Genomic DNA, 132,107 nt, shown 5'->3' on the forward strand with positions numbered 1-132,107 from the left:
CTTTTTCAATTTTCCATATCGACAATGTTTACATTATTTGCATATTATCGCAAATTTACTACCAAAACAACAGTAAGTGCATAAATGACTCCGTTAGATTATCATTCTCTTCTATTGTTTCGCTCAGCATCAATAGTCAGCTACAGAAGCTGGCTTGTTTGTTTGAAGTTCTGTTTTGTATCCTCAGCCCAGGTTGATTAGCAGCTGCGACTGAGAGCGAACTCCATTCTCCCCTTTAAGCACACGGTTCAAAATTTCTTTCTAGGCCTAGAGGATACATTGCCGTGCAGAAAAGGGGCAAAATCAAAGACGTTCTGGGTGGCGGATTTAATTTCCTTTTCACATAATGGCGAATGCGCGATTTTCTAAAACAGACGTTAAAGCACTTAGGCAAAAAGCAATTTACTATAGCCCTCCTTCGCCACTATGTCAGAAATTTCCTGTTGGAATTTCTATCGTTAGTACATTTTGTCGAAGTAGTATTTGTTTATTATTCAAATTATTAAAAAAAAACTAACACAATATCCTTAACAGGATAGGAATGTTATAAAAATTGTTTGATGCCGATGATGGCACTTGAAAAATTACCAAAAAGACTTGCTACGCCATTGACCTTTTGAGAGACTAGTCCTTTGGCTATCAAATATAAATTGTAAAATTTTCAGCTTAATTGAAAAAACAATGGCGTAGTCGAATCGCATTTGAGAATGTGATCGTTAAAAATACATTACACGCAAGAGGAACTTTGATGATATTCTAATAAAGGAATTCTAAGCTAAAGAATTTTTGAGGAGGATGATTTTTTATATATTAGGTGTAAATAGCGAAATTTGCAATATTCTGCGTAAAAAACAATGGCTTGGCGCAAATGTGTTTAAGATCACACAAATGGTAGAAACAAAATATATAAAGGCGAAGAAGGAAACTTAAGAATTGTGATTTCCCAAATAGGAGTTCGCCGTGACTGAATTTCAGGAACAATGACCCATTGGGCATTGGCCAGCGACAATATCGTATTGGACGTGCATTTAAACAACGCATTTAAAAAATCTTAAAAGTGAGAAAATTGATAAAATTACTGGTTTCCTAAATGGGATTTCTGATCGAACATATGTCAACGAGTACAACCCTGCATGTGTCACGTGTAAATAGTGAAATTTTCATTTTGACTTGTGAAGAAACAGTGGCATTGTAAAGCTCTACTCGAGGTAACAAAGCACGCCTTCAAAGGACATTAAGAAAATGTTTAAAAATCATGATACCCCTTTACATGCACCCAATTATACCTGCCAGGTCAACGCAAAAAGGGGCACAACATTAATAAAGGCAAAATCAATAAAATAGTATATTTTTTTTCCTATACTTGGAAAGTATGGATTATCCATTGTTCCGGGGCACTATGAGTTTAACCTCATACTTTAATGCAACATCTTATCGCCGTGAGCAGAGTCTACCATCAGACTCATTAACCAAATTTAAAATCATCTTGCACATTCACCATTCCGCCAGCAAATTTCCCTGATGTTTTCATTGTTTTTTGGCCAGAATTGAAATTGTATTCATCCATTATTTAAAAGCCCCGGCGTATGCAAATAAACGATTCTTGGTTGAGATTGGAAAAAGTTGAGTGATCAGTGTCTTTTGAACCTGAAGTCTGTCTGAAATGTCCAACTGAATGAATGGGAATAATCAGTTTCAGAGAGAATTACGCTATTTACCGAGTGCAACTGAGTTTTAAGGAGAAAATCAGAAATACTTTCAGCTTTTATATTCATGAGTTAAATCCAGATTCTTCTCTTTGTGTTTTTAGTACAGATTAATAGTGAGCTGCATTAAATAGAGAGTAAGTCTAATGAATTATCCATGTGCAAGCTCAGCCGGAAAATAAAGTGCATTCGCTTTGGTAGAACCATTAATAAACCCACTATCGTCTTCATGCTACGGACCACTCATAGTGAAAGACACCTGTTACGCACTGGTTCGGCACTCCGTGAGATCCAAAGAAAAGAAAACCGAACTTCGATCTGGTATCAAAAATACATGTTTTTTTTTGGAAAAATATGTCGTCACGGGCTGGCGCACTTAAGTATGGCGAATTGTTGGGACAAGCACGTCGCGACGCTCGGGATATGTCCGGGACGCCATGCTCACACTGGGACGCCGAGCGGATAACTGAAATTTCAGCTGCAAGCGTGCGTTTTGGCAGCGGGGTTGATTTTCAGGAAACTGTTGCGTGCCTCGCTTGATGGACCGATGTTTTGATTAGGCATTCTTGCCATAGCTCCTGTCAGTTTAATTAAAATCGGCGTTTGTGTCACTTTCTTAGAGGCGTTAAAACTTGGACGGAATGCAAGTTTAAGAATCTCTAGGGAAAATGGGAAAAATCATATTCGGCCGAAATTACCGTATGAAATTTGATCGTGTAAATTGTCAGTCATCGCACGAACCAAATCAGTAATATTTCACCGTAAAATTTATTTCGTTCCGACACCACGTTATTCCCACCAAAATGGTGAACGCGAGTTTCTTCACGCTAAAGCTCAGAGATGACGTATTAAAAACCCATTGACGCAGAACTCCTATTCACATATTAACAATTTTCCAAAAACGTTACTTTAGAAAAGCTCATAAGCGACTCCGGTAACTCTTAGCTTCAACTAGCAGCGACAAACTGCCTGAAAAACTCGCAGTCGCGATAAGACTAACCTAAGCAACTAAAGACGTACTTGATTGAAACACGAAAAATATATTGCTTTTCACAAGGGTTGCCTTAAAATAAAAGCTATCCCTACGATAATTGTCACAGAAGCCTTCGAAATCGCCACTCCAGAAGTTCGGGAGTCTAAATAGAGCTTCACGCTGTGGGACACCTTTGCCGCCCACTCCATGTTACTCCTGGCATTCGTGAGAGAGGAATTTGCAATGGCGAAATGATCTGAAGTAATTGTTGTGACGTTCATTAAAGTCTCCAACTACAAAGAAAAGCTTAAATTAAGCTCCAATCACACATCTCTTTGTTTCAGTCATACGTAAACAATCTGGTCTTCGGAATTGATGTAACTGGCAGCGCTGGAAATTAGAGATCCGACACTAGGATAACTGGAAAAAGATATACATTTTAACACAATGACTTTTGAGTCAAATAGAGAATGCTCACGCCGCATCGAGCTGCTGGTAGTTCTCAGTAATGTATTCGATAGCTGCATTAGTTCCCACTTTGCTGCTGCTGTAAACGTAGGACCAAACAGTAGTGAAGTCTTGTAGTCTAATCCCTGAGGTACGATTGATAGTCTGCCCCAGGTACCACTTTAATAGCTCATTATCTTCAACACAAGCCAGACCTGCGTAGAGATTGATCACCTCAGTCATTAAGCTAGTTTGCAGGTATTCCTTCCATAGGAAATTGAAGTCCCTGGGCGCGTCTTCGCTGTACTTTAATGCGTTACAATAGACCACTGTTCGTACGTTTTTAGGGACTCTTTTTTTTTGAGAAAAATCGTATCAAAATCACAATTCATCTTTTTTTCTTATCAATCATACTTGACACCCTTATCCCTGTAGGCTGCGAATAGATCTAAGGCTTTTGTCACGCAAGTTTCCTCCCCATACTTGCACAACCAATTGAGGATGGAAGCCTGTTTGAGGGAATAAACCATATTAGAGTCATCGATGGTGTCGAAGGGCACGGTCTTGTAAACGTTCTGCATTAACTGTATCATCCAAGACATGAACTGCTGGCCCGCCTCGGAGTCATATCTGAAAAGTCGTAAGATCTGTGACCATTTTCGACGTGGAATGCAACTACCCTTAATTAACAAGGTACACCAAATATGGAATGACGTACTGAAACCGAATTTGATAACTCGACAAACCCTCTTAAGTTACACGACCGGAAAAGGATTTCTCCCACTCCAAACAGACCTTGTACGTCAATAAATTTCTGGGAGGATCACTCCCAAGCTACATTTTACCCGAATGGAAAAAGAGCCAGTAGCGTAACCACTGGGCAAATGTAATCACCCACCCGATTCTTAACAACAGGTGGTTATTCCCGATAATAGCAGCATACCACGGGTAATAATCTTCCTCATGCTTCAGGTAGCTAAGCAGATCTAACACATCAGAATAGGACCAGTTGCCATAGCCATTGCTGGTGGATCCGGACCTGGCAAAATTGTAGGCATCGCTGATTAATTGAGCTCTATTGAGTACGTCGATTTTCAAGTGATTTGAGTGCAGTTGCGTTTTGATTGAGGTCCACAAATCAACATCATAATCCACCCTGTAAAAACCTGTACTTCCGCCAGTACTAATAAACTAGCGCAAATTCAGTTATAGCTACCTGATTGTCGATTATTGAGGATGATCCAGTCACTGTCGTTGAGCACTCCAGAAAGCAGCAATGTCCCCTTAGGGGACAGCCAAGCTTTTACTGTGGTGTTATCAAATTTTGAGGTATCAGCTGATGTTGTGTAGGTGATGGGGACATAGTACCTCAAGGTGTGGTTGCCGTTGAATAAAAACCTTTCCTAAATTTAGAATTTTCATTACACCGCTTATTCTAAAATAGAATTCTAACTTGATCTAAGACGACATCATCCCCAGATTTAGAAACAATCACTACAGGATGACCAGGTTCTTCTATCCAGTTGTTGATGGTGTCTTCGAAGGTCACCCCTGTCGGAAGATTTGAAGATGGCACGTGACTGGCGAAAGCAGCCCAAAGATCTGAAGGAACGGTAGCTCTTTGCGCACTAAATTTGGTCTTTGTAGTGAATTTGTCATAGTGTTCGACAGTATCTTTACTTGGTGGTCAAATACTCCCTCATCCCACTAACAAAACGATCATTCCCCATTACATTCTCCTGTAGCATTCTCAAGATAGAGGCTCCTTTGCTGTAGCTGATGGTATCAAATTTTGCAGAAACTTCAGTGGGGTTCGAGACCGGGGACGTGAGGGCACTTGCAGAGGTAGAAGAATCGGTTAGGAGAGCTGCCTGCACTATTTCCACATTAAAGTGCTTTTCCATTTCCCAGTCTCTACCATGTATGGTCTGGAATGCGGAAAATGAAAAATGCAGGAAAGTCGCTAAAAGTAACCCTTGTCACCGAAATAACTGCGAAGTACTGAAAGAATCTCGCGAAGCCCTCGTTTAAAAAGATGTAGTCCCACCATTTGCACGTGACCAAATTTCCGAACCACGAGTGGGAAAACTCATGAGCCACCACTGCCGCCAAGCTCTTCTTGTAGCTATTTGAAGAGTTGTCTTCATCCCAAAGCAAAGACGTTTCTCTGTAGCTGACCAGTCCCCAATTTTCCATAGCGCCAGAAGCGAAGTCTGGAATGGCCAATTGGTCCATTTTGGGCATGTAGCTACCTGAAAATCAATCGACGATGTATCCGCAACTGGAAAATTGTACAAAGTTTACCGAATTTGATTCCAAATATGCTTTCCATAGCCCTCATGGCACTGGTACCAAACTCGACTGCGAAACTCCGATAGGGAGCCTCCTCGGATCGCGAACACACCCTGTGGGGTACTGTCAAATCTATTCCATACCCCTCAGTGCAGGTGAACTCGGAAATTGCAAAGGCTACCAGGTAAGTGGGCATTATGGTGGTCAGTTGGTAAGTGGATTGCACGTAGTTTCTAATGCGGAAATTATCAATCACAAATACGTAAAGTGGCGGTAATAGTATACAGGGTATTCCATGTGGAACTTTCTCTCTCTATTGAGCACAAGATTACTAAAAAATCATCGAATTATGGGAACGTTCTTCACAAAAATACTCCATCCTAACACTAAAATTAAATTACATAATAATGATGAAGACTTACACGTCGTTGATGATTAACGAATCGTTAGATTCAATAAGGGTGTTCCCTAATGCATTTAATCCCTCAGGGTAGGTTAATCTCAATTTGAAAGTGGCTTTAAATGAAGGCTCATCGAAACATGGAAAAGCGTGTCTTGCGTGCCCTGGCTCAAACTTGGTCAGAACCAGAACGCTGGTGGTACCATTCTCCCTTTCGTAGGTACTAATGTAGAAACCTACCATTTCGTCCCTTACGAACGTTCCTGAGTACCTTCAAAATACTTTTTCAAGCTGATGTTCCCATCATAATCCTCTGTACGTACTCAATATTCAAGTAATATTCAGTGTCAATTTCCAAAGGATCCTCAAACGTTATGGTAAAAATTTCAGTAACATTATCGTATGACTGACCAACGACTGTGTTGGTTTCGTTATCTGAATCGGTCAAGCTTAATTCGTTAATGTAAGCATTTCGATAGTGTAAGCTCAAATCTGATGAGCTGTTGGTCACTGTGAACGTTATGATGACCTTCCCTGGAATATACAATTAGTCAAAAGTTCAACAGGTAAAAGTGAAATTACCCTCGAAAAATTGCTCGAGACCTAGGAAGACGCCCTGAGGCACAAACAGGTCAATCTCATAATTTGATGGTACTGCCGTTTCCGAAATTCGATAATTTTGAGCGTTTGCACAGCTCAGCAGGCACAGTACCACAATGACAAACATTGTGATGGGTCTTGTTTCAATGGGAGTTTAGCTGTGAGGAGGCTCTTAATAAGGAAGTCTACTCACCTGGTCTGCCCACTTGCTAATAACCCATATATTAGCATTGGAAAAGGGTATAAGTAGGGCCATAAATGGCTTAATCCCGGTAGCCTTAAACTAAACCGCTGAAATGGTTTTGATTGGTTGTACGTTCTGCGATACCCAGGAAAGTTAATATCAGTTCGGTTGATACTGATTTTAATTATATTGTGGTTTAAACCCAAAGCAAGTCATCCTCAAAACAATCTCTGTTTTTCTCGTTTCTGCTCCTACGGATTTGGATCTTCCCCTCAAATTCGATTCGCTCTGAGCGAATATTTTTTCATAAGAAGCAGTAAAACGTGATCATAAATCCATCATAAATATGTCTGAAGAATCAACATCAGACTTCTGTACGATTTAAGTGCCGCCTAGATAATACCTCCAATAAAAGTGTTATAGATATTACAAAAGATTTAATATCTGGCATCGATAAGGCCACAAATCTGCAAATCGTCAATGTTCCCAATTGGCATTTTCCTATCAGAATTTGTGAAAAACAAACATTTCCCATGTGCGTATCGCTCGAGAAATCCGGTTTCCTTCGTATTGCACCATTTGGGTCGTTCGGCAATTCCCCTGATCAATGTAATGGCCCAAAAGCTAAAGAGGAGTCAAAGTTATTCTGATATTAAAATTAATTTCACATTCTCTCAAATGGGAGGGTCGTGTGCTGTCGCTTTCAGGGTTACCAGCTAGGGGTATTTCGTCGATGCTTCTCACCCACTATAAATTCAAGAAAAAAATTGTTTTTTTTTTTTTTTTTTGTCAAATTGTTTTTAGTTTTTAAGGCTGATCAAATTTCTGAAAATATACGTCATGGAAAGATCGTTGCTTCGGATACACACCTGAACCCCTTTAATGCATGAAATCAACGAAATCGGAGATATAAGGATTAAGTAGATCGGCATTCGAACCCACCGTTCCATACTCAAACCACAATAATTTACATTCGTAAAGAGTCATCATTAAATAGAAGCTCGAGTGGGTGTTCGGACGTTAAAGTCTTAGAGAGGCACGGCGACGTACGACTAAATATCAACTACAACAAGCTGAACTAATTTTCCGAATAAATTATCCAGATAATTTGTGACCGAGAAGACGAAAGTCCTACGCCACTGAGCATTCGCCAACTTTAGGTTAAGTTCTTTCCAAGTGCCAACCGTTTACATCTGATTAAAATCAATGGCGTACTGGGGACTAATTGCGCGTCGAAGGCGCTTAGATAACGAAAAGGTTTAAAGGCAAATTATTTTTGCCAGAATACTGGAAATCGATTTTTTCCATCAAAAGTAGCAAAAGCAGATCGTTTCGAAGGTGAAATACGAGAAAAAATGTAATAATTAAAAAATAATCAGGGGTGTGCAAGGACCCGGTTCGTTTGATGAATATGATAATAAGATGACGTGATAAATATTAGACGCGTTGGAAGAAAATTACTGAAAAGAAAAACGTCCTGAATTTTCGCAGACAAGTCCAATTCCTTTAAAACAGTTGCAAAAACTGTTAAATTAATTCAATAAAATCAACGGCATGTTCCACACGTACGAAATTTAACTTTCCCAACCCGAACTAATTCGATTTTTTTCTACGATTTTTCAGCGGCATGAATAATATTTTCAAATCCGCATTAACTCGATTTTTCGCACCCTTCTTCAGTGACCTTAATTTGACTTTTCAACCTGCAAAAATAATTTACCTCCCTAACGTGATTTTCCCCATCGTTTTCAATCGATTCATTTGCTCTTCTAACCCGTTCTAACCTAGTGTGTTCCACGATTTTTCAGTGATTTAAACTGACTTCCCTAATTCGATATTTCCACCAGTTTCCAGTTGCTTTAATCGATCTTTTTAACCCGAAGTAAGCTAATTTTTCTCAGGAGTCTTCCGTGTTCCAGGATCGGCTGCGTCGCCCTGACTTTTCCGACCGCACTCCAGGACCTTAATCAACTTTTCCTACTGAAATTCGACTGTTTTTCCTCGCACGGATGATTATTCCTCACCCCGGCGCCTTCGCCATTTCGTCCAGCGATTTCGTTACTGCTTGAGGTGCCCGAGACGTGGATCGAATCAAACCAGAAACCGTTAAACGACAAATGTTTATTAAAATCAATAAGTAAAACAGAAACATTGATACATACGGTAGTTGCATTTAAATTCTATGCAATTGTTTATACTCCTAACCAGGGGAGTGCTCTTTTGTGGGTGGTAAAATTGTTCACATCGAATACAATATCGTGTTCATTATAATATTATAACGTTTGCTACGTTTACGAAAAGCTTCTCCTAAGATTAAACGGTGACAATGTAACGTTAAAGTCGAGGAACACATAGCTCAAGTGATTCGTTAATAATTTACATTCAATAGTGGAATAAAACACTTATAACACTCAAGAATTTCGTCTAAAGTATAGAAGTAAAATTAGAGGCAACTGCACAATGTCTTATATGCACCATTTATATACTTAGAGTAGATATATAAAAAACTACTATCACGCATTTGTTTTTTTTTGCTACTTTTAGAAAACCCTATTTGAATTTAGCCCTTTTGTTCGCGTTTCGGTTTGCGCAGCTGCCCTTATTCTGGTACACTTATGTACAAGGTGCGACTTACCTAGATTTGGTTTGAGGTAGATCAATATGGATAATGAGGTAGATAGCTATTGCGGCTTAAAAATGGTTAACACTTACCCTAAATTGCTAGATTAATCCATATAAACATCTCACATAGGGTACAACAATTTGTACTTAACATTACATGCCCTGAGGTTCGCTTGCACTGTGGTTACATTTCACATAGATACAAGTATCTAAACATCTAGGTAAGTTCTCTGGGGAATTTACAAATTTCTTCTATATATTATAAGTTAAACACTGAGCTTTAAATATATATATATCATTTTGAGGTAGATTTTGTATATTTTGTACTTTTAAGACGCTTGCAAATACATCATAAACAGTATCGTTAAGGGCAACAATATAGCAATAATTCGAGTGCCGCCTTATTTACACTTCTACATACCCATAAACATATTATAGATAACAGCACGAATTATATAAAGATCTTAATACATAGTACATTAAATAATTCCCTGAATATTTCATTTACCTGAGAGGTTAACAATATTGCAGTAATATCAGCCCTTTAATCTACGTTTATATAATGTTAAAACTCTACTCGTTATTCCTTTCACTGTTGGTTTAGGAGTGGTGCTTTGCCCTTTCAACATTGCATTGCCACTGCTCCTCCTCGAGTCACCGCTCTTCGTATTCAATGTCTTTATCGAAAGAAAACTAACATAAACGTCCGTCACCTAATAAATTTGTACAAAAACATCTTTAGGGGGAACCGAAAACTCCTTAAGACGTACATAAAGCTAAATAACGAACCCTGAATGTCATAGAACTAAAGCCTAAAGGTACCCGTATCGATTTACGTAAAATATATATATATATATATGTATATATATATATATAGAACTTAGGACCTAACTAGAACGAATTGAAACCGAGCTATAATGGACCAGATCTGATGCTGTAGTATGCAAAAGTGGTTGAAGTCTATTGAGGTAGTAGGTAGTATATTCGTGTTGATGTAACTTAAAAATACTTATGCTAAAGTTTGTCATGTAAAATGAGGTAGACGAGTTACAAATATCCCATAGTTGAAGGGTTTAAACGCTCGATAAAACTATATAAGTGACTATGTTACCCGTAAGCATTATGTACAAACAATAAATACTGTTAAGGAGTTTTGTTGCAGACTTATTGACTAGTAGTAGTGTAAGGCTTATACAGGATAGAACAACGGTTCAATCAGAACGAACGTTCACTCAGGGTTCCTAACTAAAATTCCTAACTTAAACTTTCTCCAACATTTTTGTTTTTTTGTTTTCTTCTCATCGAGCTATCGAGCAGCCGCTGAGGAATATGTCTAGTTAATTCCAACTTTCTGATTGGTCCGAGAAACGTGTCAACGTCGTCAATTTCAGGTGTAGGATTTCAATGTATTGCACATCACATGATTCCAATTGGATCAGACCAAACGAAATGAACATTCCAAAAATTCAGGTCTTTCTTTGAAACCGAAAACGCCCGTTTCTTATCCGATAAAAATGCCCGTGCCGCTATGAGGATGAACCGTCGAAGTTTTTCTCGATATAAAAATGTCTCAAAGCCATCTTGTCAAAATTGACAAGTTTTCAGCTGTCAAAAAAAAAACACGTTTGAATGCACCCGTCAATTTGTGAGGTTAAATATTGTGAATTTCTTCACAAACCTGTCAAATTGCCCGGGAAATGCTTTGAAGTGTCTGTATGTCTGTCAAGTTTGACGGCAAAATGAAAACTCGACTTGCGATAGTTTCTGTGTTTAAACGTTGAAAACTAAACCAAATCTCAAATTGGAGCATTTCTGTTTAACGTAAATCTCTCGAAAGTGTCTCAAACAGGATCCGAAATTTTGTAAGGTGAAATGTCCACTTGTAAAATTCGGTGTTCGAATTTTCCCCCCATCGAAAATCTCTCAAAACCCCCGTATCTACGTGAGGCTAAAGGACAAAATCGAAAATGTACGTTTCAACCTGCCAGGTTTCGGGTTAATAGGAAAATCTTCGGAGAGCTTGGTGTCCGGTAAGGTTAAACAGCAACGAAACACACAAGTTTGACAGTTTCTGATATCTGATACGAAAATATCCGTGATTTTGTGATGTTGAACTTCAAAAAGAAAGTTGAAAGCTTCCGTCGAATTTCCAAAGCTCTCTGCTATCAGGAAACCGCACGAAAACGGCTTAAACCGCTGCAATTTTGGGAGGTTAAAGATCATATGGGAAATTGAAATTTCAACGCTTTCGTGAGTACGTTAACGTTTCCCAACGTAATGTCGTGAGAAAAAATGTCTAGATTTCTATAAGGTGAAACTTAAACAACTCTCTCTGACATCTTTCGAAATTCCTCAAAACTTTGAATTTTGTGAGGTAAAACGTGGAATTGGTAGCACCGCATTTCTATCCCAATTTCTGGTCGGCACAAGAACCCATGACGACGCCTCGAAACATGCAGCCTTAAGCTGATGAGTCGATTTTCTAGAACTTTGTTCATTTTGGTCTGATGTTAAACTCTCTTTCTCCAGACTTTGACGATAGTTTCCCGACCAAATTAACATCCAACACAACATTAGAAAATCTAAAAAACGTAACGTATAATGGCATTCCCTACACTCTATAACCAAAACTAACCTGAGCTTCCTAGCAAACTTAAACTTTAAATTTCGCGCCAAGCAAATCAATCAAATTGAGTTTGGACAATAAAAACAAAAGTTAATCCTCTGTAAAGAACAAAACCCTAGCCTAAATACCACCCCAACCCCCTCCTGGGGGGTGAAGAGAGAAAATAAACTTTCCTACCTTGGTTTATATTATAAGTACAACGAAAACATGGTTTAACTGCAACAAATAAACGAAAACTCTTCTTTTTGTACCACAAGGGATTTAAATGACAACAATCTGTATAGCCTGACAATACCCGTATTACAGTAACCACAGATGTGGGGTGTATAATCGAAATCGCGCAAGCGCGGCCTGAGAATATATTATGTACATACAAGTTTCGGCAGGTCGTCATCATCAGGATACGAGCGCTTAAGGGTTCAGCACCTGCTGCTGCTGCTGCTGCTGGTTGTGGAACGCTTTTAAGCTGAGTTCTGTTTTATGTTCCCTCGCTATATGACGTCGTACCGTGTTGTTCCTAGTGAAAGTGCGAGAGCAAAAGGGACAAGGCACCCTTATACCCTGATGTCTCTGTCTTATGTGAGCCCTCAAGTTAGTCTCGTAGCCGTAAAGCCTCTCACAGAAAGGACACTTCAGTTTTTTGCCTAAAATTCAAAAAGTTCTTTGTAGATCAGAGGATCACGAAATTTCTCTGAGTGTAGTTTTATGGTCGCCAATGAGTTTTTTGGGAAATTTTGCCGTAAATTACGTATCACGGTCGAGGGTTTCGCTGAGAAGGGCGGAGGATGCTAAAGAAGTATGAAGAAAAGATGACGTCGACTGGAGGATTTTTGACGGTGTTTCAAGATGGCGGGGCCCAACTATTGAAGCGAGGCAGTCCGGAGTTGGGGCAACGAATTCGTTTTGCACCGTAAGACGCTGTTTTCCTAGATCCACCGTCGATTTTGAGAAACAATCATGCGTTCGTGTCCGGTAAAAACAGAGGAGGACATACCAACATTTCAAATTAAGAAGCAGCCAACGCACCGAACGGAAGATCGAAGTCTTGTTAGATCTTAAACGGCCATGATACGTCTCTGACTTTCAACCCAGTCGAGTTAAAAGCTGGCGCGTGTTACACCAGAGAAAGAGGTCTTCGAAATGTATTGTCAAAAAAAATTTGTAACTGTAAAAAAACGCAGGACGCCACTGAGTTCCCTCGTACTTCAAGACCGCATCCTCTTATAAACCGTTAAAAAAATTCAACTCTGCATAAAATCAGGGAAATGCTGACTTCCTACTTTATTTAGAAAATATCAATGGAACAAAGCTTTTCATCGCCTCTAAAAAACTCTCCTTGGCTGTTCAGGAAAACTTACCATCTGGAGTATTGATAGTGGTCTGCTTGTGATGTGTCAGCTTTCCAGTGGTCGAATTCCACAAAGTGGAAGGTATCAGATCGGTCTTGTCCCTATCGTACTCGAACTTGCCAATATTCCCGTTGGGCGAATTTTGGTGATTCATAGGCGACAACCTGGGCCCCCCTAACCCCGTCGCGGTGCTCGATGGCGGCTCATCTTGCTGGATTACCGGTTCCATCTTCATCCTCAAATCTTCTGGTCGTCCTGGATCCTGGCACCGGTCTGCATTGTTACTTTCCGGGCAAATCAGCGTAGTGGCTCGGTCGTTTGCCTCGTACATGTCTTCGGGGGGGGCGTCGGCTTCGTTGTGGGCGGGTGCGGAACCTGATGAGCTTGAGGATGGTCTATAGGCCAAAGACAATGGGGTGGGGGTGGCTGCTGTTTTGCTGCCATCCCTCAACACTGACGCTCGGTTTTCCACTTGGACCAACTCGTTTGGCGACCTGAAACGTGAATCAAGATCCTTGACGGGTAGTCATTGACGAGAACCTCAATGGGTGATTATATTCGAAAGAATGCATTAATAACTTGCTTTAACCATCTGTACAGCGATTTCGAAAGTATTAATTTGAGTTTTTTTTTCAAGATAGTCGTTCAATGAAGTCCTGAGATATCGACACTCAAAATTTAAAAAGGTTCTAAAAAGTAGATGTCTAATCCACATCTTTGGTTCGATCGTTACCTGGGATGTTTAATTTCATAAGGAGGATTATTCGATGAGGAGAGTCGTTCATACGGTCTATAGTGGTGGGGCATGTAGGGTGACATCTTCGGAGAGTAACTGGGGGACGGGCTGGATTGCTGCTGGTGATTCGGTTGATTGTTTTCGTTATCTTCCTTCAAAATCTACAGATAAAAATTGAATTTTGTCACTACTTTCATTGAGCATGAGGTTCATGTAGGGAGATAAATCAATTGGACGCTTATCGTAGCCGCAAAAATTATTGATAATGCGACTTGTGGGTCTATACAATTTTCGTCTTGAATTGCCATTATTCATTTAAAAAGTTATTCTTTATCTATGGTAGTACGAAACACTCAAAGATAAATAAACGTATTGAGCAGGTATTTAAACGGCCCAAAACCCACCTTGAATCTCTTCCTAGTAGGGGAATCCAGAGGGGGAGCAGCCTCCATTTCCTGCTGCCTCTGACTGTGGCTCTGCGCTACTGCCAATTTCTCGTGCTCAATGCTCAATCCCTTAACTTGCAGACACTCGGCCGCTTTCAGGAAACTGGAAAGGGCGTCCTGGGATACATGGACCTCCCCTTTGTACATAAACTCCAAGAGAGCAGCCATGTTGGAGGCGGAGGTACCATCCAGTATCACCAGGAGGTTCTGGTGAAGAGGAGCAGTCTCAAAGAGGTCTGCCAAATGTTTGCTACAAGCTGCTAATATCAGCTTGTGGGCCTTAAATGTTACACCTAAATAGAGAAAAAAATCCGAAATGTTACATCAAAATATACAAATAGTTGTAACGGAAAAACCAGTTAGATAATGTGAAGAAAAATTATCGATCTATTGCGTCTCTATCTGACGGAAAACGCTCGAAATCGAGGATTAAAGCATTATGGATTCTGCAACGTCGTGAAATTCCTGGGGTAGTTTTAGGTTTTGTTGAGAGATGGCGCTGATAAATGCGACACAGAGAGACTCTAATAATTTTAAAATGCAAAAATTTATATAATGGGTGTTTGCTCGGCTTCCTTGCATTAAAATAAAATAAATGTTCGTTATCAACGCAGCTCTAATTTCTTAGATAATGTCTGAGAGACGGGATGATAGATTTTAAGAAATGGTTCCGATTTTTGTCTTTACGGCTTCTGGAATTTACAAGATATTTCCTTGAAACTTTGGGTGAGTTTTAGCCGTAGGGGTATCCAAGACATGACGCTCCAATTGAGAAAATAAAGGGGCGTAACGCTGAAACAATTATAATAGATTTACAGGAGTGCGCGAAACAAATCTATACGTTTTTGGTGCCAATTTAGATACCATTTCAGATATTAAATCGTTCGTTAAAAACATCTATGATCGATGCTTAAATACCAATTCCAATTTTAGAAAAGAGTGGGAGATCCTCCAAGCTTTAAATATGTGTAAAAAAAAGGGGGGGGACTCTGTAATTTACAAAAAAAACTGCTCAAAACCAAAATGCAAGAGGTTGAATTATATCATAGATCAGCCGTTTTCAAAATTATGCGGAAAGATCTCAAAAAACTAAGCAAAATCTTTATGTAACATTTTTTTCTAAATTTCAAAAGCAACAGAGAAATGGATGTGCACATGGAAGTTTTAATGAATAACAAAACTCTTAGTTGTTATTCACTTCGTTACTAGCTGCAAAAGACGTTCGAAATTGCCGCCATCGGTTTCATTTGCACCAATTGTCGCTCTCCTTAACTCACTACTTCGTATATGCTCTGTTCGAAGAAACCTTTTTCCTCGAATTATTTTTGCGGCGTGTTCTATCCGGTCACGCAGCCGTGCCACTGTGCTAATTTCGTTCGCAAACACGAAACTTTTCATATAACTCCGCAGATACAAATCACATGGATTTAGATCTGGTGATCTCGCGGACCGTCTCATTGGTCCATCGCGATCGACCCACCTGTTAAAAATTGATTATTTAAAGTCCCGTACCTTTTCTTCACTTTCCTTCGTAAGCAAATACAGTAGAACTCGTTTAATACGAGATCGCGGTTATAACGTCCAATTTATAAAGTATCGTGAAAAGTTTCGTGTAAACACACGTACATGTATGTGAAAAATACAAGGAAGCCGATACAACGAGCAATCGCACGTATTTACCTGTCCCTTGGGTCTTCGTATTGATTGGGTTGTGTCGTGCATCGGTCTATTTTGGCATTTCGGAAAAGTTTTACATACAGATTTGGCTTAGATTTTCGAGGTCTATGTCGCGTTAACAAGGAAAACCCCCTACTTAAGATTGGCCCTGTATATTTAAAACGCGTAGGTTCTCATACTGTATCTCCATCTAGAGACAGCTGCAGTAAATTACGTTCAGGCATTACAGATTTTCCGTACTCTACCGGCTAGTTTAAGAGACGTACCACAGATGGCGCTGGCATTAGCATTTTAAATTAATAGCGCAAAGTATTTAAAATTTGAAATAAATTATGAGTGTTGGGTCATACTGTTCATGAATAACAACGAAACCAGCAGTTTTTCTGATAGATTAATGTGTAGTTGCCCATGTTTACGTGACCGGTTTTGAATTAATAATAGGAAAACGTGCAGAGGACACTGTGTGGGCTGACGAAAACACGTCACCACTTGATTCTGCAGCAACGAGGGAAGGCTGACTTACCACCCAAATATATATATATATATATATATATATATATATATATATATATATATATTTATATATGGGTGAGGTGGAAAGTCAAGTTTATTGAGAAAGTAGAACATTTCCTGCTCATTGCATTTCTATGACGTGTCGAAATCGTTGCATCAAAAGTGAAATCAAGCCAATGGGAACGTCGTAAAACCGAAGACACGTGATGGGCCTTTATTCAAATTGTCTGGGAGTGAAAGTAAAAGGAAAGCCCCGAGATTGTCAAATATTTGATGGTGCACTTTTGTGATCACACACAAGTTTGGGTTTTCTCGCTTCAGCTCATTAACAACGCATATGACCGAAAAGTGGGTCAAACGTGCCATAAATATAGCTGCAACCCAGTTATATAAGAGCGCTTTATCGCACACGTTCTGGAAAGGCTCATTTTCCATTCATGCCGCCTGCGGTAGTACTATTTTTCCTGCCGCGGTACCGTCTTTATCAAAACATGTTTATCGGCAAGGGGAATTTAAAAATACTGATGCACATAAAACACGGGGACAGTAGGTCAAGTTCACCTTAACAGAAACCGCGATATTGGTACTAGTGATTTTGATGATTTTTAATACTGCACTCAAGCAAAGATAATTAATCAATTTCTCAGTCTCGTATTTGGTTCGGAACAAAAGTGGTACTTTCAAAAGTACCGTTGGCTGCATGGGCCATGGGAACCGTTGTTGCATTTTGGTGAAAAGCTGCTATTGCCACATTTGAACCCGTTAGATCGAATTTCGTTGGGTGCATTTCTTTGTTCCATGTTTCCGTTAGGTTCCACTCGGCTGAGCTACGTGTACTTGAGGAATGGTGCATTATAATCACTGTTAAACTCGAATTCCTGCCACTATAAAGACGGAAAGACGCACGGCATTTTCCAACGTTATACGTACCGTCACAGAAGAGGGTGACATCGGCTAGGCTCTCAGACTTGAACAAGTTGCTAAAGGAAGTGGCCAAATTCGATCCGAAACTGTTCCATTTCAAACAGAATTGTTGTTGTTGAGAATCCATTTCAAACCCGGAATGGAGAATGTGGTGAGCTGAAACAAATACCCTTAATCAGTACCTACTGAACACGATTTCACAAATAATGTCTTACGGGGCATTTTGAATGGAGAAACTGTACCGAGGAGGTACTATGTGGAACTGCGAGCTAACAAAGCATCGAAATAAGTGATTTTTACTCGAAAAATATATCGTTAAATGCACAAACAGTTGCATAAATATTTATTATTAGTCGCAATAATGTATTTTTCGGCTAAAAGTGTTGATTCCGCTAATTTCGGTGACGATAACCGTTTTGCTGAAGTTGTGACAGTATTGCGTCAACTGCACGAGTGCATGATGTGTGCAAAACGGACGATTTTAATGAGTCTCTAAACCTGTTATCGAGATAAAAAAAAAGTTACAATACAGCAAACACTTCAAAATTTGCATCAGCTGACACGTGGCGAACGCCCCTGGATTTAAGAGAACTGTACCTAATCCCGATAACGATACAATGTACCAGGAAAATCTCTATAATAAACATAATACTCTGAGTAATGGTTGTTGGAACAACATTCATTAATAACTTTCAACGTTTTCAAGATCGTTGAAGAATTTGATGTCTCTCACACACACACACACACACTACGTCTGTGACTCTGCAGCTATCAAGGTACTGGCGTATTGCCGCAGGTATCCGCAGAGATTTAATTCGAATTCTTAGGAAATACTACACGAAGAAAGACTGTGTAAATTTCGTGGGTGCGCCGCTGACACTGATAGAAAAAAAAAACCGTTGTAATTTTCGTATTTCAAATTCGTAGCGCCGAAAATCACTGGCGTGGCTTGCTCCAGAAATTTTGAGACCGGGGGTAAGTACGCCCATGATTTATTTGGAAATACAATTTTCAGATTAAGGAGAAATAGAGGAATGCTTAAGATTTAAATCTACACATGCATGCAGTGACTTATCTCTTCCCAACCACTTGAAAAAAATGATAAGAAATGATGATGCTGTCTTAGTAATAATTTTAGAGTTTCCCTTATTTTGCAAACCGGTGGGCGCTGTGCCGATGATTTACTTCAATGCAATTTCCAGTTTCTGGAGACATGAAGAAATCTGAAGATTCACATTCATACATAAAATCAGTGGCGCGACCTCTTGCTCTTGCCCGTCGAAGCCAAACGTGAGGACGTAAACTAAGCGACTATTTCAAAATTCGCCCCCTCTCGCGGGCAGAAAAAGTGCACCTACGGCCTTTGCGGAAAACCATTGGCAGTTCAATTCAATATTCAAGAAAACGTAAAGGTGAAATTCGCAACAAGTGAAAAAATATCACAAATCCACAAACTGTTTTACGAACTTGAGTGTAGGGACAATGGAGGTGTGCATCTTATCGAGAAATCGTACTGGCATAACTTTTATCTCGATATAAAAGCATTTAGGTGTATAATTGAGACAATGCGGCAATGAAGCGTAGCTGCCCGCTACTGACCTTAAAATAATAATCAGTGCCGTGGAGCGAAGGTAAGTGTGTTTGCATTGTGGTCGGCCCTGGGCTGCATTACCTGATTCGATTAGATCGCACCGCGAACGCATTGCGTAAGTTAAATTAAGCAAACAAAGAAAAGTACATTTGGTGACCTTAAATAGACGGCAGCAACACCTAAAGGTTTGCTTTTTTGGTGTCGCGTATGGGACAATAGTCATTATTGGTTTATTGTTAAATTTTTTGGAAATTTTATGACTCACGATAATTTTGAATCAGTGCGATCGTTCACCTTTGGTCTAGGCTTGTTAATACTGGCATTTTCGCAAATTACTATTTTAATCTTCGGCGTTGGCAGAAATAGCCGACGTTCAAGCCAGCACTGGTTGCAACACGTATCAAGGGTACGTTACTTGTTTGGGATCCTTCGAGATGTTCGTTCTTACGCAGCGAAAATCCCACATTGTCAGGAAACAGGTTTTGCCTCAGTGCAACAGGGGAGAGGACCCTTTTCGGTACCTGTGCGATTATAATTATAGGTACGATGAGGTCACGTTCCGTATCAATTGCAATAATCCTAATGTTGTGCGTACTTAAGCTTGATTAAACGAAACTTTTCATCGTCGAACGCGAACAAATATTTAATAATTTCTAATATCTGCAGGCGCTGAAACTGAATTGACGCTAAATTCGGTGCAGAACTCGACGAAGCCCCCCGAAGTTTCGTGCAGCGAGCAGCAATTTGCGCTGCGACGGGTTTGTGCGGCAGCAGGGAAAACTTACTGCGAAGAAAATCCTTGAGACTTTTCAACTATACACGCACTAAACCTTAAAATTTCGGTTAGAAAAGTTTATTCGCACTCACGCACTTTGCGACGCATTCTCGAGAGCAAAAATCGAGCTCCTGCGTTTGCACGCACAACGACCGTCCACCCGTCTGTGTTATGGAAACTGACATTCCTGCTACACGCACACGCATCGCGGCTCTTATCGGCGAAATTCGCAGCTCAAGCAGCAGCAGCAGCGAACGTTCGATTGTCGGCAGGATTTTAAATGTCATGGGCGATTATGCATTTCTCTTTTTGGGTGGCACATACACGGTCTCTTTTCATTACATACGCAAATCGACTCAGCTCTCTATCTCTGCGACCAGGCCGCGTGTTCAAATTTACAAATTTCATGAAGCTTTAATCCCCCCCCCCCTCCAAAAAAAAAATGCTTTTTCTTCGCACACATCAGAAATCTCGGCACGTGGTGAACGTACTGTAACGCGCTTAACGCCGCATTCTTGAAATGTGACGAGAGCCCGGGTAACTCATACATTTCTAATTAATTTTCGCTGCTGCATTTCACGGTCTTTTTTCATTCCCTACCCGAGTCGCATCGCCTCGATGTCTTTGCGACCGGCTCGTGGGTTTAAATCCATTAATTTTTATAAAGCTTCACCCAACTAAAAAAAGAGATACTTCCGTTGCCTATATCGCAAACCTTGACAGTTGGTGAATGCGCTTTATCGCGCTTTACGCTCCAAATTCTTCACAATATGGCGAGGTCGCAAATTCCTATAAATCTTTATTCCATTTTTCGCCGTTTTTTTTTCTATTTTCGTCACCCCCCTAACGTTACTTCTCCATTGATAAACTTATTTACTTTATCAAATGAGTTAAACTACAATTATTAATGTTCACTCTTGACCTAGTTTCTATGGTGATTTAGATTGTAAATGTAGAATTTTCGGCTGCTAAATGAGGCAACGGAACATCTATTTTGGACTATAATTATGGCATTGATTGTGGTATTTGAGTGAATTTAGGCTGCAGCCGCGTAGGCGGACTCAATCAAATTCCAGCTAAAATGAATCTCTCCTGTGAAATGGCAGCTGATAATTTCATAATGTTCTCGGTTCTTGTTACCGTTTATTTTTCAGTTTCTTTCTACTACTCGATAGAAATTCGGTGGAGTTTATGAATGTTTATTTATTAAAATGACGTAAGAAGAAAAACGTAGTTAATAATCCTGAACCTTGAACCATGAGATAATAGTGCACTATTGTGATTTTTTCACTAGTAGCAGAGTTATACCGAGGAAATAGATTTATCTGATAAGTTTTCTCAATTTGTTTGAAGGTCCTGCATTGTATACAAATTTAAATTTCTCCTTAAAAGTAAAATGTCATAATAGGCAGAGGCGTGCAGACTCATGATGTTTAAGCAACGAGCGAATTATGAAATTCCAACACGCTGTTAGTGAAATTCTTTTTTTGATTTTCCACCATAATTTGATGGCAAACCGTGCCCCCAATTCTCAAAGTGAGTTTGAGAAAAATGCCTTGTGATTTCTCACACTTTAACCAGTGGCAGTGCTAGAATGTTGGCCTCGGGTAAGATTAATAGAAAAACTCTATAGATCCAGATGTTATCGATATTGTAATAATGACCGCCATAAGTACAAAGTACGGTTGATAATGGCATCTTTACTCGCGTTTACATTACGCTTACAACTCAATCAATGGCAGGCGATAGAGTTACAAGGGCGTATGTCCATTGGTCTATACACTCAGTAACCTAAAATAAACAAACGTGTTAGGGTTACAAAATCGCTGCTCGTTTTAATTTATTTAAATGTACTTTTCACGTCTGGTACGTTGTTCGAGTCGCATCTTTCTCAGTTTACAATTTTTTAAATAATTTTCATTATATCCAATGGACGTTCCTCGAGACCGATCGGAATTCCGCTCATTTCATACGCACATAATGAAATCTTAACGTTTAGATTATAATTCTGTTTAATGTCACGCACGAAAATAAATTTTTGGCCTTGTAGGCGCGACAACCTCGCAGTGATAAAACCGAGTGGAGAATCAAATTTATCGTCTGCCCCGAGACGCATACGAATTTTTTGCGAACGCCCTTTGGGCCGCATCTTTGCATCTCCTCGCCTTCGACCTACTTCCCCTATTATCCCTCGATCTTACTTCCCTTTTCGGTCCATTATTGTGCCACCGCGACCTTTTATGCGGCCCTCTTATTATTTAAATCTCGCCTGAATGACTCGATTTTATCGCTTGTTTATTATTTCCTATAAGCACAAAGTTCCGGCACTTGAAATTTTTAAGACCAATTTTTCAAACTCTAAAACACGTTAATAATGCATATTTAAGAAATTTATAAATCATTCCCGACATAATTCTTGAAGTTATGGCGAATGCGCCCTTCTTCACTGAACTGCACAAAATTCTTGACGACATGGCGATATTAAACAATTTTTGATTGTTGTAATTGCCGGTCTTCGTGGTATGGAGGCGACAATGTTTAATTACCATTATTATTCTTGAACACATGCAGCTGCCGTATCGAAGGTCTTTCCGTGTTCGAGGTCAGTAGCCTGTTTTCGATACTGCTCTTGAATCTTCATTAGCCAAAGATGATTATGTCACGCTGTAAGTGGCAAAGTTTGAATTACATCGAAACGACACACACGCACGCACACTTTTTTAATTTTAGAATACCAATAACCGGCATTAATTCCGATCATCCCCTTCTGTTAAAGAATCATCTTTAACGTTAACTTTAAAGCGATAAAGGAGGGCTGTAAACTTGAGAGGGGTTCCAATTCCATCGCGTTCCTGATACGTGGATAAAGTTTCCATTATTTAGTTACGAAATTAGGAAAACAGTAGCGGATGAGAGCAGCGTTTAAATATTTCATAACATTAATTGAAGTATACAACTAAAATCGATACACGCGGCTTGTGAGGATGACGTAACAGCCTCACTGGTATAGATTATTATTTTCCGTGTTAAATGACAATAGCCGAACCCGATGGTGCTTCGAGCACCAATCGGTACATTCAATCGTAATGCTATTGGACAGATGTAAAACTATGTCGCACAAGACGGAACCATGAGATTAAGGGAAACTTGGGTTTAATCGGATTTACATATGTAATCAGATAAAAACTAATGAAATTGTTTGGCGAAGGACGGTTTGAATGGAAAGTTTAATCGACAATTAGTAATGAATTTAGACGATATGGAAATCAGAGGGAAATCCCTAGCCACTCTGAAAAAGGAAATTTTATACTCTCCGTGGTGCGCACGTACGTCGCAGCTTTGTCGCTTGAAAAATCGTAATGGTACGCCAACGGCCTATTGAAACCAACCGGCTTTAAAGGTTCTTAACTTAGATCTCGTAAGAAAACAGCTTTCTGAGTTGATCATGTCAAAATTACTATTAGTGATAGTTTTCAAATTTAAATGTTCCTTTTTTCGAAAATCTTGGTGATACGTAAATTATTTTTTGAAAATGATTATTATGTGAGTGCCTTAAAATAATAAAAAAAAAGTGCCATTTCATCAGAGTACAAGAATGTGCGACACATGAGTTCCAGTCGAAATACAAAAAAGTATTGGAAATACAAAAATCTCACAGAAAACATTCGGCAGAATTTCAAGAGATTTGAATATAAGATTTCCGTCTCTTGGATCGAGGATATCTAGAATATTTACGGTGTCATTTCCTGTAAATAGAGCGTTTAACTATTGAAAATATAAGCTACAACGTTAGAAAATCTGTTTGCAAAAAGGCCAATTCTTATCTTATTGCGAACATAAGTCAATGATCCTTTAAATCAATATTTACCACACTATAATCGTTTATAAACCATTCAAGCGATTTTATGTAACATTCTAAGATAAGTTGCAATGGTCTTTTGTGCCTTAGAAGCCTTATCGATGACGGATTTGGCACCGCAGTAGCGCATTGTGGATGACCGTTTGTGTGAATTTTCATCTATCCCAAATTCCCACAATGAATGGGCTGAAAAGAACCGTTAGCTTTAGAACCCGGTTTTTCCTAATTGAAACGCATTAAAATGCGTAGAAAATTTGCGGTAACTATTCTATTACAGACACTCGCCAACAATCGATTTACCTGTTTATCAAATTCTTATTGTTTCTGAATATTACTTCTGAACCTTAAAAACCATTTTCACGCCGATTTTCTGAGTTTCAAAAATTATCATACGTTGCGACGTGTGCGTGAGAAAAGGCTCATAAATATTGTATTGCGTCGTCGTGGCATAAAGAAGCGGGCTCTTCTAATTTCGTAGAGGTGACTGTATGAATCTCATATAATTAAGAGAGCTGTTCAACGAACCGTGCGAATTTGTAAGTAAAATTTGCAAGCTGCAGAGTAGGAGGTTTGGCATTGAAAATATCATTAACCTCTGCCGTGATTGCATAATGGTGTTATTGCGTTTTATTAACGGCCGCGGCTAAAATTAACACCGGTTCTCTATCCATCACAATACATCATAATACGATGAAACATACTTTTAGTAAAGGAAGAGAATTTCTTGACAATTTGGTGAACCATTACTGGTTTGTGCTCTCCGTTACGAGAGGGCGTTGGCGGTTGAGTAAATTTTTATTTCAAACTTTCCCCCCTTGGATCGTCGGAAGGGGTTAAAATTCCTTTTTTTATTGACACGTTTAAACACAACTCTCCGCTCCAGGCCTGTGGGGGGAACAAATACAGCAACATACAGGTTGTATTTTACGGCCCAAAAAAATCGAAATTAAATAAAGAATTTTTTTCATGTTTGACAAAACAGATATGTTATGATAGTAGTGTCGTTGACCGACTTATGAGGGTACTAAAGATCACCAGATCATGACGCTATATATCGATAAAACATAATGTTTTTTGCGTGTTAAATAAGATAGACATGATGCGCTTCAGACAACAACGTAGTTTTGACGCACAAACCGACATTTCTTGATGTAATGATGAATTTTTGCCGAGAGATTTAAATTGCGCTGCGAGGTTTGAAGTCCGGAAGAGTCTTGGAGTCTAATAGATTTGGCATTGATCCAAAGTTAACTGTTCTAGCCGCAATTCCTGTAAAAAAATTACCTGCATTCTGTGGTTCAGGTAATCGATCGGTTTTAATCTTATTTGCGAAACTTCCTGCTCAACAAAAGGACAAAGAACCTCCATAAGTTTAAGGTGGAGGTCATCAGTTGCGTTTTTGTTCCTCGACCTTCGTGGTCATGGTTGATGCCGCTTAGATTTTGAGCACCAAAACCTCCACGTGTATACGAGACAAACGTCCGCTAATGAACGCTCTCCCACGATTCTGACGTCAAACCTATTTATAAAAAAAAATCGCCTAGCTCATTCCAGCAATAGAATTTGTCTAATAGAAAATGCTAATGCAGGCCAATGCACTTGAGAGCTCATTCGGGTTCTTAAGCTGGTTCTCAAGGCCAAAGTAGAAAAAAATTGCCATTTTGTTTGGACAACGTTCAGCCGATCTAACAAAGAGATGCTTCGACTATTAGCTATGTGTGTGTGTGTGAGTGTGTATCTACTATTACCAAACAAAACTTATAAATCATGTTAATGATCTTTGTGGGCGATGGAAATGGTTCATCAGCCGTTGCCGCTCCGGCTTCAACAGAACCTGTACGTATTGAGAATCTCTAGGGGACCTTGGAGATTCTTCTTAAATATCTTCAGTTCTAGCACCAGAAGACTTTTTTTAGGGCAAAAATGTCGTGTTAAATTTACTTTTCTATATTTCCTAATTTTTTTGCCACTTTACCTGTTCACAAACAGTGGCAGAATTGCTGAAAAAATATGAAAAATTGTTCAACTAGACCGCTATTTCACGGTTGAACTCCGATTGAACTCAGAAAAAGTACGCACACGAAGTTTCTGCAAATATTCGTCCAAATTTTCAGGAAGATTTTTCTAGGATCCTTTCATCGATAAATTCGCATAGGAAAAAAGTAGCGCACTTAACTGTTGAATCAACTTGAGCAAAATTAGTAAACTAAAGCTCTATTTCACAATTCAACCCTAAGTACAATATACCGACGATTTTTATGGCATATCGGTCTTAGTCGATTTTAGAAGTAAACACAAAGGAGCTTTTAAGCTTCAAATTAACATAAGAAAACAGCAGTGTAACTAGTGAAAACCTTGAAAAAAAAACCTTGAAATTGAACTACCATTTTACAGTTTAACCTGACTTGAAATTCGGAATTGTGTGCTTATGGAAAAGTTTGTGCCAAATTTAAAGAACATTGAGGCACTATTGAGGAATCTTTCTTCGTTAAATTCACACAAGAAGCCAGTGGAGCACTTTGCTACTAAGCTTCCAAAAAAATTGTCAAAAATCAATCATTTTCCACTTGGGTCGCGGCGGAACCTAAACGTTCAGAGTCAATGAATGGCGGAGATTCTTAACAGTTATCACGAGAATGACTATTTCTGTTTGGGAACAACAATGAGATTTTGAAAATGTATAAATAAATAAAATTCTTGATGATATAGTAGATGCCATTTTTTTGTTACTGTAACCCGGAGAAATTCTTGACAAAAAGGTGCACGTCGATAATCTCATTTCCTCTCATTATTTATGTTTGTTCCCTTTTTCTCTGGGACTTACGATTGACAGCATCGGTCAATTTCAATCAATCCTAGGTGTTTGCAATTGTATAATTATACATTTCAACGTGAGTGAAAATCCTGCATAATTACTTGTCAAGGATGGAAGTCGATAATGACAAAGGCGTGTGACGTCGTTACCTTAATGCGCGCATAAGCTTGTTGCTTATGATGCATCTAATTTTGGGTTCCTGACTGTGAGTTATGAATTTTTTTTTATCGGAACAGTAATTTGGTCAAGCAAATCAGATCCGAATGCAAATGGAGAACGAATGTTACGGTTCGATCTCGTGAAAAATTGGAAGTAATTTAGCTGAAGGCCAGGCTGATTTGTTACTCGGCTCTGGCCAACTGATCAATATCTAATCTGGCAGAAAAAACTTGTTCACCATGTATGTAATCTCTCTGGTGAATGTTTCAGTCCGGACTGTAATACATGCAGAATGACACAGATTTGTTTTGAAAAAGGACAGGTAAAAGGACTTTTCGCTTCGGTGCACTTGGAGCGCTACAGGTGAAAGTGAGAACACACAAGAGTTGCATGAGTGAAATGGGCACAATTTAAATTCTTCAAAACCCATCAAAAATCGACTTACCGCGCATTTCCATTGTAGTTAACCGACTCACCGGTGGATAGTCTTTAAACTCACCTCAGTCAAAGTCACGCACAATCAATGTCCCATAAAAAAAAGAGCCCGTTTCCCGAACTGCAAAGGAAGACACGCGTGAGGTAACGTTGCAATTACCACACGCGGATTCAAATATCTACTCCAAAAATGAAGGATTGTTGAAGCACGCACGAATTATTATTGCACTTGTGTGTATTTTTGCAGGCCGCCTAATTCTGGCAACCAGGAAAAAAGTCGAATCGCCGAATGTTTTGGCCCCACCGTTGCCAAATTTCGCTCGATTTTTTTTTTATCTACCAGCACCAGAACCTTGTTCAAACAAGTGTATCGAGACCTTGCAACAATTTATGAAGCGCATTTAAATACCGAATGATCATGGTGATAACTCGAAGGTTAACCGAGATAAATGAAACAGATCCCTATGGCTTTGCTCAGTTGCAGGCCGTCTTGGTTAATATTGCTACAAAAAAAAAAAAAAAAAAAAAAAAAAAAAAAAAAAAAAAAAAGATAAATGAAAAGAATTGCTTGATATGCAGCATCGGGGAAGTGTTCCCATTCCTAATCATTCAAATCAAAATTTTCGAGATATCAACTACTTAATCTTTGTCAGACAATTCACTTATTCACTTAACAAAACTTATCAGTTGTTTGTTAATTAAAAATAATATGTGTACACATACATACAATAAATAAAAAATAATAACTTGGTTTACGCCAGCGAAAAATTGTTTCCACCCCTAATCGTCCTATTGAAAACTCCTGAGACATCGACTACATAATCTTGGTGTTTTGTGCATTCGGCATCTTGATGATGTCATCGAATCTGCAATATGGCGCCATAAATCGTGATGACAATTCTCCAGAATTATCGGTTTTATCTGGCGGCGACGACAAATATTTGCTGACAATCTACGTGGTTCTCCGCCACCAAATTGCAACAAAGTTCGCGAGAACGATTTGTGCAACGCGTAGTTTGCACATGACTTATTTAAATCAACGTCATACCACCTGTTAATTAAAGCTTACATGTGTAGCTATTACGCGCAGTCAATATTCGAGAAAGTGCAACAAAGTATCTGATTGTGCACATATTGAAAATCACTGTATAAACAGAATCGAAAACTGCGCAAACTATAAAAAGTATAATAAATTTGAAATTGTGACTGCATTTACTTCGGTTAAAGTTCTTCTAAGGCTTATGTCGGGTGGACTTGCACTCTGTCTGGATACGGTTCAGTAGATCGTAAAATGACTTCGTCTGTGCGCAACCCTCAGTATTTGGAAGTAGCAAATGTCATCTAAAGTGGCCCCATAAAGTGAGGGCAATTTTTTCGTGTGTAATGAATTGTAATTGTTACGATTTCGCGATATGTCTGCTACTCTGCTTATCCACCCATCGGGCCGCAATTGTCAGTATTTATGAATTATATTCTGAGGATCGCTTACGTCGAAATTCGTTGGTGCAGAAAGTCCATTTTTCGAGTTGCAATTTTCAAAACTTCCTTTCCGCGAAAGCTATTACACGCGCACTTCCTCATTTCGCAAAAACTGTTTCATGCACGCCTCTGTTTCTCATATAACCACGTCGCACACTTTACTATTTATAAAGCATATTTAGGGCTCGAAACTTATTTTAACTGTGATTTATGGTACCACGAAATAAGTTTGCACCACGCCACTGTTTATCGACAAATCACGCCCTAGATTTCCGCATTCTTTGAGCGTATTTAAGAAATTGCTCAAACCGAAACTCGTTGATGCAGAACATCTACTTCAGGCTCTGCAAACTTCCTAGATTTCTTTTTCACAAAACTCATTCTAAATGTGAAATTTCGTGTAATCAAATGTGTTTATTGAGAAATTAAATTTCGGTATTGTTTCACATTTGAATATTTATAAAATTTATTCATGAGATTGCTCATATCGAAGTGCATTAACGCAAAATACCTTTATCGAGTATTAAAATTTACCAAAAAATTTGCATTGTGCACGCAGTCTTTAAACTTTGGAAGTGACCACATAAGCCGCAGCTCCATCTATAAATGGCGATTGCATCTGGAACCATTCAAAATGGCTATCTGAAATGCACAAAGATGGCTCCGTCTCGAGATTGTTATTTAAAACGTCACCACATTCAAAATGGCTGCCGTAATAAGAATGCGCTTCTATCTTGAGATACTCCAATTGCGGTTTCAAGATATTGAAAATATCTCTGATACGACGCTCCACATATTAGCGTGCACTTGAAAAGAAGAATCACAGAAAAACCACTACCAATGAAAATTTAAAGATGGCGGAATGTCTGACAGTTCGAAGGCTGACAGTAACGCACGTTGATTAGTGGGAATTTATAAGTACGTCGATTGTCACGCAACAATTGATCGATCTCCCACGATCAAAAAATATGTCAAACATTTTTGACACTATTGAATTTAAAGATGACAGTGAGGTAGATACTCGAAACGACCGTCTGGATCGTGGACAATTGAAGAAATTTCATCATGGCGTAACTTCAAAATGTCTTCCGCTTGACAAAAAATCACTCAATTAAAGATAGGCAGTTTGGCACGGCAACGCCGCACTTCGTTCTAACGCTGCTGCCGGTTATTGCCAAAACCCATTGGGGGGCAGGGACAAGGGACGGGGGGACCACGAAATTCGCATAGAAAACTATTTTTATTACGTAAGTCGCGGTGCACGTTCGCGCGTCGTACGCCGCATTTAAACTTTTACAAGGTTAGAGCGACGTTGCCCCTCGCCCAATTCTATCCCGAGTATTGGGTAAATTATTCAGATTCCTAAACGATAAAATTGCTCCTGGCAACGTTGCCTCGGCAGAAAGACATCCGAATTCTGCTGACATAACACCTCTCTGCAGCAAAGTATGTACTTTAATTCGCTTGCCTGACGGTTTTGGGAGAGGGGCATTAGCTACAGGAAAAGGGGGGATGCTGGGGTTAAATTGAGTGGCGCGGTTTGCATAGAAATTGCCTGCAGGGAGCAGTTTGAAACACTGTGGCTTTTCGCAGAGGAAATGGCATTTTTTAACGAACTTAGACCCTAATGGACGATTTAACTAGCTATCGGTTAAATTAGTTTCGCCTTTGGTAAATTTCCACTCGTAAGAAACTATGTCTAATGGCGCCCACTAAAGAAATTGGAGATGCGCAGGCGCTTCGAGAAGAAGTCTTCGTATGGCATCATCTAGCCCCCTTCTAAAAAACTGCAAAGAGCTTCTGGTGGCTCCATCTTAGCTCAAATTCGGGCGGAAAATTGATTAACATGATTAATATTTTTAGTGCGTAGCCTTTTGCAGTTAATTTGGTTGCCAAAACAGCACAGGAACAATGTTACAGATTTTATTAATTTAGTTAATGAACATACGTAAGAATCCCATGAAAACGCAAACCATTGCCTGAGTGTAGGTTTTTCGGCAACAATTTGACCTTGTTTACGTAAATGACATTGTATGCATCATCGTTCAAATGTGATTGTGCACTTCATGTCTGGCTGCTGCATCATCTGGAATTTTCCCGTTTGTTTTAAGGTGCCTTTGGGGGAGATTTATTTTTTTATTTAGTCATAAATCGCATTTAGAACGAACGAACTGCGTTTCCGGCAATGCAAAAAAAAACAAACATTTATTATCGTTACGTTAAGATAGGATGAGGTAATTTTGTTGTAAATTTAGAAACAATATAGGCGAAATATTCATTAGAACCTTTTTTACATACTGATGATTATTCGATTACCGGGCAATTAGATCAAACATTAACTGTAGTAGATTTTTCCGCTTTTCACCGCATAGGGCGACTTTGAACTGCGCCTGAGAGCTTGCTGGTAGGGGCGTTAGGGTGGGCACTGGGGTGCTCGAAAATGGCCTTTCGACGAATATACAGTCTACAATTAAAAGCCGGAAACTGAGTGACGATCTTGAAAAAAATATAGAAAATTGACGACTTTTTGATTGAATGGACGACATTCGATTTACGTATTTTTGTATTTGCATACGAATCCTGAAATGAAAATAGCGCAATTGGTGTCTCTTCAGATCGGGAGCACTCCCAACTCTGTAGCTGCGCCAGTTTCGAGCGTCGTGATTTAAGAGCCGAAAGCTAAAAAAGCAACATTAGGGGGAAAAGATTCGCCTGTACAATGTGTTTCAGGCTTGTGTGGCACTCTTTGATGTATGCATTCTCTAATACGAAATAAAGAGAAAAAGTCATATAAGCGTGTATCCGAAATCGATCGACAACGGAGATACAGGATATTACTTAATTTATGTGAAAAAAATTTCAATAGATGCACGTAATGGAAGGATTTTTATTAGGTGCGTCTTCCCCTCCCTTTTTTCGTGCAAATTGTACATGCGCACTTTTAAACAAAGAAAGTTTTTCGGTTCCTCGCACGCTCAAAATCCAATTCAGTGCTCACCGCACACCTCAGATCTTGCTTGAACAGTTTTTTCGACCGATATTGCCTGTCCCCGTATTCCTTATCTTAATGGAAATATCTGGAAGAACTACTAAACATGTCGTGTCGATTACACTTTCCTCAAGGAAAAAACAAGGGAGAGGTTTTATTTCTCCGATAATTTACGGGAGGCTAAAGGAAACACACCTGCATGAATTAACTCTTATATCTAGAAAGGTGCGGAGATAATTAAAAATATAACTGAACATTCTGAAAATCATGAAGAATGCACGGAAAGGGGGGAATAATAAGTGATCTTCCTGCAACTTTAATGTGTAACGACGGACACGCAATGATAAAATGTACCGAATTTTATTAATAATTAATGGAATATCCCTAAAAATAAACACATTTAGGGGCAGGAGCCACGTTCGTTTCATTGCTTAATGATTAGGTGTATTTTGTACCTATAGAATTTTAATATCCAAATAAGGTCAAATATCGAACATTTTAGAAGAATATAGATCAACGGAAGCCCCTTTTTTAACGTTCTGGGAGAAATTCTGACGGGGCACCAAGTGCACTTCTGAAAAATAATTTGACGATTATCACTACTACTACGAAAGACCAATGAATCTCAAGAGCGGAACACGCAGCCGGCACCCATTCGGGTTCTCTCAAGTTCAAACTATCTATTCACAATTCGGCCATGACGAAACGCTTTCGTAACCCAAAACGATTTCCTCAAGTGTCGGCCGAAAAACTAGTTGCGGTTATTCGTCCTGTGATGATTATGATGATGATGATGATCGGGTTATCATGTACTCGCTGCATGGGCGAATTGAAAAAAAAAAAAGAAAAAAAAGAAAGATGTTTTCGATGCTCGAGTGTCAAGTGCAAAAAAACTTACTGTTACCAATGTAATAAGCGTTCGAGTTTTTATGCGTAATATATAAAAATAAACGCAGACAATCTGCATCGGTGTCTAAACCGCGGCATAATACAACAAATAAGATAAATTTTATCTCGATTATCACAAAATGTTCCAGAAGCGAATTTCAAGGAAAAAATATAAATGCATAGCGCCGTTTCCAAAAATTACGAAATTTTTGCCTCGGTGATGCAATCAAACAATAACAATATCGCTATGGCCCTCGTCTCGCCTGTTACTCAACTTGTTGTTGGTTTAAGATTAAAAAACCATCAAGCTTTAGATAAAGAGACTTCAGTCGTAATTCCTCAAAGTTCGATGCATATTTCGTTTTTATTTTTATTTTTTTAATTAATTAATTATTATTATTTTTTAAGATAACGCTCCCCCCTTTTCTGTAGAATTTTCAAGTCCGAGCCTGGTTATGCACGCGTGCAGATATCCTATCGCAAATGTCACGGTGACCCTGAGCCACGCGCAGTGCCAGAGCGTTAGGAGCCCGGGGGGTCAAGGGGGGCCCGCGGGAGCATTAGCCGCTGCTAAGGACGAGGTTTGCTGCGAATCGGCTGCGTTGCCAACACTTTCCTGCTTCCCTTTTCAGGCCTCCCCGCAAAGATCTAGCGTGTGCACTACTATTCCGTCAAATTTCGAGAAGAGGGTGAGAGATGGCAACAGCACCGCAGCTTGGTGCATGTCGCGACCTCCAGTGCGTGTGTGGAACTGATCAGTTCCTATTGTGGACAGAGGCGGAACTTGCGATTTTCGACATCGAAAATTTTTCTCTGTGATGTAATTTTCTGCGAAGACATCTTCGCCGTAAGCGGCTTGCCGCTCTCTAGAGTTGTGCGGGCACACCTCCAGGGAGTGCTCCCGTGCGACTAACTATTCTTCATTATCTCCGTAGAAGACAGGAATGAACGGATTGTTCTTGAAGAAACGGTCGCTACTCCACTGATTGGTTAGTCCGCCCATCTAATTCATATGCCAAAATTTAGCCAGCGGCAAGAAAAGGCCAAGGACTTTCAATATAGATCGTGCGTTGTTCATAGCAGCAACACAAAGAACGATGAGGAATAATACGTTCTCGGAAATCAAACTCCTTGTCCAGTGGCAGCAATCAATGACCGCGTTGATTGCGAATTTATTATCTAACGAACGGATCGGAGTTACTCATCAAGCTACACCAAAAAAAAAAACTAAAGTTGCCCTATTGCAGAAATCAAATTCATAAAACTTCTTTTACGAATTCGAAATTGGGCCTCGTTTGAATCAATCGCTTACATGCTCTGAATGCAACAAACGTTTTGCCCAAGTTATGACAAACGTCTAATTCCCAGTTACTGACACTGGATATATGTGTCCTTGTCCCGGCGATGTCTTTAGACAAAGCCGACATACTCCGGCGATCAAGCGAAAAAATACAAACGAAATATCAAGAAGAGAAATTACTGGGGCCCGGATTATTGCGATCTTGACCAAAACTCTTTTCCACGTATTTGCGTTAGTCATTGAACACGGAAAGAGGATCCAAGCTACGGCCTGTAACGAAACAAGTATTGGCTGTCACATTTATAATTACGACAAGCTTTGGGGCGCGTTCCGCCGAGCGACCGAGCTGTTTGAATCAACATTTGAGGGATTTGCCTGGTTTAAAGCGTAATTTAAATAAATAATTTGAAGGCGGAATTCGTAAAAATTCCAAAATTTGAGGATTTCGAGGATCGTCGGCCCTTTGCCGCACGAGACATTTGTTTTCGACATCGTATCGGGCAATGTTGAAACGATTCTAAACTATTGCTTAACCAAATCAACTGGAGTGAAAGTCGTGGTTGGGAAGGAATTTGGCAAGCGTGCAAGCTAAATTTAAAAAGAATCTAATAATATTTTGATTATTCAGTATACCACTTTTGATTTCGGTTAGACGAACGTGCATAATACTGGCGCAGGGCCAAACAGTTTCACTTACGGTTCTTTTATTATAAATCAACCCACGAGTGAAGGCCGAAGGCCGGTCCAGAAATATGTTACACCATTTGTATTGTTTAAAAATCATGTAACACGCCTGACGATCTCAAATCCGCATAGTCTTATGCGATTACATAAGCCGAAACCTGGAACACAAACAGAAAAGAAAATAAGGTCAACAGCACTTGGGATTCGAACCCTTTTGTCAGACACACGGCAAACGCCATTGTGTCGTCACACGCCGGAGGCTCGGAATCCGAATTTGGCAGGCGAACAGTCATTAATTATACGGGAAGAAAGAAGGCCGAATAAAGAGGAAACACAATAATCTCGACAAGTTTATGGATGAGGAGGGAAAGGTCAAGGAACCCCGCCAATTGAGAGCTCTATGAAGTTTTAATTTTCAAACCTAACGAAAGAAGCAAATTTTTTTTTTTTGACATGCCCCTCCATCTATGGGTCAGGCGCGGAGGTCGCCTCGATGCGGCCGAAAATGTCAAAAAATAAAAGAACGTTTTGCCGTGGCTTTTTTTGGGACATCCTGTACGTGTCTCTGTGATTGTGTCGACAACGTGTTGCAGCACTTTTTTACGTTGTGCCCCAAAGTGGCAAATAGCAGCAGAAGGGAAAATAAATCATCGTAATGATGTATTGTGCCCGCCATGCGCTAGTAGAAATAATTGATATAAATCTCCTGGCCCTCGTCGGTCGGAAATTAGATCTACAGTCATAACAACCAAAGACAGCCTTGGCAATAAATCTGGAACGAAGCCAGTGCAAACAGATTTGCCACGTCTCTTTCCATCAATCGCTGCTCCCCATACATCGGAGAAAAATATGGGATTTTTAGCTAATTGTCCATATTATATTGTTAGCGTCTCGGCGAAAAAAAACAAAGAACATCCTACGCGTAATGTAATTTTCCACTTCGACCAAAACCAATTTCAACAAGTAGTAATTCGGCTTACATAATTCACCTAGATAATTACAGAGCGAACTAGTTCCTTCCCAGTCGTAAACCACCCCCAGTTCCCTTCCCACTTATCAACCAACTCCCCTGGAACGAACTCACCGGGACCTGCTGCTCCAAGAACTTCTAAAAGCTCCGCGGGAGTTGCCTCCCGCTCGTGGGGGTAGATGAGAATTTGGCAACGTCGCCAAATGCACCCCCACAACCTTGCGTGTCCCTAACGACGGCCCGACGCTGGGTTGCCAGCGAAAGTGGAATTCCTCAACGACCTTGGACGAGGTCATCGGGACAGCAGCGGCAAAGATTATGACGGTAAGAGCTCCCTTGAAGTCGCCCTCCCCCCCCGTCCGAGGGAATGAAAAGTCTCGAATGGTCCGGTAAAATCAGGTAACGGATAAAATTCAATTTCTTAATGAAGATTCTAAGGGGGGGTTAACTGAGGAAGGTCATTTGGAAAAAAGAGCGTTTCTGAAGTAAAAAAAGGGTTAAATCAAGTTAAGTCCAATCCCCTGCCGTCACGAGAAACGGCTTCAGCTCGACGATGTAATTGACGTAACCTTGTCCCATCATCGCGACGTCATCAAAAACAACAGAGACCCATTGCCAGCGTCGAAAACCACCCATAATCCATCATCTAATATCCGGCAGTATACAAGGGTTGCTGCTGCATGGGTGCAAGATGTCTGCGCGCCGTCTGCCCCCGGGGTCCCCTATCCCTCGCTAAGGGCCAAGGCCTTTCCCGGCTGCTGCCGCCCGGCGTCCCGACGCCCGTCGCTTCCCGGGGTTGCCGGGTCCCAATTTTTTTCCTCGCGATTATCGAAGGTTTGAGTTTTTTTCCCATAAGCGACAGGTACCTATGTGTCGGAATTTTTCAAATTTTCAAAGCCAATCTCTCAGGAACCAGTGAACCATATGCAATAAAAAATAATTCAAGTTGGTCATCTCGCTAAGCTCTAAAAATTTGCAGTGAACCAAGCGGGTTGTAACATGTCCTCTAGTCTCCGGGATATAAAGTCACTTCCATAAGTATATGTTTTTACGGCTTTGAATTCTTGTCAAAATGATTATCGTTTCCTAAACTGCACGTTCGACCAGAACCTCAAGTGGGATATCCAGTGTCCATCCAAAATCCAAATCACTGCCCCCATATTCCAGAACATCAGTTTTGTCCGCGTTTGGAAATAGTTTCCTAGAGGGACAATTAAACATCTAAGAAACTTGGAAACGGTTTTCTCAAGAGGAATTTTCCATTCTTTGAAATTAGTAGGTCAATTTTCTGGAGCGAAATTTTGCTTCCAAGGAATTCGGAACCCAGTTCCCTAAGGGAGAATTTCCTTTTTTGACGGCTTAGAAACTGCTTTATAGCAGGTAAACTTCACATTTAATAGACTTGAAAATTAACGCATTTCCGGGGCTTCTCCCTGGAGTTCGTGGTGATTCTCCACAAATCTCATTAGTTCTTATTCTTTCCTCACCTGCGGCTTCTCAATCTCCATCACATTCCTTAGAAAATCTTCACGTCTTTCTCGTCGCAATAATTCGACTACAAACCTCACTGCGTTTAGCCTCTCACGTTTACACCCAACGAAATACACTTGGTGTTAAATATGCACCTCCGCCTCCTCCCGTACTGTGAGGACAGGGCTTTCTCTCAAGATAAAAACTCTGTGAGGTCCACGGAACGAATCCTAGAGAATCTACAATGTGGGCTTTGAGGCCTCGAGTGATGAAGTGTTTCAATCGAGACGTTAATCACTCTGATTTCAGGTTTGATCTGAAGATTTTCATTGCTGAAGTGTTCCACTTTTTTTTTTGTCGGCCTAATTGAGGTGAACACGTACCTAATTTAAAGGTCAATAGGACAACACTCGACCAAAAATGAAATTGCCTCTCCGTCGTAGCAACGGCGTCACCCCAGAGCTACCTCTTCCTCCAAGCTTTCCAACGAGCTTCTGCGCAATTTCTCATTTTCCATTTCTTTAGTCAACTTCATGCTGCAGCATTGTGTGCTCCTTATTAACCACCTCATACGGGAGCGAAGCAAGCGAAAATTGAATTGCTCCACTTTCTTCTTTTTTGTTCTCATTCAAAACTTGCACAGGTTGGGCATACACCCCATCCCCTTTGTATAATTTAACTTTCTTTTGAGCAACCTCTTTGGCCACGTTATCATACGTATCCATGGTGATAATCCTCTACATGAGGTATTCAGGGTCCACGTAAGATCCAAATCAACCGCAATTTATGCTTTACATGGCACATTCATTTTCCTCTTCGTCAAATTTATTAGACAATTGGGGCTCTTCAGTACGGGGTTTCCTTTGAATTTCCGTGCTCCCTGCACACTTCTCACATATACATAAAACTAACTAAGGTAACCTCCAGAGAAAACGTCCTCCTCCTCGTATAATTGAGGCCGATTACCGTCCTCGTTTCAGTTAAAACATGAGCTGCAAATCTATTTAAGTAGACACGTAACTTTTTCGTTGTGCTGTTAACATCAAGAGAGATTATCGGGTTTCGTGTTTCTCCCCTGTTCCTTTTCCACGTCTAAATTGTTAAGTATCCAACAGACGAGCACCTGCCAAGCTTTCATTTCCAGGTTATAGCTGGATTGGCGTAATGGGGATTTTGATCTAGAAAAGGCACTTTGTTTCGTATCAGTTTATTATGTTCCAGTTAATGCATTTATTAAATGCAAAAAGGTTTACGCATGACCGGTAAAAGTTACTTTGTTGCTCAATGGAGCGGGCAAGGCCCCGCTCTATAATGTTCGTGCATACTAATCAGTGTTCTTCTTTTTGTGAATTTTCTTGCTATATGAAGGTTCACTCACCCTAGGTTAGGGTAATGGCCATCGATTTTTTATTAGTGCCATAACAACTTCCTAAACGTTTGGTTAGGCCTTTGGCCCTTTATGTGATCAAATGAAAACGCCTTGTCGTGTGCGAAGAAACGGATTTGATGAGATAAACGAACTTATTTTGCGGCTCAGAGATATTTTTTGTGAAAATGAGGCCGGCTGAAATGCTTAATAGAAATTAAGGTAGTTTAAAGGAGCCTTCACACTACAGGAAAACCCTAAAATTTAGTACTGAACAGCATTCCCTAGACATCATAGTGAAGGCGCAGTTCCTCTTAAATTTCCACTTAGTTTTCGCTCGTTTCTGAGGATTATTAAAGCCGCATTCTATCAAAGCCATTTAATATTAATTACATTCTAAATGTTTTATTTCAAACTTTACTTTCCAGAACTCCCCCCCTCCTACACACACACACACACACACACACACACATACATACTCACATACACACAAACACTTGCAGATACCTTATATTCCTATAGAAAACCCTCTCCGACCATTAAACTGTGTTATCGAAAAGAGAAAGTTAGTACCCCGAAATTCGAAACTTTTGTTTCAAAGCAGTGCCCCTCCCCCCGGCCCCCTTTTTATCTAGGTCTGACGCGGCAACGGCGCCTTCGTGTCATCCCCCACCCGACCGCCCTCTCTCTCAAAAAGGGGGATTTGAATCAGCCAGCTGTACGTCGAGGCTTTCGCTTTCCGTTTCAATTTGGAGATTCGCTTTCGCTTTTGGGTTTGTGTATGGTGGTTGCCTTGGAGGAAATGGAGAAGGGGGGAACCCGGGGGCGGCCTGAAACTGTGCTAGGAAATAAGGAGAACTATGTTAGGAGTGGATGAGTTGCGTAATGGCCCCTTTAGGATATATATATATGTGGAGATAACAAGGTTGATGGGCGGGGTGGGGGATAGGGGGGGGAGGGGGGAGGTCTGTAATGTTGTAATAAAAAGGTTCTTTTGTTTTGGTTTTGTTAGGAAGCAAAATATAATTTCGAGCGAAGCTAATAAACGGCAATGCGGCTACTCAGTTCGCGAGGGTTTGCACCCTTTCACAGTCCGAGGGGGAAACAAAACTAGGACGCCTGAAAATTATTTCGTTGTGTTTTCATGACGAGAGCGAAAGGGGTGCATAACATAATACAAACCAGGATTTTCCATTATATTTAACGCAGGAGGAAAGTGAGTTTTCAGTATTTTCTCAAAGAAAACATGTTCCTCACAATACGACAAAGGAAATTACGTTACATTTGTATATTTTTGCCTCTACGAGGCTTCAAATGGAATTTTAATTTAGCCAATCGAAAGCAAACCTTCCTGCTGAAATTCCGGTTAGCCGGACAGTGACGCTAATTGATTTAGCCCATCAGACTAATTACTCAGAAGTCAGTCAATTTGCCCGTAGTAGAGACTTCTAAGCGACAGATTGAAATTTGATATTTTATGCATACAAAAATTTTGTCTTAAATCAAGAAGCTTTGGCTCTGAAAGGGTGAATTTATAATAGAAGTTTAGATAGGGTCAATTCTGAGAGCGAATAAGGTGGACAATGGTCCAAACCTGTTGTTCAACGAAGATCGGTAATCAATATGGACCCTCGTATGGTGAGTTACGTATTGTGCGTTATCTGGGGAATACGGCGTTTTTGCATATAACCAACTCTCTGTTTATGACTCTAATGGAAAAGAATCTGAACTAAAATATTGTTTTAAAGACCTTTATGACGATAATATATAACCGAGAATAAAAATAACATTTTGTAGCAAGACTCGGTAAAACTGAATTGATCTGCGTGCACTGCGTGCAGGTTTCTTTGTCTCCCATTCAAAAAGGAGAACGCATAACGCACAATTTCGAATCGATAAAGTCGCAAGTTTTCCGATGTCATTTCAGAGGTTTCACTCTGCAATTTGCTGCGGAACCTCTTGGGTACAACAAAAACTGGGCCACCTACCTCAAAAAATTGCAGTTTTCAGTCTAAACCGGTCCCTCCATCATCCTCCTCAACATGCAACTGCCTCAGGTACCTTTGCGCTTCTACCCCTGGCGCGTCCACCCCACCAATCGAATCTACCCTACTGACATATCACAACTATCACAACATCGACTTCTCAAACAACACGGAGACCCGGCCAGCTCAGAAGTGCATTTCCACGAAAACAATCAATTTTAGTGTGCGTGTAGTATAGTGAGGGCTGATAGTCTTGCACCTATTCAGCGCATGTGCGCACCCCTCATCGCGATCACCTTGTAGTGCTTTTTGCAGGGGTTGCTGCGTCAGGGGCGGTTGCAGGGGGAGAAGGGGCGTCGCGGCCCAGCGGCATCCGTCGACGTCGCTTTAAATCGAAATCGAAAGGACACAGTGGTGGAACAGGTGCGTGGGTTGTCGTTTGGCTGAGGTTGGCATTGTTTGCAGAAAACCGTGTTAGATTTCTCAATAAAATTGAGGCCTGAGAGTCGGGCAAATGTAATTTCAAGGAGCGTTTTTGAGACGCTTTCAAATCAACGGCCAAAGTGCGTGTCTTTTTACATTGTTTGTTTTTTAAGACTCGTCTTTCCGTTTGCCATTTGAGAAAGCAGTTTCTGAAATATCGACGATTGAAGCGTGTAAAATTCTGTACCTGGATATTTACTCCAAACTGAAACCCTGAATGCAGTTTTTGCCTCAAATGAGATGAACTGGGTTATTTTCGATCTTAAATAGTCTAGTTGAAATCAAGAGACCAAGTACTTGAGGACCAAGAAACTAAAGGGTTTTTCACAGGACGGCAGCGAATATACCGTGCGTTTTAAAAAAATCCGGTTAACTAGGGCTTTAGAATTATTTGACGCTGAGCTCGTATGTCCTTGATAACCTAACCTTACTTTTAATATTAGTCTTTACTAACGCTTAAGAAAAAATTAAAGATAAATAAATTTAATTAATATTTATTTACTTACCCTCATTTACAAAAAATGCCGAAAACACAGGATTGAATTTCAACGGCCCATTTTCCGTTTATGAACTGTCCGCTACGAAAATAAGACAACCATAAAGGCTTTTTGTATATATTATTTTTAGCATTTAAAAACTTTAACTATCGTACACGATCGTGGTGCCTTAAAAAATATTAGTTTTAATAAAACCCAATAATTAAGGTAAACAGTCGTATTTAAGAGAAATTTATTAGAATTTAGTCGTTTATGTTCGACATTATGTAGAACATATCAAAGACGTACGGGGTGGGTGTCAAATAATTCCAAAGCCTATTTGACCGAATTTTTCTTAAAACACGCGGTAGTTTTCGCATATTGTGGCTGTTTGCTTGATATACTTTCATAAGTTGCCCTAATAATTGTGTTTCTGTGGCCGTTCTGAGAACTACATTATATCTTTTGATACAGGTTTTACATTATTTTATCATATGAATTGTTAATAAGTTTGTTCTAAAAACTTAAACTACTAAATTTCAAAGGTCCTTGAGAATAATCAGCGCCATCTATTACTGAGTAGTCCCAATCTCAATATTACTGTCACAGTTTTCTTTGTAATATTTTTGTTATCATATGATTTGCTTCATTTTCTAACGTCTGCTGTCACTAATGGATGAATCATAATGTTTATCAATTTCCAAATTGTTCTTTTTAATAGTGAAAAATCCGTGTTTTAAGATATTTTCTTCATTTCCTACTTCAACCAGCCGCTCCATTCATGTAATACATTGTTACCACTGACATTCGTAAGCAGGTAAACTCATTTCGTAAATTCGCAGTGCTCGACTTAAAATTACTTCGCAAAATTGTTTTCATTGTGTTTTCAATTCCTGGTATTACTGATAACATAGTTATTTTAATGTTAAAGTCCTGTACCTATAAGTCTTTGATTTGACCATTACAATCGAGCCATGGAAGCTGCTCCGCGTTTGCCGATGATCTGCTTTGAGCTGCTGTCCAGCCAGGAGAATGTGCAGTTTTCGAAGAAATTGAAACCTGTAAGCCCATAGATTTATTATTAATCATAGATTTGTACTCCATATATGACTATTAGAAGAGTGAAGCAATAAATAAAGTTGACAGTATCTGGTTCATTTTGTCCTCAATTTTATTTGTAGGACAGGACACTGATGAATTTTTATACACCATAGTACTATAGAAATACCCAAACATACTCTAGATATACCTTGAATTGTTTTAAAATTATTTTGAAATGTATCTCAGAAAAACCTCAATATTAACTTGAAAACATCTCGAAATACCTTAAAATCCCTCAAACATACATATATAATAAAGTACTTTGCTATATATCCATGGATGTTATATTTGATGAAATATATATAATTGGTGATTGTCACCATGAAACCCAGGAGGTCTTATCTAGGTGCGTCCCATAAACTGTGTTAAAAATGGCGAGAGTTACAATTTTAGTTAAATAAGTCTTAAGTTGCAATTTTTGGAGATATTTAATATATCAGACACAGTGTTGTTCTATAGTTTTTAATTTTTAGAAATTAAAAACCATTAAGCAATATCATTTATATCATATTAAAAATTTCCAAAAATAGCGACCTTCTTCTTATTTAACTGATTTGGTAACTCAGTATTTCAAAAAAAACAATAATTTGCTTTCACAGATAAGTCACAGTGTATACAGTCTTATTTCCTTTTTGCCTAATAGTACATTGCAAGTTTTTACAATGAAGATCCTGATGGATATACCAGAGAAATTAACAAACTTGACACTCTCCGAGTCAGTGCCACTCACCCCAGTGCAGATATATTGGGGCTGCAGGCTCTCAAAAAATACTACTGCCAACTGCATTTTTTAAAATCAAGATTCCCAATGGACCCTGGGCAGCTATGTTTTATTGAGTTTGAATGGTAAAAATTCACAACTGTTTCTATCCTTGTTTTACTTAAAAATTTATGTCAACAGGAAAGACTGCCAAAACGGCACCGCTTCGGGAGGAATAAATTTTGAACTTATGGTCGTTTTATATAATATTGGGATTTTGCACTCAATTTTGGGAGCCTTAGACTCGAGATCTAACCCTGAGGGGATGAAATTGGCATGTTCACATTTTCAGTGTGCAGTTTGGGCTTTTCAGGTTGTCATTAAAATGTATATTTGAAATCCCATCAATTCCTAGTTACTTTTAGACCATCAAAGAAAAATATGCCGATGCAGTGTCTTATATAACTTCTTTAGATGTGCCTCATTTTTACAAACAAGTATGTCTGGCCCAGGCCCAGGAGTGCATCTTGGAAAAGAGTATGTTAGACAACAGAAAATCGACCATTATCTGTAAGAATATTGTTGAAATTAATTAGGAAATTATCCAGTAATAGTAATTAAATTTTCAAGCCAAAGTGGCAGTGCAAGTTTGGGACTATTACCGACAGGCATTGACTAGTTTAAAAGGGATTAATGAGGATGTCGTGGGACGCGGCAAATACAAAGACTGGGTCAAATACCTGCAATTCAAAATTGCCTATCACAGGTGTGTTTCCTTGCTATTTCAAGGACAGCAAGCGGAAGAGCTTCAAAAAATGGGAGAACGGCTCGCATTTTATCAAGGAGCTTGTGAATACTTGCAGGAGGCCAGCAAGTATTTGAGCAGCAAGCAGGTAGGAATCTTCTTGTTCTCTTCATGAAAAAATGTGTGTTTAATCAATTTTAAAATAGCAAAAGGAATTGGGCGATGCTCTGGCCTTTACCACAGATGTTGTGGAAGGAAAGAGGAAAGCTGCCAAAAACGAAAACGAGTATATTTACCATGAAGAAGTGCCAGATTTGACTAATTTGCAAGAAGTTAAAGGAGCATCCCTGGTGAAGGGAATCGAATTTAACGTTAACGATCCTGAGGTATCTGGCCCGGACATTTTTCAGCGGTTAGTACCAATGGAGGCGCACGAAGCCGCCTCTGTTTACAGTGAAAAAAAGGCGGAAGTTCTGAGGAATATGGGGCAAAGATTGGAGATTAAAGACCAAGCTTTAGTGGAGTTTATGAGTTCAATGCAGCTTGATTTACTCACTAAGGTACATATATTCCGTGTTCAAGAGGATATTTTATTAACAGCTTAAGTGCATTAATTCCAGATGCATCAAGCTACGGGAATACCTCAAGAACTCATTGACCGAGCCGCTTCATTGTCGGCACAACCTATGGCAATTCAAAGTTTAATTGATGAAATGGCGCGTCTGTCCAACATTTACCATGATGTTGAGGCCAATTTAAGTGAAATTGATTCATTACTTAAGGTCTGTTTTGTTATTGTGTCAAATAAAGTGTTTTTGGAAATGTTTGAAATAGGATGAGGAGGAGAATGAAAGAAATTATCAGGAGGTTATGGGCAAAAGACCTCCAAGTATTATTACTACAGACCTTGCAAGGGAAGCTTCGAAGTACAAAGAAGCCCACACTAAAGCCAATGAGTCTAATGAGACTTTAAGCAAGGCCATGATGACCCATTTGGAGAATTTGAAGATTTTGCAAAAACCCATTAAAGAACTGCAGCAAAAATTGCCTAGTGTTGAGCTGCCCGATTGTATGATTTTTGTTAAGTTCTTAATTCTGAAATAAATATTTTATTAATTTAAATTACAGCAAACATCGACCAAAACGTCTTAAAAGAACTAGAAATGTTGAATTCTAAAGTGGATGAAATGAAGTCTCAAAGAGCAATGCTTTGGGCTCAATTGCGGGACGCCATTCATAATGATGACATCACCAATGCTTTGGTCACAAAACAACCCAACCAGTCCCTTGAAGAGGTGTTTAGGACTCAACTAGACAAACATGGGCAGTTAATTGAAGTACTTGATCAGAATTTGGCAGCTCAAGACAATATCAAAAAGGCATTTATCGAATGCTATGCTAAGGCTGTTAACACTAGGAGATATATACAAGACGTGATACAGAAGAGAAATTCAACGATTCAAGCCTTAATCACTTCACATGATTCCTATGACGATTTGCTGGCAAAAGCAATGAAAGGGGTGGAGTTTTATAGGAAACTTGAAGTTAATGTTTCGAAACTTTTGCAACGAATCAAAAGCGCAAGCAAGGTGCAGCAGGAAGAGAGAGAGCAGATGTTGTCAAAAAATCCTGGGCAAAAAGATGAAGTGTCCTTGGGTATAACTAACATTGCTGCAACTGCCTCCGCTCCGAAGCTCAAGGATTATTTAGAGGCAAGAAAAAAGGCTGCGGCAAACTTTGGAAATTTCAATTATGGAAGTGAGAATCCAAATTGGCCTCCAGGAGTGCGACCTGCTCCTGTCGGATCAGAAATCACCACTGACAATGCATCTCGTCTTACAAATAATAATGATTATTACCATCAGAACTACGGTAACGAAGATATGGCGAAGATTACAGATAAAATGAACTCCCTCATGGCTACTAAGCAATTGCCGGCAACGCCGCAGTACAACTATCCTCACAGCAGTTACACTCCTCAAAGTTATTCGCCGGCCTCTTACACCTATTCTTCTCAATATTATGAATCTATCCAGGGAGTACAAACTCCCGTGAGTGGGCAGGACAATAACAAGGCATTTACCAGTAGCACTAATTCCTATCACACCATAACGAGTTATATGCCACAAGAGAGCGATATGACGTTTACTCAACACTCACAAGGTCAGCAACAAACTTCTTCAATGCCACAACAGACTTCTCAGCAACAACAAAACCGTCAGATGCATCAACAGAAAACTACTCAACTACAGCAACAAATTTCTCAGCTGCGGCAACACCAACAAAGTTCACAATTACAGCAACAGGAATTTCCACACATACAGCAACAACCTATTACTTTGCTGTCCCAGCAACAAACTTCTCAGGTCCAGCAACAAGTTACTCCGCTACAACAGCAACAACAGACTCTACTACTGCAGCAGCAACAACTTCCTCAGACGGTTCAACAACAAACTATTCGGACGCAACAGCAGCAGCAACAAACTCCTCAGTTGCAGCAGACTCCTCAACAGTTGCAAATGCAGCAGCAGTACTATTATCAATTCCCCCAAAATCAGCAGGCAAATCAACAAACACTTTCTGAATCAGGGTATTCTTATGGGTCCGCAATGCAGAATCAAGTTACCCCTGGGCAGAATCTTCATGGTGCAACAGGTTGGTTGTGGGTTTCACAGTAGTTAGTAGCTAAAATGAGGGCCTTAATAATTACTATGTAAAGGCCTCTATAACATAGTTGCCTTAACGGTATTTTCCAGGTGCACAAAACTACACTGCTCATCCTCTTCAATATCAAGTCCCTCCATCGCAGCCCCAATATTTCCCGCAGGGCTACGCCCCGAATCATGTGAACCCTATTAATGTAAGCTTTTAAGGAAAATACGATTTTCTGAGATATTTATTAATTCTTAAGGTGTCCACGCAAAACACCTATGCAATGGGTGCGTACCAACCGCAATACTATACTCAGCCGCACTCGTCGTCTGTAGCCTCCACTACTTACGCGGATAATTTTTCTACTTATTCTTCCCCGGGGACTGCTTGTCAGACTTACACTGAGACTCCAAAATCAAGCACAGGTAGTTTTGTAAACTCTTACCAAATCTCTTTGATTATGAATGTGATTTTCAGTCACCCCTTGTAACCCTTATGACAGTGGGTATGGCTACAATTACACCCCTGAAAGGGTCCTAATTTCTCCCCAAATATCCACTAATACCAGTCATAAAGAGTCGAATGTTGATTTACTGACAGGTGACTGCATTTTAGGGTTTGTAATATTGGAAATTAAAATATTTTGGTTTAGGGTTGGATTTTTCTGCTAGCAGTAACATTCCCACTTTGACTCCACAACAGAATCTGCCACCTGAACCTGTGAAACTGTCACCTGTGATTGAAATAAAATCACCGAAGCAAGAGCTGCCTATAAATGTATCCAATAAACAGGATATTGTCATCAGAGTCCTGCCTAGCAAACCTTTAAACAATCCTGATGTGAGATTTTATGGTTTTCTTTAGACTTTTTTTTATGTTACCGTGTGTACAGGTGAAAGCCTTATTTAATCAAGACTTAGAAAAATTGGAGAAATACGTGGAAACTTTAACTACAAAAACTCTGAGCGGTCCCACCACGTTAGAGGTCAAATGGAAGGAAATTCAGGACAATCAAGAACCTCAAGACGCCCTAAAAAGAACTATTTCGGTCGCCAGATGTTATCCCATGAAAAACAGATTTCCAGACATTTTACCTTACGACTATAGCAGAGTGGAGCTGAAATCTGCTAGCGACGACTACATCAACGCCTCCTTTGTCAAGGTGTTAAAGATCAATTGTCAGTTTTCCTATATTTTTATACAAGGAAAATTTGCAGCAAGTTTCGCCATTTGGGCCACAATTCATCGTGACACAGGCTCCGCTGCAATCTACTTTCGGAAACTTTTGGACGATGGTGCGAGAGCAGCAAGTGGAGGTTATATTTTGTTTGTTGAACGACAATGAGGTGGGTCAAATAACTGAGGTAAAATAGTCAAGATTGGCGTTGAATCCAACCCTCTCTTATAAGGGTTAAACTCAGGTTTTTTTCGTTTAAAGCAGCAGTGAACTTGATTCTGACCAGGCCCTGTTTCTTCGACCATTATAATGCATATTTAACCATATATAAGGAAAAATAGAAACTTGCTGATGCGACATGCACATTTTTAGCTTTTAGGTGATGTGTATTTTCCTACAACCAAAGGTCAAAATGTGACTTTATTGAACCAAAACCTCGTCTTGTCCCTGCAAAATGTCTTTGTTAAGCAATATTGGATTGAAAGAGTGATCTGCCTCACTATGCCTGAGAAGAAAGAATCCTGGACTATAATGCATGTGCAGTTCACTGCATGGCCGGGCAGGTATATACCCCATGTTTGCACTTAGAAAGAAAAAAATAAATCTGTTTTTTGCCAGTTTATTCCCTACATCACCAGAACCATTTATCAGTCTGGTTCTCGAATTAATTACCCAGTTCCAACAGCAAAAATCAATGATGCATCCGATCTTAGTTCATTGCGCATCGGGCATAGGACGCAGTGGATTATTATGTTTGATGGCAAATGCCATTTTGGACGTCACGAATCAAGCGAACACCATTCCAGATCTGGCAGTCTTGGCGATTCAACTGGGGCACTTCAGAAAAAATATTCTGAGGGATCGCGAACACTTCAAGTTCGCCTATGAAGCTCTAGTTTGCTACATCAAGCAATTACTTACACAGGGTTGGTATTTGTCTTTTCAAATAAGTTGATTCGATCAGTTTTCTCGGGGTTTCAGATGGTCTGAGAAAGAAGTTAAACGACGTGGTTAGCAGTAGTACTGAAAAAGAAGATTCTGCATCTGTTGTTACTGTCGTGGAGGAGCCAATTATCGATCCTCTTAGTACTTTGGACCCATTTTGGGCTAGCAAGAAGTGAAGGTTTTTATTTATCAGTATTTACATTCGATTATCTGTTACTTAATAGTTAATGAAACTACCCGTGGCTTAATAAACATTGCAAAATATATTATTAATAATAAACTGATTCTGCATGAAAATTAATTAAGAACGTTTAATTAATTATCAAGACCCCGTGACAAGTGATTAAGAAACATACAATCGGTAACAAAAGATTTCTAGACGTTATGGTGAAAACAAATTATATCATTTACGGGTATGTAGGATATGGAATGTGGAAGTAAATTAGACAGTTTGCAGGAAAATTAAATACTGTTCAGGTGATAAATGGAAGTGATCCAACTTAAAATATAACTTTTTTATATTTCAGAAATAGCATTCTCTCTAGCTTGATCAACTAAAACTACACTTCAAAGTTATCTGTGAAAGATAAAAACTTGAACCTATGTGAAAACATGTCACACATGTTGCGTCAGATCGTTACAGTTTTCCCGAACAGCTAAATTAACAGATAGAAGTGGAAATTCATTTAAAATTCAATGAGAAACTACTTTAGCGCTGCTCCGGTTCGGTATATTAGGCAGTTGCCTGCGTAGGGTCTGTTTCTGCGTTTCAATTAAGAAAAATCAATAAATTTCTTATGAATGTCAGATAGTTTACGAAGGAAGGTAAATGTGGTGGTTAATAGTAAGAGCAAAAAAGAAGAATCTGCAGCTCTCATTACTGTAATAGAGAGGCCAATCATCAGCATTTTTCTATAGCAAGAAGCGAAATTTCTCCAGCGTTTAAATTCGATTATCTGTTAATTTAGCGTGAAAGAAACTACCTGTGCCTTAAGACGTGTGACGGGTTGCATAATAAAATATATCTTTACTTCTGAGCTAGTTGGGTAGGTAGAATTGAGATTTAATTGCAAAAGCATAGTTAATTACTTTTTGTTGCTTTTACACCACCGTATAACGTGTACTGCTTGCAAATAGACAATTTCCACCAAGGAAATAATACTGAATCCCCCGAAAAAGCTGAAAGTGGAGCCACAATACCCTGAAAATACAACGAACAATTTTTTTTGATACACAACTGTTATTTATTTACCAGCAAATATCTGAGGTGGATAGTTGGCGTCCTTTCTGTACAGGGTTGAAGTAAGATCGTTAAGGAATACTCTTATGATGGTGCTATTTTTTACATCGAAATCTGTGCTGTAAATAGAAGAAGGTAATTATCAAACTCGCTGGATCTAGCAAAAAATTATTTGTTACGTAGGGCGAGTAAATTTCTGGATGTAATGGTGACTACAATGGTTATCTTTATTTATAGGTACGTAAAAGGATGATAAAAATAATTTAAAACATGTGTTCTCTATATCTTGAAAACGTGCCCTCCCCAACTTATTCAACTTACTGTAGTATAAAGGCGGTAGCGCAAAATTCCTTGTCCAGAATACCATATGAGAACTCGGGCTTATACGAGAATATTTCACACTCTGGTAGACAATTGCATTTTTCCTGAATAACTAAATTCCCAAACTTTTTGACCAGTTTATCACGTGAGGCTAAAACAATACTACTTTGCACCATCCTCGAGAGACGATAAAATGCATCAACAACAATACCATAAGCACTTTGCATGCACTTTATGTCATCCAGAGTACATCCTTTGGCTGAATTGTAAGGGCCTGAAATAAGGGTTGGCCCTCGGCATTCAAAAAGACGTTACGCGAGTCTTACCAAATTCGCTTTTTGCGAAAAATGGGGCACACCCGCAAACTTCAAAAATTATTGCGATCTCACATTCGACTACGCAGTTTCTGTAAGTGTAAACTGAAAAATATCCCAACGGTTTTTCGTCTGAAATCAGGCATTTTCGGGTGGATGCATCCAAGGATAGTAAGGAGGTTGTCGGCTGTATGTACGCGGCATTTACTCCTATCATGTTGTTCGTGCCTGGATTGCAAAGTACGCTCTGAAGGCCTCGATTTGGGAAGTCATAAGGGCTGTGCACGATCACCTTATTCCACTGAAAATAAGCGACTCTGTATATTTAAACGAAATAGATGATCTACCCTGTATTCGGGCGATGGAGCGAATCCCGGAAGGGTGTCGTTGAGGTAGTTTTTCACTAACACTTCCAGGCCACTTTGATATCCGCATGAGGTAGTTATTTGGGCCGTTTTTTCAGAACTATAATAAATGAGTTAACATTACGGTTGGATGCGTGTTGGCGGTGGGCAATTACCCGTTAATAATATTCTTTGGATATGCCACGTAGTTGAAGGTGCAGCAGTTCCCTATGGGGGTTTTAATGGAATAAAACAAATTTTTGCAGGGTTTGATATCCCCCTTCCACATGCATATCTGCAGAATTTCCTCGCAATTCGGAGTAATTTGATTGAATATCTACATTAAAGCTATCATTTAGCCCAATATCTTCGCATTGAAAACGAACACAATTACTTCGACTTCGCTCAGCCCGCTGCCTTTAATGACATTCTTCAGTCCTTTGTAGTCACCCTCCCTAATACTACTCGTGCGAATTAATACAAAATTAGCCAGCAGCCCCAAATTATTCGCCACCACGTCCACGTTGGACTTATTTTTGCCCTCCCTAAAAACCCTCAAAAAACACCTTTAAACAAACCTAAAACGCACTTGCAATAATTTTCGGGCCATGACGTAGGCGGCTCGTTTAGAGACGATGTTGTTGCTGCAAACAGTCACCGCTGGGAATTTTACAAGATAAATGTCGTGTTGCAATGACGCCGCCACTGTTTTCGTGGGATTAATAATTGAAAACTTCCAAACCAAGTAGATCGGCAACAACGAGGACGTCACCGAGATTATGCAGATCATCAGCCAAGTTAGCCTGAGGTCAATTATTACCGTCATTCGTGGGTCTGCTTGTTTCCTTATAAATACCTTTCGGCTTTTGCGACACTACGTGAGACCGTGAATTTCCACCCGTGGAGGCTGGTCTTGAGGCAGAACTCCAGCCACACTTCTCGAGTCGAAACGAGGGCTCTTTTGAGGAACGAGCCACGTTTCGCCATTTTGAGGGTCAAACACTGATTCATTGGAATAATGCGTGTGTCGTTAGTTGAATGCAGATCAAAATTCGTGCCTTGTTCGCTGAGCTGATTAGATCGGAGCGCATGAATTATTCAACTGGAGCTGGTTGGAAATTAAACTCCCCAATGTTCTTGTGTTTGTAAAAATATCATAACAATAGTATATTAAAAAGGTGCATTAAAATCTACAACTTAAAAAACAACATTTTTTTAATAAAAGACACATACCACAGGCATTAGTACCACATTGCACTGGTACATACGTACTACTTAAGTAATCCTAAGCCTAATTCACAAAGAAATAAATATTTGTACCTGATTAATTTTTGTGATGCTTTTACGTTATAAAAGTAATTTTATTAATAAAACGTTTCGACTGAACTCACAGCACTTGGGCACTTAAGGGCAAGATCTTGAGGGCTCATTCTCCTGTAGGAACTAGTTCGGTAAATGCCATTTGTCAGTGACTCTCTAAGCTCTTCTCGTATCGCTGCGGAGGGAAAAACAATTAATTCCCGAGGGCTCAAAGTTTCCTTACCCTTATGTATAAGGGAGATATTTAATGGAATATTTCGAAAGTATGCGGGCAATTCGGGCTGAAATCGGGGCCTAAACTCGTAATAACCGACTCGTTTTACCTCCTTTGCAATCGTAGCCAAATACTCCGCTGACGTTTTCCCAGTCTCTTTCACCAAACCGTGAAACACCCCTTGAGCATTCTGGAGAAGTATGTGGGGATGGTCGAATTCGATCGTTTCTCCGGCGTCCATCACCAGTATTTTATCCGAATCCATCACAGTGTTCAATCTGAAATCGACACTCCAAAGGCTCATTTATCGTGCCCAACGAGGTAATGTGAGAATTCTCAATAATTTGATTCAAAAGAGCCCCGTAAATCGGAGATATAAATCGGTTTTTAAACGAACGTGGGTATTTACGAAACGGATTGAAAGGGCTGGAAGGCTAATCTGTGCGTTAAAAGCGCACTAGACATTTTCAGTTTTATTGCTGGGAATTTTGCGCTATTAAGTGTGCATATTGATTTATTTCGATTTGATGAAAATGTCCTCAAAATATGGAAAAAAGACATTAGATTCGTCGGTCTTATTTTCCCTAAGGCAAAATGAACACTCGAAGTGTAAAACCCCCACATCAGGCGCCTGGGCCCTTCGCCATTTTGCGTAGTTATTCGATTTAAGTATAATTCATTACTCGCATTTCTCAAAACTTTCTCTACTTCTGAGGTTCGACATTTCATCACGAAAGCCCCATTGACGAGAAACTTTAAAGGGGGCTTTGATATCAAACTCCTAAAAGTGCACGATTCAATGCTGACAAATTGATGCATTAATGGGATTGACTTTGCCGATTGAAACGAATTAAGGGATCGGAGAACCCAACCTGATGTGGAGACGCGGAGTGATCTGTCTCAGCTTGCCACATCTTAAATCTCAAGCGATCACGTATGTCTCAGATCATTTTCTTTCTTAAGGGAGTTAAGTGGAGACGACGGAAGCTCAGAAATTCAACCGAATCGAGAACTGACGTTCTAGATGCGGTGCGATCACGTGATTTTTTAATTGCGACGTCTTGGTAAGTTTCTGGGGGGCCTCAACGTGATTTTACAGTTTGAAATTCCCATCCAACTCACCTGTGAGCTATGGTTAGAACCGTGCAATCAGCGAACTTTTTCCTAATGGTGGTCTGAATGAGTGCATCAGTCTTCGGATCAACATTTGCAGTTGCTTCATCTAAAACGAGAATTTTGTTGTTGTGGACAATTGCTCTCGCGAGGCAGACCAGCTGCCTCTGTCCAAGACTAAAGTTGGTCCCACTTTCCGACACTATACTATCTAGTCCTCCCTTCAGCTCGGACACCACTTCTTTGAGTTCCACTTCGTCCAGAGCGTTCCATATTACCTCGTCTGGATATTGGCCGAAGGGATCCAGATTCGAACGAAGAGTTCCTATATTTAGGTATTTTTAGTGGTAAATTTAAAGACGCGGAGGAAAACTGAATATGAGAGCAATCCCATTAGAAAAGCGGCGTTCTTTAATAAAAAAAAGTTTGGCGGAAACTTGGGAAAAACAACAATTTCCCCTTCAAAAATAACATGTTGCGGCTTAATTATTTGGGCGGACATGTTTGGAATTTTAATAAAGTTAAGCGGATCAAGAGAGAGACGGAACGAGACTACAACGAGCTCGTTAGAGAGGAAATTTCTCTAAATATGACTCTCAGTTTGGGAAATTAGAACTCCACTCTTTGATATAGAGCACCCTGTATGTTATGTTTTCTTTCATGGATATCCCCATGCCGTCGTTCCCCAGTTTCTGAGCACCACGCCGGACTTGATTCTTTTCATGTCCTGCCAGCTTCACTTCTTTTCGTAGAACGCCCTGTATATTATTAAATATTGTGCACCACCTCGTCACAGGAAATAATTCCGTAATGCACGTTTTTTATGCTCATTTCATCGGTTTTCGAGTGATTTGATTCGAAAGTAATTTTCGCAGTACTTACCTGAGAAAATTATGGGCTCCTGAGGTATTATCGAAATCTTGGACCTCATGGTCTTCAAGGGGATATCTCTGGTGCAAATCCCATCAATAATTATCTTTCCCTCCACGTCGGCCAACCGAAACAAGGCTGCTATAATGGAGGACTTCCCGGCCCCTGTCCTGCCTACAATCCCTATTTTTTCCTTGGACTTAATTTTGAAGGTTAGGTTGTTGAGGACGTACGGCTCATTCGTGGCATATCTAAGAATCTTCTTTGGAACGAAACTCGACAAGAATCAACCAGAACTAACCTCAAATAAACAGACTTAAACTCTAATTGCCCGTGCTCCGGCCAAGTCTTCAAAGGCGCCTTCTCCTCCCCTTTGGTCTCCTGCTCGATCTCAGTATATTCCACCACTCTCTCCACTGACGTCATGTTGTTCTCCAACTCGCTCCACTGCCTCATTCCCCATTGAAACATTCCGGTGAGGCTCATGGCCTGCGTTATGGCCAGACCCACGTTTGCCCCGTAAGTCTCTAAAGTCTCGAAGTTAATCGATACTCATGAAACGGCGAGTGACAAGCAACGAACCATTTCCAATGAAAAAAAAGCTCAAAGTGACCAGGGAGGCATAGATGATGCAATGAAAGTCCAGCCAGAAGCCGAAAGTCTGATTACAGCACAGAAACATGTAGAAGGCGGAGCTGTGCACGTCCTGGTAGTTGTCGAACTCGTTTCTGAGTATCTCCTGAGCTCTAAAGGCTCTGATTGTGGTCAGGCCTTGGAGGGACGCGTTGATGTGGGAGAAAACTGGACTTCGAGCTGCACGAAAAACACTCCATTTAAGCCACCAATTTATACAGGCTGGAACAGCCCGATTTGTTTGGTACAAATGGCATTAGTTATCGAGTTTTTAGTTTGTTTTAGAGAATTTCGTCAATTGCAATAATTTATTTATTTATTTCATTATTTTTTGCGGTAAAGTTTAAATCTAAAGCAGTTTTGATTGGAGAGGGAAAAGACCTTTAAAACGAGGTATTACGAACCCATAGTCCAATTTTAAAATTACACGGGGAGATACACCCGTCACGCGAAGGGGATGAAACTGAGGGATGAAATTTTCACGTTGCAAGATGCAATTTCAGAATTTGAAGTTGACGTGTTTCGGTACTTTTTTCGCAAACGTCGAAATATTCAGATATTGAATTGATTCCATTTGGCCTTTTTACTGTCTATACAAAAAGGCGCCAAGTACTCACTAGTGGCTTCCATTCTCTTGATATTCCTGCTGGTTCTCAGGAAAACAATTCGGTAAAAATAAAACATCGAAGCGATCACTAGGGTTGGGATCAATATCCATGGATCCACTGACGCGATGACCACGTTTACAGCCAACACGTTGAGAGCTATCTGGAAAACTTTTACTTCGTAACACTATCGTCAAGCTTAAAAGAACGCTAACCTGGATCGTATCGATCAAGACATAGGGCAACTTCTCGTCTACAGCTCCAATGTCTTTGGAGAATCTATTCAGAACCCTTCCTGAGCAATTGGTGTTGAAGAATCTCATTGTAGCGTTGATGACCCTTTGGAACATTTTGTTGTGCATCTTCACCGAAGCAGACATGCAGACCCAGTAGAAAGTGATGGATCTCATGATTGTAACTCCAATAACTAGGGCGATGATCGAGGAGTAGATGTAGAAGCAGATGTTGGTAGTGAAAAAAGCATCTAGTTTGCTTATCTCCACTTCGTTAAGTCCGACGGTCATGATCTTATTGTAGTTCTCTTCCAAATAGACGTCATCTTCCTCTGATTTATGTAGAGAATCATTTTTGGCGTCTCGCTCGTGCCTGGATTGCTCCAGATTGACCCTATTGAATGAGGCTGATAAATCCTGTTATAATCGTAGGATTTTACGGTAATTTATACCAAAATTTGATGAAGTAGTCTGCAGAGCTGGAGGCCATTTGAGTAAGAACAAAAAGGATCAGGACGAAAATGGCGGAGCACCAACCGCCTGCAGCGGTGAAGTACGCTTTGTAAACCTTCCCAGCTATTGAGCCAGTTTCTCGCGATTCCTTGATTTCGGATGGCTCGTCGTCTACCGGTTCGCACAGGCGCACTGAAGTGGTGACTAGAACGAATTTGGGAAAAATATTAGTTTGGTGAGGGTTTTAGTTTAAAGAAATTTACGAGTTTTTTTTCTGATATTTTCTTTTGCACGTTTTTTTTTTTAATAAACACCTGAAGAAGTGTTTTGGGACAGAAACTTGGGACTCCAAGGTGGCCTGGATAATCAGAGAAAATACTGTACGCCACGGGCGAAAAAAAAATTATAAAAGAAAGACAGAGAGTGAATTGGAAAAAATTCAAATTCCTTCAATTTAAGTCCTGCAACTTTCCTGTATCCAATTTTACGCACGTACACCTGACGAGTTAACTTAAAACCAAGACCTAGAGAAACCTGAAAAAGACTTTTTACAAAATTTTAAACAATCCAGAAGTCATATACACTAAAGGATTAATCAATAACGAATCATTTTTAAAATCCAGAAAATCCAAGTTTTCCAGAAAGTTTAAACTACCTTGCTCGTCATTTCCCTCATCCTCTTCCTCCACTTGGTTCTTGAACAACCTGGAAAACTCGCTTTTGCAGGTCTGAATCTCATGGTAGTCCCCGGTAGCGGCAATTCTCCCATTTTCCATTATGTAGATCTTCGAAACTGGCTTCAGGAACTGCAGTTGGTGAGTTACCAGGACTGTGCATTTATTCTTCAGGAAGCCTTAAGGAACAGTTTTCAACGAAATTACTCAATATGGCCTTACTAGCACTAACCAGCAATACACTCCTCAAATAGCTTCTTCCCGACATGAGTATCGACAGCGGATAACGGATCATCAAGCAAGTAAATGTCTGCCTCCTTGTAAACGGCCCTTGCTAGGGTGATTCTAGCCCTTTGTCCTCCACTCATAGTAACTCCCCGATCCCCGATGACAGTTTTGTCCCCGTAGGGTAAAATATCGAAGTCTCGGTCCAATGCACAGATCCTCACTACCCTTTCGTACCTGCTCTTGATGAAGGGTTCTCCGAAGAGAATGTTTTGCCTTATAGTTCCCGCAAACAACCATGGTTCCTGCGAGGCATAGGAGATGGTTCCTACTATGTCTTTAACTCCTTTTTCCATCGTCAACTCCTTCATTATGACGTGGAGCAATGAAGTTTTCCCGGACCCTACGGGGCCGACCACTGCAATTAATTGTTTAGGGCCTACGTTGAAGTTTATCCCTGATAAGGTATCTTCCTGCATGAAGACATTCCACTTCGCAGAAACATCATGTAGATAGATGCCTACAGATCTTTTGCTGGCCGCATTGATAAGAGGTGTCGAATGAATCACCTTCTTTTGGGAGTGCTTGATTTGGGATGTTTTCACCTCATGGAACAGGAGAAAGTTCTCGATTCTCTTGATCGAGACGAGAGTTTCTGCTAGGTCCGAAACAGCCTGTGGGAAGTTGTTGGTCATTGCAGCTTTGATGATGTTGTAGAAGGACTGGACCACGTAGACGAATTCCGCATTGGGGCGGTTTCCCGTGAGGGTGTAGGCCAAGATGCAGAGGAAGATCGAGGTTCTGGTGATGAATTTGCTGAAGGACACGTGCAGAGCACGGATGTAAGAGGCTAGGCGGATTTGCCGGATTTCCAGGCTAAAATTGTGAGAAAACGCAATAGTTAGGAAATGTATGGTTTCTGCAACGAATGGGGAGAATGTGACACGAGTTACGAGAAACGGCATTTCCTAATGGCTTTCGCATATAACTTTTCCTAATTTTGCTGCATCGTTGTGCTTATGGGGTCTAAATTCTGTGAAAGGAGCAAGTCGTTTTGATGCAGAAAAGGGCATAAAATATGCATTAATGCTATCGTTACATGTAGATAATGTAAATTATGATTTAATTCCAGTGTTAACACGCTTTTAGCTTGTAAAGGATGTGATTATTTAATTTGGCGATAATAGAAGAAACTTTGCTTCCAAGACCGAGAAAATATATACCGGGCGTTATGCATTATCGAAACTGTTAATGTGTGGAGAAATTGTTGATTTGGTCGACACTTACTTCCTGATTTGATCGATAATAGTCGAAAAGTGTCTCTCCCAATTGTACATCTTGATGACCTGAATCCCCGAGATAATCTCGCTCATACTCCTCACTCTCTCGTCCGTCTTCACCGCAGTTTGCAAACGGAATTTCGAGGCCAGTTTCCCTAAAATCACTGCAAACCACCTTCTTTTGTATCCCCCCAAAAAATATATATATATAAAGAACATATACATATATGTAAAGAACTTACTTTGCAGGGGCATAAATAAGACGATCAAGCAAAATCCAGAAAGTGAAGTGAATCCCACGTTGTAGTATAAGAGATACATGATTAGGAGAGTTTCCAAGGGGGCCACCCATAGGTAATGCAGGTACCGCACGGAATTGTCGAATCTGGCCACGTCGTTGGATAGCAAGTTGATCATTTGCCCTATGGTGGTGTCGATCAGGGCCGTTTTGCTCAGTTTCAAAGTCTTCCTGTATATGAGGGAGCAGCAGGCGATTCTCATCTTCATCCCTAAATGGTGGCTGGCCAGCATGTAACTATGTGAGACAATCACCGAAAGAAACGAGGTCATAATGAGGATTCCCGCGTACAAATAAGCTTCCTGCAGAGAGACATTTGTTTGATTGGGCCGGTAGTAGTTCATCAGCTTTCCTAGGGCTAAGGGCTGAGACAGCCTGCAAGCAATAAGAATGAGTACAACGTTTACTGAAAAGCTCCTTTGGTTACCCCAAAACAAATTCCTGCACAAACAACACCAAACCGTAAACGAGGATCTCCTTGCGAAATAGCCTCCAGAGGGCTCGCAGCAACAGAGGTCTGGCATGGTTCATTCTTTCCAGCTTCCACTCCTCCTCCAATTTATCCCCGAGTCGGTGCGATTCATGTTCTTTCAAAGGCTTATACAAGTCCTCTTCATTAAAATCTTTCGTCCATCCTTTGTAGAATATGGGCAATCCCCAGCAAAAGAACAAGTTCGACAGCCAATGTGCTCTGGACCGGGGGTGTTCACGTTTGTTCTTTAGTTCGTCTGAAGCAGCACTGTCATCCATATTATGGGTAACAGGTTGCGGCTAAAATTTCGTGTTTGGAAGCAGTTCAGTAAAAGTGTCATTGAATTCCCTCGATAATCATGGGATCCAGATTAAGAAACCTCTGGAAACTGTCTCTATTTATCTGGCTTTAACTCGATCGGGTCAAATTTGTTCAGGAAATACCTGATGAGGGAGTTTAAAGCAGAAACTCGGGGCTAGAAGATCAAGTTAAGAAGCTGAGGAAGGATCACTTCCATCGATCAATATATAATCCGATAAACTCTCAGTGAAATAAATTAAGACAGGATCTAGGGGTCGTAGGATTGCATAAGAAAGCTTTTTAAAGGTTTTATACGGAGTGTAACGGATCGCCATGGAGATATTTTAGGGAACGATAGTACTTTACAAAATAATCAAAATTGCTAATAGATCTGCGGTCGGAAACTCACCGTTTTCCATATACAGGGAGGCAAATTTCATATTTTTACAAGAGGAACTTGGCGATAATCAACCACGGCGTGTACTTTTCTAAGCTGCGCAGAAATCGGAAATTCTTAGGAAAAACGACGTATTGAGAATTGATATTTTTCCCCTGATCGCACCCTCGTAACTCTCCTATTCCTGGATTTCGAAACGACCTTTCGGCAAATAATTTTAAGGAGAAAGCTGGAGCTAGAAAATGACACGGAGAAACGTGGAGAAAATCGCACGTGGTGGCTAAACCAGTATCACGAACCGTGAGAAACCTGATAGTTCTTATTAGCCCCTTGTCACCACCTCACAATGCGTCTGCTTTCAAATTTAGAAAAGAAACACCTGAAGAGGTAATTTGAGGCAGAAACCTAGAGCTTGAAGATGGCAAGGAAAAACATAAAACCAATTCTACTTAATGGATAAAAAAATATTTGAACAAAAAAAAAAGAAAATTACATTGTTCCCTCGTCTTTCCTTTACAACTCCCCGGTTCAACATTTTTAACAAACACCTGAGGAGGTAATTTCGAACAGACACTTGGGGATCCAGGGCGACATACCAAAACTGCAAAAAATTCTACACAGTGGTCAATATTTTGCTCCGTAATAAGCTCAGCTTTCTAGAGCGTTCTACACGGACATGTTCCCACGTAGAACGGTAGAATGGTAAATTTTCACACCTTGTATATGTATCTTCTCACGTCTCACGTCACGGAATAAAACTCTGAATATTTCAAAGTCTTCCGGTCAAAATGATCAATTTTCCTATCCCAGACTGATGATTTAACACCAAAATCAGCTTTCATGGTTGCTTGCTCGTTTTCGCTTTGGGGTTATTTTTCGCAATAATCATTCGTAGACTCGCGGCATGACTCAGAGCGAAAGTCTTCGTTCTGAGCCCGAGAGAACACGTAACCGATTGAAAATCGCTTTTTCTGGCTGCCAAGATAGTGGAGTAAAAGTGTCTATAACCCTCTTGTATAACTGCCGGCAGGAAATCGACATTCGAACAATGATCTTTGCAAATTCTTGTTATCGAATAACCGACGATTATGCAAAATTCAATTAACAACATTTGATGAAGTGAAAGAGTTTGATTTTTCATCCATTGTCCATCGATGAATATTGTTTACAGGAAATTGATTGGCATGAGGAAGAGCCAAACCAAATTGCTGAAATATTAGCGGAACTAAAGCGATTTTACCAGAAATACAGGGAGGATCGATACGTTGTCAGATGAAAGGTGTTAAGGGTGGAGGCTTACCGAGAGAAAAACAGTGTATAGGGCTAGTCCTTGTTGCACACACTAATGGGGAAAGTTTTGCGATAATATTCACATCGGTTTTTTTCGAATTCGAGAATGCACCATTAATTCGATCTCGCTGCCGGACTCTATAAGAGGCCACTAAAAATGATTAAACAAACAATCAATTATTGTTGTAATCTTAATGCACCAATAGAGATCTTAAGTAACTTTGTTGTCACACCAGACCGTTGGGGGGACACGTAACAATCGATTTTAACATGAGATTGGGAAAATTCTTTGACCGGATTTTACTTTTGTTTTGCACGTTTTAGTGGGTCAAATTTCAAATTTCGCGTTTCGAAATTCACTTTTTGTCGCACAAAAGGTCAGTTTTTTTCTGAGTGCGTATGTTCGCCGGCGAATTGGCACTGAAAACTATGCGATTCGATACATCAATCTCATGATTAGCTCGGGTGTGAATTGCTATGACAATCATAATGGATTATTGGTAGCTTATAGTTCCTGTTTGATGATTTTAGCAAACCGCTAATTCCCCCAAAAAAATCAGTACTCACCTGTATGTACACAATCAATAAGAGATTTTCTAAATCTAATAATAATTCATCAATAATAAATCACTACGAAGGAACATTGACGTATCCGACACTGAATCCTGCAAAAACGTGATGTTTTTCCTATAAATTTTTAACAATAACATTTTTTAAAGGTATGAAAAATCCTCTTTCCGTGTCTAATTTGAACACAAAGTTTTATGTTTTGTACACGTTGTGTGACCGGGTGCATATACAGAGCTAACATTACTACTTTATACTGAGTCATCGCTCTCATATACTGAGGGTTTGAGAGTTACGTGAGCTCAACGTCCCTGTCGAGAAAGTTGAAATTTCTTGTCAATATGGCGAAGGAACGGTGAATTTGCGTATGGCGAAAAAGGAGCTTTTCTTAGGCTCTTGAATTATCAGCCAATATGCTCCGAAAGACATTTAAAATTCCGTTAATACTTTTTTCTACGACTTGCAAATAGCGTTGGTTAACAAACGGCCTTCTAACATCACGTTTGCCGTTTGCAACGAAGTCCTACAAAATTACTCTGAAACAAGCAAAGAATAACAGCCTAACTTGCAAAAAAACGATACGCATAGACGCTCTCGGAGATAAAACAAAAGCAAATGTATCTTTAGGGGTAATATCCCCGCTGCAGTCAACAACCCCTCGAAGGTTTCATACTTTGGCTTAGTGCTGCTCTATCGGAGCGTCAGGGGAGCTTCCAGGATGCCGCCGCATCGCTCTATTAGCGCTGACGCCCCTAATTAATTTCTCACCTTCGCAGATGCGAAGGAAATGAGCTGGCTCCGTTTCATCCCTAAAAAAATATACTTCTGGAAACAAACTTTCAGCAATTTTCCAATTAACGTTGGACATTTTCATGGAAATTAGCTAACATCAGTTGGAGTCGGCAGAACGCTCAACCCCGAAAGAGGAATTTTTAGGGGTGGTAAAGGCATGCCGCAGAAATATTTGAAAATCCCGTCGCAGGTTTGGCCAAAAGTCAGGGTGAAGTTTCAGGTCAAAATGGTGAAAGAAGCGCTTATTTTCTTACCAAGGCGTGGAAAGGCCACAACAAATTTTATAATTTATCTCTTTGATAGTTGTTTGCGAGTTAAAACCGAAAATCCAGAGCTGTTTTCGATCCATTAGGAATTCCACTAAATTTCCAGACCCTAAGAGGAACGGGGAGAAGTGAGAATTTCCATATGAAAATTAACTAAAAAAGAGTATAGTCTTCGCTTAAATTTATCTTAAACGAGGAGGTTCGAGGCCGTGTGTGCAAAACATCCAAATCGGATTCTCGAAGATAGAAATTTAACGAAAGTGCCGAATCCCAAGGAGAAAAGTTAAAGCTGGAAATTCTCCAGGAAATTTGATTTACGCCTTTTAATAGACCGTAAAATTTCCAGTTAGTTCAGTTTTAAGCCGGGCTAAAGAATAAGGTTCTAAAATGTAAAAACATTTTCAAGTGCCGAGGAAAGTAATTGTTTAAATCGCCAAATTTGTGTGCGGAGGAGCAAAGCACCGAGCACTCTTGAAGATTGCCATTGTTGTGGTGGTCAGCAGATTGCAATGGTCACCTGAGCAAACCGATTGCAACACCTCACAAGGCGCGACGAATGCGGTACTCGACAAAATAATAAGGTCGATGGCTTTTTCTGCTCGTTTTGGTTTGAAAAAGCAGGAATTTTTGTGTCCGACTGTTAATCCGCAGATATGATTAGACATGCCCGTTTACGCAACCTCTATACAATATTTTTAGCGTGACATTTCACAGCTTTTCGCCATCGATTTTTTCCCCGTATTTTGAGTTATCTCAATATAACAATAAAATTCCACTGTTTTCTTCAGTATTCTCTTTATTTAATTTTGCTGGTTTAGATCAGGAAATAATCCTGAAAAAAAAAAAAGCGAAAAAATTATAAATTCGGGAAAACTCGTCAATTTTACCTCCGGTCCCTCCTTGTAGTAACACTTGTGGGTGAGCCAGGCACTATCGCAAGCATTTGCGCCCTCTACAAGCAGATCACTCAATTACAACGAATCATCTCAATTACTCAAAACCTCGCGAGATCGCACCACAAGTTCCGTTGTTTATAGCTACGATTAATATTGTTTTTTAATTATCTCTAATAACTTACTGACGCTTCCGCATTTCCTTATTATCGGTTCGGATTTTTCTTGCATTTCCTCGGGCATCACTGCCACCATCGCGTCCACGTCTATAACCCCGTCGTCATCTATCTATAATGTGGAATTTCTCGTTACCGCGGGGGCTTTAAGAAGGCCCCAAAAGAAGCACTCACAATAGCCATTTGACTTAGCAGGCACTTGATGTAGCATTTGAAGCTCTCGGCTTCGTCAAAGACCCCCTTTCTGGCATCGGAAATTGCGTCTGAAATTCGAGGAATTTTGTCATTAAGAGCAAAAATATGAGACTTAAAGGTACTTTCAGAAGCTCCAGTTTCCTCTACGCAGGTGGCGTGCAGCTGATTGGCCAACTCCTGCATTTCTTCGGTTAAGGCCTAAAATTTCTTTTCATTAAATTTGTAAGTGTAGAAAGACATTCTACACTTCTGCAATTCTTGCTTCGACGTGGTGGAAGCAGGAGCGTGCTTACAGCCAGGTAGGAAGGGAATATTGATTCGCAGAACAAGAATTGAAATTCTGCTCGTTCGTGTTCCGAGAAAAGGCAGTACACGGCATTCTACACCTCTGACTTCGAGTTTAATATTAATCCTAATATTTGCAAAAAATATTAGTTTTATTTGTCTTAAAGCCGGGCCGTGCTGCGGCTCTGTTTAGAAATAGAATTAGTTAAAAAGGGTGAATAATTTAAACAATTCCACTTCGAATAAAGGAAACGTCATCTTATGCGGGGACCCCAAAGTAATAAAAAGAGTTTTTCTTATTTATTTAATTTGACAAATTTCTCAACAACGTCGGCCTTAGTCCATCCCTGTTTAAAAAAAAAATCATATTTTCAATTTTTGTGAAATGGAGGCGCAGTCGGGGCCAGCTGCAGTAAATAATAATACATTTCAAAAAAGAAAATGCGTCCTACAAATTGTGAGTCGAATAAAAGCACTGTTTAATTAAATCACCATTTGTAAAATGAAAAAACAAAAAAAGGGGGAAGCATTTTGAAAATATCTTTATTCGCCGGGAAAATTTTAGTCCTCCATACCAAGAAAGAAAAAATATCAATTTAATGTATCAGGAAACAGTGGTGTGCGAGCTCAGACACTTCCGAAAATTGGAGGGAACACGTGCAATCTTTAAATTCTAAAATATTTCTAACCCTTGAAAAGTTCAGGGCTACACGATCCTGCTTGCGCTCATTACCAACCACGATCGCCCTCAAAATAAATTTTCAATTTCATTTATACGAAACAGGAACAAGATGCCTCAAAAGTGTGATTTATTGCAACACTACTCCTCTCGAGTATGACCCAATATCTGTGATTTCGTTACATTAGTCTCGTAAACTATCAGTAACTTACCTTGACATGTTGCAGACATGACAACAACATTGCCAAAACGACCACTTTTATCAATTCGTTGATTAAGACCACCATTCTATTTGCAATATTGAATGTCTGCGCAATTGTGGAGCTCGTTTATAAAGGGGATATTCATGGTACAAGCTACTTTTAACGTTAATAATAATAGAGACTTATCCTGAAAACCGATAATTATTTTATTAGTGATTATAGGAAAGTTAAGTAATAATTGGAATGTTCCTGTTTCAAATATATAGAAGGAAATCTGAGGATTATAATAGAGGATGGCGATACTGAGAAAGGTTAATAAAACTGAGAGAAAGGCAACATGTAGTATGTTTGCACGAGATTGGTCGCTGCTACATTATACATAATTTAACGAAAATTTTAAATTATTCCTATAGTTTGTGTTATTTCGAATCTTGTAATCCTCCTTCGCCATTGTGCAGAATCAAGTAAGAGTCACTTCTTGACAATGGCGAATGCCAATTTCTTCGAGCTAATCCAATATCGAAAATGCATGTTTCGTTGCACCCTCTGCATCTTACAGTTTCTAACATCCCCACTGAGACTGCCGTGGGTCGGGACATCTTTGTTTTTATTTTATTTTTCTGGTTTCGCCGTCTTCGTGCAATTATCTATTATGATTAGTGGATAAATGGAATATTCGTCGAAGGAAGTAGGCGAGCCTTACGAGCTTCCTTCCTTCGACTAATAGTCATGCAATTGATTACGAAAAACCCATTCATGTGGATATTCACATGTTAATTGTCGCTCATTAAGACTCGAATCGTAATTGCATGTAATCGGGGGAGAATATCATTGTTTTTGAACGCATAATATGGTACCAAAACCTAATTTATTGCCACTATATAAAAAACGAAAAATAACAATTTTATCCAGTTACTATAGGGATGTGAAACACTCAAGAAAGGCAATGAAATCAAACGTGACCGGCCAATTTGCTTAAATCTCGATTTGCGCAGAGCCCTTGCGCATCGCCAACAAAGGTATAGCGGTACAATTATGCCCATTCGCTCCAATTGCCCCGTTGCTATCCACCGTGGGGAAATTGGTCGACCTAGTGTTGTGGAAGTTCAGTTTCCTCTGGAAGCTTCTTTTCATCGATTGGTGTACCTCGTGGTTGGCGAAGCAGAAGAGTGCGGCACAGCACAACCCCTGGAAACGTCACGGTTTTAATATACCGTGGAAACTTCTCTTAGCGACATCTGTTGAGGAGACTAAGCGGCTGAAGTGATTTAACTAGATAAAGCTGCAAATTGAAGTCGCGAGTGGGCTTCTTCCCATGGAAAATTTAAGGGAGGGTTACATCTCCCTTGTAATGATTTTCGAATAAAATCAGCAAATATAATTTTATTAAAAGTAAGTTCAGGGCAGTCAGCAAGAAGCAACTACGGCAATCAATTTTGTTGCTCAACGTTTAAGGATACGGGGGTGTTCAGCATTAACTGCCGAATGCTTTGTTGCAGCATTAGCGGTGCTACCAATTTCGGCAATACCAGTGCAGTTCATCGTGGCACGCGAAGAAGACATTGAACTTAAAAAAAAAACCTGAATATTTAATTCATCGATGTCAGTGGCGGCACCAACTTTTTCTCTACGAATAAACATACGCATAAGCTGAGTCACAAGAAATCCACCCGGTGCAATTGAAGCTAACGTTAAAAAAAAAATACAGAAGTATTTGATGTGAGACTCCAGTGGCGCGACCAAATATTTTGGACTTCAAATGCACTTGCATTTTAAAAATGTTTCGAATCGGAAAAACTTACCTGATAGGCGATTATAATCATGCTGAAATACTGGTGAGTAGCATACAGGGGATGCTGAGAATCTGGTTTCACGGGAATCAAAATGAACTGAAGCCCAAAGAGGGGGGTGAGAATGAAGGCGGCCCTCACGGCCTTCCTTATACCATCGGGAGCCGGATTCTGCGAACTTGGGTTCCTGATGGTCAGGAGAACCCGTAGGATGTCGACCAGAAACACTGCAAAATTAAGCAAGTTTAACATCGCTTTCGGCACTTACAAAATTCTATAGATCTGTAATCGCTAGTCAAATAAGAAATATTGCCCGGTATACACAAATAAACACATCGATTAGCGTGATTAGAGGTTTCTGAAGGCTCATTTGCAGTCGGAGATTGGTAAACTGTGCTATAAATAGTTCTGGATGGGAAACATATGTTGAGGAAATTATACGTAAAATATCGTATGAAAAACCCTTGACCTCAGGTGAAACGCACCGTTCTTACGTTGCTTTCCTTGAGGGTACCAGAACCGTTGGGATCAAGCCATAAATAGTATTAAATTCCCACTTTTCTGATGACGCCACATAATCCTCGTTTTGCATATTTGACGCGACGATAACAATAAAAAAATATTTAAAAAATCTCAAACTCACCCATAGAACAGCCCAAACTGAGGACTACAGGTACACTGATGAACCAGGCGCTAAACGAATCTTCTTGCATGAGGCACCTCTCTGTGTCTTTGCTATGGAACACTCGTACCATATTGTGGACGAACACTATGAGAAATGGCACCCCCCACCCGAGGACGTAGAACCACTTCATGGTCTTCTCCTCGTTCAAAAAGACCAGTTCCAGGGCTATATAAAGGTGCAGAGCCTCACAGAACATCCAGATATAGTTGGCGACCATAAAGTACTCTTTGGCTACGTGTAGGAGCTTGCACCAGAACTGCAAGACTATTGAGAGTAAACTCGCTTTTGTGGCGATCTTGAGCACTCACTGGGTTTTCCGTGGTAACTGCCACCTTGGTCACTATCTCCGTGTACCATATAATGGACAATACGTTATTCGTCAAGAAAGAGCTGAATAACTGAACGTGGATTTTAATCCTGGTGCACCTCAAGGTTCTGAATGACAGGAATATCACTAAGGAGGCCAAAAGGGCTATGGATGATATGGAGTATCCTATAATGTACAAAAAGTTGATACACCTGTAAAACTATTGAAAGATCTGGAGGATGTCGAAGACGTGAGGACTTAAATACCTCGAGAACCTCGTCGGAAGTCTTAGTGCAATGCTGATAATCAGTCCAAGTGATGTTTGCAGCGTTAGTGAACCAGGAGCCATTCGGCCAGCACTCTTTAAAGGCGAAATGGGCTTTCATGTTATTGGGACAGGATTGATTGGCTATAGTTCCTGGTTCTGTGTCTCCCCAACATAAAAACCCATCGAAAATTTCGGGGCAGTACCCTGGAAATCAGCAGTAAACAAACGATCAAAAATCGGTAGCGAGGTACCTGGACATAAGGCAAAACGACGTGTTGCGCATAACCGAATGAAAAGCAAAACCTTAAGGGCCAACATATCGAAAATTCCGACAGTTCGTAACTGCAAGATCGCACTTCTTGGTAAATTTATCAGGATGATGAATTTTTGGCGGGTAACTTACCTGAAGGGGTAGAAGTTGTATTACCGCACGCGCCCCACGAGTTCGTTTCTCTCACTTCGCCCATCGTTGAGCTTCCGTGATTGGGCGTGGTTACTAATTGACCGCTCTTTAACTACTGTTTGTTAATGGAAAGTGAGATGGGTACGATGATACTAAAACGTGTAGTCAGTGATATTTCGCGTCGATTAGCTCCATCAAACCTAAAAGATAACGTTTTCGATTGTTTGGATTACATTTTAAGGTTGTCAATAGGCGATTTATTGATTAGTGCGGAGATAGGTGTTTATGAAGTACCCTCAAAGCAGGACGTTTAAACTTGGACCACTTTAAAACCGGAAATCGGGGCGCGGGTGAGCGCGAACGTACGCCTCTGTGTTGTGTGTAATTGGCCGCGACAGGAGTACGTGCGTCCCGCGAGTGTGCAGAAAAGATGCACTTTCAACTTCTGGTTAAGGGGAGAAAATGTAGATTTACCACCAAGGTTTAATACGTTTTAGTATTACGATCGATTAGATTGCAGTTTATTTGATAATGAGAAATAGTTAAAACTGCGAAATCATTAGCGGACCGCCGCTTTTCCGTGATTTAATAAACTTCTTAAAAAATTCGTAATTAGGTGCGAAAATTGAGAAGGAACGCTGTGTCCTGTGTCCCGCTGGCCTTAGGACAAAACTATCACCGTCCACAGGGTCTTAGAGAAAATTGTCCTGAAAACGGTAATAGGCAGAAATAAAGTGCGAATTTGTAAAATACGTAAAACACCCTGTGTGACTCATTCCCTTATCATTCTTCAAAGGTTCAGGCGAGGGGTTCCGGAGTGTTTTACCTATTTTACATACTCACGTTCCGCACACTTTATTTAAGTTAAATATTATTTTTATTATTATTTTTTAATTTGTAGCTTGCTGTCAGTTCTACAAACCATTGGCGTAGCATCGTTTAATGGGGATTTTATCCAATTTTTTTTGAACGCAATGCTGTAAACCTGCAACGTCTCAAACAGTGAAATTAAGAACTATTCTACATCTTCTATTGATGGATCTTGGTGAAATGCTCGAGAAACACATTCAACGTGATTTCTTAAGAATTTCGGGGGTGCGATATTTTCGGAAGTTTCCTCGCCAGGTGCCATTAGGGCAGCACGCCACACTCGTTTCGAACCCATTGAAAAGGGCTTTCATTCCGCCTTCGCCGCATAGTACTTAACACTCTGGATATTAAGTACGCGCGTTCCAGGCTCCAGAGCCCTATTGCTCCGTAGGCACCTTCGAATCTATCACGTTTAATAAGTTCTTTTCGAGTGCGATCAGTTACATATTATATAGCTGGGACGGAAATTTGTTCTTTCGGAACCCGCGTACACAAATGTATTAGTATTATTTTTAGATTTGTTTATATGGAGCATTCACACAAATTCATAAGACTTTGAATGAAAATAAACTTTCTCGAATGAGTTATTATTTAAACATTAATATTTACATCTGTCCCTCAAATCTTCTTGAGGCCCCCGTGCAGACACGACCTGTTAAACGTGGAAAAACTCACATCGACGGCCCGCTCCACGCCTGCGACGGCACGAGCAAAAAAACCGATTTTCTGGCACAAACAAATATGGAAACAGAAAGAATTTTCGAACAACAACCACTATCCACGGAACTGAAATGTTGCCCAATTTTAGCCGATATTGACTGAAATGGGATTAGAAGCAATCGAACTGTTTAATCAAATGTTGCAAGAGCAAACACGCGACTCGTCAATTCTATTTGCTGATTGCTTTATTATGCCGTCCATATTTGGCACCTGTTAATCCAGGAATCTCGTCAAAGCTCCAGAAGCGAGAGTATCGACTCGATTTGTAATTCCGGAAGCTCCGGATGGTTACCGGGTCGGGATAAGCAAAATTTCCGCTTCAAAAGGAGACATTTTTTACCGACGTTGCAAATTACAATTCTGTCCTTCTCGGACAATTTATATTGCTAATGAGGGGAGAAATCGAACGTTTCTGGACAGCGTGTTCGCGGGGGGAAGAAGCAGGGGCGGAACGACGACTATGCAAACAGTATCGCAATTCTTTCACCTCAAATGTGTGGCGATTTGTCCTCGACTCACCTCATCGATCTTACGTCCATCCTCGAGGCGGACTCCAACACACGACATAGTTCCTTCTTCTCAACTAGGAAAACGACTATCGGTGTCTGAGACTATCGGTGATGGACCCGTCAAGAAATCGATCTAATTCGTCGCTCGGTATTTTCTCATCAGATCCTCAAAAATTCGGCCATTCACAACGCACCGTTGTTAATTTTAACCGCGAACGAACGAGCTTTCGCCAATTACTACCACTGTATCCTGGTCTGGAACTACGTTGAATGAGCTTTCCTGGATATGTGCCATCAGTTAACCTAAACAAAGCTGCATGGTTCAAACTTGCACCGGTTTTTCTGAGCGATTCATCCACGAAAATGCCGAATTAAAATTGAATGGAATCTCACGTGGGACACACGTAGGCATAAGAATTAAGCCGACATAATCAGGTTTGCGTTTGATAAATTGAACCAATATCTATCCAGATAAGGCGACTACGCGGATCAATTCCTTTAATGTTGTTTTAGACCGCATAAATTTCTCAATATCGCTTAACAATGACTCGGGAAGTGCTTAATGCTGTTATTGATGGAAACGTAAAGCTTTCGGTCAATTGAACATATTTTTCTTTATCACCCGCGCGCGTCACCGTGCAGCAAGTCAAAGCGGGTCAAAATGCCGAATCTCCTAAAATGTGTCATTCCATCGTAATTGCAGAAAATCCTGCGGAAGTGACATTCAAGAGGATTCGTGCGTGTGAAAAACCGAATTTCAAGTATCGCATCGCCACGCGTTAGGAGAGGAAGCGTTGCACTGATGAGCTGTGAATCATCTTGGATTATCTTGCCAGATAAGTTCGGGGGAAAGTAAATTTCCTGTAAAAAAATTTGATTTACGTGAAATTAGTAGCCATTCGGATTTTTGTGATACATGCACGAGCGCAAAATTTCGCAGTTTCGCCCCAATTTAACCGAACTCGTATCCCTTAAGACCTGCCGAGGTCATTAGAGCCTCTTCAACGGCAAACGTACGAAATCGCCCCAAAGTCGAATTTTCGAATTCAGACAAATTCCACCCGAGCTTGTCCCCTTTAACGAGTATGATTATTCATACATCTTCGAGAAATTGTTCAGGTTTCTGTTGCGAGGATGCACGTCAAAACTTTTTTTCACTTTTATTCAGGAATTTTTTGCTTCCGCGCCTTCGCCATGGGCGCGCACGCGAGGGGTGGCCCAGAGTATGCCCTTTGCGGAAACGTTCCGCTAGGCCTGCCTCAGATTCGAATATCGCAGATATTCGATAAAGGAAAGACTTCGGATTCGAACAATTAATGGAATTTCCGACGCTTCGTAACTTTTTCTTATCGATGATAGAAACAGTCCTTCATCCGCACTCACTCCCCGAATTTCCCTTCGCCCCACGACGGCGCAATCGGCCCAAATAAAACACAATTTTCGACAAACGGATGAGCATCCTGTCTATTTTTACATCGAACACCGAAAGAATTACAGCAATATTTACACATAATGTAAATTCGCATTACCGCTTCTCGGTATCATCAATACCGCCCTCAAACACCGTCTTGTTAGTTGCCCTTTGTATACAAAAATAAATACGAAATACCCCTAAACAACGTACTACAGACTTTCTGCAGTATTAATAAAGGTTCTAGATTCTCCCTGGAAATTTCCACAAGCTGGTAAACATTAATAAAGTTAAATTCCCTCATGTTGTACAAGATCTAAGCAATAGTTTCCCCTACATCCAGAAACCAAGTATCCAGGAAAACGGTTTAATTAGAGATACACTGCGATAGTCTTTGTTTTATTATTACCCTGCTACATTTAGACACTTAAAATGAACATAATTTCTTACTAATAAGACCGGAATGGGTTGGCGAAGTCGACTTTCTTGAATCCTGAAATAACCAGAGACGATAAATCAGTAAAGGTGTCCGGTAGCCGCTGGGCGAGGGTATATAGGGTGTCCCAACTTTCAGCGCGTGCACAGCAGCGAAAAAGGTACCGTGCGGCAAACTAAGATTATTTTTCTGTGTAGAAACCGTGATCAAGGTTTGTTCCCCAAAAATTGGGACACCCTGCATAAAATTTCCACTCTTATGACCTCCATTTACATGTTAGTTAATTAGAGCGGGCCCGACATGCCGAGAATTTTTTGCTAAGAGGACGTCTGCCTGATTCCCTCGGACGCTTTTCTGTGCTCTAAGACATACTCACTCTTACGAACCGAAGGAAGGCAAACATTGATTGTCCTCCCGTTTCGACCACTGGCTAAATATTTAATAAAATGAAGACATATTCAAACGCACCTTTCCTTAGACCTTCACTGAGTTCTGGATGGATTTGCGACGAATCGAGAGCAAAGGAACGACGTTTCCGTTATTGCTTCCGCTGCCGTTGAGCATGAACACCGCGGCAGCACTGTCGCCCGTCTGGTAGTTGCTCCATCTGGTGCTCTGACGCGTCAAGTTCCTTTGGAAGCTCCTCTTGATGGCTTGATGCACGTCATGGTTGGCGAAACAGAACAAAATGGCGCAGCATAGGCCCTAAAGAGAAACGCTTTTACGGCTTGAAGAGTTGGAAAATGACCAGTCCTCCCCCTATTAACAGTTTTCCCGAAGTCCGTTTGGGAGTTTAGGCCGAATGCCGCATTTCCCCGCATTACTTACCCTAAAAAAGGATTCTAATCCCGTTTAATTGCACCTAACTATGGCAGACCTAGTGAAAATGTGGCAAAGGAAAAAACGATAATTGGGCTACAACTGCCCTATTAATCGCCTTCAAGTTGGCAATATGACGGGGAAGACGACGACATTTCCTTATGATAATCATAACTGTCCAGTAGTCGCTACGTGATTGCACCTACTTTCCTTACTTATTACACAATCTCTGAGCATCGATATATTGGGAATTTCTAAAGCTATTGCAACAGCAACTCAATTTTATCGTCAAAACGAGCTCTATACATGTGACATCTCTTCTAAATTCTTAGATGCGGGCTCACTTGAAACCGCTTTTCATGACTTTGACCGTGCTCTAAAATGAAAGTGTCGCAAACTGGATTTTCATGATTCCAGACTCCAGGGCTTCCGCATCTAGGTCCGATTGAATATGACGAAACAGTGGCGTGTTTCGAAGCTTCGGGGCCCAGAGATTTTCACTCCTTTTCCAATTTTCGCGTAAATTTTAATGAAACCCTGCTGCACTCATTAGCGTGGCACCGTCTTCTAAAATCCGGGAATTTTCGAAACTTGCAGCCTCTATCATTTGTTTTTTTTTACCGTCACCGACCCAGCAATTTTTGAAAACAAATTCTTCCACCTCTCCCCCTTGTCGCCCATTCTTCGAGTCGAAATTGCCTCGGTGCGCCCCTGCTTTTGCTACGGTTCGAAAATAATTTTTCGCATTATAGGCAAGCTTACGGCCCTTAACACGTATCAAATCACCGACGCATCACGCCCGCTTAAGAACCGGCAATTTTCGGCTTTTCTTTCCAATTTATTGCTGTGTTTTTGATATTTCCTACTTTCAATTTACGTTCTGTACGCCCCCGACTTTAACAAGTTAAATTGCTTCTGTTTCAAATTATAGAAAAGTCTGTGGTGGATAGAATTAAAGCGAAAAACAGCCCTGAAATAATAACTCACCTGGTAAGGAATAATGATGACGCTGGTGTAAACGTAGACATAATACATGGGGTGTCCAGTGTCGGGTCGCACGGGGATCAAGACGAATTGCAGTCCGAAAAGAGGGGTGAGAATGAGGGCCGCCCTGACCGCCCTCCGGATGCCTACAGGGGCGGGATTGGGAGAATTTGGGTGCATTATCGTCAGAATCACTCGGAGAATGTTGACGAGGAAAACTGCAAAGAATGCCCCATTGCGGGGTTGTAACATCGCAAAGCACCGTTACCGTGCAGAAAGAGTTGTTAGATTATCCCGAACAAATATTTGAGCTTCGTGATTCGTGTTTAAGAAAATACTCGTAACAGGAGAAGTTGGAAAACGAAGGGATTTTTGGCGACCTGTTAAGGTGTGTTTGCAGAGCTGTTCGATTAAAAAGAGCACTTACTAATGGAAAACGTCAGAGTTATGGCTATGGGGACGCTGATGAACCACGATCCGAAGGCGTTTTCGTGCAGCCAGCATCTAGAAATTAAGCAACCTTTAGGAAGGAGGATATCGCTTTGTTTGCATCCCTAAAGGACGAGTTTCCTAGCTCGAGAAAAATTGAAAAGATACCTGAGCCCAGACCTGATATTTTTCTCGAACGTTACAAATTCCCTTTGTAACTCTTGAAAAAGCAAAAAGGGAATAAATTTGGCTTTTTTGGTTAACTGAGTCATATCTTCCAACTCTTCATGACGTTTCCTAATGCCCGAGTGCTACATGCGGGACAACCGATTTAATCTTTACTAAAGCACAATCGATGATGCGATAAATACCACATCTCCCTGAGGGAAAACAGCATGTAAAGTTGAAAAAACAATACATTCACACATATTCTAGACTGATCGACTTTATTCAGGACTGAGTTTGTGCAAATGTTCTGTTATCTCGGAAACGCAAAGAGATACTACAGCACAGTTTATGTAGATTTATGGAGATCTCTCAGATACCGGATCTCGAAGTTTGAAAAGTGAGAATTTTTTCAGAATTACATATGAGAGGTATGGGCGGTATCTCCGAAACTAAAAGAGCATTACAATCCTCTTTATGCAAGCTTAGGTGGTCACAGACCCCAGCAAGAACTTATGCATCCTCCCAGTCCTAAATAGAGCCACATTAGCTCGCCATTCCTATGCTTACACTTACAAATCTGTGTCTTTGTTATAGTACACCCTTATCAAACTGTGCACCACCACTATAAAAAAGGGCAACCCCCACCCGATACCATAGAACCACTTGGTGGTGCGTTCCTCCCTCACAAAAACCACCACCAGGGCCAAGTGCAGATGCAGGGCCTCGCAGAACATCCACATGTAATTGGCCACCATGAAGTATTCCTTTGAAACGTGCAGTATCTGACACCAAAACTGCAAACCACCGGCCTAAATTTAATCGTTTCCCATTTGGTGATACTTACAGGGTTCTGCAAGGGGGTAGCAACCTGGGCTACCACCTTCCTGTACCAAATAACCCAGGTGATATTGTTGAAGATGAAAGAGAGGAAGAGCTGCACGTGGATTTTGATGCGAGTGCAGCGTAGCCCTCTGCAATACCATTCGTACCTATCCAACTTTCTGAAATCATTTACAGGGTGATCCTAAATATACCTGAATGAAAAGAAGATGATTAGAGAAACCCCCAAGGCTGCCAGCGACACTGAGTATCCGATGATGTACAGGAAGTTGATGAAATTGTAGAACTGAAAATTCAAGTTTGTTTGCTCCGATCGCGGTGAGTAACCGTTACTGACCTCTAGGGACTCAAAATCGATACATCCAGTATAATCGGACCAGGTTATGTTGTCTTGGTTGACGTACCAAGACCCGTTGTCGAGGCAGTCTTTGTAAGCTAGTTTATTGGTGTTGAAGCCCTCGAAACGGGGGCACGACTGGTTGGCTTGGGTTCCGGCAGGGGTTGACGGCCAGCAGAGGGCATTGTCGAAGATCTCCGGACACCACCCTTAAAATGGTATCGTGAAGTGTGGTACCAAATGTGCAGAAATCTCCTGAAGCGCTAATTCAATTTTGCAACTCTAGCTAGATGCCTCTGGCTCGCGATTTAGGGCGAATTTGGTATTTGTGGATTTTTGGAGGGTGTTGTAGCTATAATGAATCTCTAACGCACCCTTAAACGAGATTCGTCAAATTGTTTCAGTTTATCGACCCCCTTTAGAGGCATTCCTGGCGCTTGACATGAAATAACATTCATATTACGATATTTACAAATTAATTGAAATTTTAACGCAGAGTTTTCAGTGGCGTCCCAAAAAAAAATGAAAAATCTGCAACTATCGTTTACCCTTGGTTGTCTCGTTGGTCTTGCCGCAGGTGCTCGCATTCAAATAGTCATGGTTGGTCCCTGGAGCGGTCATCTGCAAAGTAAGATAAACTGAATACCCCTACGGCATTGATTCTGTTCAATTCCGTACCAGTTTCGGTACAACTTTTTTCCAGCATGCAAGTTAACCTAATGAGAAAAATCTTCCATGAAGGTCATTGCTAGGCCTTCCCTTGTTGCCTGACGTTTCCAGCCGTTACTGTCCCTTTGCGAATGAGGCCAGTGAAAGAAAAATATGAGAAAAACGAGGGGGAGGTTTATATTAAAAATCGAATTCCCTCATTCACCGGCCAATTTATTCAAAGGGAATCGTTGAGCTGAGATAGACATGCAAACGGCTTTTTTCTGGATGCTCGGTAGGTGAAAAGCATCCAGAAAATGATGCCTAGTGTTCCGCATCCGATCCGGTGGAAGTCCGGAATCACATACGGCAAGGTTGTGCTGTTTTCTTTGTCGAATCACACTCAATGAATTTCAACGAAAGCCCAAACCGAAAATAGGAACGTTTACGGGAGATCTTCGGCTCTAATTGACACCTGTGCAATTTATCCTTGACTCTTAATTGGGGTAGGGAAAGCCGGCCATTAGGGCAAGCGACGAAATTAAAACCGAACTGATTACGGCTGATTGAATAACGGAAATCAATCAGGAGGGACACCGGTCACATGAGACTTTTGGACGTTCGCGGAGCGCTTCCGGACCAACGAGAGGTGAGTCCTGAGAAAGCTCCGCGATGTCGGTTTCAGTGGCGGAGCTCGACCCTCGGGTCCGCATCCACATCAAAGGCAATTATTGCTGTTTTCCCAATAAGCACCCCGCAATAAACCGAAGCTGTTAATATTCAGTTACACAAATTAGATAACTAATTCGAGACATTTTTGCCGATAAAACTCGATTATTATAACGTGCTGACGGCCGATATGAAGCCGACAGTTTGTTCAGGGATCGGCCGACACCGCATTCGACGTCAACAACAAACATTCCTGCAGGGGCACATATTATTAAAAAACAATAAACCCCGGACAAATATTACGCGAGAATCCATCAAAAAACTATTGCCTTGACGTCAGGATCCATCCAGATCGCTGGGAAGTCGGAATTTGAGGGGGAGGGGGGGGGGGGGTTCCAGATTATTCTCATAAAACCTGGATAATAAATGCGCTTTCCGAGGAAGAAAATCGCCCATTAAACTTGTCTTACTGTATTAATTAGTTGGACGGGGCGTGTCTTCTTTAATGACGTTATGCTTTTGACATGGACAAGCTTGGATAATTTGCTTCAAGGCTTTATGTAGGTAGCTCCCTTTGGAAAACGTCGTTTATCCCCCTCGGAGGGCTGCTCCTCATGCAAAAAATATCATGCTTGCTCTGTAAACTTTGCACCTCCCAGGCGATGCCTCTAGAGCGCCAGAACGCACTCTAAGAATAATTCTAATGGGGGATGATTAATTTACGAGAGTATTAAGGGACAATCGAGCCTCCTGTCTGCTTTTCGTTATAAACTTGTAAAATAACATAGGTAGTCCTGTAACCTGATAAGTATGACTCCCCATTATATCCCAGAGCAAGCGAATTTAACAGTTGTAATTGGAAACTACTTGCCATTAGGGGTATACTTTAGTGTAAATGGAAACAGTTTGTGTAACAAGACCTGGAGTTTTAAACTGCCGTACGCGACGTGATTTACCGGATTCTCTTCGCAAAGGAGTAAGTTCGCATTAGACCCGTTTTTATGTCCAAACGGTGGAAATTTCCCCGCGAAAAATTGCATTTTCCAGCCAGATTTTCCACCCCGATCCGTGACAATCCGGAGTGTGCCGACTCACCTTCGAAAGCGGTACAAAGCGAACGAGTGCCGTCCGACGTCCAAAACTCGAAGAAAAATCGCTGCAGCTGCCAGAATTTTCCAGGGGGCGAACTTCGTGAGGGTTCAGCGTTAAAACCGAAATTTTGAACTGCAGCCTCGGAAATCGGAACGGCACTGGGCGAGCGGCGAACGGTTCACCACTTTTGCTTCAGTTAAAGTCAAAAATCTCGGAAGAAAACCCGCTGCGGCTCCCAAAATCGACATTTTCCCGAATGGTCAATGGGAATTTTGATTCGAACTGTGAAGTTTTCAGGTGCAATCGGGCCCGCACCGGGCCAATATAGCAGAGAGGGAAATGGTAACAAAAAGTAGAGGGTGGACGAAAGAAAGATCATTGCAGGTTTCAAAATCGGACTGTGACACTCAATCAACCACGGAACGAAACATCAGAAATTCAATTCGAAATCCCGACACTTTCAGCCCTTTCTGCCGGAAATCAGGAGCGTACTTGGAAAGTTTCAAAAGAGGAATAAAACGGGCGTAAAAACGTTTTCATCATTGACACTCGCTCATGGTTTAAATGAGTAAAAGATGGATGGGCGTTCAGCTTCTAGAATCGAGCCTCGTTATTGAATAGCATCTAGAATTAAACGTGAAAAATTCCTCCAATTCTCCTAATTGAAATTTGTGCCGGGAGCACGTTAACTAGCCTGATAAAAAATTAATAATAACCAAGGGAAACAATTCCTAAAGCTAAAAAAATACTAAATTGAGCTGAGCTGCTGAGCTAAACATTAATTCAAAAATCAGACTCTCATCTATAAATCATGAAACTTTGAACATAGAGCCTTGGAAATCAGGACCGTACTGATGGACGACTTTAAATATCCAACGCCTGAAACTTTCCAGATATTAATTTGAGCTTTCAGATTAGAGGTGCACCGCCGAGCTAAACCTCGGATTAAACTAAACAAATTCGTTAAAGAGCACTGAGGATCTTAGCCTCAATTCTCGAAAATCCGAAGCGGAGTTTTCGCATGGGAAAACGCGCAAGTGTTGCTATCAAAAACCTTTGACTTTACCTTCTATTAAATAATATATAAATCCCTGGACAGTTACTTTTCCCGCACTTGAACCTGCATGTCGAGTCTAGAAATCCCACTTTTCGGAGCTCCGATGCGATTTTTCAGCACAAATTTCCATATTTTCAACAATAAAATCTCTCATAAACCGTTAAAGCCGTATCGCGTTCGAGCGTTTATTCGGAACTTTGAACGGAAACTGGCGGCAAAACGTTCTGGCATCGGCTGACAAAGCTGGCAAATGCGCTTTCACTTTCCATTTCCAGACTCCACCAAACTCCCCACTAGTTTCACCTTTATCTTAGTTTCACCACGCAGAACGAATATCATGGGGTATTTAATCCAAGTCACATGAATTATTCATAACCGTTTTCATGTTTCTGGAAACTTGCAAGTTGCATGAACCATCAGAAACGATGTGTGTGTATACTGTAACGGCCACTTAAGTGCCCTGTAACTAAGCAATTGAAAACTTTTGAGTTAAGATTTATTGTTTCTGGAGAGGAAAACAATTTAATCTAATGCGATAAAACACTTATTACCGCACCAGTAAAAAGATTGTTCAGCTACTTACAAAAACAGTGGTTCTTTCGTCATCAGGGCAATAATACGTCTTTTGGTTCTCGTTTTCAGCCCATTCCTCAGTGGAGGAAAACTGGGAGAGCATTGACTACAGAGAAGTCCTGCAAAAACTACTCTCCAGGCTTCACGTACTAGGAATTCGCTGCTCAATTGACAGAAGAGTCCTTCAACGCTCCGCAATGGGCGGATTTATCCAAAAAGGCCGGAGCAACGTACGTAATACTAACCAGCAAGCACCATGAAGGGTTCGCGCTAAGGCCTTCGAAACGTACCTACTCCTTCAATTCTGTAGACCAAGGACCGCTTAGGGACTTCGTTAATGAGATTGGAAAAGCCGTGAGGACTGCAGGGCTTAAGTATGGGCTGTATCATTTCCTATCAGAGTGGTACCATCCCACGTACGTAGCCGATAAGCCTGATGGAACTAGCTATTTTGTAGACCAAAAGATTTATCCAGAAATGGTCGAATTGGTCAATACGTATAAGCCAGATGTTGTGTGGTCAGATGGAGATGGGGATATGTCTGACACTTATTGGAAGTCCACCAAGTTTCTAGCGTGGCTTTTCGATGAAAGTCCAGTGAAAGACAGTTTTAGTTAATGATAGATGGGGGAAGAATGTGACTTGCCAGCACGGAGACATCCGCACCTGCCTTGATAGATACAACCCAGGGTATTTACTACCCTTGAAGTGGAAGAATTCCATCACTACTGACTGGCACTCTTGGGGATATAGAAGAATCTTCAATATCGACGAATACGCCACCACGAAACAACTGATCGAATTCTTAATCGAAACCGTTGCTTGCGGAGGGAACACTCTCATCAATGTAGGACCAACCAAAGAGGGACACATTGGTGCAATTTACCAAGAACGTCTACTCCAATTTGGAGAGTGGCTGTCTATTAACGGAGACGCTATCAACGGAATACCAAAACGACACGTTGACCAGCGGGGTGTGGTTTACCCAGAAGAATTTCTGAATTGGCCCCAAACCGGGGCGTTGGAGCTGGGAGCTGTGGATCAGCTGTGTACCACCTTTACTGAAGTAAATCTCTTGGACTCCTATCAGAATTTAACCCGGACGAAAGCGGAAGGAGTCGTGTCCCTTCAGCTGCCTGATAAAGCTTCGGTTAATAGCAACGATGCATGGGTTTTGAGGATTCAGTAGAAGATATTTCAATAAAAGAGTGTATTGTTTAGAGCGAGTTTTATTGCTGGGAAATCGAGAGAAATTTCCCAGAAAATCTTCAAACTATTTAAATTTAGTACGTATTTCATCAAAGAGATCCACTTTGGATCAATGTTCAATGCGATTCTTAATGATACCCATACCACAGGTCCTGAGAATTACTCAAAAATGCGAAAAAACCGCATTTAATTACGGATTTAATCAACTGAAATCCTTCGCTCAGAATAATGAAGAATTTAACTGGCACCCTCTGTCGGATAGAAACTGAGCTGAGAACTCTCTACCGCCATCTAACGGAATACGCTACTAACTATATATCTGGGTGAATGGTTTTTATGTTTTATAGGCCTTTTCCGGTGCAGTTTTATTACTGAATTCGTATAAAATTCATTAATTAGCAGTGCAAGAATGCTACGTAGAATATATGTTAATTAGGAACAAACTTCTCTTAAAATAAATTCACTGTAAATGTAAACTGGTTGTCCTCACTGCACTAATTTTCTTTTGGGACCGTCGTAACGAACAAGAATCCATTATTTTTTACCTTAAGTTACTCTTCAAGACACCGTTAAATATTTTTAAACAACGATTCTATATTTTTATAGCATAAAATTAAATAAATAAAATCTAGCTGGCTCCAGCTATTGCTTTTCAACCGAGTTAAGGTGGCTTGAGCGTCACCTATCGGAATGCGCTACTAACTAATTCTCTGATAGATCAGTTTTTTTTGCTTTACCAGCGGTTTTGAGTAGTTTCATGGTATTTTCTTTGCATAATGGGTTCGTTCACATCGCTAGAATAATAACTCCCTGATGTTTTAGTTAGGGAGTGATTTCGTTCCAAGTACATTAACCAAAAATCCCAGTCTGGCGCCATGGGAAGATCCCCCTCGTGACAAAAATAGGTACGTTGATTTTAGAAATGGTTAAAAGCTTCAACAAATATCTACGAGGCTAATCTGGAATCCCAAGAAAATCTCCAAGGACTCTTCCTATAACCCAAAATGTCCTTAGAGCGAATATCCTAGGCTCGTTCCTACAGGTCAAAATCTTTAATAAACAGCTTTACTCCAAAGCTTTTAAAGCGTTCAAATCGCTTAAAATATTGTTTAGATTCGAAAAATTATGAATATTTTTCCACTCAAGCCAGAATTCCTCGAAATTGCTATCAATTCCATTAATTTTCATTCATCATATTGTCAAAAATTTCCTCAACTCGAAAATGGAAGCCGGTTTTAGATGGTTTTATTTCAGTCACTCACTCATCGTACGACCTTTAAAACAATATGACTTTTATAACATTTCGAACACGTGTTTTTATTATCAAAAATGCTATACAACGTTCAATATTAATAATTTATCGTATCACTATTAACAAAACAATAACAAAAATTTCAATAATGCTACATACTTAATTACGCACTTTTGATGAGGATAATTAGAATGTAGATGACTTCTCTTTAACTGAAACCCTCGGAAGTTATTGGAAAACGACCAATTCCAATTAAAGAAAATTAATTACTTGAAACCACACCTTAATTCTTCAATTGAACAAACCACGTTCGTAAATAAATAAGCTACGAATGCGCAGTCGAGTATTGCAAATTTTTAATCTTGTCTATAAGCAATTGACCTCCCAACTGAATTTCCTATCATAATATACACTAAATTAATATTACACCATCGAGATTCGAGTCAATTGCTCACAAATCTAATAGAGGCAGCTACTTAGTCCCACAAGATCATACTTATAGTCTCTCAGTTCTCTTCACATTGTTGCTTGAAAAACACCATCTCAGAGAGACAAGCCATGACAATACACACGGTGTATACACAAATCAAAATGACCCCGGTTGTCTTGGAAAGGGTGAAATGGTTGAAATACAATGTGACGTAGAGGAAAATGGCAACGAGAAGAAGGGCCGTAATGGTGTAGATGATGGATCCTGATTCGATCTGGATGAACGCGTTCTCGTTGGCGCCCATGGAGATGGTCTTGAAAAACCAAGGCATCCCCAGGGAGAATAGGATGTTCATGGTGTTTGCTCCCAACGAGTTTGAAACGCCCATTTTACCCTCACCTAAATATTAAGAGATTAACAGGAATTTAAAAGTGGTGAAAGTTAGTATTGACCTCTCCTGGTCATGATGGCAATCGACAGTGATTCGGGAAGAGAACCTCCGGCTGCCATGATGGTCATTCCTTGAACCGTGTCAGGGATGTTCAAGACATTTCCTAATATTAAACCATTTGAAAGTTATCAATTGCCCTTTTACGTACTTACCGATAATAGACACCATCCACGACACCACGTAAGCATTGGCACCAATCCAGAAGATGCACAGCACGAGAGTTACCCACCACCAATTGGGTAGCAATTTGGGATTGGGAATGGTGAGTCTCAGAACCATTTTAATGGGCCAGGTATAGAAGAACATGAATTTGGTGAGCCAGCCCCCTGCGGGAATCAAAAAAGGGCTCTTCTTCTCCTTTTCGATAATCTCCTGCTCCAAAGCTTCCCGATGCTTTTTAAACTCCTCAGGGTTCTCAAAGGCAGACCTTCTGGTCTCCTCCACGTACGACCCGAAAGCTGAAGCCACCGAGGCCCTCACCGAATCCCTTCTGTACTCTTTCTCTAGGTCTGTGTCGCCTTCGGCTGAAACTAATTAATTAACTTCAAGAGATTTTGGAGGGAACGTAAACTAACCAGAGACATCTTTCTTCTCAAAGTGCTTTCTGACAAAGGCGGACATTCTGGGGTTCTGGAACATGATGATGAAGTAGAGGAAGTAGCAGATGAAGAGCACGAGGCCCTCGTACCAGTAGACGATTTTATCCCAGACGATCGCGACCAGGATGCATATGGCCACCATGTAAATGAAGACATCGCGGGTCACGGGCCACCAGTCGAGCTTGATGGGCTATTGCAGACAAAATACCCATTAAGACCTTGAATGAAATACCTTACCGTGCGTGTCCGAAACGCACGAGATCTTTGACGCTTTTGCGAAAGTAAGAGTATTCGGTGAAACGCTGAAGTCCACTCACCCTGATCGCGGCTAAAGATCCAATAGAAGCCACGCCCAAGGAATTGAACATGGAAGACCCTACGATGGTTCCGATCCCCAAATTGGAATTGGTGATGAAAGTGGCGATCAAGTTGGTGGACAACTCCGGACAAGAGGTGGCCACGGACATGAAGGTGGCAGCTCCCACGTCCTGACAACAACTATCTCATGAGTTTCCGGAGTGATCGAGAACATTTTGCTTACAGCTGAGATGTTGAGGACTTCACACAGCCTCTCTATCGAAGGAATGAAATACTTGTCGCATACGATTGCCAGAAGGGTGAAACAGTAAATTGCGATCAGGGCACAAAGGACGATCCCGCCCTGACGCTGCTGTTCCTCGGTGAGAAATCCCGGGAAGTCGTCACCACCTCCTCCGCCATTTGAGTTATTACAAGTGCCGTCGGCGTTCGCCTCAACCGCCGTAGACACCAATGAAACTTCGTTCTCAAGAGGACCGCTGGCGCCAGAGGTCGTTTCTCGAATTTCTGTTGTCCTCCTGGCCACCTCCGGTTCTGCAAATGCATTCGTTACTCACTCTACCTGATAGTGACTGTGGGTCTGTTTAACGATAGATGATCACGTGTTGCGTTTGCGGGAATCGCCAACTTAAGATTAGAGATAAAAGGCATTGTTTGCTGAGTAAAATTCCCTCGGTATTTTTGAGTTTCCACGGTTCTCGGAAAATAACAAAAAGGGGAATTTCGAATTTGTAAAAAAAAAAAAAGAAAATTTGGTAAGTCTCATAGGTGTTATATTTAACAGTCAAGTGGTTTGTTTGTGAATTAAAGCGTGTGAGCGTTTAATCTAATTTAATTAAATAACAATGCAATTCGCTATCTGAGTATATCAATTACTAGTTTATTAAAATTGTGGAATTAATCATTCGAGATATTCACACGTATGTGCACGTTTTATCACTGTGAGAATTTTTGAAATTACAGAAGTATTTTTTAGCGAAATTCTCAGCTTTCTTGAATATTTGATATCGGGAGATGACAAATCTTATAAAAATTTATCGCAGACTTTTCGAATCTTCTTACTTATCAGGGGATTAATAAATTAAACAAATTGTTGTAATAAAGTTAAGCTGATCTCTCGTCTCGCGAGCTCGCACCATCGCAAGCTTTACTGAACAAATTTCAAGGAAAACAGCGCAATCTCGCGACGATAGAGCTGTAAAGGCGTAAAATCGCTTTTTCCTAAATCGATTTTTTTTTTTTTCAATTTATTTCACCATTTATCCGTTTGCATCTTTTAACTTTCTTTGCACGCCTCTGACCATCGCAATAACTTGCAAGTCCAATTTTGCAGAGAACTGTTTTAACTGCGCAACGGCCGAAGCAGGCACGACGTCTCATCCCTAAAAGGAAGTTGCGATTTTTTTAAATTGCATTGATCGAGCTGTTTTCACTGTCGTCCCCTGGGGGAATCCCGCAGCGTCAGGATCGTTTTGCGCGCCGATCGGTGGGAGCCTCGTTAAAACGTCTCATTTTGAAAATTTCAGGATGCAGCTGGTTATTTTCAAAATTTCCCCCTTGCAAACTCGAACCGGTCCCACCAGTCAAATTCGAAAGGGCGGGCGGATTTCTGGGGGGCGACTTCATTATCGAACTGGAAAAACGTCGTTGAAACGCTCCGTTCCTAGTTACAGCTACGATATTTCTCGCAAATTGTGTTAATTCAGCTGCTTCGTGAGCGCCTTCCTTTTGAGGCCTTGGGCCGGCGTGCAGCCTTACGAATAGAATATCGGAAACTAGGCAGGTTCAAAGAGGGCCACTTGCGCCATCGAACGGCGACAGTCTCGTTAACGTACCTCATCCCTAAGCCAAGTTGCGATTTTTTTTTTATCGCGTTTCGTATCTGACTATTTCAAACTTTCCCCTGTTGGAGCCTGAATGGATTCTCGCAAGACCTGCCAGTCAAACTTCATCCTCGAGAGGGCCGTTTTGGCTATCGAACGGCGTTCGCTCGGTAGAATACCGCACTCGTGAACGCAGTTCCGCTTTCCGCAACCTGCATTGGATCCTTGACTGCTCTGGACGTTGGACCATCGAAGGGGTTTATCGGTCACAGTTTGAGAGATAGATTCAGATTGTTCTCGTTATCGAACAGGGAAATCTTCGTTGAAGTCTCGCATCTCTAAACGAAGCAACTTTGGACTGTCACAAGACCATGTTTACCATCGGACGCGTTGCGTGTTCAAACCGCTGGATTGCGGGGAAACGGTTAAATCGCCTCACCTCAAATGACCTCTGTGAACGTTCGTCTGTCCGTGCGAGGCCAGATTTGCGGGAACGCGGAGGTCCTCCCCTGAACCTCGCTCCCGTCGTTGAAGGGCCGAAAAGGGAGTGCAACGAAGTTGGGTGAAACGTCCGATGTCGACGGTTCGAACGCATTAGAAAAGTTTGAAAATTTGTTTTTTTGGGGAATCCCTCCAATCCATTATAAAGCTATACGAGGTAATCTCGCCCCGTCTAAAATCTAATCTTGGCGCTGAGCCAACCGCAAACTGACAATGGAAAATTGAAAATGAATCCCGATATTAGATTTTTCATTTTTAAACGAATCTCCTCGAAGTCAAAACTATTCGACGCCCGCCACTTACCTGCCAAAACGGCTGCCGCGAAAACACTAACGAACACCAAAATTGCCGTGGAACACTTCATTTCTTCCACTAGCTCAGAACAGCATCGTGACAGAATGTGCCCTTCATAAAAGTCTCGCCCATTCTATATTGTGGCAGTTATCTGAAATCAAAGAACTCGATAAGATAATCAGAAGATTTACGAAGGTGTTAAGTGTTTATGTGTTATTTATAATACACTATTTCACCGAGCCTACGTAGCATTGTCAGAGAGCGACACGCAATCGTCTGGTGGTACTCAGAGAGTACAAATAATGAGCATTGTTTATTTAATTAATGATTCTCACTAAGGCAGACTTGGGCTGTTCTTGTCCGATTAGTGCAAGTTACGAACAGATAGATAACGAACTTCAGCCGAAAAGTTGCAAAAATTCCAGTAAAAACGTTTTAATTAATCGTTCGCGGTAGATTAACCGACAGGAATTACGGCCGGCATTGAAACGACCACGAAAAAAAAAAAATGGTTCGACATTGTGCTTCTTCTCACTACCATAAAAATTGCCTACCTTGAACCCGCTTCCTAGCCGGCAGAAGCTACCACCTCCAACCTTCGACGTTTGCCCGATTAGGAAAGACTAGCGGATACCTCGTACCACCCTTGCGGTTCACACGTTAGCGCTAGAGGAGGCCGACTCGAGGAGTGAGTTTTATTTCCTTCGTGAGAAACGCGTTTGTATCTTAACCGAAAAACTAATTTATCACAGGTACTTAGGAACGGTTACAATACATCAATTATCCCTCTAAGTAGCTGTATTAAGGTTCCACAACGTCACTAAACGAAACTCTTACAATATCCTATTCAATATCTTACAGTGTGTGTTTTAGATAAGCGTGCCTATGTAATTCGCCATTAATAATAACTTAAAGCACTCTTCCCAAGATATAATTTTATTACAGTCAAAAGTCGCCCGAACTCGAGCATTAACATTAAAGTGACTTAGAATTCGATAATAAGAACGGAATAATCAATCGATAGCACTCCAAGAGATCCTTAACCAGGTAAGGGATATTCTGTGCGGTTAATCATTAACGATGAGGAGAAATGAACCTTCTATGCCACTGCATTTCGATTGGGGATCCGGGGGGATTTAGGGGAATTGTTAAAGGCAGCTTGAGTGGCTGGGCGGAGATTCGACAGAACTCTTTGGCATTTTTCTAATGGTCGATTTTGATGAAGGCCAAGGTCGCCCGTCATCTTTGGGGAAGTTGCAGTTGGGGGCACGAATTTTCTCCTAATTTGCGCTTTCGCCAAACTCGACGATGAAAAAGTCGCAAATTTGCAAACTAAAAAGGCCGACAATGCGATTTGACGTACAGGGCGTCACGGGAGCGATGTCATTGATTTCAAGGGGCGATTTCTTGACCTATTTTATGAAAAAATTTTCGTATAAACGCGCGTCCTAACTTGCTTCATTTTCGACATACTGGGTGCCTAAATTAAAAAAAAAAAACGAGTTTTTATTAATTATTCAAAAACTTTGATGAAACCTGGCACGTTATTACGTTTTAAGTAATAATTCCAGTGGCGTCGCAAATAGTCACCTCGCTGATATTTGCGGTGTGATTATTGCACGCCGCCGTTCTACCTGAATTTGACATTTGTATCGGGCTAAACAATTAAAACTACAACTTTCTTGGCCTTTGACCTTTTTTTTTCTAACTCGCCTCGTTTTTGGTATTTTCAAAATTCGACCTGAAAACCAATTTGAATAATTGTTAAAAACTCGATTTTTTTATCAAAATTTGACACCCAGTATCTCGAAAACGATGCGAGTTAGGACGCACGTTTATGCGAACGTTTTTTCACGAAATGTGACAAGGAATTTCCCACTAAAATTAGTGACATCGCTCAGGTTACACCCTGTAGAATGCGGAAAATTTTTTAGTGCAGCTCGAGTAAAATTTTAACTCTCAGTTTCCTTCAACCGCAAGTGACTTCGCACCTTTGAAACGGTGGCACCTACGCCAATGCCCTTTATTGCAGGGTACGGGGCAGGTCTAGGGTCATTTTTCGCAAAAATTTAACTGGTTACTACAGTCCGAGCACGGGTGCCGCGCATTTTCGCCTGCACGGTCAAAGCTTGGCACGCGGACAACATGAACAAATCTCTAAGCCGACGAAAGCAATCTACGCCACTGCACTTTAGTGCGGAACGTAGAATATACGGGGCGTTTCTCGCGCATACGGTGCAGCTTTTAGGGGGTCGTTTCTTGCGTCAAAGTAAGAAAAAACTTCCTGTAAGCGCACGCTGGGGACCGCTTCAATTGCCAAATAGGGCATCGCCCCGTATTGTGCGAATCGACCATAGACGCACGTTTATAGAATTTGTTCGTTGTTTTGCCCCAAGAGTTATCCGGCGAAAGTGTGTTTAGGAAACACCCCGTATATGAAAGAATTTATTTGAGAGCGTCCAGTTGTCGGGTGCGGTACCGGTGACGGTGCCAATTTTTTTCGCCTCGACCGAACGAACATTTAAACATTTTTTGGAGAGACCTTCGCCATTGACACACACCGAACGTGGAGGTCGCGCAGGTGCGGCGCACCGCCTGGTGCGATTCTGGCGAAGGCGCCCTTTTTGATTTTAACCGTAAATAAATCGTTTTGGTGAGTTTTTGAGTGAAAATGGTGACAATATCTCTATTCTGCGTCGAAATGCAACCTTTCTCGATGAAAAAAAATAGCTGAAGCACGTTATTTTACCTTCTAAAACTGCAATTTCTCCCACTTCGATGGTTCCTTTCAAGTCAGCGCGACATCAATTAATAAAATTAGCGCAAAGTACACAACGATGAGCCGTCTTAATCAATAATACAGTGATCCACCTTGCCTTCGATACTGTTCTTAAATCATAGATAACCATTATTTATTTACCATTATGACAAAAGCGACAATTTATTGTTTGTTTTCGACGCCGAGTGGGAAAATTTCCCCTTAAAGTTGAAATTCTCCATTCTACTAATTTCGACACGAGGACCATTAACATTTTATTGTTACTTAAATTACCCCGATGTTGTTTAAGGAGATTTTCGATGGACCAATAAAGCAAATTCTTTCGTTAGAACCGCAGACGTGGCGCGGTGATTAAGTCATTTTGCTATTCACAATCAAAAGTCTGATTGCGATAGATTAACAGTCGAACTAATCTAGAACACGCCGCTGATATTTTAGCGCCTATTTGGGTTCGGTTAATGATCACCCACTGCCGCATCGCTAAATCCTAAGTCCAATAAAAGACTCATAAATCCCCATAAGACACGCGGATGAGCCCCTTACGTGTGATGGAAACCTTGAAGGGTGGAAATGTGGCCGATTACAATGCGGTTTCGGCTCAAAGTCTGGCTCATTCATGTCCGGATCGGCATTAAGGTCGACTTTACGAGAACGGAGATTGAGCGTGATAGACAGTTACTCAACCGGTATGTTTTGGGGGAGGAGGCTCGAATGCATTATTGTTCTTTATCTCTAAGAGTGGTGTGGAACTACACACGTAAATTACAATCGGTGACGTAAAAGATACACTCAGCCGGAGGAGGCACTTCAATTTGAAACATAAATCCATTTCCTTTATTGGGGATTTAGGCCCTTGAAGGAGCATCGAAAGCGCCCTTCGTTGCTGAAGCTCCTTTACCACTAAGAAAGCTGCTTCCGCCCCGCGAGTTGACGACAATTGGAAGAAAATAGTTACGCTTGCGTCAACGCTATCAGCGGGACTTAAGTACCGATCCGCAGTACCACTTACGACACCATTACTCCATCGAAGTACCTGCGTCAGATTTAGTTGTTTTTGCCAATAAGGCCCTTGAGTGTGTATTGTTCAAGTAGTACTTAAAAAAAAAAAAAACTAAAGGTTGCTCAAAACAATCAATGTATTAATGACTAATTTTAAAAAACGCGTTAATTAACCTACACCAGCTGCAACTGTCGATACAGCCTGAAGCTCTCAAAAATCCTCTCGTTTTGCTCAAACAACTGTCGGAAAATGCCCTTGTAGTCGATATCCGAGTTCCTTCCTCCGTACTCCGGGGGTAAAATGTGAGGGTCGATGAACTCGTGCAGGGAGTCCCTGTCGTCAAAGTGGAATTTGATCTGAAAATCCACCTTCACCGATCTGAAAGTCGCAATCAAGACCCTCACCACGTCCTTGATGGAGTCAGGCAAGAAGGGCCACAAAATCTTAACGACCGGCTTAACCATCATGTGGTTGTTGACCACGTGAAACCTGTAGTCCTTGAAGGGCAGGCACTGGATCTTCTTCACTGCCGTTTTAATGTTGTGAGGGGTGAGCCACTTGACGCTCTTCAAGTGAAAATTCGCTATGTCTACCAAAACGCACAAGCCCTTCTCCGAAGGAGAGTTAAGCAGGATCGATTCGATCCAGATGTCATCCACCGCAACTATTTCCAGAAGCTCCATTTTGGACGGGTTGCAATTAGCTTTAAAAAAAGAGTTACGGCAACAGTTGCCTTCAACGTGGGCAACACATCGTGCGTATTAGAGGTTAAGAGCTATTAAAAGGATTAGAGGAGAGGTGACGATTAGTTTTTAATTGAAAGATCGAAAATTGTTTTATTTTGGTTGAGTGGGTCATTATCAGAAATCCTCATGGTAGGTGGTGAATCACGAGCGGAGAGTATTGATTGATCCATTTGCCGGCGACGGATTGCTCGGGCTCCTCTAACGATGATCGCCCATTATACGCGCGGGGAGGGGGTAATGCGTTTGGAAAATTATTTTCTTGCTCGAGAGGAGATGGAAAATTTCCAGGTGACCGGCACAAACAGGAGGGAAAAGTGCATTGGCGATTTGGTGCACGTTGGCCTCCGGACTGCTAATTCTCAGTTTATATATAAAATTAAAGCGACCTTTGCTTCCATTTGACGGCCTTAAAAAAATCACCTTATTTTATATTTCCCTTGCAATTAAGCATTTAATTTCCGTGCGAATGGTAATAACTCATTTTTAACATATCGGGAAAATGGTCTTGTTATCGTCCCGACAATTAATAGACATGAATGCTTTAGCACGATTGTATCTTCAAGGTAAACAAACCTGCAGGAGAACGAGCGCCAACACCACCACAAAGCGCTTGTTTCTGATGACGTTTTTGTTCATTTTTCCTGCCCTGGGAGGTCCAAGGGCACTTTTACCGGGCGCGGCCGAGAACCTTTCTCTCGTTACCCATTCGGAACTGTCAAAATCCGATATGAAGACTTGAAGATTCGACAATACGTCGAAATATTTTAAAGCATTTTTTTGAATTTGTCAAATTCGGTACTTGAAAAAATTCACATGGAAACGTGAAAAATCGGCTTCGTCCAACTTGAACAGTCAATCATGGAAAGTGCAGTATTTCACACATGGACGCTTCGGAAACGATTCAGAATCGGCGCGGGGCCCGCCGTATCAGGTCATCCTCAAACTTTGAGGCGAACCCGAAGGTCCGGCGCGTCCCACTCAAAATCGCCTCCAATTTCCCAACCAGAAGGTACAAACTGACAAAAATTTTCATCATCGCATACCCCAAAACCAAACTTTCTCACCTAATTTGACGAGATAGATCGGGCGCCCCTCCCTATCGGTCTCGGAGAGGACCGCTCGGATCTCCTTCTCTATCAGGTGCTTCTTGGCCATGGGAGGATCCGTGGTGAACCACTCGGGGAACTCCGAAAGCAACTCGTAGTAGGTCTTTAGCTTGATTCAGAAACGAATTATGAAGGACGGATTTCAGCGAAGTCGTCACCGTTCTCACTCGAGCGAAGGCCTCCTCCACGACGAAAGACGTCCCTCCCAGAAACCTGTCCAAGTACACCTCATCCGTGAAGGGGAATCGGCTCAGTATTTTGTCATCTAAAAGAAATTACTCCAATCGATTCGGAGGTCTAATTGCGACGTGAGCTGCATGCTTCTGACTGGAATAATTCGTTAACTTCTCAATAACACTTCTTGGTCTCGCGAGTCATCCTCCGATGTAGCCACTCTTCCACTACATTGGCAAATTTCCGGGGTACCGGAACGGTAATTTCACGCGTAAATAACTGCTGTCCGATGATGATTCGTTTTTAATGCACCTGCGTTTTGTGCCGTGCGTTAATGTGGCCGTTGCGGCCCCGTTTAAAAAAGGAAAATTTCCCCGCACTGCGACTGACGTTCGACGAGACGTAAGTGGTACGAGAAAATCAACGGGGTGGTTCAGGCCTCAAGGCGGCAAGACTTAAAAATTACAAGGGAGAATTTTGCAAACGTCCTGCCGGACAGCAGTCCTCGTACGTCGTGCAAACTGGCCTTTCTACTCGGGAAATTATTCTATCGGACGCGGGTTCGATTTGACGGGGAACCAAAGAACTGAACTGACCTTGTATCATACGCTTCAGCTCGTCAACTCTCCTCTTCTTCTCGTCTTCGTCCAGACACAGTTCCTCGACCATCTTCTCACTACTTGACATTTCAGCAAATGAGAGTTTCGGTCAAACGTCGATGATGTAAAACTTTCTGTTGAGGTCTGCGTGAACCAACCGCGAATAACATGGATTAAAGCGACTCGTGTTATATTTATGTGTCCTCTTCTACGAAGGTCAAATTGAAAAAATATTCTGCTAATTTACCAATTGAATGCGAGCATTAAGAGGAGAGATTAACGACCGAAATGCATAGGTCTTGTGAATCGAAAAATCATGATCTGAAACTTGACTTTTTCTACGACACCGCGTGTACGACGGCCACGGCCCCAGAGGGCACAAAGCGATAAATAGACTAAGCAGTGGTTAACTGAAATTAAAATATTACGATTGACTCAATTATCAGTGATTATAGTCGACGGATCCTTAGATAGATCAAAATTAAAGTATTATTTCAGCCACACAGTAGTTAATTCGTTTTAATTGCAGTTATCAACGGTAAATAATTTTTTAATCCCACCGCGAATGCAGGAAATTACATTTAAATTGTTGGGTGCCTAAATTTGCTTCGAAGTGACCTCTGTCCGCTTAGATATCGCGGATATGAGTACGCATAATGGGCAACGCAGAACCCGCGACGCGGATCATTTGTACGATCCTTTTGCCATTTCGGCCCACTGCACGTGAGCCTTACCGCACGTAAACACGTGTGCCGTTGGATATTCTCTATATGATTTTTTAGACAACAGGCGATATATCAATCTTTATCGGCGAAACCATGCGCCTATCTTGATTTTACGCTCGTTTGATTTGTGGCCGTTGTCCGAGGCGTGCTCGCACACAGTTGACCCACGAAATGTCCGATTTCTTGGTGCAGCTTCCGTGCCCCTCAACCGAAATTCTTAGAGACCTTGGAGCTCTCTCACAATCTCGCAGCGTATGAGGCGTAATTCGTAAGCGAAATAAATAAATCGAATCCGCCATTAAGTCCAGAAAACAACGACCATCGCTCGCAGTCGTGACAAACGAGGTAGTGATGAAGATCAAGATGATCAGGCAACGAATTTTTCGTTTGTCGACTTGAGGAGGATGATTCGTGCCTCGCTTCGCTTAATTCGCACTCCCAGACCTCCAAATGTCGATTAAGATTTTGAAATATCTCATCGAAATGTCTAATTACCACCGCTGCTGTGAGCCGTTTTAATACGCAACATCCAGTGATCCGTACTCAATTATACCCTAATTAGCCATCATAATAAATAATGACGTCTAGGAATGGAGGAGATGGAAACTTAATAATGTGTTAGTAACTTAAATGAAATCCGAGATCCCTCGGTTTCGTCTCGATCTACATTTAAGGAAAAGGCAAACTTCTGGGCAACCCTCCAGCGGAAATTTCCTTTAATATTACAACTTAGTCTACACGAGGCACATATCACAATACAACAACTAGCTCTACCGTCAAAGCCGCAGGTTCTTCAAAAACTCCCTTCCACCTTCGTAGCCGCAGGCCCCCATCTCGTCAAGCAGCCCCTCATTCTCATTCAAAACGGCGATCCATTCGTCAAACCTGTAATCCTTGTGGATCCCTCCGTACCTGTTACGTAAGAAAAGTCACATTTCTGAGTGCCCTGAGGCCCTGCTCGAAGCGTCTACCTTTCCGGCAAGTATTTAGGGGACACGTGTTTGTGGAGACTCTCCAAATCTGGATGAATCACTATTTTGGCTTTAACGTAATCCGAGAGAAAAGGTTTTAACATGCCAAAAGCGCAATCGAAGATTTTTGAGACGTTGATGATGTGGACGGCCTCAATGCGGTGAGGAATTGAGCTCTAAACGAGTAAAACCGGTAAAATCATTTAAGCGAGCAATGAGAGGCTTACGTAAGCAACGGCGAGCATATGTTTAACGATAGAGGGAGAGAGGTACCAAGCATGGTTGGCGCCCAAATCGCCCACATCCATAACGCAAACTCCGCCCAGGATTTGGTGCTTCGGCTCCAAGATGGCCGTCTGGATGAGAAAGATCACAGCTTGGAAGAGCGCCTCGGTGGTGAACCGCGAGGTATTCCATTTCCCTTGAAGGTATTAGAGAACTTACAAGTTTGTGTTAGTTGCTACTAATTGGATTTTCTATGCGTTTAAAATGCCAATGTACGGCAGTTATTCCACCTTCCGACTCGATTTTTGGAAAAATTCCCCTAGAGATGGCGCCAGCCAACTGATATTTGACTTCGTCTATATCGGTGGGCTGATCTATGCAACTAGTCATACGGAAGTCCACTAGCCGTTTGGTGGAAAATATACTTGAAAATCCTACCGATTCTGAAGAAAAGCATCCTCCTTCCGTCTTCATTGACGTAAGGTGGCACACTGAATATCTCGGCCTCCGCTATGTCCAGCATTGTCTTGAAGTCCACGTTTCCGAAGTAATTAGGGTTTTCCTCCCTGAACGCGTGGTAATTCACTATCTATTTATAACGATTGTTTATACGATTAAACCGTCATGACGTGACAAAGCATTTTCGCTAATTAGGTTTCTTACCAGCCTGTGAGCCATCCGAACGATGAAATGCCTGGCCCTCAAGAACCTCAACAAGAACACATCGTCAGTCCTGTCGGGCACACATTCCCCTCTTTCTGAAATTAACTCCGCTGAAGGTGCGAATTCAAAGAGAGGGCACGTTACCAAAAATCATGCTTCTAAGCTCCTCGATAAGCTCCAATTTGGTGTTCCTATCTTCCCCTATGTTCCTTTCGGCCCACTTCATCAGAGGGTCGTGAGGGCCCGGCTCCGAAACGTCGATCGAGGGCCGCAAGGCTTCGTCCGGTTTGACGGCCTCTCCTTGGATTTCGAGGAGAATCTCCCTGCTGTTTGAGCCGTCCTCCATCGCTTTAATAACCAATTTTATTGAGCTGAAATAAATTAACAGACAACATAGTCCTTTGTAGGTATTATTGGTAATTGATGGCTGTCATCAAAACAAAGCGCTTATTAAAAAAAGTTTGTTCTATTTCCCATTCGGGTAAGTATCTATTGTCTATTAAACGAAGGTCGTTTACGTTGGTACCCGACGATTAGTACGAAATTGGACTTATCGTAATTGGAGTAATTTCAAATGTGTAACATTGTTTAGAACGAAACGCTAATGCGTAGGTAAGGTCGCAAGCGGCTGGAGGTGCACGATAGAGGACGTGCTGAGTTCGGCGAAAACGGTTGGAGGAGCGGATAATGGAGGAGAGTGAGATCGAATTTTGGAAAAATTCCGATCTCAACGACTTCGTGCGCAGACTTAAACGCAAAGTGAGGAAGAGCCCATCTCGAAATCGACTTTACGACGCATCGTTGTGATGAAGCAAATGTCTCATTTTGGTCGTTCAACCTACCAGTGCAATTTGGCTTCCCTCGACAATACACACGAAAATTCTGACAAAAACGTACACAATGGAGACCGTTTTCTCACTGCAATAATCGGTATCTTGACGGTTCTAGATTAGATATTTAACAATAGTCCTTACAAGCGCTCCTACATTCCGCCTGCTCGTGGAATACCAATCAATCGGAATTTTTTTCGCAGTTTCAATATGGGACTGTGGCAACAGCGTTACTGTACGCATACAAATTTGCTGCGAACCCTGTATAATACTTGCCGATAGTTAGATAACTCCACAATATAAGCCGCGAGGCCTTTGTATAACAGGTCCCATTACACAACCATAAGGAAGCAACGAAAGCTCAGCGATCGCCTAGAAAGTAATTTTCTCTTGCTACTTATGACACAGGCCGCCTCAGAAGGTTAAAGAAAAACGTTCGGTGACGCATTCGATCGAGTTTGCAATCGATCGGAGGTTGCGAATTTGGATCGGTTCAGATCGCTCAGAAATCGTCCAGATTTTGCACGATTCGAGGTCGCCCGAGCGATTTTTGATACCGAAAAACCTTTCCGCGACCCTGGTGACCGTTCACAAATCGAGTCGTGATTGATTATTGGTCGTGATTGCCAGTTAACGACATCCGACATTCCAAACATCGCACTTTAGTCACCTTGTCTCGACACCATCCATGACCTTCGTAATGGATGGAAATGCTCTTTCGGCAACCGGTCTGCCGATGCAGAAAAACCCATTAACAATAAACAAAGTTCTGGTCGACGACCCTAAGATGCACGGTGATCAATTCTGATGTTTGGAGTGATATCACTCATCTGGTTCGACTGCAGGCGATAATAGGGCTCGTTTCGGAACCTTCATGACTCTGAAAGCGGCATTTTGCCGCTAAAGGGCGCGCGTCGGTTAACGGGAAGAAAATGATAAAATAATCTCATTACTCACTGTTTTTCTCTTCACGTAAAGAACTCATCGTTAACTGAACGCACCAAAAACAGGCAGAAGGTCGAGCTTCGTAAACTAATAATGGTTAATCACGTATGATAGTGCGAGTGAAAATGTTGTTCTACTGATAAGGCGAAAGAAGAGGTCAAGCGTATCTACAGAGGGGTCTACCTTCAACTGACGGCACCAGCATCAACTGCACTATATTTCCGAAACAAAGATTGCTGATAAATGAATTACGCACTAATCACTGCAAGTACCAACTGCGATTAGACGGATACTGATCGGCAGCAAAGGTTAAACCGAATTGAAATTAGCAGTACTGCAGTGTTTCTTTATCGAGACCCGCGATGCAGCAGCTTACGTTCATAATATAGATTTCAACGATCGCATCATTATAAATACTAGTAAAATTTAGACTGGAAAAGTATCATACTTAAAGGTGAACTCAGCCGAGTCACTTTGAATTTTAAATATCGCAAACGTTAATTTTTCTCGTGGTGAAATGAGCCCATAAGTCTTCTCCCTTATCTCCATCTCTTCCGGTGTATCGACCTCCGACACCCACACGAAGAGAGTTTAACGAGGCCGGAAAGTTTGTTTTAAACAATCTTGTGCATGTGAAAACCGATCGGGGCCTTAAAACGGGGAAGGAAAGGACCCAAGGGTTCCGCACTTTGATTCGTTTCGAAATCGTTTTCTAGGTCATGGGTAGTAACTAAAAGAAATTCCACTTGCAATAACCGCATTTACATCACCATTACCCTATTACAAACACGGCAAAGTACAAATCGACAATTTCAATTAAATCATTTATTATTAATTGAGGATTTAACTTAATGCGATCGACTACCTGCAAGCCGATTTTCCAAACAAAACGGATACGTGTAATTTCGTTACAACAATAACAGAACTGAAACTGCAATTTTCACCCATTTCCCCCATCGAATTAGGTCGAAGTGTAAATATTCCCTCTACTCCTCCCCCCCGTCAAATCTTTCTTCCCTGCGAATCTCCACGGATCCCTGGAGACTCTCCCAAATTATCTTAACGTCTTAACCCGCCGATCTGAGGTGGAAAATCGTGGTTCTACACCCCCATGCCTAAAAACCAATAAACCACCAACACCAACCTCCCCCCTCGGTAAATAAAGTATATTTTTGGGGCAAATGCTTAAGGTCGATGCTTATTGATGATTCGTTGAAGGAAAAATTGAAAATCTCGCCGATTTACGTAGACAGGCTTTGCTGCATCGGCGAGTTATTGACGGTGTGGAACAAACATATACTTTCTTGACATGATGGTGATTACATAATTAATTATTTAAATCGTTTACGGTGGCTTGCGCCATCTCTCGGCAAAGACATTAATTACTACATCTGTGCAGGTCTTGATTAGCGTCGATTGACTTGATTATGCCCGGACACGGTTCGTTCACCAGTGAGTCAAAAATAACGGCCTTCGAAATTTCACACATCCACTAGTAATTCAGTATATCGCTGATCTTGCGTAATTTAATTGCGAATGTGTCTTGAAAATTAAATGGGTTAAAGCGGAAAAAAACTATTATCAGAAAATTAAATCTCACAAGCGCACGAGCCAATATTTTCAAAGGGGAAATTTGCCTTCTTGTGTAAATTTTCTAAAGTAATTCCTCTTATTTAAACTTAAACATGCGGAATTTTCGTATGTATCATTCTAGAAGTTCCCGTGGTATTTAACGGGAAGAAAAAAATCCCTATTGCCCAAAATGTGGGCCCCCGGTGTCGTAATGAGGAGCTCCAAAGTCGCCATCGCCACTTGAAATGGCGCCAGGATTACGTACTTTTCCGGATCTCGTTTACCTCCATAATATCGACCGACCATCTTTGAAATTGTCTTCGCTGATAAGCTCCCGCATTCTGTCGAGAATGATCCTCTACTCATCCTCGTCCCTGTAGAACGGGACATTCACGGCATTATCGCACGAGACGTGCAGCGGCCGCGTGAGGTTCGCGCCCTCAAAAAACCCTAAATTGTCGCCTTTGAAACTGCATTAATTCATAAACCGAAACTTGGGAGTTGGACTTATTTTGAAATTCACAGAGAACTTCGCTATCCATAGGCATGAGCGAAACTAAATTATTAGAGAGTGAATCTACTCGTTGGTTACGTTATCCCGTACGAACAGTACGTTAAATTCAAGAGGCGAACGCGGTGCTAATCGTCCGGGACAGTTTCGTCGTATTTTTTTTTTTTTTTTCAAAATTGACGCATTATCCATATATAACCATATAACCATAATTAACAAATTGCGGTTTAATGTGAATTGCAAATGTGCGCTGAATGAATGCAGTAAAACGTTAAGGAAGTAAACAAGTCGGGAATTTGTAATACTCCACCTTTATTATAACACATAAAAATAGAAAGTAATAAAGCTTAGCAAGCAACGCTAAAACAGCAACTGAAACGTCACTTCCTAACTGCCCTTCCCATCCGATAAACTCTGATCCTCCTCTAAATCTTTCCTGTGCTCCTCCGCCAAATCCCTCTCACTTATGTCATACCCCAAATTCTTCAACTCTCCCAATATCTGAGCGCTCCTGTTAAACCCATGAACCCAAGGTACAAAATCGTAGTCCGGATGTTTGCCCCCATACCTCGAAACGAATCATCCATTAACACCTATCTTGAATTCATTAAAAAAAAAAAAAAAACATACTTTTCAGGCAAATGCTTCGGATCGATGTGCTTGTGTAGGCTATCCAGGTCTTCTCCATGGAAGAAAATGCGGTTTTTCATAGGGCCTGTGATAAAAGGTTGAAAAACCCGATATACGATGTCGAAGATCCAGGGTTGGAATACTATGTGAATTGCGTGGATTTTCATTGGAAAAGAAGTCTGCAAATGTCTTCGTGAGTAAAAGGAAAATTGAAAGTCTTATGAGTTAATGTAGAGCTTGCAAAGACGCCCAATTTGATATTTTCTTAAGGGTTTTAGGATCTCAAGACACGACTTCGAGGCATAAACGCTCATTTTTAATAATTTTGTGTCTTCCTGACTGAAAGGTGAATACCATATTTCCACTAAAATTCCGCTAGATTTTGGTTCTTTACACCTACTGGCGCCATCTGCTAACGTGGCGCAACACTTTCATTCAATCCACCGACGAGCGTCATCTACTAACATGGTGCAAGACTTTGCTTTTTACAACAACTGGCGCCATCTCTCGGAAATGTCACCACTTCACTAGGCTAGATCAACAATTTGATAGTTTGAAAATCGTGCTCTCCAAGGTGTCAAGAATAATAGATTTCCGATTTTTAATCTTCAAATAATAGTTCTATTTTCTATTGCTTTCGACTTAATTTAACTACCAATTTTTCATCATCACTGGGAAGTTCACAGCTCATATATGCGTAAATTCCAATAGCTTACGAGTGAACACTTCCAAGATGGGAATTTCTTTCACTCTTTGATGTTAGTTTTCTATGTAAATTTCTAATTTCAGGTCCAAACGATTATGCCTTTATACCACTAAACGTTGCTTAATTACCATGTTTCGCCGTAATTAAACGATTTTAAGCTAAAATATTAGTAAAGTTTAAGGGCACGAATCGAATATGTTTAATCTAATGAGCCTCATGTGAATTTTCAATTGTCGCAATTTAAACTTCAGAGGATGCTTCAGAAACTAGAATATTCTTACATATTAGTTTACACTCTATGAGTTGACGGGATATCAAATTGAAAAATTCTCTTCACTCGGAATTTTTTATCTTACCACCAAAACCTGCACTATTTTATGAGCCAAACTGGGAGTCATGTAGTATGCCTGCTGGAGGGTCAAATTAGACAAGTCAAATAGCCCGATTCCCCCCAAAATCTGGGCTCTGGGTTCCATTATGGCCAGTTCCAAAATCGCCATTGTCGCCTGGAACAGCTCCGTAATTGTATATTTTTCTGGGTCCCATTTACCTTCAGAATTTCAATGAACCATATTAAAAATTACCCTCAACAATCGAACACACCCATTCTATAGAGGAGGATCCTCCTCCCGCTGGCCTCCCTATAGGGAGGGACCGTTATAATGTCATCGCCAGAGATGCGCAGCAGTCGCATGAGATTCACCCCATCAAAATACTCTGGATTTTCTTCCTTGAACCTATAGTAGTTTACGAACTAAAACTCTGTTGTTTTAGGACTGGGGTCATTTTAGAAGACAAGAATTTACCAACTTATAGGCGGCTTCGACGCTAAATTTTCGCCCTCTAAGGAACCGCAAGAGGAAGGCATCATCGGTCCTATGAGGGGTGCACTCTCCTCTGGCTGGTAAAAAATGCATCAATCAATCTTGGATACACAGGGCAGAAACACCAACCATATATCAAATCTCGAAAATCTTCCAGGACCATGCAACGCGTATTCGGGTCCTCCCTAATGTTCTCCTTGGCCCATTTTTGCAGCTCCTGGGGGGGCGTCCCTAAATCCAACTCGTAGAGAACCTCGCTGTCCATAGGTGTGGGAGAAACTAAGTCATTAATGAGTATGAAATTAATTCATACAAAATATTTATCATTATTGAGTAGTTTTTTTCCTTTCAAATGGAGAAAGCTAATTATCCTAGAAAATTCATTTTTATTTCGAAAAACCGGTATCATTATGGGACAGTTGTAATTAGCATAGTGCGATTTCATGACGATTCTTCTTTTTTTTTTTTAAAGCCTTGAGCAATCGATGCAAATTTCAGCTAAATAAATTCAGAAAATAATGGCTAAACAATTCGTAATGTAAACAAAAATGCTTTCACCATACCGCCCCTGTGGAATTCGCACGCGTGCATCATAAGTGCCACCATGCAAGTTAATATTTTTCCTAATTCCCCATCGAATATTTTGGCTAATTATTTCTGAAGGTTCGCTCGATTTTTTTCCTATTTGCACTCACTTAGGTATCCATATTTCTGACAATTGCCCATGTTTCACACGCAATACTGACTATCCTCAATTTCAGGAACGCGACCAGCGATGTAACCACCGAAGAAACAGCACACCTAACAACTCGAACTAATGATAAAAACACTTGCAACGCCCATTTACAACTTCTAAGTGAAATTTGGAAGGTGGGAATGGTGTAATACACGCTTGGGTGGCTTTTGAACAATGCAGCTATTATGTCAAAACCGAGTGTACACTTAGCTGTGAGGCAAGAGAATCAAGAGCATTTTGTTTTGATAAATCGGCCCGAGAAAGCCGTTCTAGTAATAAGAGCAAAAAATCTAAATTCAACTAAAATAAAACCATTATAACGGTGATCCATCGAGCCGCTGAGTACCTTTCTGGATCGTGAACGCTCAGTTTGCAGCCTCGTCCTGGTGCAACATCATAACGCTCTTTGTCCCCGTGTCTGGTGGCAGAATCTATCCTTTCGAACAAACCATTAGATATCATCGAAATAGCAACAATTTGCTCGTTTTCCGTACAGGAAGAGGGGGTAATTGGCTTCGCGATTGTTAATCGACATAAATGCCTGAACTTTTTTTCGAAAACACGATACAATAAGGCCAACAGGTCTACACGAGAGATAGTTACGAACTCACTCTTTAAGTTCTGAAGAGGACGGAGAATGTTGGCCGTTGCAGATAATCGCTAAAGAAGAGATTGCAAAACCGAAAGTACGTAACTGCAGCCTATGTAAGAGCGAACTGCAGCGGATGAAGGCACAACTAACACATTTACTTGCAATTACATCAATGGTATCTGCATGTGCTCGTTTGCACCATCACTACCAGCAATACCAGCGCTCGCCTCAGTTCGCTCTCGGAACTATTATTTGTTAGTTCAACATGTACATTTCCTCTAAAAAAATTCGATTTTTCTGAACTCCAACCGCTCAGTATGTTTACCGTGGAAACACGCCTTTAAGTAAATTTGACATTAGCATACAATGCGACTACGTTTCGTCGCGAGCTCTTTCGAGCACTTTGAAGCTAGACGTCATAACGTACTGGTGATCAAAATTAACTAATTATTGAGTTCGAGGAAGGTTCAGGAAGATAGAATTGGACGCCAACAATCGACTATCGTAAGTTTGAAATGTGCATATATAAATTAAACTTTTGCGGCGCCGCTCCTGCGCGAGCTGCGTGAGACGATCGGGGTTGCTACCGTGTAATTTTTCTTCTGTGCGCATTTAGTTTTTTCTAAATTTGTTGCAATTTTCAAAACGATCACTGACACGTCTCGCGAGCTGTGCCAGCAGGTCCCTTGAGCCCTGAAGACCTCACAGTCGCCCATCTACCGGGGCATTATTTTTACCGGCCCAATTTAGAGCAGGGAAGTGCGGTTTTTCCTCTTTGTCCGCCGGAATCTTGCCTGCGACAGAGTCGTCAGTCCGCAAAATTGACTGAAGAACTTAAAATTTTTGCTCAAACGAGTTGTAAAAGCGTCCAGCGAAGTCGGGTATTTCAGAATCTCCTCCAACTGACCCGATTTCTTAAATATCAGCGTGGAACGTTTAGAAAATGGAAATTTCCTGAGAATGGTACCGGCAAATAGTGCATATTTTATCACACGTCACCTCTGCAAGAAGAACTGACCGTGCCAGTCGATATCCAAGAAAAAGCTAGAGTTGCCTCGCCGTTACATCGAAAACTACGGAATTTCATGCTAAATTTGAATATTACTTTAAATTGTTGTTGCGCAATGAGGAAGGCGAAAAATGCTGCGGCATATCGAAATATAGAGTAGGCGATTATGCAATCATCATCATCATCAATCAAATCCAGAGATTATCGATGCGTTTGAAAGCGTCAAAAATCTCGTTCGTTAAGTAAGAACATTGCTTGATAAATTATGAATAAGCATTCTATTTAAATTACAAATTTTGTTATCGCCAAATACACTTCATAGTCGTTGTTGTTACTGTCGGCCAGTTGCACTTTTCGATAAGCTTTTAACCCATTTATAGCTCATTTAAACAAAACAGCAATTCCTCAAGTGTTCTTTAATTGGTGTAAATTCAATTCGATATTTCGATATCGTCTATTTATTTATAACTGTCAATAAGCAAAATGCCGGATTATAAAGCAAAACTTGTATTCAAAACACCTCCGGAGGCACGTAAGTACTCATGTCGAAGGTTAGAGGATACTCCAGGCAGTCTTACAGCGGACTTTTTAAGTACTACTGGTACTTGCTCGGGCATAAAATAGTGATAAGATTAAGTCTTGTTCGAATAAAACATAGAATCAAATAATAACAGGCTTCAGTTTGAAGACCGCAGCGGTGTCATATCAGCTTCTTGAAACATGAGTGATAGCAGAGCAAAAATAATTTATCTGCCACCAACAGCAGCTTGTAAGTGGGAATTTGTTTAATATTCTCGGCATTGTAAAGGGAAAATTCGTTTAAAGAAAGTTTAAAAGGCCAATTTCTCGACAGACGTGCGAAATTCCCCAAATCATGCCTTCAGCATTCTGTCAAGAATATCGTTCGTACAAAATATTGAATATTTTGATCAGTCTACATGCTTACACTCCCGTGTTATTTTTAAGCCTCGGATTGGCTTACTACGCCTGAAATACACATTTTCATTTTCTATTGTTGTTAAAACCCCAAAGTACCTGTATACAAAAGCACAAACGACATTCTCAGGATTTTATCCACGTTCCAAAATGCGGCGCATGTGGAGGTTGAATCGAACTTGGCTTTTGTATAAACGTTTGACGCTAAAATGTATTTAATTGGGTCGGAGAGGTATCTGTGGCCAGTTCTAAAGGAGGTTTACAATTAGTACCATATAATTAAGTGTGCATTATATCTTCTGTATGGCTTTGGCTTGCATCAAAGTGGTACCTGCCACTGAGGAATGTAAGTATCAACAAGTCACGGCAAATAGGTTAATTTTTTTTTTTTTTTTTTTTAAATTGTGCCGGCAGAAGTACATAGATACATATATGTATAAATATTTTTTATATAATGTGACAGAGAGCTATTAATAAAGCTCGTTAACCGTGACGATCCACGACCTCGAAGGTTTGTTATTGAACTTATATATTTTAATATTAAAATGCTGTTAATTATTGTTTATTACCGAAGGTACGTATTTTACTAGTTCACATTTGTTGATGTTAGCCTACGAGTTTCAGAAACTGTACTGTCACTGTAGCGCGAATCTCGATAAATATTTACGTAAAAATAAAAAATAATAACAATTTTCCACCGTGATTAATTAATTTGCGCATTTTTTACGAATTCAGCCTGGAAATCGCTGCTAAAATGCAGTGAAGTCGTTTTAAAACAGTCAAATATTGATAACTTCTGGGAAGATTACGTTTTGTTGCGCGTTCCGCCAGCTGGCGCTGTCGACACTCCGCTTTTCTAACGTCTCGTGTGAGCGTGATTTCCGACGGATGAGATGAGCCAATAAAAGCTCCTAAGCAGGGATGGCTTAGTCTCACACACCAAGCGTCAAGAACGATTTTACTAACAAATGGAATGAAACAACGAGCTGCCATTCGAAGTCATTAACTAATTAAAATGACTCATATTATAGCTAAACAAACAATGGCCGCAATTATCAGAAACCCACACACAGGCATGGTGTTGGTCCCACCGTTTCAATCTGCGACATGCAGAAATCATTACTTTCTCAAACTGGTTGTGATAGCTGGACCCTCGAACCTTGACTACTCAAATTAGTTGCCATCAATAATCGCGATTTAATAACGTACACTGGATGCGCAAGAGCTGGTCATCAACGGTCCTGTCCACCACATATACATATAGGTACACCTTCATCTCTTATCAAAACTATACAGGTGGTTGCGCCATCCGCACGGATCGGTGGAAGTTAATATCGAAAGTAGATACTTGCGTGTGGTACCACCGCAGTCGATCGATTCTTTGTGTCTCATAGGAAGTGTTAATGTACTCAAGATGCCTTCCAAGGAACTAAGTAAGTCGAGGTGTTTGCAGTTTAAATATTTTTCAAAGAATTCGCTGAAAAATTGACCAAACAAAAAGTACACAATTTATACGTTTGATACTGAAATCGACGGACACGGACAAGTTTATGGACAGATTAATCGCAATTCAAATGAGGTTTTTCTAAGTTATTTGTTATTTCTTATTGTAAATATTGTACATCCGTCGTAGATTTTGGACTTTAGATCGTGATCTGTGCCGCTGAGGATGAGACAACTCAACCGGGGTAACGCGTCATCATTAAGACGAACTGTCGTAATAATTTATTATCTTTAAGTTATTCCGTGTTGCCTCATGGCTCGTTTAAATGTGGTCTCTTTGGCGCAAATCTATGCAACTCGTAAACGAAATCTTGCTCGCATAAAACTAGTTAACTATCGTACTAGGCACCAACGAACCGAAACCCACATTTATTAGGCCGCGATCAACTTATTATTAATAAATTCTGAAATGAAGCCACGCAAAGGCAATTTCGTAACCATGATTTAATTGATAATACGTTTTTGGTAATAATTTAGAGTTTCGGGCACTTCTGTCGAATACTGTAAAGAAGATCTTGACGTCCGGGCGGAGAGTCGATAATGACGTATTAAAATTCGCCAAAGACCTTTGCTTTAAGGTTATATTACCTTCACCTTAATTTTGAAGAATATGTACTGTGGGTTTCGAAACTTTTCGATCATGGACAAAATTATCGATCAAGCTAAGTATGCACTGCGCATAATTATTAACCCAATTTTTGCATCAGTCGAGGCGAGAAAGAGTTTCATGTTCTTCCTGTAGATTTACCTAAAACTGATAGCCGAACATTGCTTACGTCAATCATAACGACCTTCATCATGGAATCTGGTACTGCATATCAATTACTCACAAATTGATATACACAAGCTTGTTGTTGTTTCCCACAAATTTGCGGGAATTTTGTCGTACTTCTAACTCACTCGTAGTGATGTATGGTGTTAGCATCAATCACTTTGGAAATTTATTTATCGCCGTTTCAATTGAGTCACTAATATTAACGTCAATTTTGTTTCATATCGTTTAATTCTGTATGAATTTATTGTCGAAAGCACATTTCAAAGCTTCGAAACCCGTTCGTAGGGCTTCAGATCCTCTCCGAAACAGATTTAGGACACGGCGCAATTCGGCGGATCTCACTAGCACGACTCTAACTCAGACAGGGGTGCCGTCACCTGAATATGCAGATTTTGCGGAAACAAATATCGACCTCATTCGCCAGATGTCAAGAAAATTTTGTAAGCGTCTCGGTAAAATTGTTAAAAACCACTTTCCTCTTTACTTGGCAGTTTATTCTTTATGCTAGTTATGGATTATTACGTCAAGATGATTTTCTTTTGTACTAACGCAATAAAGTTCCCAGAAACTTCGCTATTCGGATACTTACGTTTCTTGTTGTACGTCCGATGATCAGTCGAACGCCCTAACTATATTGTTATTTCAAATACTGTGCTTGATTATAATAAATTAACCTTCGAAATAAAACAAATACACCTTGAATTTTGCGATATACACTCACCAATGTTTTTCACCGCCTATACGTGGTCCACACGCTTTCGACATAGTCCTCAATCCAATAAAAACAGCTTAATTCAGATTAGCAGCGGCGTTCAAATCAGCTCTCCACTTTCGAACTAACCGGAGATTTATTTTCAGTTAAAGCCACGATGCTGTCCGATATGCAAGAGATGCCCACAATAGAGCTGGGCAGTCACACTCTGATGATAGAGCTGGACGAATTGAAGCCCGAAGTTCAGGAAATTGCCAGGAAAGAGCTGCGAGAGACTCCTGACATTGTGAAACAATCTACAAAGGAACTAATAGACCTGTTGAAGGAGGAAACCGACTTGTATATTCCGTTAGAGAACGAGGTGTGGCTTCGCAGGTTTCTGAGGCCCACGAAGTTTTACCCGGAAAGCGCTAGGGATTTAGTGAGTCTCTCACTTATTCTGTATGTGACTTACGCTCAAAAGCTTAATTTGTAGATTAAGAGGTATTACGCCTTCAAAACGAAACACCATAAAATGTACGACGCACTTTTACCAAGTAATGAAAGAAACATCTTTATGCAAAACATCCTGATAGTTCAGCCCAATAGGGACCAACTAGGACGCAGAATGTTGATCATAGAGTTAGGAAGTAAGAGCCTCTCTTGGAGTCACAAAAACCTTCTAAACCCCTTTTCGTGCTTCAGAAAAGTGGAAAACCGACCAAGTGACCCTGGACGAGGTATTTAAAGGGTGCGTTTTGTTCCTCGAAGCCGCCATGCTAGAGCCTGAGACTCAGGTCTGCGGTGCTGTGGTAATTTTCGACATGGACGGTCTCTCTTTAAGTCAAACCACTAAATTCACCCCCGCATTCGCTGCCAGGATCGTAGAATGGCTTCAAGTGAGTGCTTGAACCTGCATTAACCTGCGCAGAATGAACGTTGCCCTTTTCCAGGATAGCGTGCCCGTCCGAATCAAAAACATTCACGTCGTAAACCAACCCTACATCTTCAAAATAGTCTTCGCCCTCTTTAAACCCTTCTTAAGGGAGAAGTTGCGCAGCCGCATTATTTTTCACGGAACCGACCGCAAGTCCCTACATAAATACATAGACCCTCAGTGTTTGGCGGAATGCTATGGTGGTACTCTCGATTTGCCCAGAATCGACGGACACCAATGGCTAGAACTGTTGGAGAAATGTGATGATGAGTTCAGAGGTATTAATGATAATGATGGTGAGTGTTGCCGTTCTGATGCGGAATTTGTTTCAGCTATCAATCAATATGGTTACAAGAAGCGGGTGCCCAAGTAGGAAGGTTCTTCGATTTTCTTTTTTATGTATTTGTTTATGAGTTATAGGAATAGGAAGATAATAATTTTTGTGATAAAATTTCGGTTAAATTTGTACATTAAAAAGCATTTTTCCTTTTTAACACTCCAATTTATTTGTTCAAAAACGTGACACAGAGCCGTACGTTATCCTGGCTGGCCACAGGTATTAATCACAGTGTTTTTTCCATTGTGCGACGCCATCAGATCGCAGTCCTTGCTCTCCGTGAAGTACCCATAAGTCTGAAATTCTGCAATTAGAAGAAAAATCGTATATTTAATGATCGTCACTTGGCGAATTACGGGACAGAGACGCGAATCGAGCACATTCGGCGACAAGAAATATCATTGTACAATCGATGGTGGGAAATTAGGGAAAATCCTAATGGCAGCAATAGACCTTCCGCCCCCCCCCCCCCCCAGTTTAGGTGTGAGTAGACGCTCAAATCTCGTTTATAAATACTGAAATTCGGGGCTTCAGTGGTCGACAAAGAAAGGCGAAGCGCAGACGCGTTAAATGATACCAAAAATCAATTCAAAAGTAGTTTGAGGAAAGAACATTCGAAAAACTGTGACGCCGTGAATAGACCTTCAACACCAATGAATTTCGTTGTGCTCAGTCCCCCCAAATGTGTTTTTGCATATGCCGAAAGTTGCGGCTTAACGGTTTGATAAACGAACGTAGCTGTCGTGCAATTGGTGACACGAACAATCGTCGGAAAAAAGGTTTCAAGAAAAAGCTAATTTTTTGAAGATTTCAACACCGAAAATTGACCTCCTCGAACTCCGACGAATTGCAACATGAGCAATTCTCTAAATGTCTAAGCTTGCGACTTGATTGGTCGACAAATAGAGACGTGACGCACCGCGTTTCACGACACAAAAACAAGATTACAAATAATAAATAGAGAATTTGAAGAATACCTTTAAATTCGTGCTGATAGTAAAAAAGCATGTCTGAGAATATCGAGCCTGGATACTCTGGAAATTTGGCATTTCCCCCGAAATACGGAGGAAGACTGTCGGATCCAATCTTGTCGCAGAGCGACTTGAAGTCTTTTCCATGGAAAGAGAGCTGCAAAGTAAATCTATTATATCTAATTCTATAAAATCAGTTCGTATTGTACCATTTTCTTCAGGTGTTCCCCCAGCAAGGGCTTAAAGAGGGCGTACAGCATGTTAAACAGATAGGGCTGATTGACAACGTGCAGTCCTCGTAGTCTTACTGGAGCACATTCCTTCAAGCAAACGACGTAGTTCGGATACACCATTGTAAAGTAAAAATCCTCACCTGCACCCAGTCAACTATAAGCTTTGCCATGGAGGGTGAAAACTGGCACACGTGACTCATAGACAAACCTTCCATGTTTAAAATAACATTTACACCCCCCACCTGAGTTTTAGGCTCCATCATGGCGATTTCTATGGCCACCATTATGGATTTGAACATGTATTCAAGAGTCACCTCTTTGGGCTTCCATTTTGCTGAAACACGTCACACTTTCCCGTTGGGAAACATTTCAAATTTTGAATTCATACATCCTGCGTTGATGATCATGATTCGGCCACCGGATTTGCTTCTCGTGGGCAGGAACACGAAGACTTCGCTATCGAACACGTGACGCACCCCCTCGGGGGTGACACACACGCCTCCGTATTTTGGGTATTTCAGTTTGAATTTGTAGAACTTCCTCATGATTTTGAAGGACTGTTCTGCATTGCATTTAAAGGGCCGCAGGAATTTAGTCAAAAACTTGTCGTCTTCGACGGGAAGGCTCAAGCCCTTATCGACTGAAATTGGTTACTGTCATTTAGTGGCTTGTAATTTATTTTCTAAAGTCGCCTCTAAGTGACACAAAAACTACTCGAAACCATGCATGAAACCCGAAAAGTAACTTCGGGGGAATTACTCGAGGGAGCTAGCGGCGCGTTGCAGCAGATGGCGCTATCATCTTCACGGTGTTTTGGCTAATGCAATAGGTCAGTCCGTTTGCGACAGGAGACGCCGGCTAAAAACTTCTTTTCGCATTCATGCAGATTAATCTCCTCGGCCAAATATCAAGATTGTTTTGTACGATTAATTAATATTTCCTTATTAAATTAAAATGTTAGATACCTCACGCCAACGTTAGAATATTAACTTACCTTTGATTAGCTCTCTGAGTCTTTCGAGGCCCTGTTGCAGCCTTTCCGGTGTTTCGAGCAGTTCGGTCCTGGCCTTCTCCTCAAATTCGCCGGAGATATTTTCCAGTTCCAGCCTCAACTGATAAGGGCCTAAAGTCACGAAAGGGCTGCCCTTTTCGTCGGTTTCCACGCAAACTGGCATTTTCATTAAGTCTGAGGAAGGCCAAAATCAACGATGCAGATTATGTTTTAAAAGAAATCGAAACCAACCGGTTACGCAAGCTTATTTCAAGTCGTACCTTTCTCGCAGCTTCAGCCAAACAGAAATTTCACCGCAAACAATGCGACTAAAGCACGGTAGTATCGACAAACGATCCAAAACAGGGTACTTTCCTCTCTGCACACACAAGCGATACTAGATCTAATTTCAGTGATGGCAAGACGTCGTGACGATGTTAATTCGCGATTAATGTTTCATGCAATTAATGAATAATCCATTTTTAATAGGTACAACGTTGTATGTAAAAGTGTCATTTTACCTTGCTTTATGTTGTTTATGGCCACATTGCTTATGGGTACTATTATTTAGTTTTAAGCAGACCAACGTGCGTCGACTCAAAACAACATGCATGAACCACATTCTGCCACGCATTGTTTGTACGCAATTGTCTGATATTGTGTTGATCGAGCTCATTGATCGCAGTATGGCACAAGGGAAATATGTCTCCAGTTATTGAGAACTTCCAAGTGAAAGCAGCCATTTCTCTATTAGTACATCGACCAACGAAACCAGTTTAACGGGTTACAAAACGTGACTCGGACATTTATGTAGTCAAGAGGTGTATTTTCCGGTGATCGACAGACGCAAAGAGAACTATGCCAGAATTAACGCGTGACTCAAATAATAGCCCCTCATCTACCTTCAATAATTCAACGCTTAAAACGTTATTAAAGACAATTCGAGTTTAGCTTAATATAAACACTGAATTTTAATGGCGGCTTAACTGACCCCGAAAAAAGTCAATAACTCCGTATGCATGAGACATAATTTTAAATCAAACCAGTATCATCATTAGTCGCAATCAATATAACAATGATCATCGTCACAGATAATTTTAATGAGGCGTGATGTGGAAATTAGGTCGTGTGTTAACCTTTGTTGCAGGAATTAAGGGGAAGGTTTATCCCTCACCATATTGTCGACAAAGCTCCTCCCATTCTTGTTGAAATGGTGAAGGAAATTTGTCTTGATTAAAGCTCTAGTTTTACTGAAGATGGTTGTGTGAAAGTGCGTTAAAGAGTTGTTCTTTTGACTGTTACGTGCATTCCATTCGTTGCACACCGGGAGTGAAATACTTCAATTAAAAAATATTAAAAACGCGTTCTTATCAATCCTTATATTAGTTGAATACTAAGATGGGTTTGGAGATTTTTGTGGCAAATTAATCTTAATAGCAAAACCGAAAGATCGCTCAATGCACAAGGCGTTTTACAAGAAAAAGTCGAGAAAATTAATTTCGTAAAATTTACTCACTTTTACTTTTACGACTTCTTTCACTTTTACACGCTTTTTACATATATTTATAATAAATATAAATTAATTGTCACCTTAACATTTTGCTTCGGCCTCTTAAAAACTGAACAACTTCAAGGACTGAATAATATATGTCGGGTTAAAAATATAATTTTCTTATAGATAATAGCCTGACCATAACGTCACGATCTAGCAGCGGCATATTACAGTTCATGAAATTGTCCAGAATTCGTAATTTTCATTAGTATGCGACTGCTACAGCAAAACTAATTAAATTATATAACTAAAAAACACTTTTGTAAGGCAGTTCGCGTAGGGTTATCGAGTTCATCGAGGTACTAAATTTGAGATGTTTTTCCAAATCAATTGCCAAACGTGTTCCCGAGGTATCCACCTTCAAAGTTTTAAAAATGGCCTCTCGCCTTGGAACTCTTACAGATAAATCATATTGTTGATAGGTTTTATTATTATTTTTTTCTGTTTATTTACGTATTCGTATTTAATGCGATTGTGCGCAAACAGGGTAAATAAAACATCCGATTTATTTTATTTTTTTTATTTAAATAAGACCTTTTTCTAACATCATTTGTTGATCGCTCATTAGGTTCCGACTTTGAAATGCCATCGAAAAACGTGTGACTGCGCGCGTATCGATCGCTGAAACGTACGGGTAGCGCTGTTGGTAGCCCCCCTGTTAGCAATGGCGATGTGAACTAACCTGATATATCATATTCGCGCATTTATTGGAAATAATACACGTATGAGATGAAGGACCAGATAAAGCCAGTATCGTATCAATCTATTCAACCTTAACAATTCGGAAAGTTGCGTAACGATTATGATCGAATAAGCAACGGCCATAAGCATCATATAGTGACCTTTCAGAGAAAAATTTTCCTACACTAAATTATCCAGAATTTGCCAGTTTTATCAATAGCTCGTGCCTGACTAATGCAGGCAACCATTTCAATATTTGCAATAACTATATAAACATGAGTCTACCTCTCGATGGACCTCCTGAAGGCTTTCTTACCATTTATTTTCATATTGGAAACATGATAAACAATGGGTTCCTTCGGTACCTCTTAGTTACATCGATATACCAACCGACTGGGATGGCACCACATTTTTCTCTTCTCCGTTTTAAATAATATCTGCCATTTAAATTTAAAACACAAAGATTTACGTAAATTTTCATATATTTATTAATAAAATAAAGTTAATAACATAGGCGAAGCACCCCGACAGTCCGCTTACTGAAAAATGTCACGATCGTTTACTGTTATATATTGGCGGGAAGAAATCTGCCAGCGTTTAAAGACGGATTCACAGATGGCGCCACAAACAATCAATAAGGCTTCGGAAACTTCCGCTATTTTATTTCACGATAAAACGTATTTATAACAAGCAAATTCGCAAATACGAGATTTTTACAACAACTCGAGGTCCCCCTTAGTCCCCCCAAAGTGAAATGCTTTCAAACATATCAATGGTGATACGCCCACACGAATATCTTATACTCATGAGTGCATAAATTAAATGAAACGATGCCGTGCTTATTAGTAAGCCATCACTTTGAAAAAAACTCCGTTGCAATCGTAATAATTATTAATAGAGAATGAATGATGTAGTAAATTGCAATATTGCCCTTCCACAAATAACAGTTCAGCACTTCCAGGCAAAACGAATTGTTGTCACTTAGAAGTACAGAATGGAAAAAAATAAAACAAATGTCGTATTATGAATATTTTATTTATCGTGCTACATAGGTGAAAACACTAGACCATGCTCCAGTTAATTCAGTTCAAATGGGATATTTCTCTTCACCATATTGTGAAGAAGTTCTTCCTAATTCTTGATGAAATGATGAAGGAATATTTTTCTATATATGTATATTTCAACATTTATTAAAAACTACTGTACATCATATTTCTTTTTAAAAATGTTAACAGTCGTTTTAACCTTATTCCCTAAAAATCTTCATAAAAATAACCTACGAGGCATATTAAAAACAAGAATAACTAATTTCTATATCCGAAACTGTTCATCATCTTAATGTGGTCTAGGTGCTGGTCCAAAACTGGATACCATTCCTTGCCGCTATAATTGATTTCGGGTAAGTCGCCGCCATAGTCAGAAGGCAAATGAGAGGCAGGAATGAATTTGTGTAGAGAACTCATTTTAGAGCCATGAAAATGAATCTTGAAACCAACATTGTAACCACAATCTCTTCAATAAAAACCATACATACTCTCTTATTTAGTTTCTCCCTGATGAAAGGCTTGAAAATCTTCCAGACCATGCTGAAAATTAAGGGCTCTTTCACCATGTGGACCTCCTTGAGACGCAATGGCATGGCGTCCTGGATGAACCCTAGTAGCTTCATACTGAAAGAGGGAGTCAAGTGTCTGATCTAAAACAATTTAATTATTATTAATTGTATGGTTATTTTTGCGCATTAAAAACCTGTTTCATTCCTAGTCCCTTATAATCCATGATGACCACCACTCCGGTGATCTGCGTTTCCTCTTCCAATAGAGCAGCCTCGTGAATGAGGTAGAACAATCTAAGCATTTGGTCGGTGGTCACTTTGGAAGGGTCCCAAATTTCTGCAGAAAATCATTTTTTGTATAGACAATAACGATAGCCTTAACAGTTACTAAATACCTCCGCAATGCACCACAAGGATCCTTCTGCCCTTATGGTCTCGGTCCTTAAGGACATTTACCACATCATTCTCGATAAAGGCCTTTTTTTCGTCTTCAGGCAAAAGGTTATCAAGAATTGCTTTGTTTTTTTCTTTGAAGTCAGCAATTCGTTTCATCTGCAAAGAAGGTTTTTATTCGCAACCTTGATGGACATTTAGCTGATCCACACATTTCAATGCATATACTTATGATTGGAAAATGCTTTTTTTTTATAAGATAAAAGGATAAACCTGATAATAACAAAAGATGTTTAATCCTCTAGACACGTTGAAGTATATACTAAACTTTTTCATGCTTACCAATTCATATGCGCTTTTGGCATAAAACTTGCAAGGCCTTAGATACATGATAAGCACTTTATCATCGTCAGTCTTAAAGTAAATCTTGTCATCGTTTTTTAGAAGGTTTCGAAGCTCCTCTAAAGCAGCTGCTACCACTTCAGGGGTTTCCCTCAGCTCTTCGGCTGCTATCTGCTTTAGGTCGTCGGTGAGGGGCCCCACGTTTAAAGCGAATTCCGACGGCATAGTTACACTATAAGTGCGAAAAAAGGTTTCTCGTATATATGTAATGTATCTAGTGCTGTCCTTGAAGGTTTCTTATTTTCGTGATGGTATTTGCATGTCAAACGTTGTTAAATTTGATGGTAAATGATATTAATAAGGATTATTACCTATATATTGTCTAATTTTCTGGGGAATGTGTATGTGAATTTCTGTAAATCTGTCGTAAAATTGAGGATATCACACTATTTGAACAAACAATACTTGTAGAATACATTTCAGCAAATCTCTGGTTTCATATTGCAGCCACAAAAGCAATAAAATTTTGCGATTATCAGAGATTAGAAGGACATATTTTCTTGAAAATTATCGCGATTTATCCGCTTATAGGATCACGCATACCTCCTATTGCAGGGTCAAAGATCAAAATATTTATTGAAGACTTCATCCCCTTTTGAATGTCCTCATAAATTTTAATGACAACAATTTTCACAGTTAAAAGAAAAATACTGACCTGAGTAAATAAACGGGAAACACTACTCACAAATTTTTGGAAAGACTAGCGGTACCTTCAGGTCGCAGTAGCTAAATGCTTTATTTAAGTATCAGGCTTGACCTTTTACTTTCTTTATCTTATCCAATATTTTGAAGCGATCTCAAAGTTCAAAAACCGAAATTCAGTAAAAGAATAGATAACATAGATGACACATTGTTGTAAATACATTGATAGAAGCCCAAAGGTCAGCGATTCATCGACAGGAAACATAGCAGCGATAACGATGGTAGCTATATTAAGATTGAGGTACCGTCTTAGCTTATCAAATAATTTTTTTTAAATTACAATTTGAATGACTTTGTTTCAAAACGATAATAGTACATATCGGTGATTATTTGGAAGCAGTGTTAGGTTCCACTCATGCTGGTTTTCAATCTTAAATAAGTCATTTAAACACGAAACAGATTTTTCTTAGAGCATTACTACGCTTTAAATTAAATTACCGCCAAAATTAATTTAAAATTACCGCGTGGCTGTATTATGGGTTGCCTGTAACCCCCAGGTTGAAAATAATTAATTCGGCGTGCACGATCAAGTAGATATAAACAACTGTTTAAAATTCTACAGCAATTTTTAATTAATTAATTAGTACATTTTCGTAATAATGTTATAATTTACGTATTAAAATAATATTATTGACATTTATTTGTTCGGTTTTGCTTCTCCGCAATATATTCTGCCATCTAGTGATGGTCAGCCAGAACATCGGTGCTATACAAACTTTACAGCAATCTGCTCAGTCACGTCGCTATCCTTGTCTTGCCCTTATGCGTCAAGGACTAAAAAGAGACGGAATGATTAAATTACGAAATTTTCATGGTTTTAACCAAAAAACTGTCATTAGTGTCATTGATTTGTCATAAAAAATTTCCTAAATTGTTATGATCAACTGATAATTAGTTGATAGGTGTGATTAAACTTTTAATCTCCTTGAAATACTGTTTCGGTAGTGTTTTAGTTGGTGTTGTAGAATAATGAACAAGTCAGATTTTATAGATATTAGCAAAATCGAAGGATTTGTCTCGTTTTTAGCCAGCGTAAGTACGATTTTGGTTTTGTACACCCGTCAATATTCATCCCCGCATTTATTAACAAAATCCCCGAAAAACCGGTTTTAATTAGGGCACTTTGTGTTGTTCTTAACATGTCTACATAATAAAAACAGAATTAGGCCTTCAGAGTGATTTATACGGTTAAAACATTCCTTATCCAACCCATGTTGATCAACTATTAAAATGTGTCTTGAATACCATCTTTTAATTACTCAACTCTGTACTTAATCCTATATTAGCTTGATTATTACTAGCATCAACCACGCATCCTTTATTTATCATAATTCCTCGACAAAAAAAAGTTTTCCTCTCTGTTTTTCATATGATTTAAGATCCTCAAAGAATATAATAAGAGATCATCTCATTTGTAATATGTTATAGTCACTGATGTCTCTTCTTCATTTGTTGCCCTTCTCATAAAATATTGAGAAATGTACATATACTGCTTACAAAAATAGTCAAACGCATTTTTTCAGTCATTTTTTAAAAGATCTTTTTAAAATTACTAATGGTCAACGCAGTGAGAGTTCTCAAATAACAGTAACTACCAAATGCAGTGGTTTGAAAATTAGTAACATTTAATGAAATTTTTCTTTTGATAATTTTTTGACTAATGAATGTCAATGATTCCACAAGCAGTGGACTTTCTAAATTTTTTTTTGTTCAACAAAATCAGCCAAGGGATTCCTAAAGAACAAGGTTTAACAAAAGACCAAAATTGTGCCCTATACTATTTTTATAAGCAGTTTATAAAAGTTAACTCCCCGACCTTGAATTTAGATCGATTGGAAGGACCCATGGCTCATTGGCCTCTTCACTTTCCATCTCTCAATATTCATGATGGCCCTCCTCACTAGGAATTATGGAAACTTCCAGGCCTTACTATTCTTCATACTATGTAAGTCTTTGTCCGTGTGAGAGCCCAAGGAGACACTAAATTATTCCAGTACTGCTGGTGTACTTCTCAGAAAATATCAATGCCATGGCGTCGTCTCACTGGAAATTATTCTCACGACAGCAGTACTTTGACAGCAATGGCCTGTTTATCTCTGTAGTATTTTCAATGCCTATTCTTATCAACTGCATGTTAATGGTTGTAAGTGTTTTTCAATCCCATAAGGATTAAGTTGTTATTAAAGATGTTTTTCAAGGGGAATTGGCTGTATCAGTCCACGCAATTAATGACTACCTTGAAAACTGCACAGCTGAAGGAGAAGCTAAAAAAAGAAAAGCATCTTAAGGTGTCAAGTAAATCTAAAAAGGAGTAAATATCTTTGGGATACTTAAAGGACTATGAGACGTTTAATTAGTTACCTATAATTTTAAAATGATAAGGTATAAGGCTTGTTTTAGAGGAAAAAACTGGATTTCAATTGGGACAAATAATAAGAGGAAGGGCGATATTTTTGTACTTATATATCTAGGTAGTTTTAAGCACTTTGTGTAATATTGTGAAGAGAAGAGAAATATTTGAGTTTGTCCCTGCATAATCTGTTGGTGCCATAAGTTTTTAAGTTTATTTTGTAAATTTATTAGGATTTATGAAAGGTAGTTGCAAAACTTATATGATTTATTAGTATTTTCTAGTCAGATCTACTTATCTTGGTGCCCTTTTTTAAAATGTCTATCATTGTTTAAGGCAACTACTAAAGTTGCTAATGAGTGATCCTTGAACTCTGATGTGCATATTTAAAGTTGTGAATATTTCATATATGTGTAGATATTAAAGCGTGATTGTAAATAATTACAAGGACAAAAAATATATTTGCTTTTAATATGTAATTATTTTGCAGGAAATGTGGTTCATATTATGCCTTAACGTTGCCGAGTTTTCAGTTTATGTAATTCACTTTACAGTTATCTAAGTTGCAAATGATTTTTATATGTGTATATTATGATATAACAATGTTTAAAAAGAATCCCTATTTTGATTTATAACAACGCAAATATAACAAATTATTTCTGATAATTATGTTAAAAAGACGTGTGCAAACCCCCGTATGCCAGTGCTGTGTTTGTGGCAATGTTAACGTTGTTCCTAGGAGAACGTTCTGTTCCCCAGAATACGAAACTGGGAACCAGAAGACATGAATCTTCATCTCTTGCTACCTATAGAAAAAAGGGAGAGCCCAAGGATATTTCTTTTTGTGCTTTAAAAGGGCGATTTCTGCCTAACAGCAGGAATTATTCCTTCAAAAATTTATTATATTAGCGCAGAATTCTGATATTATTGCGTAGAATTTGAATGCCCATCACCACTTATTTCAATCAGGGGAGTTCGAAAGGAAGGAGAATTGATATTTCACTCGCGCATACAGGTCTTATGGAAGAGTTGGAATTTTGAAGAAGAAAGTGTTCCCGCAAAGCTTTCAAATGAAAGCACTCAAGATCGTTAGAAATTCAGTGGATCAAATGATTGTGGTTCCTACTGCTCAATTTTACTATTTTCGTTATCAAGTACTGTCGTTTTCTTTTTCGATAAATTCTTTGCCGTTATTAAGGAAAAATTTATTGGCCGTTGCCAAAATTCTTTCAAATTTCTCGACAATGGCGAAGGAGACTTATATTTCGCATTATTAAGGTTACTGCCTTTATCTTCATTATGTTAGTTGTATCGAGTTAATTACAATTAGATAGATGGCGCCACGGTAACAAAGACAATCTGTCATGAGTTTTGAGGTTGAGCGATTATTTTTCTGTAAAATTTTAGATATTTTCTCTATTATAATCAGCGACAATTAATTATTCCCGAGTGTCTTTGTGAAGTAGTGTTTGGGCTTTAACTCAAATCAAATTTCTGCCAAAAATCGATTGAAAAATGCCTCCGGTGGACAAAACTCCTAATGTGTTCACTAGTAATTTTGACCTGTGCTACTCCCTGAAGGCTTTCAATAGAATCCCCGTCTCTGAGTACATCTCCAAGAAGACGGGCCTTACGGTCTGCATAGCTCAAGTGGACGGACCAGTGGTTAATGGCTATTTTTGCCTAGGTTTGATATAACTCCCAAATCATTTTTTTGGCAGCTCATTTTATTCCCAATTAGCTACGGAAGCCTTTGACGATGATGGGTTGCCCCACACTTTGGAGCACCTTATATTTTTAGGCAGCGAGAACTACCCTTACAAAGGTGTCCTCGATTTATTGGCCAATAGATGTCTAGCTTCAGGTACCAATGCTTGGACTGATATAGATCACACCTGTTACACTATGGAGACTGCTGGGTCTGAGGGGTTTTGTTCCCTAATGCCCATTTTCTTAGAGCACATTCTCTATCCTATTTTGAGTGTATGTAGTGTGTTTATATGTGTGTGTAATAGAATCGAAAGCAAGAAAAGAATATTTAAGGAAGAGGCATTTATAACTGAAGTTCACCATATTACGGGTGAAGGGGAGGACGCAGGGGTGGTTTATTGTGAAATGCAAGGACGTGAAAACTCTGCTGAATCTCGAATGCATTTGGCAATTGCCAAAAATATTTACCCAGGACATTGTGGGTATTCTTCCGAAACTGGAGGAATTATGAAAAATTTGAGAGAATCTACTAACAATAGCAAAGTATGAGTTTATTATAGTTGCTCGTTTCAGAGTTGAGTTTGGAGTTTCAGGTTAGGGCTTATCATAAACAATTTTATCGACCTGAGAATTTGAAAGTTATAATCACTGGGCAAATAAGTCCAGAAGATGTGTTTAGAGCTTTAGAACCTTTGGAGCAACAAATTGTCTCGAAGGTAAATTGTTAATACAGATATACAATAAAAATATATTGTTGATTTAAATTACTTATATATGTTACTCAGGATAATTAAAAATGACACAATGTTGTGGAAGTAAATTGTTTTGCCCTTTTATAAATAACAAACAGTGATAATAGCTAAATTTGACTTATAAACGCTCTTCAGAATCTAAAAAATATTTATTTTTAGCAGGCAGATGCTGAAGCATATTTTAAACGACTGCAGGCAACCCTAAAATCCATAGTTGAGTACTAATTCAATTTAAAAACAGTTTATTTTTTATGAAAAATTGTATAGAAATTCAGTGACTTATTTTTCTATAGTTGGGTAATGATAAGGACAAAATGGAAATTTCTAATCTGTTTGTGATTCATACAGGGGTTAAAGCTTTGATATACACGGCATCGCCTAATGTTTAATAATTTGGAACAGCATATACTATATTTGAGGTTTCTTTGCTCTTAATCTACTCTCTGTCTGAAGGGGGACCGCGAACCATTTGAGCGACCCTGGCAATCACCAGTTCCTCGCCTTGAATCCTCAAAAGACCTCAAAATTAAATATCCTTCAGATGAAGAGGACAATGGCCTTTACTCCATGGCTTGGCGCGGCCCTTCTTGCGTCTACGACTTATATCATGTAACTGCCTGCTCGCTTTTACTCAAATATTTCACCGAAAATTCCGTGTCTCCTCTTCCAAAGGTTTTTGTGGAAATTGAGGACCCTTTTGCGAGCAACGTAAGGTTTTATGTATTTTTTAATGGTGTGTAAAGAGATTCAATTCATTAGATTTGCTACAACTTGTATGAAAACGCGGAAACTTGCTTTTATGTGATATTCGAAGATGTACCAATTAGCAAAGTCGATAAAGTCAAACGAAGTTTGCAAGAGGAGTTAAAGCGAATACTAAATCGTCAGGACATTAATATGCAGACGTTGGAGAGCATAATAAATAAATATAAACTAGAGAATATCAGTAACATTGAGAATAGTCCGCATCAATCTATTGCTTTCATGATTATCGGGCATATGTTATACGGGAATACTAAAACGGATGTGAGTTGTGGGAAATTTACTCGTTTTGAAAGTAATTTATTGGTTGAATTGCAGTTAGAGCAGCGAGTTAACCCCCTTGAGGACTTAAATAAATTGTTAAAGGAACCAAAGAGCTTCTGGCTTGAGATTTTAGATAAATATTTTGTCAGTAATAATTATATTTCGGTTGAGTGTTACCCCAGTAAAGAGGAACAGCAAAAGATGGCTAAAGAAGAGAGAGAGAGGGTGGAGAAACAGAGAGAAAACTTGGGAGAAGTAGGACTGAAGAACAGAAAAGTTGCCCTGGAAAACGCCCTTGAATTCAATGACCGACAGCCTCCAGAGGAAATGTTAACTTCGGTCCCAATCCCCAGCATTGAATCAATTAAATATCACAATATTTCAAGGTTTAGGAGCGATAATGCCGATAAGAGGTTGGATTTGTCGAAAACCTCAATTTTCACATATTTCGACGATCTGAAGACTAGTTTTGTTTATGTAGGTGTTTTTCTAATAAAAATCCTACTTTAGCAGTGTGTTATTTTTGTATCTTGCAGCTCTACGCAATTATGGACACGTCAAATATACCCTCAGATCTAAGAATCTATCTACCGCTCCTTTTAGAAAGTTTATTGGAGCTCCCGATTGAACGAAAGGGAGTTATAGTCCCTTATGAGCAAGTGGTTGCACAATTGAACGATGATACAGTGTGCAGCAACACTTCTTTAGGTATCTCTCCTTAGTTCCGAAGAAAACTTGTTTAAAACAGCTGTGTTTTAGGCCTGGGGGCGGGGGGTTTGTTCATCTGCGGCAGTTACTCACAATCAGTGACTCTCTCTTTGCAATTAGAGACCAGTAAGTATCGAAAGGGTCTCGATTGGATTGAGGATTTGCTGTATCACACGCAATTCACGGCGGAAAGACTAAAAGTGATCGCTCTGAAAATGAGCAATGCGGTGGCTCAATCTAAACGTAGTGGCAGGAACGTTGCCTCATATGCCATGAAAAACTTATGGTATTCTAAAGGTAATACGGAAGAATTAGAAGTTTAGGTATTTCGAATGTTGTATGTAGATAGCAACGTTTATGCCAATGGGATGCTAGTTCAGAGCAAATTCCTGATTGAAGTGATCGATAAATTGAGTTCCGATGGCGCTAATGAAGTCCTAGTGAACCTGGAAAATCTAAGAACGGCCTTGACAGGCTCCGGAGATATTATTTTATATATTGCAGGCAGTTTAGACAACATCGGGGACGTTGCCGGACCTTTGAATAACTTTTTGAATTGCAATAGTCGGGAATTGCGGCCGTAAGAATTTTCAGGTGGCGTTAATACTGGAAACTATAGAGGAGCTTTTAGGCTGAAAACAATTCCAGACTTTACATTGCTGACTAATCCAGAGCGGGCCCCCATTCCGGGTTGCATTATCGGATTGGGCTGTATAGAATCGTCGTTTTACTACCAAACTTCTAAATGTTTAACCTCTTTTGATGACCCGGATTTGCCTGCCCTAATGCTCTACGTTCAGTATTTGATTCAAGCAGAGGTTGCATTTGTTATATTTGATGATGTTATCTCCTGGAAAAATTGTTATAGGGCCCCATGTGGAAACAAATCCGAGGCAAAGGCTACGCTTACCACTACAGAATCCTCGTTAAAGTTTCTGAAGGTCTCATTTATTTGATCTTAGGACGGGCCACTAATGTTCTGGGAGCCTATGAGGAATCCAAGGAAATCGTAGACAATCAGTTGTTGAAAAAAGAGTGGGATCCCACCTTAATAGAGTCAGCGAGAAGTTCTCTGGTTTTCAGTATTATCGAAGAAGAAAAGACTATAGGGAGCGTAGTGGGGCTATCGCTTCGCAGCTATTTCCAAGGTGTAGACTATACTTACAACAGAAGATTGCTGGAGGCGCTAAATAACGTGACTGTGGAAGATCTGAATGGCGTTGGAGAGCGGCACATGGCGCGTCTTTTCGACGCCAAAACGGCGAGAACGGCGTTGGTTAGCGACCCTGCGAAACTGCAAGATACCGCCGAAGGCTTTAAGAAGTATTTTATCAACAAAAAGAAATGAGAAGAGACTTAAATTCGTTGCTTTCAGGTTCGGTTTAGAACTAACTATTTCACCGTCTTTGGAGGAAAGTTACTTGAATCCAACAGGAAATTAATTTTTCTAGCACTTATTGTACTTTATATGATATTATTGTAAGTGCAAAAGCGTTCTTTTAAGTGTTATTTATTAAAAACGCACTATACCTTTTGATTGTATTTTAATTTTGAATACTTCAGCAGCAGCATTATCTATTAAGAAAATGGCGGCAGGGTTCCGTGCGTTTCGGAGATCCATGAGGAATCTCGGGAAATTGTAGGCAATCAATTGAGAATCATACCTTCATCGGCGAGTAATTCCCTGGATTTTCGTACTCGGCATTGTCCAGCATTTTCGGACTTTAAAAGAGAATAATAGAGGAGCTAGACTGATGGCATACTAACGATGCTTCGTTATTAAGTTTAGCATGCAGAGCAATTCTGTTTTTTTTTTCTAAATTATTCAAATTGGAACGTTCAAATGCCCATCAGTACCGAATATGTGGTTCTTAAATTTTACTGTACCAGCAAAAAACTACAATTTTCACGTATCACTCGTATTTTTAAAGATTTATGGAGAAGGTTAAACACATCAGATCCCATGCAAATTCTCCAGTTGGCGATAGAGAGACGTGTAGTGGTCATTTTATTTAATCAGATTAATACCAGAACTTGATGACGTTAAACAGCTTCAGTAATACATAATTAATTAAACGAGATGGGCGAAATATCTGCTTCGGTGAAGCGGATGGCCACAACAAAAACCCACCGATTCACTGCGGCCATAGGGCGTCGATGAAACGATTTGTTATTTACCATCAAGAGTACGACTGGCAACAGATTAAGATACAAAGGAACCCAAGACATGCTTCTGGTATTTTTTTCGCCCCCCTGAAATTTCTCTTTGGCCTTTTTCGCGTTGCGTCCTGTACGTATTGGTTTGCGTCAAGGAATCTACATAATTACATCACTATTTGGTATTTCCGCTGAATGTGCGATTTTACGTGAAAGAAAATATTTTCCTATGAGAAGTTTTTACGTTAACGTATAAAGTTATGGTAACATAATATTAACACATAACGATGCTTACTTTCCAACAATCGGTTATTAACAATTCTGTTAATTATCCAAAATCCAAAGTGCAAGTGGGTACCTACTAATAATTGCGGCCTGAATGACATGAATGTATTTGTATCAAGGTTCCGTTGGTCGACAACCATACGTGAACATACTTACAGGCTTCTCTGACGTGTAGCCTGTATCTGCTCATAAACAAACTCTTCGTGAACTTATAGAAAGTGTACTGTAGAATCCAGTCGTAAATTCTCTCGATTATTTGCCCACTTAGCGATGTAGAAAGCATGCAGTTTAGATTTTTATTTTCAGTCGAAACGGACAAGTGCGTTTTGCGGTTCTCATTTGGTGCGTCGAATTCCTCCTGTGCAACAGAACACACAACTGAGATTTAATATTTCGTGTTCCACAAAGAGTAGAAAAAAATTCACAGAACGGAGAGGGGGAAACAGGGAAGTCACTTAAGGTAAATAGCGACTTTTTCACAGTACCACGAATCGAACTTATCTGCTGGCCATTTATTGCCTTGCAGCTAATAGCCGAAGTACCGGTACCGTCTTTCGACCGCTTCTTTTCGTATTAATATAAGTGCAAAGTACCTACTTGCGCTGGTACTGTCTTACATTCGTAGTCGTGAAAGTACGAGAAATATCGCAACAACCTGGTGTAGGCTTAGTATGCCGTATTATGCTTGTTCTCGCAAATAAGTTACTTGTGGATAGTTCGAGCGGTTAGAAGATTACCTGGTAAAATGCACGAAACTCAACAGGATCCTACAGCGAACTCAAATATCAAGGTATGGCAATGCATTGTAAATATGTTGTGACTGTAATGAAAGTTCGAAGCTTTGGGAACGTCCTGAAGAGTGCGTTTACCTGGCTCGGGTTTAAGTCGCATTAACTCAATTCGTTTGTGTAAAAGACCCATTTTGCTCCATATGTTCAATTCCCCCATTTGGGCATTAATTGGTATGTGGATCGCAAAGGGCCTGGAAACTTCGCTGATCGACAATTTCAGTTCAGAAAATCCGGCAATGAAATTAACCTGACGCCCTGTATCTCGCAGCTACAATAATTTTAGGTCACCCTGTATATGACGCCTTGTACAATTATCGATCGAAAATAATTTCTGTATTTGCGACAGCTCAGTAATAATTTGAATAGTTTCGTGAATAAACTGGAACTTGGTCGATGTAGTAAGTAGCGAGGGAAACACGGAAAATCGTGTTATCTGAAAGCACATTTAAACGTTACGTAAAAATTTCATATTTATAGATCGCGTGTCCATGCTTTCAAATCGACAATACATAAGCAATTTAAGTTTCGTTCTTATTTATATTTAGCTTAATACATAAGGTTTTCACCCATAACTCGATACCTCAATCGATACAACAACATTCGACTTAAAACTTTAACCGAAAAACTCTTCAAGCAGCTCTCTCAATTCCCTGTTTGAGCTCATAGAGCCACTGGCGTCCACCTGTCAATGTCGTTGTCAAAATGACACAGGGGACATTTATTCGCTATTATTTTGGTGGTTTATTTTGATTTCGCTTAATGAATTTATTCAGGTACTTGTCTCGGGTACTGCGTCACGTGAAGACGACATCGAAAGCGAGCCCCGGGTCACCACTGCCAAAGGTAAAACTATCGCCAACGTCAGCACAAATCGAAAAGTTCGCAAAAGTCGGTCAGTGCGCGTTTTGATTCGCCGTCTGCTGGTCATGACCGTGGTATTAGCAGTGTTCGCAGGCCTGGGTTCCCTTTGCTGCTACCTTTTCGGATGGAAATTCTTGGCTCAGTTGGTCGTAGTAGCGGTGGTGGCCTACCTGGCTGCTGGACATTGGAGATGGTTCTATATAGCGTTCATTACAGCTCCCAGAGATATCCGGTAAGAAAGACTTGTTACAGTAAACTGGTTATGTAGGCCTCTAGGTCGAAGACGGGTTTAAGACGGCAAATCTTAGTTGTACTTCGTTTTCTTGTTTCTCGATTATTTTATCTTCATGTAGACCTTTATTTCCAGAGCTCTGTATTACTATATCAGACTTCTAATACAAGTCAAATATTTGCATAAAGGAGATTATCCGCTATGGAAGATATTTGAGAAAAACGTTAAGAGGCACCCTCACAAACCTGCAGTCTTATTCGAGGACCAAGAATGGTCTTTCATACAGGTATGCATTTCTCTTTTTTTTAAGTCTTAAAGCATGAACCTTTCTATTTTTATCATGTATAAAATTGAACTTAAAACAGTGGAATATTTAACTGCCAATTATCAATGAAAGATATTTATTGATGGTTTTGTACACAGTAATAAATTCTTCTAATATAGAGAGAGTTGTAAATTGGTATTACTTTAAAGTTGATTATATGCTAATGGAAATCAGAATTGCCGACACCATGAAAACAGACTATAAAATATTGTTATTTCAAATTTTCTACAAAGCGTTTAAACACCTAGTTTTGAAACTTAAATTAGGATACTCCGGCTACTTATCAATCCAAGAAGTTACCTGACTCCTTACCCACAGGTGGAAGAATACAGTAATAAAATAGCCAACATATTCAAGAACCATGGTTACAAAAAAGGAGACCGAGTGGCCCTTTTCCTTGAAAACAAGCCTGAATATGTGGGAATATGGCTGGGATTATCTAAATTAGGAGTGATTGTACCTTTAATAAATACAAATTTAAGACTGAATTCTTTGGTGCATTCCATCACTATAGCAAAGAGCCAGGCCGTGATATTTGGAGCTGAGTTCTCTGAAGGTAAGTCTTTATTTGCTGATGATCATTTATAATTTTTCAACAGCTATAATTCTTATTGCCATATAGGCTGAATTATTTAACATTATTTCAATTAAATGTTAATTATTCGTTATGGCACAATTATTATTGGAAAAATTCAGGGCATATTTATTATTATAGAACACTTGCTTTGAACTTTATATTATTCTCTTTTAATGCTTTAAATTAAATTTATGTGATCTCAATTATTTGTTAACTTTAAAATAAAACATGCAATAATATTTAATTCACAGTACACCATTGAACAATAGCATCTTCCGAAGCAAATATTCGTAGATTAAATAAATTTGTTATGAGATGGTTTGGAACTGCTTAGAAGTTCTATTATGCCTGAATATCGCTTACAGTTCACCCATCAGATTTAACTTCATAAGGAAGACAGTCATACAACCACGCGAGATTTTGTGAAAATCCGATAAGTGAATATGTAATCTCCGTCTTTTCGGAAATTTTAATCTTTCAGTTTTCCCTGAACTCAGTTCAGTTCTCCTTACGTGCTTGACCATTCCATCATCCTTTATGTACAGTGTGCATTTAGCGTTGTCGTCCAGATCAATTTGCACATGTGATGTCGCAGTGATAGTAACTGCTAGATATATAATCATTTGATGTATATGTATGTGGTCAAGGTTTATCAGATATGTTGTCATCTTCGCAAGGGGTTTCTCCGTTTTGGCAGTGTTTTAAATATATTCTTTGTTTGCTCAAATCTAAGTGAAACCAACAGGATGAAATCTACTATAGAAGACACAAATAAAAGACTATACTGTATTAAAAGAACAGAGTGCTATGGTTGAACATAAGGGGGAACATGGAACTAATAATAAACGCTGAGAACTTGTTGCTGGTGTTTAAAAGTAAGATCGAATGATTTAGGGCAACTAGCCATAAAGAGATTGATAATAAAAGTAGAAGAGATAACTTACTGTTCTTAAAAGTAAAAAAGTAAGAATGGAAGAAAAATATTAATTTAAAATCCCGATAAAGAAAATGACGAAAACTAGTACAGAAGCAATTCTGCAATTAAGGATTTTTGTAAAAAGGATTTTGAATGAGCATTAAATTGCACATATCTGGCTTAATTTAACCGATGCTGGATCTCTTATAGTCTAGCAAATCGCCATACGTTCCCACAAATTTGTAGTACTCCAATAAAAGCCTATTAAAGCCTATTTAATTTTAATTAGTTTTAATGACTTTAGAACCCTCAAAATGTTTATAATACGTACATATAATTTCTGCCCTTTGCCTGGCTCGCGTTTACCAGTATTTGGTATTAATAGACAATTTTTAAGCCGTCAGTGATGTGCTGGACAAAGTCGAATCCAAAGTGGCAATGTACCAGATCAATTGCAACAACAACGCAAGTTCCCAAGATGCAAGGTTCAAGAGCCTCGATTTGCTCTTGAAAGAAGCATCAATCGTCCCGCCGGAGATTAAAGAAAAAGTGGGTCATCATGATCATTTGCTCTATATTTACACGTCTGGAACAACGGGACTACCCAAAGCGGCTGTTATCAGTACTTCTCGGTATGTAGTTTTAGCGTAAAAAAGCACATTTCAATGATAAATTTCATCAGGTATTTTTTTATCGCCGGGGCTATGCATTGGTTAGGCGGTTTTCGTTCTTCAGACAGATTTTACTGCCCTCTGCCCCTGTACCATACGGCGGGTGGTTGCATGAGCATGGGGCAAATGCTCATTTACGGCTCAAGCGTTGTGATTAGAAAGAAGTTTTCAGCTTCTTTGTACTTTCCAGAGTGTCATAAATACAATTGCACTGTAAGACTTAGAAATATATATATATATTACATTTATTTTTATTTTTTATATATTTATATTTATTCATTTATATAATATATTCCAATACAGTAGGTATCATATCCGATTTTTGTTTAGGCTGCTCAATACATAGGAGAAATGTGCCGATATATATTAGCTGTGCCTCCAAAACCTAGCGATACAGAACACAATTTAAGGCTGATTTTTGGGAACGGACTACGCCCTCAGATCTGGAAAAAATTTACAAATAGATTCAATATTAAGGATGTTAAAGAATTTTACGGCGCTACAGAGGGAAATGCTAATATTGGTATACAACTTAATGATATTTTTTGTCATGATATATTATGATATTTTTACAGTTAATTTCGACAATACGGTGGGGTCTATCGGCTTCGTATCCCGTATAATTCCTCAAATATACCCGATTTCGATTATAAAAGTGGACGAACACGGGGAGCCAATAAGAAACGCACAGGGGCTTTGCCAGATTTGCAAACCTAACGAACCAGGCGTTTTTATTGGCAAAATCATCCCTAATAATCCCTCCAGGGCGTTTCTCGGTTACGTAGACGAGGAGGCCTCTAAAAAGAAGGTGGTCTATGACGTGTTCTGTAGGGGCGACAGCGCGTTTATTTCTGGGGATATTCTTATAGCCGACGAACTCGGGAATTTGTATTTTAAAGATCGGACAGGAGATACTTTCAGGTGGAAAGGTGAAAATGTGTCTACTTCTGAGGTTGTTTTTTTTTTTTTTAATCAGAAATGTGTATTTTGATTTTGGTTGTCTATTGCAGGTTGAAGCAGTTATCAGCAACTTGGTAAATTATAAAGATGTGGTAGTTTACGGAGTGGAAATTCGCGGTATGGAGGGCAGGGCCGGAATGGCCGCCCTTTACGATCCTGAAGGTTCGATAGATTTAAATCAACACTTTCTTTCTGGGCTTAAAAAGTCACTGCCGCCTTATGCTAGGCCGTTTTTTATTAGAATTCTCACTAAATTGGACCTTACAGGTGAGAAAAACATATTTTTAAAATATTTTTATTTTGCATATATCTATTTTTTAATTTTTCTCTTAGGAACTTATAAAATGAAGAAAAATGATCTTCAAAAAGAGAGTTTTGATCCCTCGAAAACAACCGACCGTATTTATTATTTAAATTCCGAAGGCAAATACGAACTTGTCACTTCGGAAGTTTTTGGCAAGATCAATTCGGGCGAGATCCGTGTTTAGGGCTCCCAAGTTCTCCTCTTTTTTAGGACATAATTTAAGCGCAGACTGACGTAGATTATAAGTAAATTTCCATGCAGATAAATGGCTATTTTTCCAGATGGATTTAAGCATTAAATAAGTATGATTGGTCCATTACTGCACCTAAAAAATATCTATCATAAAAAAGTCACTTGGTTAAATTCCTGAATACGTCTTTGATAATTTTGCTGCGCG

General features: G+C 40.2%; 19 protein-coding genes, 1 long non-coding RNA gene and 1 pseudogene across 56 annotated transcripts in view; 8 read left to right on the forward strand and 13 right to left on the reverse strand.

Moving 5' to 3' along the window:
- Nucleotides 1-2,726: 2,726 nt before the first annotated feature.
- On the reverse strand, nucleotides 2,727-6,664 carry LOC136341086 (membrane alanyl aminopeptidase-like). Its single transcript, XM_066285696.1, has 14 exons — nucleotides 6,612-6,664; nucleotides 6,401-6,555; nucleotides 6,142-6,352; nucleotides 5,841-6,089; nucleotides 5,431-5,651; nucleotides 5,110-5,378; nucleotides 4,807-5,054; nucleotides 4,580-4,754; nucleotides 4,343-4,529; nucleotides 4,025-4,292; nucleotides 3,541-3,756; nucleotides 3,158-3,478; nucleotides 3,030-3,099; nucleotides 2,727-2,972 (listed from the first exon to the last, which is right to left on the reverse strand). The coding sequence occupies exons 1-14, from the start codon at nucleotides 6,647-6,649 to the stop codon at nucleotides 2,757-2,759; spliced, it is 2,844 nt and encodes a 947-aa protein (XP_066141793.1). The 5' UTR covers nucleotides 6,650-6,664; the 3' UTR covers nucleotides 2,727-2,756.
- LOC136341090 (uncharacterized) lies at nucleotides 5,373-8,886 on the forward strand. Its single transcript, XR_010732439.1, has 2 exons — nucleotides 5,373-5,602; nucleotides 8,522-8,886. It is a non-coding gene; the product is annotated as an uncharacterized lncRNA (long non-coding RNA).
- chinmo (Chronologically inappropriate morphogenesis) lies at nucleotides 8,709-40,282 on the reverse strand. 5 transcript variants are annotated; one of them, XM_066285701.1, is made up of 6 exons: nucleotides 40,264-40,282; nucleotides 17,502-17,651; nucleotides 14,340-14,674; nucleotides 13,933-14,096; nucleotides 13,209-13,693; nucleotides 8,709-12,494 (listed from the first exon to the last, which is right to left on the reverse strand). In XM_066285701.1, the coding sequence occupies exons 2-6, from the start codon at nucleotides 17,620-17,622 to the stop codon at nucleotides 12,262-12,264; spliced, it is 1,338 nt and encodes a 445-aa protein (XP_066141798.1). In that variant the 5' UTR covers nucleotides 17,623-17,651; nucleotides 40,264-40,282; the 3' UTR covers nucleotides 8,709-12,261. The 5 variants fall into 5 exon arrangements, with proteins under 5 accessions (XP_066141798.1, XP_066141797.1, XP_066141794.1 ...); XM_066285700.1 differs by lacking the exon at nucleotides 40,264-40,282 and adding an exon at nucleotides 27,194-27,467; XM_066285697.1 differs by lacking the exon at nucleotides 40,264-40,282 and adding an exon at nucleotides 27,140-27,467.
- Nucleotides 40,283-41,133: 851 nt separating this feature from the next.
- On the forward strand, nucleotides 41,134-48,847 carry mop (myopic). Of its 2 annotated transcripts, XM_066285695.1 has the most exons (19): nucleotides 41,134-42,036; nucleotides 42,151-42,280; nucleotides 42,964-43,166; nucleotides 43,222-43,393; nucleotides 43,446-43,590; nucleotides 43,651-43,913; nucleotides 43,972-44,325; nucleotides 44,386-44,547; nucleotides 44,600-44,834; nucleotides 44,894-46,420; nucleotides 46,522-46,625; nucleotides 46,677-46,842; nucleotides 46,895-47,017; nucleotides 47,070-47,257; nucleotides 47,310-47,579; nucleotides 47,635-47,763; nucleotides 47,967-48,157; nucleotides 48,213-48,520; nucleotides 48,576-48,847. In XM_066285695.1, exons 2-19 carry the CDS (start codon nucleotides 42,194-42,196, stop codon nucleotides 48,713-48,715), a joined length of 4,767 nt encoding a protein of 1,588 aa, XP_066141792.1. In that variant the 5' UTR covers nucleotides 41,134-42,036; nucleotides 42,151-42,193; the 3' UTR covers nucleotides 48,716-48,847. The 2 variants fall into 2 exon arrangements, with proteins under 2 accessions (XP_066141792.1, XP_066141791.1); XM_066285694.1 differs by having other exon boundaries at nucleotides 41,134-42,280.
- A 192-nt stretch (nucleotides 48,848-49,039) lies between these two features.
- On the reverse strand, nucleotides 49,040-51,803 carry LOC136341254 (sodium channel protein Nach-like). Its single transcript, XM_066286034.1, has 10 exons — nucleotides 51,615-51,803; nucleotides 51,348-51,561; nucleotides 51,153-51,317; nucleotides 50,935-51,095; nucleotides 50,762-50,879; nucleotides 50,427-50,706; nucleotides 50,312-50,374; nucleotides 50,101-50,251; nucleotides 49,792-49,898; nucleotides 49,040-49,740 (listed from the first exon to the last, which is right to left on the reverse strand). The coding sequence occupies exons 1-10, from the start codon at nucleotides 51,767-51,769 to the stop codon at nucleotides 49,625-49,627; spliced, it is 1,530 nt and encodes a 509-aa protein (XP_066142131.1). The 5' UTR covers nucleotides 51,770-51,803; the 3' UTR covers nucleotides 49,040-49,624.
- An 89-nt stretch (nucleotides 51,804-51,892) lies between these two features.
- LOC136341091 (probable multidrug resistance-associated protein lethal(2)03659) lies at nucleotides 51,893-61,852 on the reverse strand. 3 transcript variants are annotated; one of them, XM_066285704.1, is made up of 15 exons: nucleotides 61,703-61,852; nucleotides 59,104-59,447; nucleotides 58,621-59,051; nucleotides 58,386-58,542; nucleotides 57,106-57,974; nucleotides 56,855-57,052; nucleotides 56,199-56,403; nucleotides 55,729-56,140; nucleotides 55,526-55,676; nucleotides 54,858-55,088; nucleotides 54,577-54,802; nucleotides 54,288-54,526; nucleotides 53,415-53,730; nucleotides 52,402-52,570; nucleotides 51,893-52,253 (listed from the first exon to the last, which is right to left on the reverse strand). In XM_066285704.1, exons 2-15 carry the CDS (start codon nucleotides 59,424-59,426, stop codon nucleotides 52,224-52,226), a joined length of 3,957 nt encoding a protein of 1,318 aa, XP_066141801.1. In that variant the 5' UTR covers nucleotides 59,427-59,447; nucleotides 61,703-61,852; the 3' UTR covers nucleotides 51,893-52,223. The 3 variants fall into 3 exon arrangements, with proteins under 3 accessions (XP_066141801.1, XP_066141800.1, XP_066141802.1); XM_066285703.1 differs by lacking the exon at nucleotides 61,703-61,852 and adding an exon at nucleotides 61,146-61,609; XM_066285705.1 differs by lacking the exons at nucleotides 59,104-59,447; nucleotides 61,703-61,852 and having other exon boundaries at nucleotides 58,386-58,556; nucleotides 58,621-58,876.
- Nucleotides 61,853-63,542: 1,690 nt separating this feature from the next.
- On the reverse strand, nucleotides 63,543-65,531 carry LOC136341095 (general odorant-binding protein 83a-like). Of its 2 annotated transcripts, XM_066285713.1 has the most exons (6): nucleotides 65,201-65,318; nucleotides 64,147-64,222; nucleotides 64,004-64,092; nucleotides 63,839-63,941; nucleotides 63,648-63,712; nucleotides 63,543-63,592 (listed from the first exon to the last, which is right to left on the reverse strand). In XM_066285713.1, the coding sequence occupies exons 1-6, from the start codon at nucleotides 65,273-65,275 to the stop codon at nucleotides 63,575-63,577; spliced, it is 426 nt and encodes a 141-aa protein (XP_066141810.1). In that variant the 5' UTR covers nucleotides 65,276-65,318; the 3' UTR covers nucleotides 63,543-63,574. The 2 variants fall into 2 exon arrangements, with proteins under 2 accessions (XP_066141810.1, XP_066141809.1); XM_066285712.1 differs by having other exon boundaries at nucleotides 64,004-64,222; nucleotides 65,201-65,531.
- A 509-nt stretch (nucleotides 65,532-66,040) lies between these two features.
- LOC136341094 (calcitonin receptor-like) lies at nucleotides 66,041-71,115 on the reverse strand. 5 transcript variants are annotated; one of them, XM_066285706.1, is made up of 8 exons: nucleotides 70,754-71,109; nucleotides 68,645-68,844; nucleotides 68,493-68,583; nucleotides 68,240-68,445; nucleotides 67,975-68,193; nucleotides 67,625-67,922; nucleotides 66,994-67,208; nucleotides 66,041-66,379 (listed from the first exon to the last, which is right to left on the reverse strand). In XM_066285706.1, exons 3-8 carry the CDS (start codon nucleotides 68,557-68,559, stop codon nucleotides 66,167-66,169), a joined length of 1,218 nt encoding a protein of 405 aa, XP_066141803.1. In that variant the 5' UTR covers nucleotides 68,560-68,583; nucleotides 68,645-68,844; nucleotides 70,754-71,109; the 3' UTR covers nucleotides 66,041-66,166. The 5 variants fall into 5 exon arrangements, with proteins under 5 accessions (XP_066141803.1, XP_066141804.1, XP_066141805.1 ...); XM_066285707.1 differs by lacking the exon at nucleotides 70,754-71,109 and adding an exon at nucleotides 70,124-70,141; XM_066285710.1 differs by lacking the exon at nucleotides 66,041-66,379 and adding an exon at nucleotides 66,633-66,758 and having other exon boundaries at nucleotides 70,754-71,115.
- Nucleotides 71,116-72,208: 1,093 nt separating this feature from the next.
- LOC136341062 (calcitonin gene-related peptide type 1 receptor-like) lies at nucleotides 72,209-80,248 on the reverse strand. Of its 2 annotated transcripts, none has more exons than XM_066285650.1 (10): nucleotides 79,643-80,248; nucleotides 76,716-76,788; nucleotides 76,168-76,376; nucleotides 76,025-76,116; nucleotides 75,835-75,979; nucleotides 75,564-75,784; nucleotides 74,821-74,897; nucleotides 74,397-74,611; nucleotides 73,059-73,295; nucleotides 72,209-72,647 (listed from the first exon to the last, which is right to left on the reverse strand). In XM_066285650.1, exons 2-9 carry the CDS (start codon nucleotides 76,786-76,788, stop codon nucleotides 73,065-73,067), a joined length of 1,263 nt encoding a protein of 420 aa, XP_066141747.1. In that variant the 5' UTR covers nucleotides 79,643-80,248; the 3' UTR covers nucleotides 72,209-72,647; nucleotides 73,059-73,064. The 2 variants fall into 2 exon arrangements, with proteins under 2 accessions (XP_066141747.1, XP_066141748.1); XM_066285651.1 differs by having other exon boundaries at nucleotides 75,835-75,961; nucleotides 79,643-80,115.
- LOC136341256 (plasma alpha-L-fucosidase pseudogene) lies at nucleotides 78,295-81,395 on the forward strand (annotated as a pseudogene).
- Nucleotides 81,396-82,960: 1,565 nt separating this feature from the next.
- On the reverse strand, nucleotides 82,961-87,779 carry LOC136341082 (sodium/potassium/calcium exchanger 4-like). 2 transcript variants are annotated; one of them, XM_066285688.1, is made up of 8 exons: nucleotides 87,638-87,779; nucleotides 87,093-87,234; nucleotides 84,689-84,999; nucleotides 84,465-84,635; nucleotides 84,124-84,337; nucleotides 83,701-84,072; nucleotides 83,550-83,651; nucleotides 82,961-83,496 (listed from the first exon to the last, which is right to left on the reverse strand). In XM_066285688.1, the coding sequence occupies exons 2-8, from the start codon at nucleotides 87,151-87,153 to the stop codon at nucleotides 83,174-83,176; spliced, it is 1,554 nt and encodes a 517-aa protein (XP_066141785.1). In that variant the 5' UTR covers nucleotides 87,154-87,234; nucleotides 87,638-87,779; the 3' UTR covers nucleotides 82,961-83,173. The 2 variants fall into 2 exon arrangements, with proteins under 2 accessions (XP_066141785.1, XP_066141784.1); XM_066285687.1 differs by having other exon boundaries at nucleotides 83,701-84,078.
- A 3,201-nt stretch (nucleotides 87,780-90,980) lies between these two features.
- Nucleotides 90,981-93,841, reverse strand: LOC136341099 (clavesin-2-like). 3 transcript variants are annotated; one of them, XM_066285718.1, is made up of 5 exons: nucleotides 93,485-93,841; nucleotides 92,882-92,979; nucleotides 92,673-92,823; nucleotides 91,270-91,595; nucleotides 90,981-91,218 (listed from the first exon to the last, which is right to left on the reverse strand). In XM_066285718.1, the coding sequence occupies exons 1-5, from the start codon at nucleotides 93,573-93,575 to the stop codon at nucleotides 91,036-91,038; spliced, it is 849 nt and encodes a 282-aa protein (XP_066141815.1). In that variant the 5' UTR covers nucleotides 93,576-93,841; the 3' UTR covers nucleotides 90,981-91,035. The 3 variants fall into 3 exon arrangements, with proteins under 3 accessions (XP_066141815.1, XP_066141814.1, XP_066141816.1); XM_066285717.1 differs by having other exon boundaries at nucleotides 91,267-91,595; nucleotides 93,485-93,837; XM_066285719.1 differs by having other exon boundaries at nucleotides 91,267-91,565; nucleotides 93,485-93,834.
- A 1,057-nt stretch (nucleotides 93,842-94,898) lies between these two features.
- LOC136341059 (alpha-tocopherol transfer protein-like) lies at nucleotides 94,899-98,185 on the reverse strand. Of its 3 annotated transcripts, none has more exons than XM_066285646.1 (7): nucleotides 98,030-98,185; nucleotides 96,216-96,442; nucleotides 96,072-96,166; nucleotides 95,847-95,997; nucleotides 95,411-95,604; nucleotides 95,184-95,359; nucleotides 94,899-95,124 (listed from the first exon to the last, which is right to left on the reverse strand). In XM_066285646.1, the coding sequence occupies exons 2-7, from the start codon at nucleotides 96,415-96,417 to the stop codon at nucleotides 94,989-94,991; spliced, it is 954 nt and encodes a 317-aa protein (XP_066141743.1). In that variant the 5' UTR covers nucleotides 96,418-96,442; nucleotides 98,030-98,185; the 3' UTR covers nucleotides 94,899-94,988. The 3 variants fall into 3 exon arrangements, with proteins under 3 accessions (XP_066141743.1, XP_066141742.1, XP_066141744.1); XM_066285645.1 differs by lacking the exon at nucleotides 98,030-98,185 and adding an exon at nucleotides 97,859-98,016; XM_066285647.1 differs by lacking the exon at nucleotides 98,030-98,185 and adding an exon at nucleotides 96,914-97,136.
- A 2,039-nt stretch (nucleotides 98,186-100,224) lies between these two features.
- On the reverse strand, nucleotides 100,225-108,420 carry LOC136341300 (clavesin-2-like). Of its 9 annotated transcripts, none has more exons than XM_066286111.1 (7): nucleotides 108,362-108,420; nucleotides 102,219-102,346; nucleotides 102,072-102,166; nucleotides 101,869-102,019; nucleotides 101,622-101,815; nucleotides 100,560-100,738; nucleotides 100,225-100,497 (listed from the first exon to the last, which is right to left on the reverse strand). In XM_066286111.1, the coding sequence occupies exons 1-7, from the start codon at nucleotides 108,403-108,405 to the stop codon at nucleotides 100,317-100,319; spliced, it is 972 nt and encodes a 323-aa protein (XP_066142208.1). In that variant the 5' UTR covers nucleotides 108,406-108,420; the 3' UTR covers nucleotides 100,225-100,316. The 9 variants fall into 9 exon arrangements, with proteins under 9 accessions (XP_066142208.1, XP_066142211.1, XP_066142206.1 ...); XM_066286114.1 differs by having other exon boundaries at nucleotides 102,219-102,368; nucleotides 108,362-108,378; XM_066286109.1 differs by lacking the exon at nucleotides 108,362-108,420 and adding an exon at nucleotides 103,172-103,595 and having other exon boundaries at nucleotides 101,869-102,002; nucleotides 102,076-102,166.
- Nucleotides 103,903-109,762, forward strand: LOC136341302 (clavesin-1). 5 transcript variants are annotated; one of them, XM_066286128.1, is made up of 6 exons: nucleotides 103,903-103,921; nucleotides 108,499-108,773; nucleotides 108,828-108,981; nucleotides 109,037-109,230; nucleotides 109,285-109,546; nucleotides 109,601-109,762. In XM_066286128.1, exons 2-6 carry the CDS (start codon nucleotides 108,510-108,512, stop codon nucleotides 109,639-109,641), a joined length of 915 nt encoding a protein of 304 aa, XP_066142225.1. In that variant the 5' UTR covers nucleotides 103,903-103,921; nucleotides 108,499-108,509; the 3' UTR covers nucleotides 109,642-109,762. The 5 variants fall into 5 exon arrangements, with proteins under 5 accessions (XP_066142225.1, XP_066142221.1, XP_066142220.1 ...); XM_066286124.1 differs by lacking the exon at nucleotides 103,903-103,921 and adding an exon at nucleotides 104,778-104,958; XM_066286123.1 differs by lacking the exon at nucleotides 103,903-103,921 and adding an exon at nucleotides 105,041-105,195.
- On the reverse strand, nucleotides 109,749-114,581 carry LOC136341301 (alpha-tocopherol transfer protein-like). 3 transcript variants are annotated; one of them, XM_066286120.1, is made up of 7 exons: nucleotides 114,350-114,581; nucleotides 111,804-111,995; nucleotides 111,198-111,449; nucleotides 110,950-111,143; nucleotides 110,786-110,896; nucleotides 110,583-110,733; nucleotides 109,749-109,909 (listed from the first exon to the last, which is right to left on the reverse strand). In XM_066286120.1, the coding sequence occupies exons 1-7, from the start codon at nucleotides 114,360-114,362 to the stop codon at nucleotides 109,806-109,808; spliced, it is 1,017 nt and encodes a 338-aa protein (XP_066142217.1). In that variant the 5' UTR covers nucleotides 114,363-114,581; the 3' UTR covers nucleotides 109,749-109,805. The 3 variants fall into 3 exon arrangements, with proteins under 3 accessions (XP_066142217.1, XP_066142219.1, XP_066142218.1); XM_066286122.1 differs by lacking the exon at nucleotides 114,350-114,581 and adding an exon at nucleotides 112,703-113,727; XM_066286121.1 differs by lacking the exon at nucleotides 114,350-114,581 and adding an exon at nucleotides 112,082-112,622.
- Nucleotides 113,012-132,107, forward strand: part of ATPsynC (ATP synthase, subunit C) — a 24,243-nt gene continuing 5,147 nt past the window's right edge. The window contains exon 1 of the mRNA XM_066286133.1: nucleotides 113,012-113,025. The gene's annotated coding sequence lies outside the window, so the exon portion shown is untranslated. The remainder of the gene's footprint in view (nucleotides 113,026-132,107) is intronic.
- On the reverse strand, nucleotides 115,194-117,175 carry LOC136341303 (alpha-tocopherol transfer protein-like). Of its 2 annotated transcripts, none has more exons than XM_066286129.1 (6): nucleotides 117,039-117,175; nucleotides 116,324-116,555; nucleotides 115,984-116,140; nucleotides 115,783-115,925; nucleotides 115,568-115,729; nucleotides 115,194-115,517 (listed from the first exon to the last, which is right to left on the reverse strand). In XM_066286129.1, exons 2-6 carry the CDS (start codon nucleotides 116,546-116,548, stop codon nucleotides 115,338-115,340), a joined length of 867 nt encoding a protein of 288 aa, XP_066142226.1. In that variant the 5' UTR covers nucleotides 116,549-116,555; nucleotides 117,039-117,175; the 3' UTR covers nucleotides 115,194-115,337. The 2 variants fall into 2 exon arrangements, with proteins under 2 accessions (XP_066142226.1, XP_066142227.1); XM_066286130.1 differs by lacking the exon at nucleotides 117,039-117,175 and adding an exon at nucleotides 116,695-116,840.
- On the forward strand, nucleotides 117,935-120,101 carry Tmem18 (transmembrane protein 18). Its single transcript, XM_066286131.1, has 4 exons — nucleotides 117,935-118,117; nucleotides 118,913-119,030; nucleotides 119,080-119,228; nucleotides 119,284-120,101. Exons 1-4 carry the CDS (start codon nucleotides 118,055-118,057, stop codon nucleotides 119,398-119,400), a joined length of 447 nt encoding a protein of 148 aa, XP_066142228.1. The 5' UTR covers nucleotides 117,935-118,054; the 3' UTR covers nucleotides 119,401-120,101.
- LOC136340978 (uncharacterized protein C05D11.1-like) lies at nucleotides 120,778-125,165 on the forward strand. 2 transcript variants are annotated; one of them, XM_066285529.1, is made up of 13 exons: nucleotides 120,778-121,122; nucleotides 121,177-121,418; nucleotides 121,479-121,688; nucleotides 121,739-121,861; nucleotides 122,351-122,605; nucleotides 122,657-122,923; nucleotides 122,978-123,400; nucleotides 123,460-123,631; nucleotides 123,683-123,928; nucleotides 123,977-124,211; nucleotides 124,263-124,449; nucleotides 124,500-124,954; nucleotides 125,007-125,165. In XM_066285529.1, the coding sequence occupies exons 1-13, from the start codon at nucleotides 120,951-120,953 to the stop codon at nucleotides 125,071-125,073; spliced, it is 3,054 nt and encodes a 1,017-aa protein (XP_066141626.1). In that variant the 5' UTR covers nucleotides 120,778-120,950; the 3' UTR covers nucleotides 125,074-125,165. The 2 variants fall into 2 exon arrangements, with proteins under 2 accessions (XP_066141626.1, XP_066141625.1); XM_066285528.1 differs by having other exon boundaries at nucleotides 121,177-121,688.
- Fatp1 (Fatty acid transport protein 1) overlaps nucleotides 126,193-132,107 on the forward strand; it is a 6,374-nt gene continuing 459 nt past the window's right edge. Inside the window, exons 1-11 of one of the 3 annotated variants that reach the window (XM_066285490.1) lie at nucleotides 126,193-126,533; nucleotides 126,600-126,863; nucleotides 127,638-127,957; nucleotides 128,093-128,243; nucleotides 128,601-128,838; nucleotides 130,173-130,407; nucleotides 130,458-130,659; nucleotides 130,777-130,969; nucleotides 131,022-131,398; nucleotides 131,457-131,673; nucleotides 131,740-132,107. The exon at nucleotides 131,740-132,107 is cut by the window's right edge and continues 459 nt beyond it. In XM_066285490.1, coding sequence (XP_066141587.1) covers nucleotides 126,819-126,863; nucleotides 127,638-127,957; nucleotides 128,093-128,243; nucleotides 128,601-128,838; nucleotides 130,173-130,407; nucleotides 130,458-130,659; nucleotides 130,777-130,969; nucleotides 131,022-131,398; nucleotides 131,457-131,673; nucleotides 131,740-131,894 — 2,133 coding nt within the window. In that variant the 5' untranslated portion in view covers nucleotides 126,193-126,533; nucleotides 126,600-126,818 and the 3' untranslated portion in view covers nucleotides 131,895-132,107. The other 2 variants (XM_066285492.1, XM_066285491.1) reach the window with 2 other exon arrangements.

Source organism: Euwallacea fornicatus, chromosome 9, assembly GCF_040115645.1.
Source record: "Euwallacea fornicatus isolate EFF26 chromosome 9, ASM4011564v1, whole genome shotgun sequence".
Classification (NCBI taxonomy): Eukaryota; Metazoa; Arthropoda; class Insecta; order Coleoptera; family Curculionidae; genus Euwallacea; species Euwallacea fornicatus.

What these genes read in the sequence shown, in the direction of transcription:
- LOC136341086 (XM_066285696.1), bottom strand. Translation starts at nt 6,649, where the DNA reads ATGCTAATATATGGGTTATTAGCAAGTGGGCAGACCAG. An exon ending in AGTACTTCGCAGTTATTTCG is followed by an intron (nt 5,055 to 5,109) that starts GTGACAAGGGTT and finishes TCCGCATTCCAG; the next exon opens with ACCATACATGGTAGAGACTG. An exon ending in CACCTGTTGTTAAGAATCGG is followed by an intron (nt 3,757 to 4,024) that starts GTGGGTGATTAC and finishes ACGACTTTTCAG; the next exon opens with ATATGACTCCGAGGCGGGCC.
- chinmo (XM_066285697.1), bottom strand. An exon ending in TGTCACCCTCTTCTGTGACG is followed by an intron (nt 14,675 to 17,501) that starts GTACGTATAACG and finishes TTCTCTATTTAG; the next exon opens with GTGTAACATTTAAGGCCCAC. An exon ending in CTACTAGGAAGAGATTCAAG is followed by an intron (nt 14,097 to 14,339) that starts GTGGGTTTTGGG and finishes TTTTATCTGTAG; the next exon opens with ATTTTGAAGGAAGATAACGA.
- mop (XM_066285694.1), top strand. Translation starts at nt 42,194, where the DNA reads ATGGAAGCTGCTCCGCGTTTGCCGATGATCTGCTTTGAGCTGCTGTCC. An exon ending in GTGCAGTTTGGGCTTTTCAG is followed by an intron (nt 43,394 to 43,445) that starts GTTGTCATTAAA and finishes AGTTACTTTTAG; the next exon opens with ACCATCAAAGAAAAATATGC. An exon ending in CAAGCAATTACTTACACAGG is followed by an intron (nt 48,521 to 48,575) that starts GTTGGTATTTGT and finishes TCGGGGTTTCAG; the next exon opens with ATGGTCTGAGAAAGAAGTTA.
- LOC136341254 (XM_066286034.1), bottom strand. Translation starts at nt 51,769, where the DNA reads ATGAATCAGTGTTTGACCCTCAAAATGGCGAAACGTGGCTCGTTCCTC. An exon ending in AGTGTCGCAAAAGCCGAAAG is followed by an intron (nt 51,562 to 51,614) that starts GTATTTATAAGG and finishes AATTGACCTCAG; the next exon opens with GCTAACTTGGCTGATGATCT. An exon ending in CTCCATCGCCCGAATACAGG is followed by an intron (nt 50,707 to 50,761) that starts GTAGATCATCTA and finishes CAGTGGAATAAG; the next exon opens with GTGATCGTGCACAGCCCTTA.
- LOC136341091 (XM_066285704.1), bottom strand. Translation starts at nt 59,426, where the DNA reads ATGGATGACAGTGCTGCTTCAGACGAACTAAAGAACAAACGTGAACAC. An exon ending in CTTATTTATGCCCCTGCAAA is followed by an intron (nt 58,543 to 58,620) that starts GTAAGTTCTTTA and finishes GGTGGTTTGCAG; the next exon opens with TGATTTTAGGGAAACTGGCC. An exon ending in CAAGAGAATGGAAGCCACTA is followed by an intron (nt 55,089 to 55,525) that starts GTGAGTACTTGG and finishes TTTTTCGTGCAG; the next exon opens with CTCGAAGTCCAGTTTTCTCC.
- LOC136341095 (XM_066285712.1), bottom strand. Translation starts at nt 65,275, where the DNA reads ATGGTGGTCTTAATCAACGAATTGATAAAAGTGGTCGTTTTGGCAATG. An exon ending in CATGTCTGCAACATGTCAAG is followed by an intron (nt 64,223 to 65,200) that starts GTAAGTTACTGA and finishes AAGAAATTTTAG; the next exon opens with GCCTTAACCGAAGAAATGCA. An exon ending in AAGGAAATGCGGAAGCGTCA is followed by an intron (nt 63,713 to 63,838) that starts GTAAGTTATTAG and finishes ATCTGCTTGTAG; the next exon opens with AGGGCGCAAATGCTTGCGAT.
- LOC136341094 (XM_066285706.1), bottom strand. Translation starts at nt 68,559, where the DNA reads ATGTTGGCCCTTAAGGTTTTGCTTTTCATTCGGTTATGCGCAACACGT. An exon ending in CAGTTACCACGGAAAACCCA is followed by an intron (nt 67,923 to 67,974) that starts GTGAGTGCTCAA and finishes ATAGTCTTGCAG; the next exon opens with TTCTGGTGCAAGCTCCTACA. An exon ending in TGATTATAATCGCCTATCAG is followed by an intron (nt 66,380 to 66,993) that starts GTAAGTTTTTCC and finishes TGACGTTTCCAG; the next exon opens with GGGTTGTGCTGTGCCGCACT.
- LOC136341062 (XM_066285650.1), bottom strand. Translation starts at nt 76,788, where the DNA reads ATGACCGCTCCAGGGACCAACCATGACTATTTGAATGCGAGCACCTGC. An exon ending in TCGATTTTGAGTCCCTAGAG is followed by an intron (nt 76,117 to 76,167) that starts GTCAGTAACGGT and finishes TTGAATTTTCAG; the next exon opens with TTCTACAATTTCATCAACTT. An exon ending in CTACCCCCTTGCAGAACCCT is followed by an intron (nt 75,785 to 75,834) that starts GTAAGTATCACC and finishes GGTGGTTTGCAG; the next exon opens with TTTTGGTGTCAGATACTGCA.
- LOC136341082 (XM_066285687.1), bottom strand. Translation starts at nt 87,153, where the DNA reads ATGAAGTGTTCCACGGCAATTTTGGTGTTCGTTAGTGTTTTCGCGGCA. An exon ending in AAGTCCTCAACATCTCAGCT is followed by an intron (nt 84,636 to 84,688) that starts GTAAGCAAAATG and finishes AGTTGTTGTCAG; the next exon opens with GACGTGGGAGCTGCCACCTT. An exon ending in GTGGATGGTGTCTATTATCG is followed by an intron (nt 83,652 to 83,700) that starts GTAAGTACGTAA and finishes GTTTAATATTAG; the next exon opens with GAAATGTCTTGAACATCCCT.
- LOC136341099 (XM_066285717.1), bottom strand. Translation starts at nt 93,575, where the DNA reads ATGTCAAGTAGTGAGAAGATGGTCGAGGAACTGTGTCTGGACGAAGAC. An exon ending in TGGAGGAGGCCTTCGCTCGA is followed by an intron (nt 92,824 to 92,881) that starts GTGAGAACGGTG and finishes TTCTGAATCAAG; the next exon opens with CTAAAGACCTACTACGAGTT. An exon ending in CTGACTCCATCAAGGACGTG is followed by an intron (nt 91,219 to 91,266) that starts GTGAGGGTCTTG and finishes GTGGATTTTCAG; the next exon opens with ATCAAATTCCACTTTGACGA.
- LOC136341059 (XM_066285646.1), bottom strand. Translation starts at nt 96,417, where the DNA reads ATGGAGGACGGCTCAAACAGCAGGGAGATTCTCCTCGAAATCCAAGGA. An exon ending in GCTTAGAAGCATGATTTTTG is followed by an intron (nt 96,167 to 96,215) that starts GTAACGTGCCCT and finishes AGTTAATTTCAG; the next exon opens with AAAGAGGGGAATGTGTGCCC. An exon ending in ATATGCTCGCCGTTGCTTAC is followed by an intron (nt 95,360 to 95,410) that starts GTAAGCCTCTCA and finishes TTACTCGTTTAG; the next exon opens with AGCTCAATTCCTCACCGCAT.
- LOC136341300 (XM_066286108.1), bottom strand. Translation starts at nt 103,287, where the DNA reads ATGATATCTAATGGTTTGTTCGAAAGGATAGATTCTGCCACCAGACAC. An exon ending in TTTTCGAGATTTGATATATG is followed by an intron (nt 102,167 to 102,218) that starts GTTGGTGTTTCT and finishes ATTTTTTACCAG; the next exon opens with CCAGAGGAGAGTGCACCCCT. An exon ending in CCGAAGCATTTGCCTGAAAA is followed by an intron (nt 100,498 to 100,559) that starts GTATGTTTTTTT and finishes ATTCGTTTCGAG; the next exon opens with GTATGGGGGCAAACATCCGG.
- LOC136341302 (XM_066286124.1), top strand. Translation starts at nt 104,910, where the DNA reads ATGCCGGATTATAAAGCAAAACTTGTATTCAAAACACCTCCGGAGGCA. An exon ending in CAAAACACCTCCGGAGGCAC is followed by an intron (nt 104,959 to 108,498) that starts GTAAGTACTCAT and finishes ATTTATTTTCAG; the next exon opens with TTAAAGCCACGATGCTGTCC. An exon ending in ATGTGATGATGAGTTCAGAG is followed by an intron (nt 109,547 to 109,600) that starts GTATTAATGATA and finishes AATTTGTTTCAG; the next exon opens with CTATCAATCAATATGGTTAC.
- LOC136341301 (XM_066286120.1), bottom strand. An exon ending in ACTCAGAGAGCTAATCAAAG is followed by an intron (nt 111,450 to 111,803) that starts GTAAGTTAATAT and finishes AACCAATTTCAG; the next exon opens with TCGATAAGGGCTTGAGCCTT. An exon ending in CATGATCATCAACGCAGGAT is followed by an intron (nt 111,144 to 111,197) that starts GTATGAATTCAA and finishes GACGTGTTTCAG; the next exon opens with CAAAATGGAAGCCCAAAGAG.
- LOC136341303 (XM_066286129.1), bottom strand. Translation starts at nt 116,548, where the DNA reads ATGCCGTCGGAATTCGCTTTAAACGTGGGGCCCCTCACCGACGACCTA. An exon ending in CCTTGTGGTGCATTGCGGAG is followed by an intron (nt 115,926 to 115,983) that starts GTATTTAGTAAC and finishes GATTTTCTGCAG; the next exon opens with AAATTTGGGACCCTTCCAAA. An exon ending in AGGGACTAGGAATGAAACAG is followed by an intron (nt 115,730 to 115,782) that starts GTTTTTAATGCG and finishes AAATTGTTTTAG; the next exon opens with ATCAGACACTTGACTCCCTC.
- Tmem18 (XM_066286131.1), top strand. Translation starts at nt 118,055, where the DNA reads ATGAACAAGTCAGATTTTATAGATATTAGCAAAATCGAAGGATTTGTC. An exon ending in CTTACTATTCTTCATACTAT is followed by an intron (nt 119,031 to 119,079) that starts GTAAGTCTTTGT and finishes AAATTATTCCAG; the next exon opens with TACTGCTGGTGTACTTCTCA. An exon ending in TCAACTGCATGTTAATGGTT is followed by an intron (nt 119,229 to 119,283) that starts GTAAGTGTTTTT and finishes ATGTTTTTCAAG; the next exon opens with GGGAATTGGCTGTATCAGTC.
- LOC136340978 (XM_066285528.1), top strand. Translation starts at nt 120,951, where the DNA reads ATGCCTCCGGTGGACAAAACTCCTAATGTGTTCACTAGTAATTTTGAC. An exon ending in TGAAGACTAGTTTTGTTTAT is followed by an intron (nt 123,401 to 123,459) that starts GTAGGTGTTTTT and finishes TGTATCTTGCAG; the next exon opens with CTCTACGCAATTATGGACAC. An exon ending in AATAGTCGGGAATTGCGGCC is followed by an intron (nt 124,212 to 124,262) that starts GTAAGAATTTTC and finishes AGGAGCTTTTAG; the next exon opens with GCTGAAAACAATTCCAGACT.